The following is a 144,179-nucleotide window of genomic DNA, read 5'->3' as shown; positions in this document are numbered from 1 at the left end:
GAGGGAAGAAGTTGTTACAGAACCACTTCTGTAACAGAAATAGAGAAAACAGTCCTTGGTGGGAGGAGTCTGCAGATTTTTTGAGCCCTGGTCAGGCAGCGGCTTTTTGCGATTTCCTGGACAGGAAGAAGAGGGGTCCTGATGATCTTTCCGCCGTCCTCACCACTCTCTGCAGAGACTTCCAGTCTGAGGCATTGCAGGCTCCCGTCCAGACAGAGATGCAGTTGGTTAGTAGGTTCTCTATAGCAGTGTCCCCAACCACATTATTAAATCGACATAAAAAACACAATATATACATTATATATCAATATAGATCAATACAGTACGTAAGTACACATGATTGTATTTCTTTATGAAAAAAAATATATATTTTTTTGCAATGTGTTGCTGCCATTGAATTATAAGTTAATGATTATTTGCAAAAAAAAAAAAATTAAGTTTCTCAGTTGGAACATTTAATATCTTGTCTTTGCAGTCTATTCAATTGAATATAAGTTGAAAAGGATTTGCAAATCATTGTATTCTCTTTTTATTTACCATTTAGACAACGTGCCAAATTCACTGGTTTTGTATTTTGTATTTTCCAGCCTTTTGCAGGCCACGTACAATTATGTATTGGGCCACATTAAAAAGAAGTAGCTGGCCACGTCGACGACAAAAATTATGTGGCGGACCACATAAAAGAATGGGACGGTCCACGTTAAAATTACCTGACTCTCCACGATAAATTGATGTGGTGGCCTACAGTAAAATGAAGTGGTGGGCCACACTAAAGAATGTAGCAGACCACATTAAATGATGTAAAACACCAAGTTAAATGATGTAGAAGACCACATAAAATAATGTGGCTGACCACATTAAAAAGACGTGGGAGACCACATTAAATGATGTACAAGACCACATTAAATGATGTACAAGTCCACATTAAATGGTGTACTAGACCACATTAAATGATGTACAAGACCACATTAAATGATGTACAAGACCACATTAAATGGCGTACTAGACCACATTAAATGATGTACAAGACCACATTAAATGATGTACAAGACCACATTAAATGACGTGGCTGACCACGTTAAATGACGTGGAAGACCACATTAAATGATTTGGAAGACCACATTAAATGGTGTACTAGACCACATTAAATGATGTGGCTGACCACATTAAATGATGTGGAAGACCACATTAAATGACATGGAAGACCACATTAAATGATGTAGAAGACCACATTAAATGACGTGGCTGACCACGTTAAATGACGTGGAAGACCACATTAAATGATTTGGAAGACCACATTAAATGGTGTACTAGACCACATTAAATGATGTGGCTGACCACGTTAAATGACGTGGAAGACCACATTAAATGATGTGGAAGACCACATTAAATGACATGGAAGACCACATTAAATGATGTAGAAGACCACATTAAATGACATGGAAGACCACATTAAATGATGTAGAAGACCACATTAAATGATGTAGAAGACCACATTAAATGACATGGAAGACCACATTAAATGATGTGGAAGACCACATTAAATGATGTAGAAGACCACGATAAATGAAGTGGCTGACCACATTAAATGATGTGGAAGACCACATTAAATGATGTAGAAGACCACATTAAATGATGTAGAAGACCACATTAAATGATGTAGAAGACCACGATAAATGAAGTGGCTGACCACATTAAATGATGTGGAAGACCACATTAAATGATGTAGAAGACCACATTAAATGATGTAGAAGACCACATTAAATGATGTGGAAGACCACATTAAATGATGTAGAAGACCACATTAAATGATGTAGAAGACCACGATAAATGAAGTGGCTGACCACATTAAATGATGTAGAAGACCACATTAAATGACGTAGAACACCACATTAAATGATGTAGCAGACAACAAGATGCGGGTCACATCATGTTAATGTTAGCATGTTAATGCTAGAAAGCTAACGTTATTTCTAACATTTTAGCTAATATTGTACATTGTAAACCTAATAATCATAAATTTCTTTACTTGCCGCCAAGTTACAAGTATGCTCGCTGTTCCCTCGTTAGCATACTGAGTTTTTATGCCAGCATTTTAGCCAAACTGATACATTTACAGCTAAACTACACAGATTGTTACTTTGTAACCTCTTGAAGTATGCTAACTCTCGTAACTATAGCAACATTTCGCATTTCAAGATTCATACAACATTAGGTTGACCATATTGTGAAATCCCAAAAAAGAGGACACATATATGCCTGCGGGACTAGGTGAAAAATTGCCAATGATACTCGAACTTGCTTTATAAATAATATATTTATTTAAATAAAGCATTTTTCTCCTCTGTTGACAGCAGTGTTGGTGATCGGAATTTTCAAAATGGGGTCCCACAGTAAATGTTTGGGGTCCCACCTTTTTGTAAAGGTTTTGGAAAAAAATGTGCCGTGGGCCTTTAAAACATTAGCTGCGGGCCACAAATTGCCTCCAGGGCATTAATTAAATCTGATAAACCTATTGATAAAAACCAGAGCCTGGTGACGCATGCGTGTTTATCATAACTCTCTCGCTCTCTCTGTCTCGGTCCCTCCCTCACAAATGCTGCTGGGTGCTCACACCTTCACAATTTGTTTTGTTTTCAACCCCTTCTTAACCCTGAACCTACATGGAAAATACACACAACCCTAACTCAAAATGACGGACATTTGAGGCATTTAAGAAACTCCACCCGGACAGCCCGGCAGAAGAGGACGTGTCAGTCCATACAACAATTCAGTACCGCTTCTGATCTTCACTTTTCAAACCAACTAACCTTTAATCTATTTGAACTTTCAAACCGATTCTACATTCCAATAGTATTTCAGTTTAGCGTCAGCTTTTCAACTTTCAAACCCTTTCAACATCCAAACTATTCTACATTCTGTCAGGATTTCAGTTCAACTTCAGCATTGGAAATTCACACACAATTCCTTCAAGAATTGCCTCATCTAGTTGTATGTTTATTTTAGAGTATATATTCTAGTGTTTATCTGATATTATCATAACGTTTTACTGTTTTTATTTTCATTTGTGTCCAGTGTCCTCATTTTGTACATGATAACACAACTTTGCATATTTTTTTTATTTTTTTTAAAGCCAGACAGATGGCATATTTCCAGTTTGTGTTTATTATAATAAAGGATCAAACTAAGCAGGTATTCTCTGCCATTTGTTTGGTGTAAAGTTGTACATTAAGTTGGTGTATGTATATGATGTTTTTGTTTTATTTTATTGGATTTTATTTTGCTTGTAGCTCTTGCACGTGTTCATGTTCCTTGTGTTTATTATTTTGTTATGGTATATATCACAGAAGAAGAAACATACAATGATAAAACACAAATAAAAGACATACAAACAGAATAAAATAAAATAATAAGAGGTGGCGACTTGTCCAGGGTGTACACCGCCTTCCGCCCGATTGTAGCTGAGATAGGCGCCAGCGCCCCCCGCGACCCCAAAAGGGAATAAGCGGTAGGAAATCGATGGATGGATAAAAAACACTCCACAATATTCAATGTCCAGCATGGTTATATGTAGTTATTTCAATGTCTTAATTACTGTTTGGAAATTATTAAGTAAAATTGTTTCTATCTACATTTTATGTATATTTTGACATGTTCTCTTTTACGTTCTGATTGTTTGAAATGTGTGTATCGTTTTGTTGAAATAAAGTTGGAGAAAAAAAAGCTGTGATACTCACCTTTTTATGACATCATTTCCGGGTACACCCAGCCCATCTTGGCGAACGTCTTCTCTCACGGTTTTAAAGCAACGTACACATTAAAAAAGTGACCGTTGTTATAAAATGATTAGTTCCAGCTCCAACATTAAAGTGAGTGTCGCCAACAACATTATATCACACGCAGGAGAACGTGTGGGAGACAATTGCAAGTCGGTCCCGCCTGCTCGCACCGAAACAAAGATTGTGGATGACGGACAAGAGGATCACTCTGCTTATGTAATTCCACCGTCGAATAAACTTGCTGAGAGCGATGCACGAAGTGAGACCTCTTGTGGCAAGTTCGAAAGCCAGAGCCGAAGAAAGAAACACAGACGTAGCAATTTATCGACGACGGCAAAGTTATTAAGTTTATTTTAATTTATTGTTCCATTTATTGACTTATTGATTATTGATTCCGCTGTTGTGAAAAAATGTGCTGCTTCATTAAAAAAAAAATGCAAGTAGTTGCATTAACTGATGGTCAGCAACATAATAGACGGATTTGATGATATTTTCAGAACAGTTCCAAAATAGTCGTTTTTATTCTTCATACATGAGCTTGTCACAATAGGTTGATCAAGTTTAATAAGGTTTTTTTTCCTGGTATGTTAAATAATGCTAGAAGTAACTACAATTTAAAAACATTTTCAACCTTAATTGTTGCAGTTGTTTTGTTCGAGAAAACCATCAGCGCTGATGCGCATGCGTGCGCATGCTCAGAAGCGTTGCTTAGCAAAATTTAAAAAGGACCATATTTTCTCAGAACATCGGCCTAAAACTGGATGTTTTTTTAAATTGCCTCTGGACATCAAATTTAATGTTTTTTGATGCCCTCTAAAGCCTCAATTTTCTCAATATTAATTGAATGGCTTTATGTTTGTAATGACTGTAAAATAAACTAGAACAAGGTAAATAGAAGATGAAGAAAAAGGTAAAATGAGAATAGAAGGTTAAAAAAAGTAAATGTGAAATAACTTAAGTACAAGGTAAATAAAAAGGTAAAACAAGGAGTATAGATGGTAAAATATGTTAAAGAAAGTAAATACGGTAAAATGTGTAAAATAGAAGGTCAAAGTAAACAAAAGTTAAAACCAGGAGTACAGTATGTATATAAAGGTTAATAAGTTTAATAGAAAGTAAAATCACGTAAATAAAAGTCAAATAAGTTAAATATAAGGTAAAACAAGGAGTATGGAAGGTAAAAAAAATAGTAGAAAGTTAAAGAAAGTACATAAAGCTAAAATAAGTTAAATAGATGGTAAATGAAAGTAAATAAAAAGGTAAAACAAGGAGTATAAAAGATAACATGAGTTAAATAGAAGGTAAATAAACAGTAAAACAGGGAGTATAGAAGGTAAAAGTAATTTGTTTAAAGAAAATAGGTCATAAGTAAATAAAAGGTGAAACAAGGAATGTAACAGGTAAATAAAGTTAAACAAAGGTAAACCGAAAGTAAAAGAAAGTAAGCAAATATAAAATAAGGTAAATAAAAGGTAAAACAAGGAGTATAGAAGATAAAATAAGTTAAACAGAAATGAAAGGTGAATAAATAAGTACAGCAAGGAGTATAAAAGATCATATAAGTTAAAGGTAAAAGAAAGTACATAAAGCTAAAATAAGTTAAATAGACGGTAAATGAAAGTAAATAAAAAGGTAAAACAAGGAGTATAAAAGGTCACGAGTTCAATAGAAGGTAAATAAGAAGTAAAACAGGGAGTATAGAAGGTAAAGGTAAACATTTTTAAAGAAAACAAGGTAAAAGTAAATAAAAGGTGAAACAAGGAATGTAACAGGTAAATAAAGTTAAACTAAGGTAATCCGAAGGTAAAAGAAAGCAAGGGAAGATAAAATAAGGTAAATAAAAGGTAAAACAAGGAGTATAGAAGGTAAAATAAGTCAAACAGAAAGGAAATTAAAGATGAATAAACAAGTACCGCAAGGAGTATAAAAGATCAAATAAGTTGAATATAAGGTTAAAGAAAGTACATAAAGCTAAAATAAGTTAAATAGACGGTAAATGAAAGTGAATAAAAAGGTAAAACAAGGAGTATAAAAGGTCACATGAGTTCAATATAAGGTAAATAAAAAGTAAAACTGGGAAGGTAAAGGTATTTTTTTTTAAAAGAAAATAGGGTATAAGTAAATAACAAGTGGAACAAAAAATGTAACAGGAAAATAAAGTGAAACTAAGGTAAACCAAAGGTAAAAGAAAGTAAGTAAAGATAAAATAATGTAAATAAAACTTAAAACAAGGACTATAGAAGGTAAAATAAGTTCAAAAGAAAGGAAATTAAAGGTGAATGAACAAGTACAGTAAGGAGTACAAAAGATCAAAGAAGTTAAATAGAAGGTTAAATAAAGTACATAAAGCTAAAATAAGTTAAATAGACGGTAAATGAAAGTGAATAAAAAGGTAAAACAAGGAGTATAAAAGGTCACATGAGTTCAATATAAGGTAAATAAAAAGTAAAACTGGGAAGGTAAAGGTATTTTTTTTTTAAAAGAAAATAGGGTATAAGTAAATAACAAGTGGAACAAAAAATGTAACAGGAAAATAAAGTGAAACTAAGGTAAACCAAAGGTAAAAGAAAGTAAGTAAGGATAAAATAAGGTAAATAAAAGTTAAAACAAGGACTATAGAAGGTAAAATAAGTTCAAAAGAAAGGAAATTAAAGATGAATAAACAAGTACCGCAAGGAGTATAAAAGATCAAATAAGTTGAATATAAGGTTAAAGAAAGTACATAAAGCTAAAATAAGTTAAATAGACGGTAAATGAAAGTGAATAAAAAGGTAAAACAAGGAGTATAAAAGGTCACATGAGTTCAATATAAGGTAAATAAAAAGTAAAACTGGGAAGGTAAAGGTATTTTTTTTTAAAGAAAGTAGGGTATAAGTAAATAACAAGTGGAACAAAAAATGTAACAGGAAAATAAAGTGAAACTAAGGTAAACCAAAGGTAAAAGAAAGTAAGTAAAGATAAAATAAGGTAAATAAAAGTTAAAACAAGGACTATAGAAGGTAAAATAAGTTCAAAAGAAAGGAAATTAAAGGTGAATCAACAAGTACAGTAAGGAGTATAAAAAATAAAATAAGTTAAATAGAAGGTAAAAGTAGATAAAAAGGTAAAACAAGAAGTATAGAAGGTAGTGAAGGTGAAGTACAAAATAGTGAAGTGAATTATATTTATATAGCGCTTTTCTCTAGTGACTCAAAGCGCTTTACATAGTGAAACCCAATATCTAAGTTACATTTAAACCAGTGTGGGTGGCACTGGGAGCAGGTGGGTAAAGTGTCTTGCCCAAGGACACAACGGCATTGACTAGGATGGCGAAAGCGGGAATCGAACCTGCAACCCTCAAGTTGCTGGCACGGCCGCTCTACCAACCGAGCTAAACCGCCCCAACTTGCACTTGCAGATGTAGCGACGAATTGTATTTAGTGACAGTGGTTTTCTGAAGTATTCCTGAGCCCATGTGGTGATATCCTTTAGAGATTGATGTCGGTTTCTGATACAGTGCCGTCTGAAGGATCGAAGCTCACGGTCATTCAATATTTTGTTTATTTCAACTACTTATCTCTACAATACGCATTGAGGCTATAAAGTGTGTTTTATCTGATTGCTTGATTAATGGAACAAAACTAATTGATACTCGATTACTAAAATAATGGATAGCTGCAACCCTAGTTGGAATTCACAAAAAGGAGAGAAGAGTAAGTGGGTTAATCCTGGGTTTGGGATTAGAATGTCCTAGTGTGAGTACGTCCTAATACTTCTACCTTTGGTCAAACATCTTCTTGCTCAACTTCCTGTGATGAAAGAAAACAAGACTTGTTGACATAAAGATGAAACATTGCTAGTTTATTTCCAAAACAGGCATGGTGTGCGTCCTCTTCTTCACACTGTCCTAAATTCCACATCAGTCTCTCCACAAGTTCTCTTTGGTGGACTTTCTGGCCGCGTCCTGAAAAGTCCCTACATGATGAGCGTCTGACCCAGGATCTTGCGGTTGATCTCTGCCAACGCCACGGAGAAGACGAAGGCCTTCTCGTCCGAGAGGCCGGCGTAGACGTCCACTTCCTTCTCCTGTTTGTCTGCCCACACCAGAACACGCGTGCTGGTTTTCATCACAAACATTGCTCAAGTTCTCCTAAATCCCCTCCCACAATGGCTTACCTTTGTCCTCGTCCTGCTTCTTCAGGCCCACCGTCTTGGGTCTGCCCCGCCCCCTCCTGATGGGGTCCGACTGGCTGTTGGCTCGAGCTCGTCTCCTGTTCTCCACGTCGTTGGTTAAAGGAGACTCCATTCGGTCTCTCCGGATGCGCTCCGTCCTCCTGCGCTTGGATTCCAGATTGTCTTGACATGTGCGACAAAAAACACAACTCATTGTGAGGCGTGAAAGGGGCGGGGCTAAACCAATTACTAACCTAAAAGTAACTGAAATGTCTACTTCAAGGTCGTGGTGTACAGACACCGTTTCCATATGAGTTGGGAAATTGTGTTGGATGTAAATATAACTGGAATTGCAAATCCTTTTCAACCCATATTCAGTTGGATGCACTACAAAGACAAGATATTTGATGTTCAAACTCATAAACTTAATTTTTTCTTGCAAATAATAATTAACTTAGAATTTCATGGCTGCAACACGTGCCAAAGTAGTTGGGAAAGGGCATGTTCACCACTGTGTTACATCACCTTTTCTTTTAACAACAATCAATAAACTTTTGGGAAACTAATTGTTGAAGCTTTGAAAGTGGAATTATTTCCCATTCTTGTTTTATAAATAAATAAATAAATGGGTTGTACTTGTATAGCGCTTTTCTACCTTCAAGGTACTCAAAGCGCTTTGACACTACTTCCACATTTACCCATTCACACACACATTCACACACTGATGGAGGGAGCTGCCATGCAAGGCGCCAACCAGCACCCATCAGGAGCAAGGGTGAAGTGTCTTGCTCAGGACACAACGGACGTGACGAGGTTGGGATTTGAACCAGGGACCCTCGGGTTGCGCACGGCCACTCTCCCACTGCGCCACGCCGTCCCATGTAGAGCTTCAGTCGTTCAACAGTCCGGGGTCTCCGCTGTCGTATTTTACGCTTCATAATACGCCACACATTTTCGACTGGAGACAGGTATAGACTGCAGGCGGGACAGGAAACTACTCGCACTCTTTTTTTTACAAAGCCACGCTGTTGTAACACATGTGATGAACGTGGCTTGGCATTGTCTTGCTGGGGCGTCCATGAAAAAGACAGCGCTTAAATGGCAGAATATGTTGTTCCAAAACCTGTATGTACCTTTCAGCATTAATGGTGCCTTCACAGATGTGTAAGTTACCCACGCCTTGGGCACTAATACACTCCCATACCATCACAAAGGCTGGCTTTTGAACTTGGCGTCGATAACAGTCTGGATGGTTCGCTTCCCCTTTGGTCCAGATGACACAACGTTGAATATTTCCAAAAACAATTTGAAATGTGGTCTCGTCAGACCACAGTACACTTTTCCACTTTGCATCAGTCCATCTTAGATGATCTCGGGCCCAGAGAAGCCGGCGTCGTTTCTGGATGTTGTTGATAAATGGCTTTCGCTTTGCATAGTAGAGCTTTAACTTGCACTTGCAGAAGTAGCGACGAATTGTATTTAGTGACAGTGGTTTTCTGAAGTATTCCTGAGCCCATGTGGTGATATCCTTTAGAGATTGATGTCGGTTTCTGATACAGTGCCGTCTGAGGGATCGAAGCTCACGGTCATTCAATGTTGGTTTCCGGCCAAGCCGCTTACGTGGAGTGATTTCTCCAAATTCTCTGAACCTTTTGATGATATTAGGGACCGTAGATGTTGAAATCCCTAAATTTCTTGCAATTGCACTTTGAGAAACGTTGTTGTTAAACTGTTTGACTATTTGCTCACGCAGTTGTGGACAAAGGGGTGTACCTCGCCCCATCCTTTCTTGTGAAAGACTGAGCATTTTTTGGGAAGTTGTTTTTTATACCCAATCATGGCACCCACCTGTTCCCAATTAGCCTGCACACCTGTGGGATGTTCCAAATAAGTGTTTGATGAGCATTCCTGAACTTTATCAGTATTTATTGCCACCTTTCCCAACTTCTTTGTCACGTGTTGCTGGCATCAAATTGTAAAGTTAATGTTTATTTGCAAAATAAAAAAAATGTTTATCAGTTTGAACATCAAATATGTTGTCTTTGTTGCATATTCAACTGAATATGGGTTGAAAATGATTTGCTAATCATTGTATTCTGTTTATATTTACATCTAACACAATTTCCCAACTCACATGGAAACAGGGTTTGTATTTTTTCATAATACTGCGCTCACCTGCTCCGTTTGGCGGCGAGGACTCGTTTGACTTGGCATTGAGGAGCTTCCGGCTGATAAACACGAAACCGCACGGGCATGACTTGCACGCCACGGGAATCTGGACGTGAGAAAATGAGAGACTTTGATGACGTGCAACTTTTTTTTTTTTTTTTATCTGAACAACCTGAAACCAGCATCTGTCATTTTAACCACAACTCATTTGGTCAAAAACCATAAAGGAAGTTTGTTAAAAGCAAAACCCCTGTTTTTTGCCCAAATATGGCGGACAGAAATCAAGATGGCCGACTTCCTGTTCGTTTTCAGGTATATGTACCGTATTTTCCGGACTATAAAGCGCACCGGATTATAAGGTGCACCGCCGATCAATGATCTACTTTTGATCTTTTTTCATATATAAGGCGCACCTGATCATAGGCAAATTAAAAGAGTCATATTATTATTATATTTTCTATTATTTAAAACACTTCCTTGTGGTCTACATCAGTGTTGTTCAACCTTTTTTGAGCCAAGGCACATTTTTTTCATTGAAGGCACACCGTGAGCAGAAAATCCATCCATCCATCCATCTTCTACCGCTTATTCCCTTTTGGGGTCGCGGGGGGCGCTGGCGCTTATCTCAGCTACAATCGGGCGGAAGGCGGGGTACACCCTGGACAAGTCGCCACCTCATCGCAGGGCCAACACAGATAGACAGACAACATTCACACTCACATTCACACACTAGGGCCAATTTAGTGTTGCCAATCAACCTATCCCCAGGTGCATGTCTTTGGAAGTGGGAGGAAGCCGGAGTACCCGGAGGGAACCCACGCAGTCACGGGGAGAACATGCAAACTCCACACAGGAAGATCCCGAGCCTGGATTTGAACCCAGGACTGCAGGAACTTCGTATTGTGAGGCAGACGCACTAACCCCTCTGCCACCGTGAAGCCCGTGAGCAGCAAATGTAAAAAAAAAATTAAAACTCACAGCCGATATTGACAGTAAAAAGTTGTTCTGGCAAATGTTGGATATGAATTCAAACCATAGCCATCCATGCATCACTATAGCTCTTGTCTCAAAGTAGGTGTACTGTCACCACCTGTCACATCACACCCTGACTTATTTGGAGGTTTTTGCTGTTTTCCTGTGTGTAGTGTTTTAGTTCTGGTCTTGCGCTCCTATTTTTGTGGCTTTTCCTGATTTGTTGGTATTTTCCTGTAGCAGTTTCATGTCCTCCTTTGAGCGCTATTCCCCGCAGCTGCTTTGTTTTAGCAATCATGACCATTTAAGTTGTTTTTAATCCTTCTTTGTTTGGACATTGTTTGTCATGTCATGTACGGATGTACTTTGTGGACGCCGTCTGCTCCACGCGTTGTAAGTCTTTGCTGTCGTCCAGCATTATGTTTTTGTTTCCTTTGCAGCCAGTTCAGTTTTAGTTTTGTTTTGCATGCCTTTTCTTAGCGGCACTCGCCTTTTGTTATTTTTGGTTTAAGCATTAGATACCTTTTTACCTGCACGCTGCCTCATGGTGTCGTCTGCATATTGTGATCACGACAAACCATGTTCCCGACACCTACAAAGCAATTCGCTACCTGCTGCTATTTGCTGATATGAAATATTATTACAGAGTTACTCTGCCGATCTTTAGACAGCACAGACACTCAACAACGGCACATTATTTGCAAATTATAATCACTGGTTTGCAAAAAAATGTTTTTAACCCAATTAGGTGAAATTACAGAATCTCCCACGGCACACCAGACTGTATCTCACGGCACATTGGTTGAAAAACACTGGTCTACATAACATACAGTATAATGGTGGTTCTTTGGTCAAAATGTTGCATAGATTATGTTTCACAGATCATCTTCAAGCCGCTTTCTGACAGATGCTTCCGGATGCCCCTTATTTTACATGGCTCACCTTTGGCATCGTCTCCTCCCTGTCTTCTTTGTTGTAGCGGTGTAGCGTGCAAGGATGGGGGTGGAAGAAGTGTCAAAAGATGGAGCTAACTGTTTTAATTACATTCAGACTTTACTTCAGTCAATAACGGAGCAACATCTCCTCATCCGGACACAAAACATGTCCCGTGTAAAAACGTCTGACCTGAACTCTAATAACTAAAAGTTCCCTGAGTGAATAATGTAAACTATGTTTTATAATGTTTTAGCGCTTTCATGGAACGTTTACTGACAGATATAAGTAAAAACTTTATACTACTTTATATTAGAGATGGCAACAGCGGAGGATCAATCAATCAATCAATGTTTACTTATATAGGCCTAAATCACTAGTGTCTCAAAGGGCTGAATGCCCCATTGATTGACTGATTGATTGAAACTTTTATTAGTACATTGCACAGTTCAGTACATATTCCGTACAATTTGACCACTAAATGGTAACACCCGAATATGTTTTTCAACTTAAGTCGGGGTCCACGTTGATCAATTCATAGTAATAACAAGACGATAGAGAAAAAAAAGAAGCTTATCAACTATGGTGTTTCTACGGACTACAAAGACGGACATGCGCAATTTTTCAGAACTTATGCAGATCAGCAGGTACCAGACGGTGAGAAAAGGTCCTAAAACATAAAAAATAAAATACTTTATAACGACAAAGACGGACCTGAAGTTGGTCGAAAGATTTAAGTGTTGAATTAAATCAAAATAACAATTAATATATCCATCCATCATCTTCCGCTTATCCGAGGTCGGGTCGCGGGGGCAGCAGCCTAAGCAGGGAAACCCAGACTTCCCTCTCCCCAGCCACTTCGTCTAGCTCTTCCCGGGGGATCCCGAGGCGTTCCCAGGCCAGCCGGGAGACATAGTCTTCCCAACGTGTCCTGGGTCTTCCCCGTGGCCTCCTACCAGCTGGACGTGCCCTAAACACCTCCCTCGGGAGGCGTTCGGATGGCATCCTGACCAGATGCCCGAACCACCTCATCTGGCTCCTCTCCATGTGAAGGAGCAGCGGCTTTACTTTGAGTTCCTCCCGGATGACAGAGCTTCTCACCCTATCTCTAAGGGAGAGCCCCGCCACCCGGCGGAGGAAACTCATTTGGGCCGCTTGTACCCGTGATCTTATCCTTTCGGTCATGACCCCAGAGCTCATGACCATAGGTGAGGATGGGAACGTAGATCGACCGGTAAATTGAGAGCTTTGCCTTCCGGCTCAGCTCCTTCTTCACCACAACAGATCGGTACAACGTCCGCATTACTGAAGACGCCGCACCGATCCGCCTGTCGATCTCACGATCCACTCTTCCCCCACTCGTGAACAAGACTCCTAGGTACTTGAACTCCTCCACTTGGGGCCGGGTCTCCTCCCCAACCCGGAGATGGCATTCCACCCTTTTCCGGGCGAGAACCATGGACTCGGACTTGGAGGTGCTGATTCTCATTCCGGTCGCTTCACACTCGGCTGCGAACCGATCCAGTGAGAGCTGAAGATCCCGGTCAGATGAAGCCATCAGGACCACATCATCTGCAAAAAGCAGAGACCTAATCCTGCGGTCACCAAACCGGAACCCCTCAACGCCTTGACTGCGCCTAGAAATTCTGTCCATAAAAGTTATGAACAGAATCGGTGACAAAGGACAGCCTTGGCGGAGTCCAACCCTCACAATTAATATATGACTAATTAAATAAAGCGCAGTGGAAGAGTGGCCGTGCGCAACCCGAGGGTCGCTGGTTCAATCCCCACCTAGTACCAACCTCGTCACGTCCGTTGTGTCCTGAGCAAGACACTTCACCCTTGCTCCTGATGGGTGCTGGTTAGTGCCTTGCATGGCAGCTCCCTCCATCAGTGTAGAATGTGTGTGTGAATGGGTAAATGTGGAAGTAGTGTCAAAGCGCTTTGAGTACCTTGAAGGTAGAAAAGCGCTATACAAGTACAACCCATTTATATGACTAATTACGAGGAAAAAAATGTGATTGAGACCCTCCGGGCCAAACTTCAAGGGAGCCCTAAAGGTTGGAAATAGAGATGTCCGATAATATCGAGGTGGGGATATTATTGGCCGAAAAATGCTTAATAATATCGTAATATCGGAAATTATCTGTATCGGTTTCAAAAAGTAAAATTTAAAACTTTTTAAAACGCCGTTGTGTACACGGACGTAGGGAGAAGTACAGAGCGCCAATACACCTTAGAGGCCTGCCTTTGCATGCCTGCCCGATCACATAATATCTATGGCTTTTCACACACACAAGTGAATGCAAGGCATTCTTGGTCAACAGCCATACAGGTCACACTGAGGGTGGCCGTATAAACAACTTTAACACTGTTAAAAATATGCGCCACACTGTGAACCCACACCAAACAAGAATGACAAAACACATTTCGGGAGAACATCCGCACCGAAACACAACAGTACAAATACCCAGAACCCCTTGCAGCACTAACTCTTCCGGGACACCACAATATACACCCCCCCCCCCCACTATCCTAATCCCCAATCTCTGCCCACCTCCACCTCCTCATGCTCTCTCAGGGGGAGCATATCCCAAATTCCAAGCTGCTGTTTTGAGGCATGTTAAAAAAAAATAATGCCCTTTGTGACTTCAATAATAAATATGGCAGTGCCATGTTGGCATTTTTTTTACATAACTTGAGTTGATTTATTTTAGAAAACCTTGTTACATTGTTTAATGCATCCAGCGGGGCATCACAACAAAATTAGGCATACTAATGTGTTAATTCCACGACTGTATATATCTGTATCGGTTGATATCGAAATCGGTAGGTTGGACAATATCGGAATATCGGATATCGGCAAAAAAAGCAATTATCTGACATCTCTAGTTGGAAATGTTATATATTGTATTGCAGAGTTGTCAAACTCATTTTAGCTCAGGGGCCACATGGAGGAAAATCTGTGCACACGCTGGCCGGACTATTAAAATCATGGCATTAAAACTAAAATATAAAACCAACTCCAGATTGTTTTCTTTGTTTTACCTGGGCCACAAATAGAACAAACATATTCTGAAAATATTACAATAAAAATATAGAAAAAAACCCCGGCAGCGGTAAAGTTTAGATCCATGAAGGACAGAAGAAAGTGAATGAATGTTCATAACTGAGTACAGTTATAAATGCACAACAAATTGTTTTATTTTGTTTTATTTTTTTAAATAAATTAATTAAAGGCCGTAGTGGCCACATGCATGGACAGCACCATTCAGCTTTTATTTCCAAAATTGTGTACACAACTGAATTGGGGTCTTATGGCCTCTTATGTGGACACTTTTACTGCCATCTGGTGGTGTCAGAAGAGTATAACTTACAATGGAATTTGGAAAATAAAGTGTAAAAATAAAAATGAGCATGTCATTACAAATAAGTACACCTTTGTGTACTTATGGACTAAGTAAGTCATATCAAAAGATGATTTTTTGTTTTTATTCTAATTAGGGTCCAATAAGCCCTAACAGCAATGAGAAATAAAAAAACAGCATGTAAACAAACAGCTTGGGCCTTAAGAGGTTAAGTAACATTTATGACAACCTCTTCCCAAAACACAATACAGAATGTGAGCAATAACAGGATAATGCACACATTTATCAATTGTCTTCAAAAGGGTTACAAAAAACTGTGACGGTTCTAATACTAATGGGGTTTGGAATTGGGGGTTGAATCACCAAAATGATTCCCAAGCGTGGCCACCTCTGCTGCTCACTGCTCCCCTTCATCCCTGGGAGTGGAACAAGGGAATGGGTCAAATGCAGAGGGTAATTTCGCCACACCTCATGTGTGTGTGACTATCCGTGGTACTCATACTTGCCAACATTGAGACCTCTGAATTCGGGAGATGGGGGGCGGGGGTGTGTGTGTGTGTGTATATATATATATATATGCGATAAGGTGGCGGCTTGTCCAGGGTGTACGCCGCCTTCCGCCCGATTGTAGCTGAGATAGGCGCCAGCGCCCCCCGCAACCCCAAAAGGGAATAGGCGGTAGAAAATGGATGGAAGGATATATATATACATACACATATATATATATATATATATATATATATATATATATATATATATATATATCCGAATGGATGGAAGGATATATATATATATATATATATATATATGTAGGTGTGGGAAAAATCACAAGACATCAGGAGATGATTGAGGGAACCCCTCATGAAACAGTTCTGTAGAGATGAAGTAGTCTTGTGATTTTTCCCACACCTACATATTGCGCTCTACCACGGTATCGAGCACTATTCTCTGGACAATCCAATCAAGACATACATACATACATACATACATACATATATATATATATATATATATATATATATATATCCTTCCATCCATTTTCTACCGCCTATTCCCTTTTGGGGTTGCGGGGGGCACTGGCGCCTATCTCAGCTACAATCGGGCGGAAGGCGGGGTACACCCTGGACAAGCCGCCACCTCATCGCATATATATATATATATATATATATATATATATATATATATATATATATATATATATATATATATACACAAAAGGGAATAGGCGGTAGAAAATGGATGGAAGGATATATATATATATATATATATCCTTAGGATATATATATATATATCCTAATGGATGGAAGGATATATATATATATATATATATATATATATATATATATATGTATATCCTTCCATCCATTTTCTACCGCCTATTCCCTTTTGGGGTTGCGGGGGATTTTTTTCCAATCATTTTGGAACTTGCAAGCGTACTTCTTCTTCTTACTCATCATCGCCATATCTCTCCTTCGTTCTTCTGCTTAGTCGTCTCTGTTATGTTTTTGGACATTACTACTTGCCGTAGTTTTGAAGCCATGCATGATTGGAATCCGGATGTTGTGTGTCAGTGTATTAACGTGCCGGCTGGAATAAACACACGTTGAGAAATAGCTCCATGACAGCCTACTTTATGGGTTACTGAGCTCCAAAAGCCGTATATGTTATGTGACTGGGCCGGCACGGGTGAAAATCGAGAGATATTCGGGAGAATGGTTGCCCCGGGAGATTTTCGGGAGGGGCACTGAAATTTGGGATTCTCCCAGGAAAACTGTGAGGGTTGGCAAGTATGGTGGTACTTCAACTTTAATCAAATATCATCCCAGGGGCCATAGATAATTTATTCGCGGGCCGGTCTTGGCACGCGGGCCTTGACTTTGACAACCTTGATTGTATTGATTTTTAAAATGGAAAAAAAATCAAAGTGGATCCCGCATGCTTTGATGTTTAAGTGTGTGGTCCTCAGTGGAAAAAGTTTGGACGTATCTTTGCGATAGTGACGTAACTGGACGAAAGAGGAACTGCAGCTGTCAATCACCCTTCATATAAGACCCGCCCCCTCCGTCACCAATACTTTTAACTTGAATAATACATTTTGATGGTTTGTATTCCCATTAGTGTGGATTCTGCTGTACTAATAATATTATAGACACTCGAATGCGTAGTGAATGCGTTATTTTCTAAGGTAAAGGCATAGATTTGGAAAATGTCACCACATAATACAGTGCTATGATAAATAATACAGTTTGGCCGGAAGTGCTTTGCATATCTTATTTTTAGCTCAGTGTGATTTGACGACATTAAATCAAAAATCCCGACATCATTTTTGGTGCATGCAAATCAACCGTCAGGGGGCAGATATGGTGAATCGTATTTTTTAAGCAGTTAAATAAACAGTTTTAATGTTTTTTGTTTTGTTTTGGGGGGTAATTATTGCAGTGAAAATAGGACGTGTGCAAAGGGTGAGACGTATTTCCGCCAAACAAGCGACCTCACTTGTAATATATAAAAATAACACTTAATAACTATAAAACCACAGCGTCACATTAAAATTAAACACATTTTCCTCACCTGTTGGTCGCATTCTGGACAAGATTTAGTAGCCATTTTGACTTTCTTTGTTTTATTTGTCGACATACTCCGACTCCTCCGGCGCAGGCAAATAACAACCGCGGCCGCTCGACTCCTCACATGGAGGGAAACATCTCAAAAATGTGGAAAAAAATAAAGAACGCTTTGGCGAATTATTATTCGGTTAATGGAACATCCCAACACAGCGGCGAAAATAAGCTCAAATAAAAAGTAAGAATTGCACTCGTGCTACGCGCATGCGCACATGGGTTAACTGCCGCCGTGCGGCTTTCAAGGACCGTGGGGGAAAATAAGCTTTTAAAATCCCTTCACATTTTAAGGTGGAAAGGGTCACATTTGAGATGGGGCGAGGGTATATTCATTATTAAAGAGACATTTTCACCGTTATTTCCTTTCTCGCAACTCCAACAGAAGGTTGTTATACGTGTAACATAGTACTGGAGGGACGAGGGCGGGGCCTAACCACATCTAAGCCTTCGCGACAGAGGGTGTCCTATTAAATACTAATGCAAGTGAATCCAGCACATGTATAGAAAAACACATGTTTTCATTTCATTTAATACAATAAGAAACAATGCCAACTTCACAGCAAAAAATAAATAAAAAAATGTTAATCAACCTCAACCAAAAGCAAAGTATTAATAAATGAAATACTGTACAATACAACTTGGATAATAGTAGAAGCCATTAGTTCAAGTAGCACCTCAGAAAGACATGGCTCTCCAAGTACGATCATAATGACCAACAATTAAATACAGTAGCATAGTAGGCCTACGTGTTCATTATAACAAGGCAGAGGTTTTATTTAAGTATATTTCATATTTTTGGCCACTGTAACATTACACTCAATGCACAAACATCAACAACGATGTTCCATATAGAGTACATATTTACAGACTTCTTTGGCGTACTACTGGATGGAACCTGCTTACCACCACAGTTTGAGAATCACTGCACTACAGTGCAGTCACACACTGATGTTGGTCAAGAGGCCTGGCTCTCAGTTTTCTTTCTAATTAATCCCAAATGTGTTCTATCGGGCTCAGGTCAGGACTCTGTGCAGGCCAGTCAAGTTCATCTACACCAGACTCTGTCATCCATGTCTTTATGGACCTTGCTTTGTGCACTGGTGCAGAGTCATGTTGGAAGAGGAAGGGGCCCTGCTCCAAACTGTTCCCACAAGGTTGGGAGCATGGAATTGTCCAAAATGTTTCGGTATCCTGGAGCATTCAAAGTTCCTTTCACTGAGCCAAACTCCTGAAAAACAACGCCACAACATAATTCCTCCTCCACCAAATTTCACACTCGGCACAATGAAGTCCGAAATGTACCGTTCCCCTGGCAACTTCCAAACCCAGATCAGATTGCCAGATGGAAAAGCATGAATCATGACCCCCGCAAATGCGTCCCCGGTGCTCTAGAGTCCAGTGGCAACATGCTGTACACCACTGCAACCGACGCTTTACATTGGACTTGGTGCTGTATGGCTTAGATGTAGCTAATCGGCCATGGAAACCCATCCCATGAAGCTCTCTGCGTACTGTACGTGGGCTGCGACGCTTGTGACCCCGGGGGACATGCTTTATCACAGGGGTGTCCAAAGTGTAAACCGGGGAGAATTTGCGGCCCGCAGCTCAGGTTTTGTTGGCCAGCATCATATTGTCAAAATAAAAAACAAGTAAAAGAAGAACAAAAAAGTATTGTCGGGAGAAAAAGATGACATTTTGTAAAGGGTGTACCCCGTGGTATTTTAGGCTTCATATTGTGCCACACATTTCCAATGGGAAACAGATCTGGACTAAAGGCAGGCCAGTCTAGTACCCTCATTCTTTTATTATGAAGCCACGCTGTTGTAATACGTCGCTTGGCATTGTCTGGCTGAAATAAGCAGCGTCGTCCATGATAACGTTGCTGGGATGGCAACATATGTTGCTCCAAAACCTGTATGGACCATTCAGCATTAATGGTGCTTTCGCAGATGCGTAAGTTACCCATGCCGTGTGCACTAATACACCCCCATTCCATCACAGATGCTGGCTTTTGAACTTTGCGCCTAGAACAATCCGGATGGTTCTTTTCCTCTTTGTTCTGGAGAACACAACGTCTACAGTTTCCAAAAACAATTTGAAGTGTGGACCCGTCCTACCACAGAACACTTTTCCACTTTGCATCAGTCCATCTTAGATGAGCTCGGGCCCAGCAAAGCCAGCAGCATTTCTGGGTGTTGTTGATAAATTGCTTTCGCTTCGCGTAGTAGTTTTAACTTGCAGTTACAGATGAAGCGACAAGCTGTAGTTACTGACAGTGGTTTTCTAAAGTGTTCCTGAGCCCATGTGGTGAAATCCTTTACACATTGATGTCGCTTCTTGATGCAGTACCGCCTGAGGGATCGAAAGACCGTAATATCATCGCTTACGTGCAGTGTTTTCTCCAGATTCTCTGAACCTTTTGATGATGTGACAGACTGTAGATGGGGAAATCCCTAAATTCCTTGCAATAGCTCGTTGAGAAATGTTGTTCTTAAACTGTTTGACAATTTGTTCACAAAGTGGTGACCGTCGCCCCATCCTTGTTTGTGAATGACTGAGCATTTCATGGAAGCTGCTTTTATACCCAATCATGGCACCCACCTGTTCCAAATGAGCCTGCTCACCTGTGGGATGTTCCAAATAAGTGTTTGATGAACATTCCTCAACTTTCTCAGACTTTTTTACCACTTGTGCCAGCTTTTTGGAAACAAGTTGCAAGCGTCAAATTTCAAATAAGCTAATATTTGCAAAAAAATTACAAAATGTCCCAGTTGTCTTTGCAGTCTATTCAACAATAATTTGAAAAGGACCTGCAAATCATTTTATTTAATCTTTATTTATCATTTACACAACGTGCAAAGTTTATTGGTTTTGGGTTTTGTAATAACAATGCAAGTGAGCATTTCAAAGACATGTTTTTCATTCATGTATTTTTTATCATTGTAATATGAAGCTCAATAACCCTAATTGTCCTAAATATTTAAACAACAAACAAAATGGACTCAATCTCAGCAAAAAGTGCAGTTTTTCCACAATTGGAAAAACTGGGTCACGCGGTTCATTTTGTTGCCAATGCCATCATGGCATACTTGTTCGATCGTCCATGCTGATGGGCTTACAGTGGAGCAAAAAAGTATTTAGTCAGCCAGCGATTGTGCAAGTTCTCCCACTTAAAAAGATGACAGAGGTCTGTAATTTTCATCATAGGTACACTTCAACTGTGAGAGACAGAATGTGAAAAAAAAAATCCAGGAATTCAAATTGTAGGAATTTTAAATAATTTATTTGTAAATTATGGGGCAAAATTAGTATTTGGTCACTTCAAACAAGGAAGATCTCTGGCTCTCACAAACCTGTAATTTCTTCTTTAAGAAGCTCTTCTGTCCTCCACTCATTACCTGTATTAATGGAACCTGTTTGAACTTGTTATCTGTATAAAAGACACCTGTCCACAACCTCAAACAGTCAGACTCCAAACTCCACTATGGCCAAGACCAAAGAGCTGTCGAAGGACACCAGGAAAATAATTGTAGACCTGCACCAGACTTGGAAGAGTGAATCTACAATAGGCAAGCAGCTTGGTGTGAAAAAATAAACTGTGGGAGCAATTATCAGAAAATGGAAGACATACAAGATCACTGATAATCTCCCTCGATCTGGGGCTCCACGCAAGATCTCATCCCGTGGGGTCAAAATGATCATGAGAACGGTGAGCAAAAATCCTAGAACCACACGGGGGGACTGGTGAATGACCTGCAGAGAGCTGGGACCAAAGTAAATAAGGTTACCATCAGTACCACACTACGCCGACAGGGAATGAAATCCTGCAGTGACAGACGTGTCCCCCTGCTTAAGCCAGTGCATGTCCAGGCCCGTCTGAAGTTTGCCAGAGAGCACATGGATGATACAGCAGAGGATTGGGAGAATGTCATGTGGTCAGATGAAACCAAAATAGAACTTTTTGGTATAAACTCTACTCGTCGTGTTTGGAGGAAGAAGAATACTGAGTTGCATCCCAAGAACACCATACCTACTGTGAAGCATGGGGGTGGAAACATCATGATTTGGGGCTGTTTTTCTGCTAAGGGGACAGGACGATTGATCCGTGTTAAGGAAAGAATGAATGGGGCCATGTATCGTGAGATTTTGAGCCAAAACCTCCTTCCATCAGTGAGAGCTTTGAATGGTTGACCAAATACTTATTTTCCACCATAATTTACAAATAAATTCTTTAAAATTCCTACAATGTTAATTCTTGGATTTATTTTTCTCACATTCTGTCTCTCACAGTTGAAGTGTACCTATGATGAAAATTACAGACCTCTGTCATCATTTTAAGTGGGAGAACTTGCACCATCGGTGGCTGACTAAATACTTTTTTGCCCCACAGTATATTGCTCATTCACTTTGAAGATGAATCATTCACCCACAGGGACATTTGGCTTTACAATCATGGTTTTTCTTCCTAACTCTTGCAACTTCCCAGTGGTTCTCACTCGGGATGCGATGTCCGTTAGGGCTGTGAATCTTTGGCCAACACACGATTCGATTAGATTCTATTGTATTATTGTATACTCTATTGTATATATGATAGACATAATATATCAGTATATATAATACACTGTTCATATGTTATGTAAATATTATGTATATATGTTATATTTTATATCACTATATTTAGTCAATCAATCAATCAATGTTTACTTATATAGCCCTAAATCACTAGTGTCTCAAAGGGCTGCACAAACCACCACGACATCCTCGGTAGGCCCACATAAGGGCAAGGAAAACTCACACCCAGTGGGACGTCGGTGACAATGATGACTACGAGAACCTTGGAGAGGAGGAAAGCAATGGATGTCGAGCGGGTCTAACATGATACTGTGAAAGTTCAATCCATACTGGATCCAACACAGTCGCGAGAGTCCAGTCCAAAGCGGATCCAACACAGCAGCGAGAGTCCCGTTCACAGCGGAGCCAGCAGGAAACCATCCCAAGCGGAGGCAGATCAGCAGCGCAGAGATGTCCCCAGCCGACCTGCATTGTCCTATCCATCTTTGCACTTTCCATCATTGTAACTAAGCTACTGTGTGGAACAATTTCCCTTGTGGATCATTAAAGTTTGTCTAAGTCTGAGGACGAAACAATTCAATTCAGAATCGAATCTAGATTCAACTCGGGCTTCACGGTGGCAGAGGAGTTAGTGCGTCTGCCTCACAATACGAAGGTCCTGCAGTCCTGGGTTCAAATCCAGGCTGGGGATCTTTCTGTGTGGAGTTTGCATGTTCTCCCCGTGAATGCGTGGGTTCCCTCCGGGTACTCCGGCTTCCTCCCACTTCCAAAGACATGCACCTGGGGATAGGTTGATTGGCAACACTAAATTGGCCCCAGTGTGTGAATGTTGTCTGTCTATCTGTGTTGGCCCTGCGATGAGGTGGCGACTTGTCCAGGGTGTACCCCGCCTTCCGCCCGATTGTAGCTGAGATAGACGCCCGCGACCCCAAAAAGGGAATAAGCGGTAGAAAATGGATGGATGGATTTCTAGATTCAAAACGATTCTCGTATCAAAATCAATACTTTTTTTTTTAATAACAGTGGGTGCCAGTTCTACGATTTCCTCCATAAAATAGGTCAACTGCTCTGATAAATGTCCATAATACTTAAAAGAAAATTGGTTTGGTTTGATAAAATCTTACCCAAACATTTACTTAAGTGGCTGGACTGGACAGATTTCAGGAAAAAAACAAAATATTAAATCCTTTTTTAATTCGATTAAGAATGGTTACAAATAAGATTAGCAATTCAATCAATCAATCAATCAATGTTTATTTATATAGCCCCAAATCACAAATGTCTCAAAGGACTGCACAAATCATTACGACTACAACATCCTCGGAAGAACCCACAAAAGGGCAAGGAAAACTCACACCCAGTGGGCAGGGAGAATTCACATTCAGTGGGACGCCAGTGACAATGCTGACTATGAGAAACCTTGGAGAGGACCTCAGATGTGGGCAACCCCCCCCCTCTAGGGGACCGAAAGCAATGGATGTCGAGCGGGTCTAACATGATACTGTGAAAGTTCAATCCATAGTGGCTCCAAGACAGCAGTGAGAGTCCCGTCCACAGGAAACCATCTCAAGCGGATCAGCAGCGTAGAGATGTCCCCAACCGATACAGGCGAGCGGTCCATCCTGGGTCCCGACGAGCGGTCCATCCTGGGTCTCGACTCTGGACAGTCAGTACTTCATCCATGGTCATCGGACCGGACCCCCTCCACAAGGGAGGGGGGGGACATAGGAGAAAGAAAAGAAGCGGCAGATCAACTGGTCTAAAAAGGAGGTCTATTTAAAGGCTAGAGTATACAGATGAGTTTTAAGATGAGACTTAAATGCTTCTACTGAGGTGGCATCTCGAACTGTTACCGGGAGGGCATTCCAGAGTACTGGAGCCCGAACGGAAAACGCTCTATAGCCCGCAGACTTTTTTTGGGCTCTAGGAATCACTAATAAGCCGGAGTCTTTTGAACGCAATTAATTGGAAAATCTTTTTTTTTTTTTTTAACTCCTAATGTCCATGTAGTGTGTGTGTGTGTGTGTGTGTGTGTGTGTGTGTGTGTCAGCCAGCCGTCCTGCATGCTCATACCAAAAGATTGTATATGACTGATAAGGAACTTCACTCTGTTTATTTAATTCTGCACTCAAATAAATGTGCTCAGGTGCTGAGAGCTATGCACAGCAAAATTGCTCTTGCAGATTTTGAAAACCGGAGACAAAGAAAAGAAACACACATCGACGTTTCCAGCTGCGTTTCCATAACCCCGAGAAATGCGCAAAACCTAAATATCGCATAAGAAACTGGCAATAGAAACACCCACATTTTGAAAAACCTCTCAAATATCGCTAAAACATTTTTTACGCTCTCATCAGGTGGTTTTTCAGACGTTTCGATAATGAAATGTGTCACAAAAGCTTGATGGAAACACTTTTTTCACATTTACACGACACCTTTAAGGCCTACTGAAATGAGATTTTCTTATTTAAACGGGGATAGCAAGTCCATTCTGTGTTACACTTGATCATTTCGCGATATTGCCATATTTTTGCTGAAAGGATTTAGTAGAGAACATCCACAACAAAGTTCGCAACTTTCGGTGCTAAAAGAAAAGCCCTGCCTCCACAGAAAGTCACATGTTGATGGCTCCTCACATATTCACATTGATTTTAATGGGAGCCTCCAACAAAAAGTGCTACTCGGACCGAGAAAACGACAATTTCCCCATTAATTTGAGCAAGGATGAAAGATTCGTGTTTGAGGATATTGATAGCGACGGACTAGAAAAAAAGAAAAAAAAAACAAATTAAAAAAAAAAAAGTAAAGAAAAAAAACGCGATTGGATTGGGACGGATTCTGATGTTTTTAGACACATTTACTAGGATAATTCTGGGAAATCCCTTATCTTTCTATTGTTAGGCTAGTGTTTTAGTGAGTTTAACAGTACCTGATAGTCGGAGGGGTGTCTCCACGGGTGTCTTGACGCCATGTAGAGTTTCACCTCCAGGAATTTTAAAGAAGGAATCACCGTGTGTTTGTGTGGCTAAAGGCTAAAGCTTCCCAACTCCATCTTTCTACTTTGACTTCTCCAAAATTAATTGAACAAATTGCAAAAGATTCAGCAACACAGATCTCCAAAATACTGTGTAATTATGCGGTTAAAGCAGATGACTTCTAGCTGTGTGTGTGCACAGCGCTCATACTTCCTAAAAACCCATGAGGTCTTGCGTACACGTCATCATTACACGACGTTTTCAAGACGAAACTCCCGGGAATTTTAAAATTGCAATTTAGTAAACTAAAAAGGCCGTATTGGCATGTGTTGCAATGTTAATATTTCATCATTGATATATAAACTATCAGACTGCGTGGTCGCTAGTAGTGGCTTTCAGTAGGCCTTTAACACTGGATATGACGGTTCCGTGAATTCCTCCTTCACAATTATCTCCTAAAAATCTCTTTTTTGAGGCCACGGCCATACGTATGGTAATCACAGCTCCAAAACCATGGAATCGCAAAGCGTCCATCTTCATCCAAGTGAAGTCTCACGGTACGAGATTTTTACCTGAAACACAATTTCATGGAAACCCTTACAAGTCGCAAATATACTTTCGCGTAAAAACTTTTTCTTTCTTCGCCGGAGAGTCGAACCTCGGATTCAGGAGGAACAGTGTGGTTTTCGCCCTGGTCGTGGAACTGTGGACCAGCTCTATACTCTCGGCAGGGTTCTTGAGGGTGCATGGGAGTTTGCCCAACCAGTCTACATGTGCTTTGTGGACTTGGAGAAGGCATTCGACCGTGTCCCTCGGGAAGTCCTGTGGGGAGTGCTCAGAGAGTATGGGGTATCGGACTGTCTTATTGTGGCGGTCCGTTCCCTGTACAATCAGTGTCAGAACTTGGTCCGCATTGCTGGCAGTAAGTCGGACACGTTTCCAGTGAGGGTTGGACTCCGCCAAGGCTGTCCTTTGTCACCGATTCTGTTCATAACTTTTATGGACAGAATTTCTAGGTGCAGTCAAGGCGTTGAGGGGTTCCGGTTTGGTGGCCGCGGGATTAGGTCTCTGCTTTTTGCAGATGATGTGGTCCTGATGGCTTCATCTGGCCGGGATCTTCAGCTCTCACTGGATCGGTTCGCAGCCGAGTGTGAAGCGACCGGAATGAGAATCAGCACCTCCAAGTCCGAGTCCATGGTTCTCGCCCGGAAAAGGGTGGAGTGCCATCTCCGGGTTGGGGAGGAGACCCTGCCCCAAGTGGAGGAGTTCAAGTACCTAGAAGTCTTGTTCACGAGTGGGGGAAGAGTGGATCGTGAGATCGACAGGCGGATCGGTGCGGCGTCTTCAGTAATGCGGACGTTGTATCGATCCGTTGTGGTGAAGAAGGAGCTGAGCCGGAAGGCAAAGCTCTCAATTTACCGGTCGATCTATGTTCCCATCCTACCCTATGGTCATGAGCTTTGGGTCATGACCGAAAGGATAAGATCACGGGTACAAGCAGCCGAAATGAGTTTCCTGCTCTCCCTTAGAGATAGGGTGAGAAGCTCTGTCATCCGGGAGGAGCCAAAAGTAAAGCCGCAGCTCCTCCATATCGAGGAGCCAGATGATGTGGTTCGGGCATCTGGTCAGGATGCCACCCGAATGCCTCCCTAGGGAGGTGTTTAGGGCACGTCCAGCTGGTAGGAGGCCACGGGAAAGACCCAGGACACGTTGGGAAGACTATGTCTCCCGGCTGGCCTGGGAACGCCTCGGGATCCCCCGGGGAGAGCTGGACGAAGTAGCTGGGGAGAGTAAAGTTTGGGCTTCCCTGCTTAGGCTGCTGCCCCCCGCGACCCGACCTCGGATAAGCGGAAGATGATGGATGGATGGATGGATAGTTTATTTTGAACATGAACACACTTACAGCATAATACATCACACAGTTTCATATCATTTTACTTTACATCACGTCCGAAAAGGAGTGGGAAGAAGCAAAGCTTATTTAATCCTAGCCCTTTCCCACTTCAGAGCGTTTACAAATATATAGAATCATTTACTGACCTTTTAATAATAAAATAACATCTGTGAATTAGTATACACAACAGTTTTGTAATATGTAATCAATTAATTCAGTCATAATTAACATACTGAGATGCAGAATGTCTTATTTTCAATAAGGTTGAAGGTAATTCTCATAATTCTCTTCTTTGTACTTTGCAAGCACTGTTAATTTGAACAACCTCTTAAACTGGATCACATCAGTACAATGTTTAACTTCTTTACTTAATCCATTCCATCATTTAATTCCACATACTGATATGCTAAAGATTTTAAGTGTTGTACGTGCATACAAATGTTTTAAATTACATTTTCCTCTGAGGTTATATTTCTCCTCTTCGGTTGAGAAGAATTGTTGTACATTCTTTGATAGCAGGTTATAATTTGCTTTGTACATCATCTTAACTGTTTGCAATTTTACCAAATCAGCAAACTTTAATATTTTTGACTCAATAAATAAAGGTTTTGTATGATCTCTATATCCAACATTATGTATTCTTCTAATTGATCTTTTTTGTAACACAATTAACAGATGTAGCGCACATTTGTAGTTGTTTCCCCATATTTCTGCCCAATAACTCAGATATGGTAACACTCGCGAGCAGTAGAGAATATGAAGTGATTTTTGGCTCAAGATGTATTTTGCTTTAATCATTTTTGAAATGTTTTTTGCCACCTTATGTTTTGTATATGAGATTTCCAGTTCATTTTATCATTATTAATACTCCCAAAAATCTTGTTTCTTTTACCCTTTCAATATCTACTTTGTCCATTTGTATTCGTGCCTAATGCTCTTTAGTACTGTTACCAAATAGCATTATTTTAGTTTTACTGAGATTCAAAGATAGTCCGTTTTTAACTCCAATGGAAACACAGCTAAGTCATTATTAAATACATTGTTCAATTATTGACTTATTGAACCCGGTCTGGAATTGTATGAACTTTTTAAATGCCTTTGGACAGCGTATTCAATGCTTTTTAATGCCATTTAAGGCCTTATTATTGCAAATGTTTACAAAAATGTTTTTTTACGCTTTTTAGTAGGACTGTGAATCTTTGGGTACCCACACGATTCATAATCGATTCTTGATTCAAAATCTATACTTTTTTAATTGACATTTGGTGCCAATTTAATGATTAACTAAATTTCTCCATAAAATAGATAAACTGCTCTGATCAATTTATATATTACTAAAAATAAAACTGGTTTTGTTTAATGAAATACTTCCCAAACTTTTTATAGTCAAATACAAGTAAGGCTGTACAGCAAATATGAGCACCTACATCAAAAATATGATTTGCCTGAGTGGCTTCACAGGACTGATTGAAACCCACCCCCCAAAAAACGAGATTTTATTATTTGTAATCGATTAAAGGCCTACTGAAAGCCACTACTACCGACCACGCAGTCTGATAGTTTATATATCAATGATGAAATATTAACATTGCAACACATGCCAATACGGCCTTTTTAGTTTACTAAATTGCAATTTAAAATTTCGCTCGGAAGTATCATGCTAAAACGTTGTGGTATGATGACGCGTGCGCGTGAGGTCACACATTGTAGAGGACATCTTGTTCCAGCACCATTCCCAGCTATAAGTCGTCTGTTTTCATCACATAATTCCACAGTATTCCGGACATCTGTGTTGCTGAATCTTTTGCAATTTCTTTAATGAATAATGGAGACGTCAAAGAAGAAAGCTGTAAGTGGGAAGCAGTGTATTGCGGCCACCTTTAGCAACACAAACACAGCCGGTGTTTCATGGTTTACATTCCCAAAAGATGACGGTGAAGCTTTACTATGGAACAGAGCGGACAAGCGAACACGGTTGGATTTGACCACACACACAAAGTACAGTGTATTCTGCAGCGATCATTTCGAAAGATCGTGTTTCGAAGAGGGTCCCTAGCGATGGGCAGAGATGGGCATAGCCACCACCCGTCGACTGGTGCTGAAGAAAGGTGCGGGGCCGACCTTCAGGTTGTACAGGTACAACCATATAATCTCACTAAAACACTAGTAACACAATAAGCAGATAAGGGATTTTCCAGAATTATCCTAGTAAATGTGTCTAATAACATCTGAATCGCTCCCACTGTATAGTCTTTTGTTTTTTTTTTAGTCCTTCACTCTCACTTTCTTCAACCACGAATCTTTCATCCTCGCTCAAATTAATGGGGAAATCGTCGCTTTCTCGGTGCGAATCGCTCTCGCTGCTGGTGGCCATGATTGTAAACAATGTTCAGATGTGAGGAGCTCCACAACCCGTGACGTCACGCGCATATCGTCTGCTTCTTCCGGTACAGACAAGGCTTTTTTTATCAGCACCAAAAGTTGCAAATTTTATCGTCGATGTTCTCTACTAAATCCTTTCAGCAAAAATATGGCAATATGGCGAAATGATCAAGTATGACACATAGAATGGACCTGCTATCCCCGTTTAAATAAGAAAATCTAATTTCAGCAGGCCTTTAAGAATCGTTACAAAAAAGAATCACACTTCATTCAAAAATCACTTGGTTTTTTTTAAAGTGACCAATGAAAACCCTGTCGTGACATTGTAAAAGGGAAATTAACAAAACTGCGAATGCATTGTTAAGAATTTCCTTTATTTCAGTAAATGACAACGATAATTCCTATTTAGTCAGATTCTTCCTGGATGCGATTTACAAGTGGCTATGCACACAGAAAAAAATAAAATAAAAAAAGGAGACAACTGGTCAACGACGCCTCCGAAACGAAAGAGACGAGAAAGAGGCTGCGACAAATCAATTTTCCAAATCTTGACACACAAACGCGGACGTTGTTACATCATCAGAATGGTCGAGGACACCCGGCGACCCGTCGTGTCTGTTTGTCCTATGCGCGCGTGGAACCTGAAGACAACACGGCGGTCGCGCTATGTGATCATGTGACGAGGGCGGTGACTTCTACTCCTGCCAATTAGTCAACTAGCAACATGATGCATGTTAAAGAGACAAACGGAGAGGAATTGTTGGGAGTTAAGTGCGGTGTAGCTGACACGCTTCTGCCACATCGCCAACCAGTCGCTTGGCAAGCGGGGAGGAAATCATCACATCGAATGAGAATAATAATAATAATAATATGGATAGAGGGAGTTTTTGGGGCTCAGGGGACGGCTGTGATCCCCTCCGACTGGCTGGGATGAGACTGTGGTGTTGTCGTGTGTGTGTGCAGTCGCGTACGTGCGTCAGTGTGTGTCTTCACTTTAGAGGACCAGGCCCTCGTAGACGGGACCCTCGGACTCGGGGGATTCTCTCTGCAGGCGAAGATGTTCCAGTGTGTTGTGGAAGTGTTTGTTGATCTGCTCGCTCTCCTCGCTCGCCTCAAGGTTGGGAAGATCCTCCCGGATCTTCTGGATCAGCTGGTTCAACACCTGGACAGTCACCTGGACACACAACACAGGTCAGTCGTACGAGTCGGGATGGATTCAAGGAGACGGGTGAAACGGGAGAATGTGGCGTCTTAGAGCATCAAAAGGTGGCAGTAGGAAAATAATTTTGAAATTTCATTTACAGGACCCCGAAAATTATTTTTTTTGCCAAACCTGACACCTTTGTAAATTTGGGGCGTTTTCATACATATTAAGGGCCTCAAAAAGGTAGCTAAACTGGGGTAATAACAATAAAACAGCAATTTCAATAGGGTCCTTGCTCCGCTGCTCAGGCTCTAATTACACCGTCTATATAACTTTCACAGTATCATGTTAGACCCGCTCGACATCCATTGCTTTCCTCCTCTCTAAGGTTCTTATAGTCATCATTGTCACCGATGTCCCACTGGGTGTGAGTTTTCCTTGCCCTTATGTGGGCCTACCGAGGATGTCGTGGTGGTTTGTGCAGCCCTTTGAGACACTAGTGATTTAGGGCTATATAAGTAAACATTGATTGATTGATTGATTGATATAAAGTAAAAAAAAAAAAAAAGTAAAGTACCAATGATCGTCACACACACACTAGGTGTGGCGAAATTATTCTCTGCATTTGACCCATCGCCCTCGATCACCCCCTGGGAGGAGAAAGGAGCAGTGAGCAGCAGCAGTGGCCACGCCCGGGGATAATTTTTGGTGATTTAACCCCCAATTCCAACCCTTGATGCTCAGTACCAAACAGGGAGGCAATGGGTCCCATTTTTGTAGTCTTTGGTATGACTCGGCCGGGGTTTGAACTCACGACCTACCAATCTCAGGGCGGACACTCTAACCACTAGGCCACTGAGCCGACACTATCAGTGGTGTCAAATGTGCGGCCCGCGAACAGGTTTTATCCGGTCCGCGGGATGATTTTGCTAAGTATAAAAATGAGCCAAAATTTTTGAATGAAAGAAACGGCTGTTCTAAACGTGTCCACTAGATGTCGCGATAGCAATTCTTTGTATCTTTGTAGATGATGCCTCATATGTGAAAAAAAAATTACCCCCCTTGTTAGTGCACCATTCGAGGAAAATGAGCAAACTAATAATAATAATAATACATTTTATTTTGTATAGCGCTTTTCAGGGCACTCAAGGACGCTTTACAGGATAAAAAAAATAAAATATAAAACAGTTTAAAGTAATAATATAAACTACATAATAAACATCCTGTAATTAGGTTTAAATATCCATACATCCATTTTCTACCGCTTATTCCCTTTTGGGGTCGCGGGGGGCACTGGCGCCTATCTCAGCTACAATCGGGCGTTTAAATATTATTTTTTTTATCTTGAAAGATTGAAAATTAACACCAATGAGTTGACTGATGAACATTATCACATACCTTATTCAGAAAGTATAAATAATGACAAATAAAGATAGAATACTATTAACCGCAACATGCAAGCAGCGTAAAAACAAAAACAGCAACATTATGATTTCTACATTTTCAGAATGTGCCTGTTCTATTTTTAAACAAAGAAAACAATCTGGAGTTGTCTTTATTTTTAAGTTATCGTGCCGTGATTTACCAGCCGGTTCACGTGGTAGTAGATTGTTCTCCATGTGGCCCCGATATAAAAAAAGTTTGACACCCCTGGTCTATATTCTGAAAAATATATTTTCAAAAAACATTAAAAAGTGGAATAAAGGAACAAAAAGGTGAAATGTACTGAAAAAGAGGTCGCATTGTTGACTAATAAAAGAGCTGCCATGCAGACTGATTTTATCATTGATCAATCGTAATGAATCAAAATCAATAGTATGAATTGTCATATTCGAGGCTCCAATTACGTCACATCAAATATTACACTTTAAAATATTTTTTAAGGAAAATTCTGCATAGTTTGTGTTTGCCTCATACAAAACAAGGGGCGGTATAGCTCACTTGGTAGAGTGGCCGTGTCAGCAACGTACGGGTTGCAGGTTCGATACCCGCTTCCGCAATCCTAGTCACTGCCATTGTGTCCTTGGGCAAGACACCTGCTCCCAATGCCACCCACACTGGTTTAAATGTAAAAATTAGATATTGGGTTCCTCTCTGTAAAGCACTTTTGAGTCACTAGAGAAAAAGCGCTATATAAATATAATTCACTTCACTTCACTTCACTTCACATTTAAGAAAAACAAGTCAGAAATAGGCGCCAGCGCCCCCCGTTACCCCAAAAGGGAATAAGCGGTAGAAAATGGATGGATGGAAGTCAGAATGGATTCAAGGAGAGGCATGTAACGGAAGAATGTGGTGTCTTACAGCATCATTTTCCCGCTCGTAGAAGCACACGTATCTGTTGAGGATTTCGATGAAGAGTTCCTTAAAATATTTTTTAAGGAAAATTCTGCATAGTTTGTGTTTGCCTTATACAAAACAAGGGGCGGTTTAGCTCGGTTGGTAGAGCGGCCGTGCCAGCAACTTGAGGGTTGCAGGTTCGATTCCCGCTTCCGCCATCCTAGTCAATGCCGTTGTGTCCTTGGGCAAGACACTTTACCCACCTGCTCCCAGTGCCACCCACACTGGTTTAAATGTAACTTAGATATTGGGTTTCACTATGTAAAGCGCTTTGAGTCACTAGAGAAAAGCGCTATATAAATATAATTCACTTCACTTCACATTTAAGAAAAACAAGTCAGAATGGATTCAAGGAGAGGCATGAAACGGAAGAATGTGGTGTCTTACAGCATCATTTTCCCGCTCGTAGAAGCACACGTATCTGTTGAGGATTTCGATGAAGAGTTCCTTAAAATATTTTTTAAGGAAAATTCTGCATAGTTTGTGTTTGCCTTATACAAAACAAGGGGCGGTTTAGCTCGGTTGGTAGAGCGGCCGTGCCAGCAACTTGAGGGTTGCAGGTTCGATTCCCGTTTCCGCCATCCTAGTCAATGCCGTTGTGTCCTTGGGCAAGACACTTTACCCACCTGCTCCCAGTGCCACCCACACTGGTTTAAATGTAACTTAGAAATTGGGTTTCACTATGTAAAGCGCTTTGAGTCACTAGAGAAAAAGCGCTATATAAATATAATTCACTTCACATTTAAGAAAAACAAGTCAGAATGGATTCAAGGAGAGGCATGAAACGGAAGAATGTGGTGTCTTACAGCATCATTTTCCCGCTCGTAGAAGCACACGTATCTGTTGAGGATTTCGATGAAGAGTTGGACCTGCAGCGAGGGGTCCATGCACTGGTTGGCGATCTTCAGCGCTTTCTTTAGACATTCCATCACCCGCTTCCCGTCCCGGATCTAACAAGAAGCGCGGTGAACAGTTCAGAGACGGCTGGGGCAAGTAGAACATCATCATTGTCGTCGAAATCTCACCTCTTCGCCGTTTTTGTCGGTGCTGCGTCCTGACCAAAAGAGGTGTGCGCAGATGCTGACGGCGCGGCACTGGTCGGGTTTCTTCAGCAGCTTCGAGGCCGCCAGCGCGCACTGAGTCCTCAGAGGCTCGTGGTTCTCCTCGCTGAAACACTTCATCCTCTCGAAGGTGCCGATGATGAGCGTGATGGCCGCCAGCTGAGCTTTGGAGTCGCTGATCTCGTCCTCGTACAAAGAGAAGGCCTGAACAAACAAACAAAAACAGACGTTAAGACACTTCCATATATGGATGGGTAGCAAATTCGGTACTTTTACAGGCACTGATGGAATTCCGTCAGTACCATAGGCGCCGATCCCGTGGGTCCTTCAAGGCCTGAGCACCCACGGACAATGCCGAGCAACCGCGTGGGATTGATGGCAAATTTTGTCTCACCACCAAGCAAAAAACACCCACGTTTTGGGTTTTCAGCCAAACTCCCTCTAAGTATCAATCAATCAATTAATCAATGTTTATTTATATAGCCCTAAATCACTAGGGTCTCAAAAGGCTGCACAAACCAAAACACAAACCAGAAGTACATCCTCGGTAGAGCCCACATAAGGGCAAAGAAAACTCACCCCAGTGGGACGTCGGTGACAGTGACTATGAGAAACCTTGGAGAGGACCGGATATGTGGGCAACCCCCCCCCCCCCCAGGGGACCGAAAGCAATAAATGTCAAGCAGGTCTAACATGATACTGTGAAAGTTCAATCCATAATGGATCCAACACAACCGTGAGAGTCCAGTCCAAAGTGGATCCAACACAGTAGCGAGAGTCCCGTCCATAGTGGAGCCAACAGGAAACCATCCCAAGCGGAGGCGGATCAGCAGCAGTAAGGCTGCAATTTTCAACACCAACAAAGCAAGTATGCTTGGTAGAAAAACCCTCAAACGTAAAGTAAGGCACCACTCTTCCAAAATGTGCTAGCTTGTTGCTAATATAATTTGGATTTGCCATAGACAGGCTACTATTAGCATTAACCCTCAAACGTAAAGTAAGGCTGCACTCTTCCAAAATGTGCTCGCTTGTTGCTAATACAAATTGGATTTGCCATAGACAGGCTACTATTAGCATTAACAACTTTACATGGCTATTTTAACACATTCAAATTTGGTAATGACAACTACAACTAGAATTAATATTATAATGAAACAGCTGTGTACAGTATACAGTATAAACACCTTGTGGGGCGCAACATACCAGCTTCATGGAAAAATGACTGCCTAGTTGGACATCATACCATAGATAGCCTATACAGTACTGCCATCAAATGTCTTGGACGTGGAACTGCATTGCAAATGAGACTTAAATGGTAAAAAAAAAAAAATAAATACGACAACTGGACAGCACAGTTGTAATAATCAGCTCATTTTTAAATGTTGCATTGAAATATAAAATGTAATTATCAAACAATATTTATTAACACACGATGATACAGAAAATTGGTAGCGTTCAGTACCTGTATTGAGTCCCAGGTACCTGGGAATTGGTACCGTATCACTTCAAATGTAAAGCGTACTCATCCCTACTTCCAAACCTGCAAAAGTTAAGGAAATTTTGACACCTCTGATTTCATGGCTTTCGAGTGTGCAACGTGACGTCAACTCAGTGAGCAACAACATTTCCTGTCATCTATATAGCTTGTGGCAAACAATGGTAATTAAAGAGAGAAGTGTTATCGAGCCGGAACTATTTCATGTTACTGATCCTAATGTTGATCTGAAATCAAAGGCGTTCGAGAAAGAGTGGCGGAGTGTAAGGTTAGATATTTTTTGGCAGGTGCACGTAAAGCTACTCAAGCGGCATAGTGTACGGTGGCGCTTCGTGACTACGACTGCAGCTATCCATTATTTTAGTAGTCGAGTAATTTATTCAGATTAATCGAGTAATTGAATTAAACCCACTTTCTAACCTGAAGGGGGAGCTGCTTTTTGGGGGGGAAATTTGGCCTAGCGTTTACGATCATCATGAAAGACATGACGGATGTATTTTTACAAGTTTTATAAGTCAAAATTAATAATAGTATATGCGGAGCCAGTGGGAGGTCCTCTATTTCGCCATCCATCCATCCATCCATCCATCTTCTTCCGCTTATCCAAGGTCGGGTCGCGGGGGCAACAGCCTAAGCAGGGAAACCCAGACTTCCCTTTCCCCAGCCACTTTGTCTAGCTCTTCCCGGGGGATCCCGAGGCGTTCCCAGGCCAGCCGGGAGACATAGTCTTCCCAACGTGTCCTGGGTCTTCCCCGTGGCCTCCTACCGGTTGGACGTGCCCTAAACACCTCCCTAGGGAGGCGTTCGGGTGGCATCCTGACCAGATGCCCGAACCACCTCATCTGGCTCCTCTCGATGTGAAGGAGCAGCGGCTTTACTTTGAGTTCCTCCCGGATGGCAGAGCTTCTCACCCTATCTCTAAGGGAGAGACCCGCCACACGGCGGAGGAAACTCATTTCGGCCGCTTGTACCCGTGATCTTATCCTTTCGGTCACGACCCAAAGCTCATGACCATAGGTGAGGATGGGAACGTAGACCGACCGGTAAATTGAGAGCTTTGCCTTCCGGCTCAGCTCCTTCTTCACCACAACGGATCGGTACAACGTCCGCATTACTGAAGACGCCGCACCGATCCGCCTGTCGATCTCACGATCCACTCTTCCCTTACTCGTGAACAAGACTCCTAGGTACTTGAACTCCTCCACTTGGGGCAGGGTCTCCCCCCCAACCCGGAGATGGCACTCCACCCTTTTCCGGGCGAGAAGCATGGACTCGGACTTGGAGGTGCTGATTCTCATTCCGGTCGCTTCACACTCGGCTGCAAACCGATCCAGTGAGAGCTGAAGATCCCGGTCAGATGAAGCCATCAGGACCACATCATCTGCAAAAAGCAGAGACCTAATCCAGCGGTCACCAAACCGGAACCCCTCAACGCCTTGACTGCGCCTAGAAATTCCGTCCATAAAAGTTATGAACAGAATATTTCGCCATTAAAATCCAATAAATAACCATTGAAAAACTGTGAACAATACTCCATTAACATTTTGTGACTTTTGAATATTAACCAAGTGTAGGAGCCTAAATGCTGTTTGAGTTAATTTACATTTTATGGAAGGTGCTTTATGTTTATTCAGCCAATATGGGACTATTTACTTTGTTTGCATGCTTAGAATAATTATAAGGTACACTTTATTTGTAATTATTATATTTGTCTGAATAATTTATTATGTATTATTTTATGCTGCTTTAATACAGTGAAGATTATATAACTTTAATTGCATATATGGCGGAAAGATCTGTTTGGTAATATGGTTTTGGACACATTGTATTATGGGTAATGGCAGTCAGGTATGGGGAAATCGAGCCACACAGTTTTTTTAACTTACTCTTACTTTTTCTAACTCTTTCTTACAGTAACAAACTCGCTTTATTTTTCCATTCATTTGCTCCCACATTGTTATTGTTTTCTGTTTTTGACTGATTAAGTTCACAAGTAAACGATACAAAACGAAGAGGAGCATCTGGAGTTTTGTTTGTCGTTGCCGCAGCAAGCAGGAGAAAGTAGAGGAGCGTCAAGCTAATGCTTCATTAGGAATCTACACAAGGTATTAGCGATATTGTTATTATAAGCGCTAACGCAGACAAACTATTACGTTAAAGTACCACTGGTAGTCACACACGAACAAGGTAAGGTGAAATTACTCTCTGCATTTGACCCATCCCCTTGTTCCACCACCTGGGAGGTGAGGGGAGCAGTGAGCAGCAGCGGTGGTCGCGCTCGGTAATCATTTTGGTGATTTAACACCTAATTCCATTAAAGCATGATCACAAGCTTGTGTGCAGTTTTGACATGATCGACTGGTTTCCTTGCTCCTTGGAAGTTTATTCTAGAAAACAAATCGTCCCTCTCACTTGGATAGAAGAAGGCTGAGTACGTATTCCGACAAGTTGGTACACTTCGACAGCCAGTAAGGACACGGGAATGGCAAGAACGACACAAAAATACGCTTAGGTCCACCCCCCTTTCTTTGAAAGGATTATGAGTCATTCTTCCTCTACACGGGAATGCAAGAACATCGTAGCAGTCTGTAACCCAATGACAGCAGACATTGTACAGTAAGTGGTGTTTTATTATGTTTGTTGGCTCTCATGCAGTCTGCAGTGAGTAATAAATAATCAGTGATGTATTTAGGGGAGGAAAAGTGAGTGTTGTGATGGGTTTATGAAATCAATACCCTGCCTATGGCTTAAAAATGATCTAAATATGTGCCTGTTACTACATTACAGCATGCTTATAAAAACCTAATGGAAGTATTTGGATGTTTTTTTCAAGGGCTTTATAGGCAAAATAGAGCAGCTCTCATAGGCTCTATTGTAAGCGGACTTTTGATAGCAATTATTTAGTATTTAGAATACATTAAAAGAAAAAAAAAACATCCATCGTCATATCTTTCATAATGATTGTGAACGATAGGCAAAATTCCAATAAAGTGCAGTTCCCCTTTAATGCTGCTTTTAGGGAAAATAGTTAAAACTTGAGATGTTACAATATGAATACTTTCATATCACAGTGTGACCAAAAACTATCACGGAATTGTTAAATGTGCTCAAAAAGTACTTATAAACACTGAATTATTTTGACCAAGTTATTTTTTTTAACAACTAGAACAAATAGAAACACTGTTGAAAAAAACCCATCATTTTGCATGTTTTGTGTTTTCTTATGTTTCACTGATAATCTTTTTCAAGCAGGCATTGCAGTGTCCTACTCTGTTCAATGGTCTTTGATCGCACCGTACAGACTGTAAAGTTGGCGCCAGTCCGCCCATGAGTTTATCAAATTGCAGATATCAATCCCGGTTTTTAATTAAAAATAAAAGTACCCTAATAATAATGTTGTTGTGTTAAATATTAAAAAAGTAAATGAACAATTGTTACAAATTTCTAAACGGAAAAAGTGGTAGGATTTCAAAATCTCTGCTTCTTCCTACTCCTTTTCGAACATGTTAGAATGCAAAACTGTAAACATGCGATGTAAACATTGTAACTGTATACATGTTCGAAACACATCATTATGTTGGTATTATTTTTCTTTTCATAATTTTTTTTTTGCTATCGTTTTGTTTCTCTTCTTTGTTGTTATTATGCATGTCCGAAATAAATACTTACAATACTAATCGTGGAAAGTTTTACCGCAATTGTAATACCGATTATCATTACAGCCCAAATTGAAACAAACAAGGATTTTTCTGATGATCCTTATCCTCCATCCATCCATCCATTTTCTACCGCTTATTCCCTTTCGGGGTTGCGGGGGGAGCTGGCGCCTATCTCAGCTACAATCAGGCGGAAGGCAGGGTACACCCTGGACAAGTCGCCACCTCATCGCAGGGCCAACACAGATAGACAGACAACATTCACACTCACATTCACACACTAGGGCCAATTTAGTGTTGCCAATCAACCTATCCCCAGGTGCATGTCTTTGGAAGTGGGAGGAAGCCGGAGTACCCGGAGGGAACCCACGCATTCACGGGGAGAACATGCAAACTCCACACAGAAAGATCCCGAGCCTGGAATCCTTTTTTCTTATAAATGAACATTCCATCAAAATTGCTCTTTTAACATGAGCGCATCCCGTTATTAAAAATAAATCCGAGTGTAGCCTAAACCAGGTAATAAATAAATAATAGAGGTAAACTAAACAAAGGCTCTCTGATAAAGTTTAGTTATTTTAAAAAAGTTCAAATGTTTATGTATTTTCTAAATTTGACGCGTATTATTTGTTGAATAATGTAAAGAAAACATATATGTAATAGAAATACTTTAATATATAGTAAATTGTGTGACAAAAAATTTAACAATTTCACACATCCACATCTAAAAAGGTTTAAATTAGATGAGTGGTGTTTGATTTGTTAGCATTAACATACAAAATGTCAACAGTGACATGTGTTCACATCTGTTTGAATAAAACATCTGTTATGCTAGTAAAACATATATGGGGGCGTTAACTACCAAAATAAACTTCTACCTTATTTCTGCTTTCTTAAATATGCACAATGCTTTTTGGTAACGTGCTGCTTCATCGATGTACTGATATTGAGAAATGTCAACTCCGTTTGACAGTGCAAACACGACTTTATCAGTTTAAAATGAGCGCACAACTTTTTAGTTTCTCTCGTTTACTTTGAGCCCTTTACTATATTTACCCCTCGTTGTTTTTATTTGAGCCATCGCTCTCCATCATTACTCTTTATGACTGTGTGCCACCACACTCTCTCACACCACCGCTCTCATGTGCGCTCAAGAGAAACAGTCTGGCAGAAAGGCACTCAAAGCGGTTTGGATTTTATCGATGTTTCTGAGTTAAACTCTGAATGATTTCCAACCTGCAGAAGCTGAACTCAAAACTGAAACCAGCAAATGGAACGAAACGCAGCATGACTTCAAACTAGAGATGTCCGATAATATCGGACTGCCGATATTATTGGCCGATAAATGCTTTAAAATGTAATATCGGAAATTATCGGTGTCGGTTTCAAAAAGTAAAATGTATGACTTTTTAAAACGCAGCTGTATACACGGACGTAGGGAGAAGTACAGAGCGCCAATAAACCTTAAAGGCATTGCCTTTGCGTGCATACCCAGTCACATAATATCTACGGCTTTTCACACACACAAGTGAATGCAAGGCATACTTGGTCAACAGCCATACAGGTCACACTGAGGGTGGCCAAATAAACAACTCTAACACTGTTACAAATATGCGCCACACTGTGAACCCACACCAAACTAGAATGACAAACACATTTCGGGAGAACATCCGCACCGTAACACAACATAAACACAACAGAACAAATACCCAGAAACCCTTGCAGCACTAACTCTTCAGGGATGATACAATATACACCCCCGCTACCCCCTACCTCAACCTCCTCATGCTCTCATGCTGTTTTGAGGCATCTTTAAAAAAGTAATGCACTTTGTGACTTCAATAATAAATATGGCAGTGCCATGTTGGCATTTTTTCCATAACTTCAGTTGAATTATTTTGGAAAACCTTGTTAAATTGTTTAAGGCATCCAGCGGGGCATCACAACAAAATTAGGCATAATAATGTGTTAATTCCACGACTGTATATATCGGTGTCGGTTGATATCGGAATCGTTAATTAAGAGTGGGACAATATCGGAATATCGGCAAAAAAGCCATTATCGGACATCTCTACTTCAAACTGGTAAAAAAACAAAGCCAAGTGGGGACCCTATTTGGTGCCGTGCAGTGGAAAAGAGGACTAACATTAAATACTTTATTACCTGGGACATGAATTCATACGCTACAGTCTCGTGGTTCTCAAAGCCGATCTCGCCAGCAGCCAGCGCCCCCTGCAGGAAGAGTCGTAGAGGCAGCTCGGCCAGCTCGGCCTTGATGAGCGCGGTGATGGTCTGGTGCGCGAAGGAAAAGATCTTCTGGCACTTCTTCTCCCACTTGTCATCCTGTGGTGAGCAAGGAAGACACCAATAAATAAAGAAGAGTTTGAACTAACAACGCCGCACACTCACTAGTGATGAGTTCTCTTTGTATCTGAAGGCCAGCTGGTAGGCCGCAAACACCAGAGGAGGAAGAGTGTAACGAATCCTTTGGTTTCCACCGGCACCAAAGTGTTTGCGGGCTGTGTTGAGTATCTGGACACGCGTTGGGGAGCGGACATCAATGACCAGGAGCAAGAACCGTGTCCCTAAAGTGACAAATGTGCACTCACAAGGTACTGTTGGTCGGCGTCGTCAGAATGCAGCAGGTGGATAAAACGACCCACGAGGCTTTGCTCCTCCGCGAAGTCCTCCGGATCGGGATCGTCAGCAGGCTGGTCGGGCTGGTCCTGAATGAGCGTGGACGCCAGGTTCAAGATGGCGTCCACCTGCCGAGACCAAAGAGAGGACGTTCGGTTAGAGAACGCTAGAGAGGCAGAACTCCACGTTTTTTTAAAAAAGGACCGGACCTGCTCCTGGGACACAATGGTTGTGTTGTATTCCAGAGTGTTGCTCAGCACGTAGCAGCTCATGCTCTTGCGCGACTCGTAGTCGAAGTACTCGAAGAGCGGCGGGAAGTGTTTGAGCTGCAGCACCGTCAGGATGTTGTTGTACGTGTCCACCGGGATCTTCAGCAGCCGGGTGAGCTCCTTGGACACGGCACTGCTGGTTGCTATGCTGTGGGAGCGAAGAGTCCATTGTGGTCATGTGACTCTGTAGGGCTGGGCGATATATCGCGGGTTTGTCTCTGTGCGATATAGAAAATGACTATAATCGTGATATTCGGGTATACGTTCTCACGCAGTTGCTTTTCGCTGCGGGCATCACACTACAGGCTCTTCCTACTCTTTCTTGTCTCTCCTTCTCACAGAGACGTAAAACAAGCGCACCTTCTTACACACGTCACGTGAGCAATGTCACACACTCCAAGGGAGCAGAGAATTAGCGACACGGTAACATTAGCTGTGATGCCAACGGTGCGGTGTGGGTGGTAATACCAGAGAGAGAAGGTGCCAATCTGGTAACAAATGGAGGAAGAATTAATTCCCAAGAAAAACAGCACAGGATTCATCATCTGGTGGTGGTTTGGCTTCAAGCGGGAATATGTTGAACACTTATGCGGCAAAAGCGTTGCTACAAAAAGTGGCAGCACTGCTAAATTGTAGCACCATTTAAAAAGTCACCCGCTAGGGAATGAAGAGTGCTTCAAACTGTGCACGTCACCAACAGAATGCCCGAAGCAACTATTTCAAGATCAACACCGTAGGACATATACTATTTGATATGCAGCTCATTTTTATGTGACACTTATTGAAATATCTCGTGTGACATCATGCTTTATTTGTTTTTAACTACTGTAGTGGCGTTCTGTACAAAAAGTGCACTTTCATTTAGTGTTGCTTTGATATGCCATCTTAGTGACATCATGCACAAAAGTGCAGTAATAGTTTGTTTTAAAATGTCTCTGACACTCTTGCACTTTCTGTTTTGAAATGACATGAATGTTTGTGCCACTGCTTAATAAATACAGTTTTGGTAAATTGACTTAGTTGTGATTTCCCTCTCTGCATGACAGTTTACAATAAGCATATATTAATGAAGTATGAATAAGAATGTTTTAATGTAGACACATATAATCATCATACTGCTGTGATTATATGCATCAAGTGTTCATTCAAGGGTAAGGCTAAATATTGCGATATATATCATGTATCGTGACATGGCCTAAAAATATCGAGGTATCTATAAAAGGCAATATCGCCCCACCCTATGACAATGTACGCCCGACCCTTCAGAATTTGGCAACGGCACCAATTCACGCAAATTCAAACCATTCCACCGCAAATTATGCACGGCCTCACAACTTTGTCTGATCCCCACAGTTTCCCCGCAGATTTTTGCCAATCGCTAATTCAACTATTTATTGCTGAGTTCGGCAGAACTCTTGTATTTACAGTTAGCTTAGCTGTTTGTAGAATAGTTTATGGCTGGATTATAATTACATTTCATGATTGATTTACTATGCAGAATATTTACATTTCATTATTAATTACTGACATGATTAATTTACCATGCAAAATATTTATATCACTGACATGATTGATTTACTATGCCGAATATTTACATTTCATTGTTAATCACTGACATAAGTGACGAAAATATTTATATCACTGACATGATTGATTTACTATGCCGAATATTTACATTTCATTGTTAATCACTGACATAAGTGATTTATTCTGCAGAATATTTCTATTTCCTTATTAATCACTGACATGATTGATTTACTATGCAGAATATTTACATTTCAGAATATTTACATTTCATTATTAATCACTGACATGATTAATTTAGGGCTTCACGGTGGCAGAGGGGTTAGTGCGTCTGCCTCACAATACGAAGGTCCTGCAGTCCTGGGTTCAAATCCAGGCTCGGGATCTTTCTGTGTGGAGTTTGCATGTCCTCCCCGTGAAACCTCAGATAATTGATTTAAAATGCAGAATACTTCTATCTCCTTATTAATCAATGACATGATTGATTTACTATGCAGAATATTTACATTTCATTGTTAATCACTGAGATAATTGATTTAAAATGCAGAATACTTCTATCTCCTTATTAATCAATGACATGATCCCACTTCCAAAGACATGCACCTGGGGAAAGGTTGATTGGCAACACTAAATGGTCCCTAGTGTGTGAATGTGAGTGTGAATGTTGTCTGTCTATCTGTGTTGGCCCTGCGATGAGTTGGCGACTTGTCCAGGGTGTACCCCGCCTTCCGCCTGATTGTAGCTGAGATAGGCGCCAGCGCCCCCCGCGACCCCGAAAGGGAAAAAGCGGTAGAAAATGGATGGATGGGTGGATGGATTATAAAACAATATCAAGATATATAAACACGTAATCGATATCAATAAAAAATGCTTTTGCTAAAAAAAATTTTTTTGTCTTTGTTAGAATAATTGTTTCTAAGTTATCACAAAAACTTTGTGTTGCATTGAGTGCCCGGCGAGAAGCAAAAACATGTCTTTGAACCTACAAAGAAGAAGGCTTGTAAAACTCCACTGTGTAGGGCGGGAAGCAAAATGAAGGTGTTCTGTTTCTTTCATGTATTGTAATCAACAGAAAGATATTGTTTGACCTAAGAGCTACAAAAGTGAAGAGGAAGCAGGACTAGACTCCCCTCCAGGCACCGCTTCTTTGAAATGTTTTATGACCTTTTCTGTGAACTGTTTATGACCCTCGTCCCTTAGAAGCAACTGTTGCCATGTGGTCAGAGAAAGTTCAAATAAAGGAGGAAGCGTACAATTTTTCGCCAGAGCGTGCTGAAACACTGTACAAAAGGTACAGTGTCCATGAGTCTCTCTTCAAATTGAGCCAATTTTAATTCTGTCTCTGTTTAATTCTTTGCTTCTTGTCTTGTTTAACAGATGTCATCAGTAACTCTTCCTCATGAAAAGAAACAGAGTTGCTAAGCAAGGTTGGTTGTATTAACCAAGGCGCTCAATGAACGTAAACGAGCAACGCAAGAAGTGATCACTAATGAGTGGGTGTGACACGCTGACAGCCCATCAGGCAACAGTAACAACTATCCAATTTGGGTGCGCCATCTTGTTGTCTGGCTGATGAGTCTTCGCATTGAGTGAGTATAGAAACTAAAAATGATTGTTGCAGAGAGAAAAAAAATTGTGGGTAAAACATAAAAAGTCACCTGGACAGTATGGCAGTTTTTGTGAATGTTTTAAAACAGTTCATACTCAGAACATCGTGGTCCATATATTATGCAAGCCACTCGTCCTCACCAAGACCGGTAACACCACACCACCTTAGCCGTGCTCACCCTTTGGAGCACAACAGTAACTTCCTGGTACTAAACCTGCAGAAAATAGTTCTTCTCAGGTTTCTCTATGTTTACATTTTCAGACTTTGTACTATTTTCTTACACTTTGTACTATTTTCTTACACTTTATTAAGCCTTTCTAACGTATTCCTTATTTATTCAACTTCATTTTAGAAGGTTATTATTAAGAGTTCGATGTGATTTTAAAATGTTGTTTACGTTATGAGTCTTTTCATTGCTTGTGTTGACATTTCCTATCCTTTCTGCCTTGATCTATAATTAAAGGTTACATTTGAAATAAAAACATTTAATTTCATTTTTTTTTTTGGTCCTTTTTTCTATAGGTTATAAAAATATCAATAATTATCAGGGGCGCAAAAAAGAAATAAATAAATAAATAATAATTAAAAAAAAAAAAAATCACATCCGGATAGTGATTTTTATATACTTAGATTCTAAATTATTTTGTAATTTAAAAAAAGATAAATACAATTTTTTTTTAAATTAAAAAACAGTCAATAAAAATGTGTTTAGTTTTTCTAACCTTTAACCTGTTTTGATAAATTATACCAAAATTCACAATAATCATTATTATACCAAATACTACATTGCAAGAATCTGTTTGAATCGAGAATCAATTCTGAATCAAATCGTCAGACCAAGTATCGGACGGAACATTCACACCCCAATTATCGATGTTGACATAAAAGATATGATGTAAAACACATATTGTGATACAGTTTGCAGCCATATCGCCCAGCCCTACCCTAAATACACAAAAACAGGTACAAACAGGTAAGAAAAGTTGGTTTGCATAATAGGACCCCTGTTAAATACTAAAAAATGCTGGGTGTTTTGTTTTTTTTGCTTTAATGGCGGCGTTAAATATCAACTTAGGGCACCAGCTAGCTTGTCAGCCAGGAGACAAAACAAAAAAATCACCTAGAGAAGATTAGTGTTTGTGATTGGCGTTGAAAGGCAATAATTGGCAATCACATACTTTTTCACAAAAATTGTCCGTTACAGATCAGTGGCCGATTGATCGGCTTATCCCTAATAAAAAACACAGAAAGAATTAACTTGAATCAAGAATCTATGTTGAATAGAATTGAATCATGAGTTGTAGAAATATTTGTATCCCTACAAACCCTTGAAACACTAAAAACATTCATAAAATCACAAGCTGCCAAATTAAGCCTTAAATCGTCAGAATTTGTGCTTTCAGTCCTTGAAAAATCAGACATTTTATGCTGCAACAATCCTGTCTAAAAGTCTGAAATTTCTTACAACCTTGGTGCCTTATCTCGCTCATACAGGAACGCGGATAGTCGGCGACTGCGGAACTTACTGTTCTAGGTTGAGCTTGTTGAAGATCTCCACGGTGCTCTCCAACACTTTATCTACATAATCCACACGGTCAGGGTAACATTTCATGGCCAAATTGATGAGCGACACCTGCAGGGAGACCACGTCCTCGGACGGCATGTCCTGTCGAGACTGAAGGACGAGAAGAAGAAGGGCGGGAAAAACAATCATGGAATGAAAACAAATAGCTGTTTGGCTGAAAGCAGAAAGCAGGAAAAACGAAGAGTAAAGGCTGGCTATAAATGAAGGACCTGAATGACAGTGGCCACTTGCTGAGAGAAGATGTCAAACAGTTTGATCTCAGCGGGAATTCCGGGCCCATCTTCTCGATGGGCGAAGAGGGCCAGTCTGAAAGGAAGCCCTCGCGTTACAACCCGTCCATCCACACGCTCGTTTTTACATAAGGTACCTGTCAATAAGGGCAATGATGATGTTCTTGACGTTGACGTGCTGATGAAGCTCGGCGCAGGAGCGCAGGAAGGGGTTCAGGGTCTGCAGGTGGAACTCATCTGGGAACACCTGGCAACGCAGAGAAGAAACGCATTAAAGGCGCAACTTCATGCTCAGATAGATGATCACATGACGTACCTGGATAATGCACTCCATCAGATACTCTTGCGCCAGGGAGTCTCTGCAGTTCACAACCTGCTCCAGCACACCGGAAAGAACGATCTGTAGAAAGAAAATGTCCAAATGTCTATAAATTGATTCCTATTTTTGATGCTCAGTTTGCAAACCGGAAGAAATATCTGCCAGAGAGGCTGCTAAGCAGCTATGTAATCTCTATTCACTGTGGGGAGCCACTCTCCTAAGTCAATAATCCTCCATTTACAGCAAATAAACTATGTTTCTTACATGTATTATTATCACTGGAAGAAGAGGCTAAACATGTTACACAAAGAGGACAACCAAGGCATGCGAATAGCGAATGGATCAATTCATAAAACGGTAGTGAGGATACCAAAGGTATTATCACTATACGATCGACACTAGAGGGATTAGATTCATGTTTTGATTTTCCCAAAATCTTTTTTTCTGTAGTTTTTTTTAGCAATTTTTACAAATTTAGAAGAAAAAAAACAGGGATTTAACTGAGTAATCAGGACTGGGCAATTTGGCTGAAATCAATATCACAATGTAAGTGTTTTATATCGGTCTACATTGATAATTAATATTTTTTATGAGCTATTGAAAATAAGGACCAGGAGAATAATATATCAAATTTAAACATTTTTATTCAAAATCTAACCATCATATTTTTATAATCCCTCAGCTGTCAAGGCAGAAAGGAAATGTCAACACAAGCAAGGAAAACAAACTATGTAAACACAATTTTTTTTAAATTGCATTCTAACTCGTAAATAAATGTAAATAAAATGAGCAAAATACGTAAATATTACATGTTGCGCCGAGGATGTCGTTGTGGCTTGTGCAGCCCTTTGAGACACTTGTGATTTAGGGCTATATAAATAAACTTTGATTGATGATTGATTGATGTTATCATGAATGTGTCTGTTACTACATTACATACTTACAGCAAATACATATAAAACATTCAAGTGTTTGGATGTTTTTTTAAGCGCTTTATAGGCAGAATAGAGCGACTCCCATGGGCACCATTGTTAGCTGACTTTTCCTTGCATTTTTTCAATAGTTAAAATGCATAAAAAAAATAAAACATATGTGCTCGTCTTACATAAGGATAGTGAATGATATGAATTATTTCAAAAATAGAGCAGGTCCCATTTAACAGTAACTTCTCAAAATGAAGGTGCAAAAATGTGCAAGAAATGCTTAATGAAGTGAGTGACAAAATAGTGCAAAGTGTGAAAATGTAAACATAGAGAAACCTGAGAAGAAGTTCTTTCTGCAGGTTTAGTGCCAGGAAGCTAAAGGTTGAGCCGGTGTGGCATTACGGGTCGGCGCCTTGCATAATTTATGGTCCATTTTTAAAAATGCCGTACTGTCGAGGTGACTTTTCCTGTTTTACCCACATTTTTTTCCACTTTCTGCAACACTGATTTAGGGCCATATAAATAAACATTGATTGAGTGATTGACTTTCTCCTCTCACTCCATGCAAAGAATCAACCACAAGACAAGACAGCACAATCAAACTTGATAGTTGATACTTTTGCATGATTGGCTGTTAGTGTGTCACTCCTACTGATCAGTGATCACTTCCTGCGCTGTTCAATTACCAGAGAGCGAGTACTTTTGTTCATGCAACCAATCCTGCTTCGCATCTTCCTGTTTTCCGTGAAGACGAAGAAAAAAAATGATTGACCGTTTTATCGAACACATGTTTTATGGATATTAATTACATTTCTATTGTGGTATATACTGATATTGTTTTATCGCCCAGCCCTATGAGCAATAGATCGTACACTGGAAAAAAACACCATCTCACAAAATCTTAAAATGGTAAAAGTCTAAATTATCTCTGTAAGATTTCTTAAAATAGGAAATTGGCAATTATCGTATCGGCTATACTTACAAGTATTGGGAAGTTTTGTGTCATAACAAACTTGTGATCTTTAAAAGTATATATTTTTTTTTCCTCAACGGATCTATTGTCTAGAAACAAGTTCTTATGTCACACTAAAAAAATATTATTCATGGGATTGTGACTTGTACGAAGTATGTTTAGAACAGGGAGCCCAAACTTTTTGACTTGGGGGCCGACAAGGATGTCTTTGTGGCCTGGCCAGCCCTTTGAGGCACTTGTGATTAAAGACAATACTAATAAACTTTGATTGACTGTTTGATTGATATGATGGGTAAACAATTAATATAATGGATATATAATTAATGTAATTGGATATTAAGAGTATGTGAAGGTTTGACTCCTACCTTGTTCGCTTTCTTTCCTTCTTGATAATCAATCAGAAATATCAAGCCGTTAAAATGCACCAAGATGTTTTACATTTTCCCATCATGTAGTCAAATGGGTTTAAAAGGGTGTAATTTCGAATCATTTTTACGGCGTTTGGACATTTTTTATAATATCCACAATGTTCAGTGAGCAACTTGTGTCGTGTGTGAGTGTTGACCTTTGTTAGTTGCATTTGTTTTCACCATGACTAGGGAAGGTTGTTTGGATTATGTCATATGAGTAAATGCTGAGCAATTATTTCAAAGTACTTTCAATTGTCATTGATCTTACTTAATCACATTGTCCACAAGATCGCAGAAAATGTGTGGCATTCAGAGACCAACTGATATTTAAGATTCATTTGAAAGCACTCCTCGGTGCGATGCTTTATTGAACTCATGATGTCACGCGGGCCAGATAAAAGATGCTGATATTTTGACGAGAAATTAGAAATATATATTTGATGGGATTTTGAGTTTTTCCAGTGTATTTTTGCGTAGCATTGACTTTGCTTTTCTCAAAACAAATGTATGTAAGGAAAGGAAAATTATTTGTATTGTTACACGATTATGAGCACTCAAAATATATATATCGATCGATCCATCCTTTTTTTACACTTGTCCCTCTAAAATTTTTAAAATTACATTTAATACATGTGATCGTATCTGCAGATTCCACTCATGGATGGTCAGTATAGGATATGGCAGCATAAAATTCTGATCAAACCATCCATATCTTTAACAAACCATAGAACATGTGTAAATGTTTTTTATGAGGTTTTCAAAAATGAAGTGCAACTCTTGTGAAAATGTACTTCTGTGAAAGAATCTGCATAACATTCATATTCAAGGATTGATATTGATATAGTGCTTGAAAAAACCCCCGTAAGATATTAATTGTACATTTTTGACTCTGCCTCTAAAAAGAATCGGATTTATTGGGAACCAGTAATGTTCAAATCCATACAATGCCCAACCCTCGTCTTGACGGTTATATTTGAGCACGAAGATGCTAAGCATCTTGTGAATAAACTCGTTCACCTGTTTGTACTTGTCCACGTTGACGCCCTCCAGCTGGCTCAGCCGGACCAGGTTGGTGCCCACCAGGATCCTCAGCTCCTGACGCTCCTTTTCCCTCTTCTCCCGATCCCGGCTGTGACCCTGATGCTGCATTCGCACCCACAACTTGTTCATCTCAGCAAAATTGAGCAGGACAAAGTCCACAGAGTCGTTAATGTCGCCCGTCATCTCCTCTCCTTCTCTGTGGAGCGAAAGATGATGGGATTCGTAATAGTTACGACCTCGGGAGGTTCCGCTTCACACACTTCGAATTTGAGTAGCCACAGGGATGGTTTCTAAAATTAGAACTTGAAAGTGGAAGAAAAAAAAAACAACACTAACTCGGCCTGCTCGCCGTCATCTGGCAGGATGTTGCGGGTGCACTGTAGTAGGTAGTTTCTCAGAAAGAGGCCCCTGAGTGGGTGCTGTACCCCACGGCACATCTCCACCAGGTCCTTAAGGATGTCCTTCCGAGACTGCGGGAAGGAACGCACGTACACCACTCCTACTGTGATGAGCAGATAGCTAAAAAGACAGAAAACATGATTTGAGAATGTTGTGGCAAATCCAGTATTTTAGTAATCTCTTGTCCAAAAACAATTTTAGTCTTAAGTGCTTCCAAAGGTAAGAGACATATATTGTCCCCTGCTAAAGTCCTTGGGCCCTGCAGAGATAGCTCAGCTTGGTTTTTCTTACACCCTACCCTTGACATATCGCAAGAACATGGGCCAAGGACACATGTAATGCTGACAATTCCTAATTAGGGACCGAATGTCCCTTTGGGACAGAGGACCCTATTATATTTCTAAGGTTTTATTATTATACCGCCGCCTCTTTGAGCAGTAATTTGAGCTCCTTATCATGCTTCAAAACTCACCAAATTTTACACACACATCAGGACTGGCGAAAATAGCCATCTAATTAAAAAAAACAAACCCCAAAACTCAAAATTGCGCTCAAGCGCCTCCTAGGAAAAAACACAGACAAAAACTGCTTGTAACTTCCGTTAGGAATGTCGTAGATACATGAAACAAAAAACTTCTATGTAGGTCTGACTTAGACCTACATTTCATAAAATGACATCCTTCAGCAAAAATCAACAGGAAGTTGGCAAACACCACTTCAAAACAAAAGTTTCCTAGAAAAATTCATTTTTGCCTCTTTGAGCTGTAATTTGACCCCCTTAAAATGCTTCAAAACTCACCAAACTGGACACACACAGCAGGACTGGTGAAAATTGCGATCTGATAAAAAAAAAGCAAACCCCAAAACTTAAAATTGCGCTCTAGCGCCCCTAGGAATAAAACACAGACAAAACTGCTCTTGGGAAGAAAACACAGACAAAACTGCTTATAACTTCCGGTAGGAATGTCGTAGAGACATGAAACAACAACTTCTATGTAGGTCTCACTTAGACCTACATTTCATTAATTGACATCCTTCAGCAAAAACCAACAGGAAGTTGGCAATTACCCCTTCAAAACAGAAGTTTAGTAAAAACCCATTACCTTTTTTCAAACATTATCTCCTCTGAGCGCGTTTGTGGTGTCGGCTTCAAACTCGCACAGAAAAGAGATTGAACCCTTCTGATTAGAAGTTGTGCAAAGAGTTTTTCCAACTGCTCCGGTTTTGATTTTACAAGCTTTCAAAGAACCGCTACGCTGATGCTGCTGCGCTGCTGCCGCTGCGCTGCTGCCGTCTCAAGATGGCCACTTAAAAGCAGGAAGCACCAGTGTGACCACACAATGCAGAGAAGGTAGGTAATGTGCAGGTAAAGATATGTTGTCTGGGTGATGGCAGGAAGCACCAGCATGTATGGGTGAAAGAAAGAAGCACCAGTGTGACCCCAGGATGCAGGAAAGGTAGGTAATGTGCAGGTATAGATATGTTGATTGGGTAAAGTCAGGAAACACCAGCAAAAGTCGGTCCCGTCCATCGCTGCTTGCAGCTTTAATTTATATTGTATTTGTCTTTTGGTCTTAGGTTACTCTCCAAATGGCGTTATTTTGTGATTGATGCTGTATTATTGCTTTACCCAGTGTTTAACCAAAACATTCCTGTTCACAATCAGTCTGTTCACCCTGCCAAAATTCCAAAACAAGACTAAAACCTGGAGTTCTGTTCTTTGGAAATACAGTAAAGATGAGGAATGATTGTTGCTAGAAATACTCACAGCCTGGGGATGATGTTGCCTGCGTACTGGACCAGCTCATACAGATCCGCCACCTTGCGTCCTTTTGCAAACTCGTCTGTGAGGTAGACCTCTAGGTAGTGGAGTTCATCAGAGATGGCCATATCTCACAAGACTGTTAGGGACTAGATCAGATCACATGCAGAACAATAATAGCTCATAAGACTTGCGTGCATCTCCATCCAACCACCCTTGGCAAGTTGTGTTCACGACACATTTATGCATTTGACTCATGTTAGTAAAGTAGTTCTGTATCTACTAATCTATTCCAAAAGGCGCAACAAAGACCCAATCGTACAACCAACGAAGCGTTTTCCCCATAAGAAATAATGTTATAATCGAATAAATTAGTTTCAGACACCATAAATTATGTTCACTTAACACATTAAATAGAGAATATACAATTTTATATGCAGGAAACAATGCAAATTACATGGATATTTTAACATTTAACATCTGTCTTACCATTATTGAAGACTGCGATCAAGGGGTGTGCCGATCCAATATAGATATCGAACCGATATCAGCAAAACAAAACAAGTATTGGATATTATGGGCATGAATCTAAAATCTCCAAGATTATATGCACTTTGATAGAGTCTATCGTAAACAGTCCTGCAGCATGTTAACCGTATTTTTCGGACTATAAGTCACAGTTTTTTTCATAGCTTATGTGTGATACTATTAACACATTACCGTAAAATATCAAATATTATTTAGCTCATTCACGTAAGAGACTAGACGAATAAGATTTTATCGGATTTAGCGTTTAGGGGTGACAGATTGTTTGGTAAACTCATAGTATTGTCTATATGTTATAGTTATTTAAATGACTCTTACCATAATATGTTACGTCAACATACCAGGCAAGTTCTCAGTTGGTTATTTATGCGTCATATAACGTACACTTATTCAGCCTGTTGTTCACTTTTTTAAATTTATTTTAAATTACCTTTCAAATGTCTATTCTTGGTGTTGGGTTTTATCAAATAAATTTCCCCCAAAAATGCGACCTATATTCCAGTGCAACTTATATATGTTTTTCTTTATTATGCATTTTCGGCAGGTGCAGCTTATACTCCGGAGCAACTTATACTCCGAAAAATACGGTACTTGTGCACAGCTGGACAGCCAGTTAAAATTTAAATGTCCTCAAATAAGCAACAGAAGGTTAGTCTTCTCTTCTATTTTAGTCAAGTCATTTACAAAAGGTAATCATGCTAGGCAAAAGGGTACAAGGAGCTGGCAGCTATACAACAGCTAAGCGCACCATAGCATACAAGCTAGACATACATAATAAGTGCCCATAACGGAACAACATTTTATTCTAAACCAGCACATTTTTCAATATCAACAAGTATTAAGTAATTATAGTTGCATAATACCGTACTTAGATACAAAGTCTCCAAAGCAGAATTAAATTAGAAAGTATCCAGTAACAAACGTGTCCACATCATTAAACTTACTACATAATGAGGCTAACTCAATTATAGTAGCCACAAGGTGTTGTCAAAACATTACCAATCATCATTCCACTTCAACTTAAAAAAAGCTCACGTCCATTCCAAGTCATTAATAATAAATGAGTTAGTGCTTTTCATACCAAACATTGATATTGAACATTGGAAAAACCAGATGCACTGCTTTTACTGTTGTAGCGATAAAAAGCACCTTGGAAATGTATTAAATTGAATAGAAATATATTATAGGTGTGTGATAGGCTCTAACAGAATATCTTGGTGTTCTTTAAGCAGAGCTGTACTAAAGTCATGGACGTCTTTTGACATCGAGTTGCGCATGTTTGATATAATTTTATTCACTTTGTCATTGGACACCTCCTTCATGCAAAACGAAAAATTTCCGTATTTTTATTCGGCGTATGTCTTGCACTGAATCAATTAAAAAAAACAGTTCTGAGCATTTGCCATTGACTCATTGTCATTATTTATGCCTTCTTGTACTTTTAAAAGAGTTTACCTATTCAGTGGCCTAGTGGTTAGAGTGTCCGGCCTGAGATCGGTAGGTTGTGAGTTCAAACCCCGGCCGAGTCATACCGAAGACTATAAAAAAATGGGACCCATTGCCTCCCTGCTTTGCACTCAGCATCAAGGGTTGGAATTGGGGGTTAGATGACCATAAATGATTCCCGGGCGCAGCACCGCTGCTGCCCACTGCTCCCCTCACTTCTTAGGGGGTGATTAGGGGGATGGGTCAATTGCAGAGGACAAATTTCACCACACTTAAAGTGTGTGTGTGGCAATCATTGGTACTTTAACTTTTAACTTAACTTAGAGCTACTCCCTTTTGCCTCTTAAATGTTTTTAGTAAGATAATTAGTTTTGCTTCTTTGTAGCTGACTAATAACTTGATTTCTGAGGCCAGTATAGGCCAAATGATCAATTGCATTTGTTGTTTTTAAGGATTTTTTAGGTGCCTTATTAAATTTTTTCATTGTTTGCCATATGCCATTGTTGAACCATGAGAGAGAGCAGTTTGTCTCTCTTCATCCAGGTCTATGTGTACTTTTTAATTACCTCATTAAACGTGGTTAAAAATGTATTTGCGCCAATATTTATGTTAAGACTCTTTTGTAACAATGTTCCAATTTATCTGATTTACTTCTTGTTCAAAATCAGGTAAGTGTGATTTAGGTACTCCTTTAGTTTTGTCTTTTGCGTCTGTTATTTTATAATAGAAAAATGTTTTTATTAGTAAATTATCTAACAATTAGAATTACGTCATGGTTTCAGAGCCCGGTAATGTTTTTGTTGTTCTTTCCGGCCTATTTGTAAACATCCGATCGATTAGAGTTTCAATATTGTTTTAATTCTGGTGGGTTATCCTATTTAGTTGTTTATATTTAAATGTTTCCACAATAGATTTAAGTTTACTTTTGCTACTTTTTTTCCTGCTAGTTTATATTCCAATCTCCCATGGTACATTCATTTCAATCATCCATATTTTAAAGACCTTTTTAAAATTCATCATGGAAAACTTTGTAAAAAACAATACCGGTAATATTAAATTTCATGTTAGGAGACAGAAGAACTTGCAGACCAAAACATTCCAAGTTCACATTAATATTAACCACTTCACGTTTGAACTGCTCTCTAATGTATATTAGGACACCACCACCTCTCCCTTGTTTTCTCTCGCACCTGTAGCAATTGTATCCTGTTATTTTTAAAAAGTCTGCTGAAATGTTTTGATGCAGCCATCTTTCAGAGATATATAAAACAAATCCCGGTTTGAGTCGGTTAGTAGATTATGTATTTGATCAAGTTTGGGTAACAAACTCCTGATATTAATAAGCCCACCCAGCAATCCCTTCCCGTTGTTCTCCGTTTGAGTCATTTCACTTGATGAAACCTTTTCTAACATTCCATACAATGAAATAATACAAGTTTGTATAATTCCTGCTGATATTATATTGGATCAATACCAGTACCAGCCAATAATCGGGACGACGATATCAGTATCAGAAGGGAAAAAAGTTGTATCGGGAGACCCGTTGCACATATGTCACAGTCATACTTTGCTAAAGACCTTTCTTGAATTCAATACTTTTTCTCACTTTCTTTATCAATATGCTGACACATTCAATTTTCTTTGGCTCTTATGTTGCAGTCGCACTAAAACAAAAACTGAAAATGCAAATAAAACAAAACAGAGGAATCACCATTGCTAGGGATTCTTTTCAGGGCACTCGATTCCACGGAATGATATGACGGACTAGTTTATCACATGGACTGCTTGGTGGTACGAAAGCTGCAGCATAATTTTGATGAAAATGTTTGTCAAAAACCGAAAGGTGGGAAGTACAAAAAACAAAGTTTATATGATACGGTGTACAAACGTCCCACAAACTCCTGTTACTCCTCAGGGAAAGTGTCTAATTTGGAATATTTCTAAACGTCTGCTACTTGGAGGATACAGAGCTCATAGTAGCTTTTTGGAGACAGCATGGACGTCCTCAGCTCCCCCAGCATGTTGGAGGCGTGTTTCAGCGCATCCATCAGCTTGTTCTTGTCCTGGTGGTCACACAAGACTCGAGCTCAACCCAACTAACAATTACACACTTCCCATCCCCCACTGTTAGAAGGGGGCGGAATCATATGACCGAGCATTGCGATACATCAGACGATGATGATATCCAGAACAAACATTCATAGGAAGCCGCCCTACCAGGCATCGCTTCATCTGGAACGACTGGACCTTGACGGCCTGCACAGCTTCGTCCAGAAGCTTCTCCTGCTCATCCTGGGGAGACTGCTGTGTGGTCGGCTGCAATCATCACGAGTGTTAAAATACACACTTTTAGGAAGAACAATAAAACACAGGAAGTTACATGACTCATATTTAAAAGAAGTAACACTACAGCGTCACCAATTGTCATGTTCTCACTTGCTAGCAAAGTTAACATTTTATACGATTAACACTGCTTCACTTTTTTATTTTTAAACGCTCGCTATGTGTGCAATTAGGGGCTCCGGGTTGGTGTACCGACATGCCCTATGTTCCCATTTTAGAACATCCCACCAACACACTTAATTGGGGGTCTTGAATACTCAACTCGCCTCCCTGCTACGGAAGTAGGAGTGGGGCTCAATGTCCCTACACCAGTTTGACTGCAAGGTTGATAGTCAAATCATACTCTTCAGAAGCGAATTGTTTATTTTTCTAAGGCATTCCTATTCTCCAGGACGTCACATTCTCTTTGGGGTTGGTTGTCACATAATCAGTGGGACCTTGATTTATAAACTTCTCAAGTTGCTAACTTTTCGATTTGCAAACTTTTAAATTGAGCCAAAAATGCGCGAGTACGAACGCTTCATTTATTCATTCATTGTGTCCCGGCAGCAGGCAAAAATCAAGGTGCTGCTTTTTTTGGGGAGGCGAAGATCTCCACATCACTTGCTGCGAAGTACACTACTAGTCAATTTGCAGTGTTTCAGATTTTGTCTTTTCTTGTTTTTTTTTAGCTTTTTGACAAGTTTTGTTTCAAAAAGACAACAGCCTAGCGTGGAAAGAAAGAGGGAATCTCTGTGCAGTTAAAAAATATATAAATTATTTGTGAGGTATATAATAATGGCGCTCACAAGTATGGTAGAATCGACGAAGCAGGCTTTGTACTCGGGCTGGGCCGTTAAAACTATATCAATATATATATCCCGATAGACAGGTAATCAATAAAAAAAATATCTAAAATTAAAAGTGAGTGCTGCAAAGAGCAAAAGAAATGGTTGATAAAACAGGAAACGTCACCTCGACAGTGTGACAGATTTTTAGATTTTTTTCAAATGCACCTTAGTCCCCCAATCTATATCCGTTCCCTATTTAGATGTACGGAAATGACAGGTAGGACCTAAAGTGCAAGACTGTAGAACTAAAATAATTACAATATAAAAAATGTGCTTAATAATAATTTGGTCCAATAGCATTTAAATAAAAAATACTCCATAACATATATTATATTCCATACTTTATAATAACAGATCAAATTAAAATGTCACACGGACCCCGTAACTTACTGACAGTAAACCTGCAAAAAATAGTTCTCAGGTTTCTCTATGTTTACATTTTAACACTTTACACTATTTTGTTACACTTTGTTAGGCATTTCTTACATATTCCTTATTTCAACAACTTGAAGAGGTTATTGTTAAGTGTTTATTGTGATTTTAGAATGTCGTTTACATTGACTGATTGTTTTTCATGCTTGTAGTGATATTTCATTTGTTTTCTGCCTTGATAGCTGAGGGGATTATAATCAGAGGAAGGTTACATTTGGGGAAAAAACAATGTTAACACTATATTTTTCTCCTGGTGTTTATTTTCCATAGGTCATAAAAAATATCAATAATTATCGATTATGACCGAAACTAAACAATTACATCATGATGCGGTTTTCAGTCATATCGCCCAGCCCTACTTTCTACTACAGCAGTTTTTTGAATGTGATGAGATTGGACATTTCAAGAAAAATATGCCAAACCAGACTTTATTTCACCGCAGAGGAGAAGAGCTACTTCTTGTTCAGAGGCGCCTCTTCCAAGGCACACAAACCCACGACCCCTCCGCCCTGATCTTTCCCTTCTCTCCCTCTGTCTGCTCCTTTTTCGTCAGTTCCTCCTTTGCCGATGTTAATGTCAGTGGATTATACTTTTTAAAAAACTTATTATTGTAGCAGTATGGTTGTTACTTCTGTGTTTGTTGGGGAATGAAAACAAAAAGAAAGTTGATCCATCACCTCCTTGTTATGTTTGATATAGAGTATTATATAGCACTTTATATTGTGTTCAAAGTGTACAACCCTTCACTAAAATATGGACTTTTGTCAAGGCTGGAACCCATTAATCATATATACAGTACAGGCCAGAAGTTTGGACACACCTTCTCATTCAATGGGTTTTCTTTATTTTAATGACTATTTACATTGTAAATTGTCACTGAAAACACCAAACTATGAATGAACACATGTAGAGTTATGTACTTAATAAAAAAGGTGAAATGACTGAAAACACAATTTATATTCTAGTTTATTCAAAATAGCTACCCTTTGCTCTTATTACTGTTATGCACACTCTTGGCATTCTCTCCATGAGCTTCAAGAGGTAGCCACCTGAAATGGTTTTCACTTCACAGATGTCATAGTTTTGATACCTTCAGTGACAATCTACAATGTGAATAGTCATGAAAATAAAGAAACCGCATTGAAATGAAAAGGTGTGTCCAAACTTTTGGCCTTTACTGTACATTGTTTCTTATGGAGAAATTTACGACACCATACGAACTTTTTGGTTTACGAACACTGTTCAAAAACTTATTAAGCGCGTAAATTGGGGTTTCACTGTATGCATATCAAAATCAAAGAAATAATCAATATCATCATGAGTCATGACTGACTGTCTGGCCTAATTGGCGAGGTTGTTTGAGTGTAGCAATGCGAGTCGGCAGACTGAGCACCAGAGTGAAGCAGGATCTAACTTTTGGGCCAGCAAAAACAGCGGACATTTATCCATGAGAATATGGAGAAGCTGCTTGGAGGACATACTGCCAATGCCCGCTCTCTCAAGTTTAAAAGACCAGTGGACAGAGCGGCACTTCTTGTGCGAGCTCTCCCCGCACCATGACGCAGCAGTCTGGGCGCAGTGAGGAGGACTGCTATACATTGTTATTTCGTAAATCAACTGTAGTTATTTAAAGCAAATTTTATTTTGTTATTTTTTTTTACAGTATTTAATATCGAAAAGTTTGCTTTTCTTTTTCCAAGGCATGTTAAAATTCTGCTGTTTGGGGGGGGGGGGGGGGGGGGCAAGCACAGAACAAACTGATTTCAATTATTTTCAAAGAGTGGCTCTGAATTGAGATACAAATGTTCTGAGCTACAAACTCGAGCGCGGATCTAGGGTGATATATCGATATACTCGATATATCGCGGGTTTGTCTCTGTGCGATATAGAAAATGACTATATCGTGATATTCGAGTATACGTTGTCACGCAGTTGCTTTTAGCTGCGGGCATTACACTAAATGTGTATCCCACTCTTTGTTGTCTCTCCTTCTCACAGAGACATAAACAAGTGCACCTTCTTACATATGTCACACGTGCAACGTCACACGCCCTTCCCGAGCAGGGAGGTAGCTACATGGGTAACATCAGCTGTGATGCTAACGGTGCCAATATGGTAACAAATGAAGGAAGAAATCATTCCCAAGAAAAATAGCACAGGATGCATCATCTGGCGGTGGTTTGGCTTCAAGCGGGAATATGTTGAACAATTATGCGGAAAAAGTTTTGCTACAACAAGTAGCAGCACTGCTATTTGATTTTCTATTATGCAGCTTATTTTTTTTTGACACTTACTGAAATAACTTGTGTGACATCATGCACAAAAGTGCACTTTATTTGTTTTAAACTATTGTAGTGGCGTTCTGTACAAAAAGTGCACTATGATTTAGTGTTGTTTTGATATGTCATCTTAGTGACATCATGCACAAAAGTAAACTCAGCTTGTTTTAAAATGTCTCTGACAATCTTGCACTTTGTTTTGAAATGACATGAATGTTTGTGCCGCTGCTTAATTAATTTAGTTTTGCTAAATTGACTTAGTCGGGATTTCCCTCTCTGCATGAAAGTTTAAAATGAGCATATATTAATGCAGTATGAACAAGAATGTTTTAATGTAGACATCTAGAATCATCATACTGCTGTGATTATATTCAACAAGTGTTCATTCAAGGCTAAGGCAAAATATCGCGATGTATATCATGTATGGTGACATGGCCCAAAAATATAGAGAAATTAATAAAAGGCTGTATCGCCCAGCCCTACGCAGAACCAATTCAGGAGAAACGTATTACTGTATTTATATTATATTGGTTGTTGTGTATTATTTACTTTTTAAATTATATCTCAAATCTGTACACTGCTGCTGGAATCTTAATTTTCCTGAGGGAACTCTCCTGAAGGAATCAATAAAGTACTATCTATCTATCTATCTATCTATCTATCGCCAGGTTACAATCACATTTGGTGAAATTATTATATCTGCTGTTTTGGTGCAGTCGGCGTTCCACCGCTCAGGCGGCCTTAGACCTCTATTTGGTCTGACCTTGTTGGTCCTGGACTACATTCACACTTGAATAATAAACAAACCATAGTTGCAGAGCAAACATACAAACTGTGAACTCACGTTAAAGGGGAACTGCACTTTTTCAAAATTTTGCCTAGCATTCACAATCCTTATGTAAGACAAGAACACATATGTTTTACTATTTTTTTCATGCATTCTAAATCGCAAAATACAGCAAATGGGAGATGTAAACAATGCAGCAATTAGGAGTCGTTGCATCTGTTCCGCCTTAAAGGCCCTATAAAAAAAAAAAACATCTAAAAACCGCCAACTACACTCCATTTACATCTCGTGACTTGAATATTAACCAAGTATTAGCGGTACAGTTATTATAAGCCTTAACGCCGAATAACTACTTGTAGCGGATTAATTAATCACAAACAGCTAACTATGGCTACTGCAGCTATTGACATACTGAGCCGGTGAGCTACTGCATCACGTCTGAGTTGGTAAAAGTTAATTATAGATTGTAAATCATGCTTCTCACTTGTACAGTAGATTATTCTGGCCATAAACTGAGAACTTGGTTCACTTTTGACATTCAACTTATAACCCAAGTTGGCGATAATGCCCACCTTTTTTTTTTTTTTTTACCTGTATAAAGATTATTATTTCTGTATCTAAATAGGGATTATACAAACATGCCATCAGTCGGTATCTAAGTGAGAACAGACATTCTACAATAAATTATTATTTTATTGGGTTTGTAGTTTGTATATATTGTTTAGCAACACTGCTACATGCTGGATCTGTTTATAACTCAGCTTCTTAATAAGCCTGTAACTCATCCTCTGTATATTCAGGCCCAAAAATATAAGTTTCTGGATCATCATTTGTCCCAAAGTATACAACTTTGGCTCTTATGAAGTGTGTCATGATGAGTAGTTATTTTAGTTTTAGTTGAAGGAAATAGCGAAGGTTGATTGGCAACACTAAATTGGCCCTTATGTGTGAATGTGAGTGTGAATGTTGTCTATCTGTGTTGGCCCTGCGATGAGGTGGCGACTTGTCCAGTGTGTACCCGCATTCCGCCCAATTGTAGCTGAGATAGGGACCAACGCCCCCCGCGATCCAAAAGTGAATAAGCGGTAGAAAATGGATAGATGGATGGATGGAAATAGCGAAGGTTGTGATGCGTTTGTTAAAATAATGCACTGCCATATGCTTAAACACGTAAATATTACACGTTGTTGTGAATGTGCCTGTTACTACATTGCATACATTAGGGTAGGTAGTGCCTCATTCCTGTGAGAAACCTGCATGTGACTGAAGCATTGAGGGATGGGACTATCCAGGACAACCAGGTAGCATCTGTGGGCAGATCTGACTGTATCATCTATTTCTCTTTCGGGCTTATCAGGTGGGTAGTAGTAGTGCATTCTTCACTTACGCTTTAAGTGAGAGATAAGAAAAAAAATAACACAAACCCACTGTATTTACAGCATGATAAAACACGTTGATGGAGGGTTTTTAGAAGTTTATTAAAGCGCGTTATAGGCGGAAAACAACAACTTCCATTGGCTCCATTGTTAGCTGACTTTTGCTAGCTTTTATTAACTAGTTAGAATACATAGTCAAGGAAAAACATGCATTCTGGTTAAGGCTGGGCGATATATCGATATAAACGATATATCGCGGATTATAGAAAATGACTATATCGTAAAATTCGAGTTTAACTTATCACGCAGTTGCTTTTAGCTGCGGGTATTACACAACAGGCGTTTCTCACTCCTTCTCGTCTCTCCTTCTCACAGAGATGTAAAACACGCCCGCCTTATTACACACGTCACATAATCTTGTGCGTGTAGCGTCATACGCTCTCGCCGAGCAGAAGTAGCAACATGGCTAACGTTAGCTGAGGCTAGTGGCGCAAGCAGAGCGGAGCAAGTGAGTGACATTACAAGAGAGAGAAGGTGCGAAACTGATCACAAATTGAGGAAGAACAATTAATGTCCCCAAAAAACAGCAGGAGGTCCATCATCTGGCGGTGGTTTGGCTTCATGCGGGAAGATATTCAGCAGACAACAGCAATATGCAAAGTATGCAGCAGAAGTGTAACTACAAAAGCTAGCAGCACTACTAATTTGTTCTTTCATTTAAAAAAGTCGCCCGCGAGAGAATGAAGAGTGTTTAATAAATACAGTTTTGGTCAATTGACTTTGCTGTGATTTCCTTCTCTGCATGAAAGTAGCATATATTAAAGGCCTACTGAAATGAGATTTTCTTATTTAAACGGGGATAGCAGGTCCATTCTGTGTCATACTTGATCATTTCGCGATATTGCCATATTTTTTCTGTAAGGATTTAGTAGAGAACATTGACGATAAACGCAGTGGGAGAGTGGCCGTGCGCAACCCGAGGGTCACTGGTTCAAATCCCACCTAGAACCAACCTCGTCACGTCCGTTGTGTCCTGAGCAAGACACTTCACCCTTGCTCCTGATGGGTACTGGTTGGCGCCTTGCATGGCAGCTCCCTCCATCAGTGTGTGAATGTGTGTGTGAATGGGTAAATGTGGAAGTAGTGTCAAAGCGCTTTGAGTACCTTGAAGCTAGAAAAGCGCTATACAAGTACAACCCATTTATTTATTTATTTAAAGTTCGCAACTTTTGGTCGCTAATTTAAAAAAAAGCCTTGCCTTTACCGGAAATCGCAGATGATGACGTCACCTGTGTGAGGGCTCCTCAAATCCTCACATTGTTTATAATGGGAGCCTCAAACAAAAAGAGCTATTTGGACCGAGAAAACGACAATTTCCCCATTAATTTGAGCGAGGATGAAAGATTTGTGGCTGAGGATATTGATAGCGAAGGACTAGAATTTTTTTTTTTTTTAAATAAAGTTAAAAAACAAAAGGCCATTGCATTGTGAGCGATTCAGATGTTTTTAGACACATTTACTAGGATAATTCTGGGAAATCCCTTATCTTTCTATTGTGTTGCTAGCGTTTTAGTGAGATTCTATACTACCTGATAGTCGGAGGGGTGTGTCCACGGGTGTCTTGACGCCAGTCTCTGAGGGAATTAGTCACGGCAGCAGCAGCACCACAGAAGTTCCGCTGATCTCCGGTAAGAGGCGACTTTTTACCACAATTTTCTCACCGAAACCTGCCGGTTGACAAGTGGTCGGGATCCATGTTCGCTTGACCGCTCTGATCCATAGTAAAGCTTCACCTCCGGGAATTTTAAACAAGGAAACACCGTGTGTTTGTGTGGCTAAAGGCTAAAGCTTCCCACCTCCATCTTTCTACTTTGACTTCTCCATTGTTAATTGAACAAATTGCAAAAGATTCAGCAACACAGGTGTCCAGAATACTGTGTAATTGCGCGATGAAAAGAGACGACTTTTAGCCGCTAGTGGTGCTGCGCTAAGAAACTCCGTGGGAAATTTAAAATTGTAATTTAGTAAACTAAACCGGCCGTATTGGCATGTGTTGCAATGTTACTATTTCATCATTGATATATAAACTATCGGACTGCGTGGTCGGTAGTAGTGGGTTTCAGAAGGCCTTTAATGCAATATGAAGAAGAAATTTTAATGTAGACACATAGAATCATCATACTACGGCGTGGCGCGGTGGAAGAGTGGCCGTGCGCAACCCGAGGGTCCCTGGTTCAAATCCCACCTAGTACCAACCTCGTCACGTCCGTTGTGTCCTGAGCAAGACACTTCACCCTTGCTCCTGATGGGTGCTGGTTGGCGCCTTGCATGGCAGCTCCCTCCATCAGTGTGTGAATGTGTGTGTGAATGGGTAAATGTGGAAGTAGTGTCAAAGCGCTTTGAGTACCTTGAAGGTAGAAAAGCGCTATACAAGTACAACACATTTATTATTATTTATTTATTAATTATATGCATCAAGTGTTCTATCAAGGCTAAGGAAAAATAATGAGATATGTATCGCAATATGGCATAAGAATATCATAATATTAATAAAAGCCAATATTGCCCAGCCCTAATTCTGGTCTCACATAAGGATTATGAATGATAAGGCAAAAAGTCCAAAAAAAGTTCAGTTAAAAATTGGACTATGTCGTACTGAGAGCTTTTTCTAAAATGAGTCAAAAGTGAATTATTTGGAAAGGTAATTCATGATGGGGGACGTGGCGCAGTGGGGAGTGGCCTTGCGCAACCCGAGGGTCCCTGGTTCAATCCCCACCTATAGTACCAACCTCGTCACGTACTTTGTGTCCTGAGCAAGACACTTCACCCTTGCTCCTGATGGGTGCTGGTTGGTGCCTTGCATGGCATCTCCCTCCATCAGTGTGTGAATGTGTGTGTGAATGGGTAAATGTGGAAGTAGTGTCAAAGCGCTTTGAGTACCTTGAATGTAGAAAAGCGCTGTACAAGTACAAGCCATTTATCATTATTTATTTATTTATTATATGCATCAAGTGTTCATTCAAGGCTAAGGAAAAATACTGAGATATGTATCGCAATATGGCATAAGAATATCATAATATTAATAAAAGCCAATATTGCCCAGCCCTAATTCTGGTCTCACATAAGGATTATGAATGATAAGGCAAAAAGTCCAAAAAAGTTCAGTTAAAATTGGACTATGTCGTACTGAGAGCTTTTTCTAAAATGAGTCAAAAGTGAATTATTTGGAAAGGTAATTCATGATGGGGGACGTGGCGCAGTGGGGAGTGGCCTTGCGCAACCCGAGGGTCCCTGGTTCAATCCCCACCTATAGTACCAACCTCGTCACGTACTTTGTGTCCTGAGCAAGACACTTCACCCTTGCTCCTGATGGGTGCTGGTTGGCGCCTTGCATGGCAGCTCCCTCCATCAGTGTGTGAATGTGTGTGTGAATGGGTAAATGTGGAAGTAGTGTCAAAGCGCTTTGAGTACCTTGAATGTAGAAAAGCGCTATACAAGTACAACCCATTTATCAATATTTATTTATTTATTTATTATATGCATCAAGTGTTCATACAAGGCTAAGGAAAAATACTGAGATATGTATCGCAATATGGCATAAGAATATCATAATATTAATAAAAGCCAATATTGCCCAGCCCTAATTCTGGTCTCAAATAAGGATTATGAATGATAAGGCAAAAAGTCCAAAAAAGTTCAGTTAAAATTGGACTATGTCGTACTGAGAGCTTTTTTCTAAAGTCAAAAGTGAACTATTTGGAAAGGTTATCCATCCATCCATTTTCAACCGCTTGTCCCTTTTTGGGGGTGCTGGAGCCTATCTCAGCGGGTTATGTTGAATTCAAGTGAGTGTGCTATGATTAAACAATTGGATATGTTGTCATGCTGGAGATGTAGTTTAAGGGGGTAAAGTTAACATTTTAGGTTTGTTATTCAAACCAGAGGAACGCATATTGTCACTAAAATAAGGATCATTGACGACATTTGAACCAGCACGACCAAGTCTTTGAAGGCACCACCGCACAACATTTGACAGCTAAGCTAACAACATCAAGCCTCGGAGTCGCCCTCTGGGCGGCTCAAGATAACCTATTAGCCCGTTCGACGCCGCCTTTAAAACGACAAGACAGTATGGAAGATGCCTTAGGCAACAAAATAAAAGGTTTGAGTCGAGATATGGCTGAATGGGTTACTAGCTGTTAGCCTCGCTAGCTTCTGTATGACGGAAGCGTTAGGCCACAGTGGCGCTCAAACACTTTCACATCACCGGGAAGCACAAACATCGCATTCATTGCCATCTTTGCAGCATTAAAGACGCACGTCGTGTGTTCAGACAAAGTCACATTGACAGAGAAAGACCTACCATGATTGTGAGATGTGTGTCAGAGCAGTCCCAACAGCGGTGGCTGTCATGTGACTCCGAGATGCGTTCACGATCTCCCTCCCTGCGCCGTCCCGTCGTGACGTCACCGGGAAGCAGCAGGCGGAGGCGGATGACATGTCTCCATCGGCGATACTGCTGATTTTGCTATCGATCTGATACCAAGGAAATATTGAGTTGAGTTGAGTTTAGTTTGACGTTATTTCGAACATGCATGTATACAACATGATACATCACAATTTCCAGTTTCTCTATTCAACATTACTGAGGCTTGATGTTGTTAGCTTAGCTGTCAAATGTTGTGCGGTGGTGCCTTCAAAGACTTGGTCGTGCTGGTTCAAATGTCGTCAATGATCCTTATTTTAGTGACAATATGCGTTCCTCTGGTTTGAATAACAAACCTAAAATGTTAACTTTACCCCCTTAAACTACATCTCCAGCATGACAAAATGTCTAGCATTAAAAGATTACAGTTGGTACAAAATGCGGCTGCTAGACTTTTGACAAGAACAAGAAAGTTTGATCACATTACGCCTGTACTGGCTCACCTGCACTGGCTTCCTGTGCACTTAAGATGTGACTTTAAGGTTTTACTACTTACGTATAAAATACTACACGGTCTAGCTCCATCCTATCTTGCCGATTGTATTGTACCATATGTCCCGGCAAGAAATCTGCGTTCAAAGGACTCCGGCTTATTAGTGATTCCCAAAGCCCAAAAAAAGTCTGCGGGCTATAGAGCGTTTTCATTTCGGGCTCCAGTACTCTGGAATGCCCTCCCGGTAACAGTTCGAGATGCCACCACAGTAGAAGCATTTAAGTCTCACCTTAAAACTCATTTGTATACTCTAGCCTTTAAATAGACTCCCTTTTTAGACCAGTTGATCTGCCGTTTCTTTTCTTTTTCTCCTATGTCCCACTCTCCCTTGTGGAGGGGGTCCGGTCCGATCCGGTGGCCATGTACTGCTTGCCTGTGTATCGGCTGGGGACATCTCTGCCCTGCTGATCCGCCTCCGCTTGGGATGGTTTCCTGCTGGCTCCGCTGTGAACGGGACTCTCGCTGCTGTGTTGGATCCGCTTTGGACTGGACTCCCGCGACTGTGTTGGATCCATTATGGATTGAACTTTCACAGTATCATGTTAGACCCGCTCGACATCCATTGCTTTCCTCCTCTCCAAGGTTCTCATAGTCATCATTGTCACCGACGTCCCACTGGGTGTGAGTTTTCCTTGCCCTTATGTGGGCCTACCGAGGATGTGGTAGTGGTTTGTGTTGTGGTTTGTGCAGCCCTTTGAGACACTAGTGATTTAGGGCTATATAAGTAAACATTGATTGATTGATTGATACATTCAATGTAACAACAAGCTTTGCTAATAAAAACACAAATTAACCTTCATACTCGTATTTGTATTTTAATGAAAATAATTGAAAATGTTATCTAGCATGACCCTGCGATGAGATGGTGTCTTGTCCAGGGTGTACACCGCCTTCCGCCCGAATGTAGCTGAGAAAGGCACCAGCGCCCCCCGCGACCCCTTAGGGAATAAGCGGTATAGAAAAAATGGATGGATTAATGGATTTTAGCATGAAACTTCTATGTGCACCATTTTACATAAATGCCGATTTTATGATTCTACATAAATGTCAATTTATGAAAGTAAGGCCTACATTTTCTAATGAATGGTTTACAACTATCAATCAAATTTTGGAGGATTAGTAAGAGTACAAAATCCCTTCAATTGATATATTTGTTAAAAAAAACATTTAAAGTGATTTAGGTAGTCTGTTTTGTCTTTTGTTTTTCTGTTCACATTTTTGGTATTATCATTATTTACTAATATTTAATAAATCTGTATTAAACGAGTTTCTTCCGCCGGGTGACGGGGCTCTCCCTTAGAGATAGGGTGAGAAGCTCTGTCATTGATTGATTGATTGAAACGTTTATTAGTAGATTGCACAGTACAGTAAATATTCAGTACAATTGACCACTAAATGGTAACACCCGAATAAGTTTTTCAACTTGTTTAAGTCGGGGTCCATGTTAATCAATTCATGGCAGTCATCCGGGTGGAGCTCAAACTAAAGCCGCTGCTCCTCCACATCGAGAGGAGTCAGATGAGGTGGTTCCGGCACGTCCGACCAGCAGGAGGCCACGGGGAAGACCCAGGACACGTTGGGAAGACTATGTCTCACGGCTGGCCTTTTTGATATATTGATTGATACTTTTATCAGTAGATTGCACTGTTCAGTACAAATTCCGTACAATTAACCACTAAATTGTAACACCCAAATAAGTTTTTGAACTTGTTTAAGTCAGGGTCCACGTTAATCAATTCATTGTATACGCCTCGAGATCCCCTGGGAGGAGCTGGGGCGAGGGAAGTCTGGGCTTCCCTGCTTAGGCTGTAGCCTCCGCGACCCGACCTCGGATAAGCGGAAGAAAATGGATGGACGCATGGCTGTATTTGCTTTTGTTTTCTTTCCTTGACATGTTTTGCTGATGTCGTGATTTGTTCAACCTGATGTGTAGATTGTTGGTTATGTTGAAAGTGCCTTGACTTTTGTGTGCATTATAAAAAAAAACAAAAAAAAAACTTCTATGTGGACCATACCATTTTTCACTTCCACGCAGGGTATATTTTACCTTTTCAGACAGCGCTACCTTTTCAAAGCGTGCGTGCTGGATAAAATTATACGTTATTAGCAAAAGGGGGAACAAACAATTAATAAAGATGCATCTTGGATTTAATTAAAAAATGCAGAAGAAGTATGCCACCCCCACAGACGCGATGTAATGGTAGCGTCCCGAGCTGCCATTTTAGCCCACTGACGGCTAGCAACCCTCCAAGTTATTTAGTAGTACCTTTACGCCTCGGTGCTGTCACTTTACGACTTAAATTATAGTACACATAATAACATTGGCTCGTAGGCATCCAACACGGCGCCTTGCCCCGAGTCAAACAAGTCCAAATAAACAGTGGCGTAAACGACGGGTAAGTCGCTGATTTAGTTGCCCAGAGGCTAGTTAGCGCTAGCCTGTTAGCTTAGCCAGCAGCTGACTGTCAAACTTGTTAGTGTCGCTAAGCTAACGTGAGAGCAATATCAATGTTTATACTTGCTGTGCTTTCGAGGCATCATTAAGTCTTACAATAATAGTGTGTGTGCACATATTGGCTGCACGACCAGGCTGGTGTCAAGTTCTTAAAACAGTTGGTAGTTTTTGGTCAACTCTATTTATATCCGACGGAGGGTGATGATCACGTGATGCTAACTAACGCGGAAGTCACCAGCGTCTTGCATAAACATGATGAAAGTGCAATATAGTGTTTGAGTAAGTTGCTCACGCTAACTATGATGGATGATATTAAGTCACATATGCAACAGTACCTTTATTATTTGCCAAGTTAAAGGCCTACTGAAATGAGATTTTCTTATTTAAACGGGGATAGCAGGTCCATTCTATGTGTCATACTTGATCATTTCGCGATATTGCCATATTTTTGATGAAAGGATTTAGTAGAGAACATTGATGATAAAGTTTGCAACTTTTGGTCGCTAATAAAAAAGCCTTACCTGTACCGGGAGTATCAGACGATGTGCGCGTGACGTCACTGGTTGTAGAGCTCCTCACATCCTCACATTGTTATTAATCATAGCCACCAGCATTAAGAGCTATTCGGACAGAGAAAGCGACAATTTCCCCATTAATTTAAGCAAGGATGAAAGATTTGTGGATGAGGAAAGTTAGAGTGAAGCACGAGAAGAAAAAAAAGGCGACGGCTCCAGGTGGCGGCAGTGGTAGCGATTCAGATGTTATTAGACACATTTACTAAGATAATTCTGGAAAATCCCTTATGTGCTTATTGTGTTAATAGTGTTTTAGTGAGATTATAAAGTCAGACCTGAAAGTCGGAGGGGTGCGGTGAACGCCAGTGTCTCTGAGAGAAGCCGAGGAGCCAAGATCACAGCTGCCTTTTTGACAGCTACAGGAGGAGGTCCAGTAATCCACTGAAGTCTCCGGTAAGAGCCGACTTAATATCACAATTTTCCCATCCAAAAACTTGCTAGTTGACGTAGAGAAACATGTTCGCTTGACCGCTCTGTGTTAAAGCTTCACAGCAAACAAAGAAACACCGGTTGTGTTTCGGTACTAGAGGCGGCTGCAATCCACCACTTTCCACCAACAGCATACTTCTTTATAGTCTTCATTATTAATTGAACAAATTGCAAATGATTCAGCAACACAGATGTCCAAATTACTGTGTAATTATACGATGAACAGAGACGACTTTTAGCCGTAAGTGGTGCTGGGCTAATATGTCCGCTACAACCCGAGACGTCACTAACACGCGTCATCATACGCGTCATCGTTCCGCGACGTTTAAAACAAGAAACTCCCTAGGAAATTTAAAATTGTAATTTAGTAAACTAAACTGGCCGTATTGGCATGTGCTGAAATGTTAAGATTTCATCATTGATATATAAACGGTAGTAGTGGGTTTCAGTAGGCCTTTAATGTTGTACGGTGGCCGACGGGGCCGAACGCTCAGCGATGTCCTAAGGTTCCAAACGCTGGAATAAACCAAATTAAGCATAAACACCATAAAAAACATGTTAGAGGGACATGTTGCAGTCACGTACATGCTGAAAGGTCCAAAAACGGTTAAAATGCCGATAATGACAAAAAAACACCCACAAATACCCGAAACAGCTGCATTAGAACAATTCTGCAACGTCACGGATCAAGTTAAAGTTAAAGTACAAATGATTATCACACACACACTAGGTGTGGTGACATGTGTCCTCTTCATTTAACCCATCCCCTTGTTCAGCCCCTGGGAGGTGAGGGGAGCATTGAGCAGCAGCGGTTGCTGCTCCCGGGAATCATTTTTGGTGATTTAACCCCCAATTCCAACCCTTATTGCTGAGTGCCAAGCAGGGAGGCAACCGGTCCTATTTTTATATTCTTTGGTATGATTCGGCCGGGGTTTGAACTACCGATCTCAGGGCGGACACTCTAACCCAGGGGCGCTCACACTTTTTCTGCAGGTGAGCTACTTTTCAATTGACCAAGTTGAGGAGATCTACCTCATTCCTATTTATAATTTATATTTATTTATTTATGAAAGAGACATTTTTGTTAACAAGTTAATGGTGTTTAATGATAATACAAGCATGTTTAACACACATAGATTCCTTTCTTTCATGAAGACAAGAATATAAGTTGGTGTATTTGATTCTGATGACTTGCATTGATTGGAATTAGACAGTGGTGCTGATAACGTCCGCATTTTCAAATGGAGGAAAAAAAAAAGTCCTCCTTTCTGTCCAATACCACATGAAAGTGGTTGGATTTGGCATCTCATTTGTCCAACTTGCATACTCGTTTTTAAACACTTTGTTATGAGAGTAGCATATGTGTGTGGCCCTTTAATGTCTGGCAGCAGGTGAGTGACGTCAGTGACTGTGCGGGTGGGCAAGCAAGTGAGAAAGCGGTCGCTGAGGGCGGGGGAGAAATACATTGGCATCAAACTCCGTAGCTTGCTAGCTTGTGCACGCTAGCTTTCTGAGACTCTTATTTTGTTAGCTCAGGCAGGATGAACCAGGTCTTTTATGGTGAAGACAGGAACTGTGCAGTCGGTCTTTAGAGTTTTGACAGTAGGTACGGAGTCTCTAGAAATAAAATGTGTTTCTCTGCGTCCGCCCTGTTAGTGATTTTTTTCTTAAATATGAGTTCGCAGCAGCCAGCGTAATCTCACAAGATCCTCGGGTGCCAAGAATGTCAAACAACTGACGAAAGGGAAGTCTTGGTATGATTGATGATTGCTCATTTTTATGTATATTTTTTAATGCCTGGCTTGAGATCGACTGACACACCCTCCGAGATCGACCAGTCGATCACGATCAACGTAATGCCCACCCCTGCTCTAACCTCTAGGCCGCTGCTTATAATAATGTCACAGACATGAGTTTCAACAAAGACAAATAAAACTGGATCTTATTTTTATGCCTACTTTTGGGCATGTAGTATTTCTGCTGATAGAACCTTCTGAAGGCACAAGCGGATCAATTAAAGTAACATCGAATCCAAACTCTGTTTTAGCACTTAAAAAGGAAATATTTAAGGTAAAAAGCAAAAGGATTTTAATAGGAGCCAATGAAGTATTTTTTTTTTTTTTGTTGCTTTTGTTTCGTGATTACTTTATTTTTGTAAATGTTCTTCCTGATTATTTTTTTAAATAATTATTTTGACTAATTAATTGTATGTAATTAAAGGCAATTTGGAATTATTTCAAATAGTTTCTTAAATATTGTTAATTGCTCTATGTCTGTATTGGTAAATTGTTCATAAATAGTTTGGATGAGGAGCAGCACGGTGGTACAGGGGTGAGTGCATGTGCCTCACAATACGAAGGTCCCGAGTCGTCCTGAGTTCAATCCCGGGCTCGGGATCTTTCTGTGTGGAGTTTGCATGTTCTCCCCGTGAATGCGTGGGTTCCCTCCGGGTCCTCCGGCTTCCTCCCACTTCCAAAGACATGCACCTGGGGATAGGTTGATTGGCAACACTAAATTGGCCCTAGTGTGTGAATGTGAGTGTGAATGTTGTCTGTCTATCTGTGTTGGCCCTGCGATGAGGTGGGACTACACATATTGCTAGCATGCACATACACTTGATATATGGAAAATATATTGATCTTCCCATCATATTTCTGTATGCTAAGTATTATATAACTATTAAAGTACATCATATGGCTGGGGGATATGGCTGAAAACTGTATCATGTTATACGTTTTTACTGGTTGATACTGATAATGATTGATATTTTTATGACCTATGGTAAATATAGACCAAGAGAAAAAAATATAATATTATTATTTCAATTGTAACCTTCCTTCCTTCATTATATTATCTCTTGAACGCATCAAAATAATTCCCTCAATTCTCCCACAAAAATGGATTAACTCGCTGGAACATTAAGACAATACAACATACATCCATAAACGTGGATGCATATGCAATAAGTGCAATATATTCATCTATAAAGTAATCTATTTACTTATAGCTGCACCTTATTGCTCTTTTATCCTGCACAACGAGCTAATGCAACAACATTTTGTTCCTATCTGTACTGTAAAGTTCAATTTTGAATGACAATAAAAGGAGGTCCAAGTCTATAATTCCCTCAGCTATCAAGGCAGAAAAATAAGGAAATGTCAAGACAACCATAGAAAACACTTAATCAGTGAATTAAAAATTCTAAAATTATAATAAGCACTTAACAATATCCTCTTTACATTAAGTTGCAAAAATTCAGAATATGTAGGAAATGATTAATAAAGCGTAACAAAATTGTGCAAAGTGTGAAAATCTAAACGTAGAGAAACTTGAGAACAATTTTTTAAGGGGTTTACTGCCCAGGAAGGTACAAGAAGGTCTGTGTAACATTTAATTTGGTCTGTTATTCTTATTTAAGTACGCAAACCAGTTTATGTTATGCAGTAATTATTTAAATATCATTGGACTCCATCCATCTCTATTTTTTACTGTTTGTCCCGTTCGGGGTCGCGGTGATGGGGGGGGCGGGTTACATCCTGGACAAGTCGCCACCTCATAGCCCGGCCAACACAGATAGACAGACAACATTCACACACTAGGGCCAATTTAGTCACGGGGAGAACATGCAAACTCCACACAGAAAAACCCCGAGCGCAGGATCAAACCCAGGACCTTTGTATTGTGAGGCAGATGCACTAACCCCACTTCTAACATGCTGCCTTATTATTGGACCAAATTATTGTTTTAAAGTAGTTCTAGTAGTAGTAAATGATTAGTAGCAGTTGTTATATATAAATATATTTTATTTTTTGTAATATCCTGCACTTTAGTTCCTACCTGTTTCCGTACGTCCAAATAGGCAGTGGACGAGGGTTGAAATGAAAAGATGAATGCGGCGAAGGACTATGGTCCGTTTGAAAAAAATCCCAAAAGACTGCCATACTGTCGAGGTGACTTTTCCTGTTTCATCCACAATTTCTACGCTATCTGTAGCACTCATTTTTACTTTCTCTTCGCACTCCATGCAGAGAATCAACAGCGAGACAGCAAGATTGCACAACTAAAACTCGATAGTTGATACTGTTACATGATTGGCTGTTTAGCATGTCCCTCCTATTGCTAACTGATCACTTCCTGTTTTTCTAGGTTACCAGACAGCAAGTGCCTTTGTTCATGCAACCAACCGTGCTTCATTCTATCTGTTTTTTTCCGACGGTACTTGCTGTGGGGTATTTGAGATCTACATTAGTACCGAAAATTTGAAATCAAACCGTTGAGGGATGTTGGAGATATTTATAAAACAAGCTAGCCTTCTGGAGAACGAGCCGTTCGGAATTTGTCCATTTGGTGAAGTTTTTTCCAGAACGTGTTGTCAGCGGATTACGGTAGAAATTCGCCCGAAGGGCTTTGCACAGGTCTACCATAGTCTGACGCTGCTGTTGATAAACTCCTTTTTTTTTGCTATCCTCTTGTTGTGAGGCAGCCTGGCTCGAACATGCACATGCATCCTCCGCTGTTGCCCTGACTAATATAAAGTAATTTATACGACAAACTTATATCAGTCAGTAGACTCGTTATGGAAGGGCTAAAAACCACAACAAAGATGGCCGGGAAAAAACGCTGTCGAAGTGGAAGCATCTCAATAATATCCCCCAATAAAACGGCACATTCTAGACAGAAAATAGCTGAAAATGGTCTGTAAAACATAGCTGTGCATCATTATTACCAAAGAACCACCATTACATGTTATGTAGAGCACAATGAATTGTTTTAATTGTAGAAAAAAACATAAAATGACCCCTTTACTGTCAAACACGCATAGTATCACAAACAGCCGATGAAGCAAGGGTGAGACGAGTTTGTCAGAGTTTCAGAGACTGCCAAAAGACTTAATCGGATTTGCTTTTGTGAAAAAGTGTATCAGGGTCTGATTATTAGGTAAATATAGCTAGGCCTGCGCAGATAACAAATTATGTTAGACGATATATTGACAGACAATTTTTAATACAATAATTGAGAGATAGCGGAGTTCATACTCCAACAGGCTTCTTTAGCTTCGTTACCACAGTGTTTGATTCAAAAACTCCTTCATTCCGCACTTCATCCAGCTGTATAATAATTCAGCAATAGATGATATCTGTCTATTACCTGACACCTTCTATGTTAGCTACTTCTCTTTGCTTTTAATGTTTATTTCTTATTTTCTGCTGGATTTACTCTGTTTTATGTGCAGCTGTCACATATACTGTAATATTGTACATGGTAATTGCTATATATTGTATATATTATATAGACATAATATAATAATATATCAGTATATATAATGTAATGTACATATATTATGTAAATATTGCGTATATATGTTGTATTTTATATCGCTATATTTAGTCTATTTATACCTGCATTGTCCTTTCCATCCTTACACTTTCCATCATTGTAACTGAGCCACTGTGTGGTACAATTTCCCTTGTGGATCATTAAAGTTTGTCTGAGTCTAAGTATTGACCTACAAATTATTGCCAACAAACAATTTTATTGTCAACATTATTTTATGACCAAATTAACCACTGATCACAATGTTTTGATCAATTTCCCTTGTGGATCATTACATTTTAAAGTCTAATACAATCATTATACATAATAAGAACGTAAGTATATCCATTTACATGCAATAAACATGTGTTCCTCACATATTTTAAAAATGTTGTAGAAGTGTAAACTTTTAGATGTCCAAGTTAAAGCCAGCAAACAAACAAATAAAATAAAATATAATCTGTCTGTCATCCAATGGCTTGAATGTGTATATGTGACACACAATCTTTAAAATACTGTCCTGGCTCCATAAAAGGCTTATTATTTTTGTGTGTGTGTTTAAATACGTTTGTCTTTTTCTATTTTAATTTGTACACATTTTACAATATTTTTTTAAATAAATGCAAATTCCAGCTTTCGCCATCCTAGTCACTGTTGTTGTTTCCTTGGGCAAGGCACTTCACCCACCTTGCTCAAGCTAGTGCCACCCACACTGGTATAAATAAAGATGACCACTACTAAGCTTTATGTATAGGTTTTTCATTGTAAAACGCATTGAGACATTTGTGTAAAAGCGCTATATGAATATCATTAACTTTATTTTAGAGTTTTACAGAGGTTTTATGTGCATGTCTTGCAAATGCCCTCAGCTGCTGAAACTGACGAGTGACCGCTCTTGCAGCCTGTAAACATGTATGCACATGGCGATTTATCGAGGCTGGCAAAGTTATCAAGTTAATTTTTATTCATCGTTCATTATAATTGACTTACCGAATATCAGCCCAGGTCTACACATAATAGTATTACAAAGAAAAGCCCATGACACAAGGGTGCGACGTGTTTGGAGTTTGTCAGGATTCCAGAGTCGATAAAAGACTTCTCTGGGTTTGCTTTCAGGAAAACGTGTATCAGGGTCTGATTACTACCTAAATATAGCAACAAAGTTGGCAGCACCTATCCCTCTTGCTCCTTCCTCTTATTCTCTGGTGGGACCAGGGGCATTATAATGTGTTTATGAGCGAGGACGAACATGGAGTGTCACTTGCCACAAATGGATTAATGGGAAACTGTAGATTGTTGGTTAATTCATCTTTCTGAACTAAATGGCCACATTTTAGAGTTTGTGTTCTATGTGACAAAATTAATAGTTATTAGTGTAACATCTAATAATATATGTTATTAACAATGTGAATTATATATTTTTTTGGGCGGTATTGCTCGGTTGGTAGAGGGCCATGCCAGCAACTTGAGGGTTCCAGGTTCGATCCCCGCTTCCGCCATCCTAGTCATTGCCGTTGTGTCCTTGGGCAAGACACTTTACCCTCCTGGTCCCAATGCCACCCACACTGGTTTAAATGTAACTTAGATATTGGGTTTCACTATGTAAAGCACTTTGAGTCACTAGAAAAAAGCGCTATATGAATATAATTCACTTCACTTATTAACAATAAATTAAATTAATTTTTTAAGATATGCTAAAGGTCATTAAACAAACAAATCGCAAGCCACACCTCATCTATAAGTGCATCTCCGTCACTTTCACGGTTTTTGAAATTCAATTCAAAAAGTGATATCGTTGCATTCCGTAGATCCCCACACACAGAATAAAATATTTTAAGAATGTATTTTTTAACTTTGTCATTCCAAAGACATGCACCTGGGGATAGGTTGATTGGCAACACTAAAATTGGCCCTAGTGTGTGAATGTGAGTGTGAATGTTGTCTGTCTATCTGTGTTGGCCCTGCGATGAGGTGGCAACTTGTCAAGGGTCTAGACCGCCTTCTGCCCAAAAGTAGCTGAGATAGGCTCCAGCACCCCCATGACCCCGAAAGGGACAAGCGGTAGAAAATTGATGGATGGATGGATTTCAGTGACTATAGCTTGTTACAGGGGTCTTCAACTAAAATTCGAATAGGTCCCAATACATATGAAGGCTTAGACTTTGTGATCCCTGGCTTACAGTTAATAAAATCTTCAAATTCTACATCATAAAAACATAGTTAAATTTCTCCTGAATTAACATTTTTGAAAAATATTCTTAATTTGTTCTTAAATTAAATACAGACACCTGCATTAAAGTAAAGTAAAATTCCTCCACATTGGCTGTCAATTACACGCCTACAGTATGAACATCTGTATTTTCTTGTGTGGTGTCTCACAATCACATCTGCACACAGTGTCTTATTGGATCAATTGGTTTATGAGTCCGGTCTTTAAATGCACTTCCTGACATGTTGCAGTTATTTTTCAAAACCCGTTTGAGAGAGGATGAGTCCAGGCTTGCTGTCGCTTTTCCAGCACTCGGCAAACAAGCTCATCTTAGTGCAGGTTTGTATGTACTGTTCCTGTTTATTAGTCACCAATTAAAACCAATAGAATATAGTTTCGGGATAGAACAAAACGCAGTGTATTGACGAGCCTTGATAAGCAATGAGGTCAATGTATTAGCAAATTTTGCGCTCATGTAAGTAAATATAAAAATATTAAAAAATAGCTTCTTTTTTCATGTAATCAAATAAAAAAAAAACGAATATTGTTGCTTTCAATATTTTAAAACACCTTATTTTCAGTGTGGCACTAAAGTTGATTTTAAAGAGATTCCACTGAACTCAAATGAATCCTTTAAATTAAAAGTTGTTACCTATGCACTTTTCAAAGAGCATGTGTGTGTGTGCAAATATCTCAGACAGCATCACATGACATCTGCTGCTTTCCATGTTTTCACACATATTACACACAAGGGGACAAACACACACACACACACACACATAGCCACCCCCCCTACCCCAGGCCGGAACCTAATTGTTGTGCCGTGATGCTGGTTGTCCGGGGATTAGCTACTGACCGCGTAGCGTATTCACTCTGTCTTTCATTCCCGCTGCCCACTGGGCCTTATCGCCATCAATCTGACACAGTGTTTATCTGACGCGGCAGCCAGATCTGCTGGCCTAGGAGAAACGTTCACAAAGGCCATGGGTCATCAGCATTTTGATTGTGGGACCCGGAATGGCCATTTCGCCCTCTGGCCCCCATGATCCCAGCAGTCCTGTTTCCGCCGTCGTCCTGCAGTGGTCGTCGCAGAAGTTGAAGCTGAAAGGCCCGTCGCTTTTTTAGCCGCCTCTCAGCTTGTCCTCTTCTGTACCATAGTCAAGTTGTTTACTCTGCCACCTGTTCTCACGTTGGTCTTTTGGTTGGACGTAGTCCTCCATGTGGATTGATTTGTTGTTTACCTGCTTTGTCGCCAAGGACCTAGCGATCAGCACGTAACCCTGGACGTGGCTTCCTCTTGTTTCTTGTCTGAAAGTGGAACGGGTTTGCCATCATGGCCTCTTTTAAACTGGATTTTCTCCCTGAGATGATGGTGGATCATTGCTCTTTGAATTCTAGTCCTGTGTGAGTAGTTTTTTCTTGTTTCTTAAAAAGGGGTTGAAAGTTTCCTTGTTGATCTGTCCTTGCGTCCTGATTGTTAGTTTACTTTTTTTCGGCATTTCTGGATACTAAATACTAAACAACCTCATTCGGTGTAATGAACCTTTACTAAGCCTTGAAAATGCAAATCTAAATTGTATAACTCAAAAGCCGTTTAGGTCCACTTTAACAAAGCTGAATATAACAAATCCGTTCTTTTCGCATTTGGCCACTTGAGGACAGTGTTGGCTCCACCATCCCCTCTTCTTCTGCAAACAAACCGCTGCTCATGCCTTGGTTGACTGTTAATGGTATCAGGTTTTATTGCCTACTTTACTTTCACTTTCAAAGCAATGCCTTCCTACATACAAATGAGAAAAAACGTGATTCCACAGTGTTGATCATGAATCTAGTGTTACTTAATAGATTTAAAAAAATGTTTTTGCCATTAAAAGTCGGCAATTTGGCGGAAAGTTTAAAGGGAGTCTTTGTGACTGCGTCCGTATGCTCTTCCACCTTTGCCATGCTTTTTATAAACAGTGGATACGAGGTTGTGGACTCTTATGATTTAATGTTTTTGCAGCGGCAAGAAAATGAACGGGTCTCTGGACCACCCCGACCAACCAGATGTGGATGCCATCAAGATGTTCGTGGGCCAGATTCCACGTTCTTGGTCCGAGGAGCAGCTTCGCGAGCTCTTCGAGCCTTTCGGCGCCGTCTACGAGATCAACGTTCTGAGGGACCGTAGCCAGAACCCGCCACAGAGCAAAGGTGAGCTCGGGAAACCCTCCACTAAGGATGTGTACTGTTCAAATTTAAACCTATAGAATACCAATTCCTGGAACCTGGGATTTGATACCGGTACTCAACAAGACCAGCTTTCGGTACTTTTGTGTATGCTAGTAAATGTTGATTGTTGCGTAATAAAGTTTTATTTTTTAATGTGACATTTAAATTAACTGATTATGATAACTGTGCCGTTCAGTTGACATTGTTATATCTTGTTTTCGTAATACATTTGGGTCTCATTTGCAATGTAGTTGCACTTCCAAGACATTAGTTGGCGGTACTGTACAGGCCAGGGGTACCCAAAGTGGGGCCCGTTGGCCAAATTTGGCCCACCGGCTTATTGCGTTTAGCCTGCCAATGGGTGGCTTTCCCAAACTTTATACAGATTGACACTGACCTTTTTCAAACTTCCATAATCATTGATGGCATGTCCACAAGGTTAGCCAGTTGCTACCTATGCACATGAACTTTATTATTTACATTTGAATGCTGCTCATGGCACAAAGGTGGGACCAGACAAGCTGTGCTTATTCCCACTACTTTTGGATTGTTAATTACTTGAGAAAAAATGGGTGCCTTGCAAACTTTGAACATGTTCCAAATATAATAAATTGATCAGAATGAGCGGTATTGGCCATGTACATTGATTGACTGAATGACACTTTTTGGTTTTCACACCTGAAACCGCTGTGATTGGCCCACGACCCTTTGGCTCATTTTCAGTTTGGCCCTTGGAGGCAAAATATTTCAGTACCTTTGGTATAGGGTATCTGTGGTATGTTGTCTAACTAGCTTTTTGCATGAAAATTAATGTGTTGTGCTCTATGAAGTGTTTATACTGTAAGTATTGTGCTTGTTATTACACAACCAGCTGTAACAAATGATCTTAGTTATAGTTTTCATTACCAGATATGGAGGCGTCGAAATCGCTAACGCTACTAGTAGCCTGTTTATGACAAATCCAATGCAGTTTAGCATCAAGCTAGCAATTTTCGAAAAGTGAAGCCTTACCTTACGTACGAGCATTTTTTACCAAACATAGTTGCATTGTTGGTGTTGAAAATTGCAACATTACTTAGAGGTAGTTTGGCTGAGTTCGGCCTGACTGCTGCTTGACTGATTGTTTCCTTGACCCGGTGTTTATTCTGCAACCGGACGTGACGAGTTTGCAACTGGCGTAAACATCACATGCAACAAAGGTATTAAAAAATGCACTGTTTTTGATTTTATGTGAATATACCCGCTCCGTCGGTGCCAATAAAAGTAATGAATTTGGGACCTATCCCTTTACTATGACAAACTTAGAAGCTGACGCAGAAAATACCTGTTGCTTGCATTTAAAAGACAGCATCACTAGAAAAGAGCCGCGAGACAATATCAAATGTTACGGACGTAAAGAAACTTTTTATGTCCTGTTTTGCCAGGATGCTGTTTCATCACATACTACACCCGCAAGTCCGCCTTGGAAGCACAGAACGCTCTTCACAACATGAAGATTCTTCCAGGGGTGAGTGACGGCGTCCGTCAGCTGACCTTTCACCTTGATAGTTTTCACAGATTGTTCACATTCTCGTTTGCATATTCAGATGCACCACCCCATTCAGATGAAGCCGGCTGACAGCGAGAAAAACAACGGTGAGGATTTTTCTACAAAACATACATGTGATCATGGTACCAGTGATCAGATGTCATCATTTCATTTGACTGAGAGTCAGTCAGTAGAGTAAACAGCCTGTGATTGACTTAGTAGGGCATCCTGTAGATGGTAGTTGTTTGGCTTGCTATTAGTATGAAACGCAGGAGAAATGACTGTAAAGTAAACTGACAAGGTTGAGGCTGCATTGGTTTTTGTGGAAGCATGTTAGACAGACACGACAAGCTCATAGGTTGTCAAAATCGTCCACAGAACACGATTTGCCGCTGTCTTGGCTTCATAATGAAACTTGATGTTGTGTTGTCTAATGCAGCTGTGGAAGACAGGAAGTTGTTCATTGGAATGATCTCCAAGAAGTGTAACGAGAACGACATGCGCTTGATGTTCTCGCCGTATGGACAGATTGAGGAGTGTCGGATACTGCGAGGCCCTGATGGACTCAGCCGAGGTCAGACATTCTTCCCTCTTTTGTCTTTCTGGGAATATTGCAGGAATTCGCTAAAGACAATGCTGTCAGGGTATTTTTGTCAGACAATCATTCTTTATTTCAGTGGTTTGCACAGACTGCATTCTGGAAAATACAGCAAACCTGCAGTAGAATAGCAATGGAAATTAATAGATCCTGATGTCATCATAGTTGTCCTAGATGTTAAACACAACCTGTTCTGCATGAATACAAAAGCTAGTGAATTTTTAGCTGACCACTTTGAAGTTGTTACTTTACCTCCCAGCAATTTGTAAGTAAGATCTTAAGGCGTACTTACACTAGGCCAGTTGTGCCGTGGTTGGGTGATTGATTGATTGAAACTTTTATTAGTAGATTGCACAGTACAGTACATATTTCGTACAATTGACCACTAAGTGGTAACACCTGAATAAGTTTTTCAACTTCTTTAAGTCAGGGTCCACGTTACTCAATTCATGATAATGGGTTAGATTTGTATAGCGCCTTTCTAGACACTTAAAGAGCTTTACAGAGAAGGTAGAACCCTTCATTCATTCACTCCATGTCATACCGCGGAATATTTAGCTAGTCTGAGGGACCTTATCCACACCCACTTTCTCTTCACGTAATGATGCAGGTTATTAATAACTGACACGATACACAATAAAAGTACAATTCAAAGACTCATAATAATCCAAAAATAAAAAAATTAATTTGTCAATAAATTATTGTGATTGCGGCTCTCACAAGTCATTGACAATAGTGACTAAGGATTAGTCTGTCTGATATCAGCAAAAAGACAATTCAATCAATTATCAGATTATATTGGCTTGCATCTAAAAGGTATAAGCTCCGATACAATCAGTGCTGCAGCGTGCTTACTTGTGCAAGGCTGGACCGCCAGTTAAAGGGGAACAGTATCACCAGACCTATGTAAGCGTCAATATATACCTTGATGTTGTGGAAAAAAGACCATATATTTTTTTAACCGATTTCCGAACTCTAAATGAGTGAATTTTGGCGAATTAAACGCCTTTCTATTATTTGCTTTCGGAGCGATGACGTCACGTTGTAGGTAGTCAATCGGCCATTTTGTCAAACACATTATACACATCGAGTCAAATCAGCTCTGTTATTTTCCATTTTTTCGACTATTTTCCGTACCTTGGAGACATCATGCCTCGTCAGTGTGTTGTCGGAGGGTGTAACAACACGATCAGGGATGGATTCAAGTTGATTTACATGATTAACATGCTATTTACCGGCGATGCTAAGGCAGACATGGCACAGAGATGTATGGATAACCTGCAGATGCATTTCCAACGATAAAGACACCGAAATCACAAAGGTGAGTTATTTTGATGTTATTGACTTATGTGCTAATCAGACATATTTGGTCGCGGCATGACTGCCAACTAATCGATGTTAACATGCTATTTAGGCTAGCTGTATGTACATTTGTAAATATATTTGCATCCAGCGTTTCCCTCCACCCACATGTAATGCCAAACAAACACTTACCAATCGACAGATTTAAGTTGATCCAGTGTCACAAGATGCGAAAGTCCCGAACGTTTGGTCTGCACATTTTACCGGCGATGCTAAGGAAGACATGGCCGAATAGCGTCAATAGCTAATCGCTCAATAGCTTCATCTGCCTCCATACTCCAACCATCCATGCGTAATCTGTTGACTCGCTTAAGCCGCTGAAATCCGAGTCTGAATTCGAGCTAATGTCGCTATATTTTCCGCCTGGATAGCATGTATATTACTGGATGACGTCACAGGAAAATGGATGGTGGCTTCACATATAGCACAAATCAGGCACTTTAAAGCCTTTTTTCGGGATATTGCGTGATCGTTAAAATTAAAAAAAAAACTTTCGAAAAATAAAATAAGCCACTGGGAACTGATTTTTATTGGTTTTAACCCTTCTGAAATTGTGATAATGTTCCCCTTTAACAACAAAATGTCCTACAATAAGCACACAAGGTTGGCAAGTCATTTATAAAAGGTAAACATGGTAGGCTATTGGTTACTAGGGAGTTGCAGCTACACAACAACTAAACGCACAATGGCACACAAGCTAGACATATGTGATAAGTGTCCTTAATTTGTCAATACCACTGCAATTTTCAAAAAAGGCTTAAGTTCATGCCAAACAGTTAATATTGAAAAGGTTAGTTTTTTTTCATACCTACCATTTTTTTTGTTTGAGTCATTTCTCTTGATCGATCCTTTTACAACATTCCACACTACAAAATAATAAAAGTATGTATGATTCCTGCTGATGTCATATCGGATCAATATCGAGGCTCCTGGTTTCGCACCGGGGTGAAAAAGTTGTATCGGGACACCCATAGCGTTCGCCATTTTTCACGATAAAAGTCACCAGAACTCGTAACAAGACTGCAAAGAATCCACAAAATCATGGAAATGTCAGTAATACATGAGAATAGAAGTGATGGGACAAGCACATGAGTCGTATAATCTAGCATGCTCAATGTGAACACAGGCCAATGGGGGGGCTAGATGAGGGAGGGGCCTAGTTTGTGTACACCCTTATTTTTGCACATCTTTTTTATTTGGGGATGTAGTAACCATCATGCGTCCAAAATATCATCTTACTATAATATAGTATTTGTGTTTTTTCAGGTTGTGCGTTTGTGACTTTCACAGCCAGACAGATGGCCCAGTCCGCCATCAAGTCCATGCACCAGTCCCAGACCATGGAGGTGAGCAGCACACATACAATATTCGCTCTGTCACACCGGACCCAGGTTGGCTAGACGTGTCCTGTGTCTGCGTTTAGGGCTGCTCCTCGCCCGTCGTGGTCAAGTTTGCCGACACTCAGAAGGACAAAGAGCAAAAGCGTATTACGCTGCAGCTGCAGCAGCAGATGCAGCAACTCAGCGCCGCGTCCATGTGGGGCAACCTCACCGGCCTTGGCAGTCTGGGGCCTCAGTACCTTGCAGTGAGTGTCTTCAAGAAGTGCCCATGATGCGTTTCATGCGCCCTCTGATTGTAACAGCCCATCTGTTTGGTGTCCACGTGCAGCTTTACCTACAGCTGCTGCAGCAGTCCGCCTCCACAGGGAACTCACTCAGCAACCTGCACCCCGTTTCAGGTATGCACACTCCTACCCCCAACTTGCAAGCTTGCGCTGTGTGTAGTAACGCGTAGTGTAACATGTCACAGATGATTTGATGTATGTGTGTATCAGGTCTTAACGCCATGCAGAACCTGGCTGCCTTTGCAGCAGCAACTGCCACGCAGGCCTCAGCGACTGGCTCCAGTGCCATGACAACATCAAGTAGCCCACTAAGTGCTCTAACAAGCTCAGGTAAATGCCTCACAGCTCTGTGTCTTTGTGCGTGAGTGTGACAAAATTTGTTTCTGGCCTCAGGCTCCTCCCCCACCTCCAGCAACAACTCCTCAGTCAACCCCATCGCCTCTCTGGGAGCGCTGCAGTCTCTGGCTGCCAGCACTGGAGCTGGTCTCAACATGGGCTCTCTAGCAGGTACCTCTGTTCACACACCGAATAATGCGGACCGTGCCACGCCACGCCTGCCATCATCATTCTGTTAAACAAGCTCACCTTTTAGTTTGTGTCAAGCAGGCATGGCGGCTCTGAATGGCAGTCTGGGCTCTGCAGGGCTGTCTAACGGCTCAGGAAGTACCATGGAGGCGCTGAGCCAGGCCTACTCTGGCATCCAGCAGTACGCCGCCGCCGCCGCCCTGCCAAGCCTCTACAATCAGAGCCTGCTGTCCCAACAGAGCGTCTCGGCCGCAGGAAGCCAAAAGGAAGGTGAGACCTACATGCCACATTCCACATGATCAAGGAAATATTTACTTCACAGAGACACCCCAGTCGTGTTTGCATGTATTTAAAAGGCAAAAGTGTTTTGTCTTTGTCGCTGGTTTGCAGGTCCAGAAGGTGCCAACTTGTTCATTTACCATCTCCCTCAAGAGTTTGGAGACCAGGACCTGCTGCAGATGTTCATGCCCTTTGGAAATGTAATCTCTGCCAAGGTCTTCATTGACAAGCAAACCAACCTCAGCAAGTGTTTCGGTGAGTTGGCACAACTTAACTCTTCCTCAGTAAATAACTGATGAAAAATACATTTACATACAATTATGTTGAATAAATAAACAAAATGATTGTTTCTTAACCAAACTGTCAATAAAGTTTAAGTAAAAATGAAACTACAGCTTCACGACTTTAGTTATATTTTTTGCGCTTAAGAATAGGTCTGGGCGATATTGCTGAACACTGTATCACGATGTAAGTGTTCTATATTAGTCGATATTGATATTTACTGATATTTTTTATGCCCACTTAAAAATAACTGGGGGAAAAATATATTAAATGTAAACATTTACATGGTACTCCCCGATTCCAATTTTCGGTACCTTTTGTTTGTGTGTTAATAAATATTGTTTTTGATAATAAAATCTAATTTTTTTATTGCATCATTTAACAATGAGCTGATTATGAAAAGCGCTGGGGCGGTATAGCTCGGTTGGTAGAGTGGCCGTGCCAGCAACTTGAGGGTTGCAGGTTCGATCCCCGCTTCCGCCATCCTAGTCACTGCCGTTGTGTCCTCGGGCAAGACACTTTACCCACCTGCTCCCAGTGCCACCCACACTGGTTTAAATGTAATTTAGATATTGGGTTTCACTATGTAAAGCGCTTTGAGTCACTAGAGAAAAGCGCTATATAAAAATAATTCACTTCACTTCACTGTACCGTTATATCCTGTTTTGTTATTACATTTCTTAGTCTCAGTTTCAAGTATGACATTAGGTTGCAATTCCAGTTATAGTCCAAGACATTAGAGATGGCAGTAGTGTGTAGTTTTTAGTGTGTTGTAGTGTGTCAGTTCAGTCTTTGTTGAAGCTAGTCTTTTGTTGCGCCTTAAAATTGTGTTAATACTGTTAGTATTGTACAAATTTGAAGGTGTCAATCTCCATGTAAAATCGCTAATGCTAATCAGTAGCATCCCAATAGCAATGATTATATTTGCGTCAAGCTAACATGGCACTGTTGAATTTTACATTAATCTGTGCCCGGTCGGACCGTCAGGATCCGGTCAATTCCAAAAAACTACCGGATTTCGTACCCAACTCTAGATGTAACAATACGAAAATGTCATATCACGGGTATTGTGACCAAAATTATTTTAATTATTGTTTTGTATTGTAGCAGTTTGTATTCAAATGAATAGTATGCAACAAATCAAATTATTATTATATCTGGCTGGCCTTTTGGCGTCTTATTCTGTTCAGCGGTCCCTGAATGTACTGTAAAAACAACTCCGTCACTGACTACAGAACGATCACTCTGTTGTAGGGTTGTACGGTATACCAGTACTAGTAAATTACTGCGGTACTAAAGAATCTATAACGGTAATGTACTCTCTTTAAAAAATACAGGTTCCCTTTTTTTAAATTTGTTGATACTGTATGATCCTGTATCAACTTGGTATCTGATCGATACCCAAATTTGTGGTATCATCCAAAAGTATTGTAATGCATCCAAACAGAAAAATAAGTGTTTATCACATAACACAAGTGTAGAATGAACATTTTAAAACAGAAAATAAACACGTATTAACATTAAATAAACGAGTAGGTTTTTCATCAATTTTCTACCGCTTGTCCCTCATAATTTTGACAAAATAATAGCATGAGAAATGACACAATATGTTAGTGCGTAAATCAGCAGCCAAATTAGGAGTTTTTGTTTGCTTACTTATTGCTAAAAGACAAGTTGTGTAGTATGTTCACTATTTTATTTAAGGCCAAAATTGTTCTTCGATTGCAATAAGAAACGTATGTTTAATGTACCGTACGATTTTTTGTTTAAATAAAGCCAATAATGCCATTTTTTTGTGGTACCCTTTATTTAGAAAATTATCCAAATACATTTTGGTGTCGGTACTGGTGCTAAAATATTGGTATCGGGACAACAAAACTGTTCTAAGAGCGCACAGGTTTTAGGTTTAATGTGTTAAATATCTTAGTTGCTCAGACAACAATGTATATATACAAGTTTAGATTGGGGTATGTTGTTTCTTAAAGGGAAATGCCTTAATGTTTCTTGTTTTCATGTTAGCATTTATGCTAGCGCCAGCCAGTCCATGAGTTTATCAAAGTGCAATTATCAATCACTGTCAGGCGTTTAACCGCCACATGCCTAGATTTATACAAGCCGAGCAGTGACACGAGTGCCCGGTTGTAAAATGTTAGCTTTGCACCCACTCAAAGTGGGTGCAAAGCTGGACCTGGACCTCTGCATACGCCCTTCCATGTACAAAACCCAAAACCAGTGAAGTTGGCACGTTGTGTAAATTGTAAATAAAAACAGAATACAATGATTTGCAAATCCTTTTCAACTTATATTCAAGTGAATACACTGCAAAGACAAGATATTTAATGTTTGAGCTGAGAAACTTAATTTATTCTTGCAAATCATCATTGACTTAGAATTTAATGGCTGCAACACATTGTAAAAAAGTTGGCACAAGAGCATTTCTACCACTGTGTTACATGGCCTTTCCTTTTAACAACACTCAGTAAACATTTGGGAACTGAGGAGACCAATTTTTGAAGCTTTTCAGGTGCGATTCATTCCCAGTCTTGCTTGATGTACAGCTTAAGTTGTTCAACAGTCTGGGGTCTCCGTTGTCATATTTTACGCTGCATAATGGGCCACACATTTTCAACGGGAGACAGGTCTGGACTAAAGACAGAACAGTCTAGTACCCGCACTCTTTTACTACGAAGCCATGCTGTTGTAACACACGCAGAATGTGGCTTGGCATTGTCTTGCTGAAATAAGCAGGGGTGTCCATGAAAAAGATGTTGCTTGGATGGCAACATACGTATGTTGCTCCAAAGCCTGTATGTTCCTTTCAGCATTATTGGTGCCTTCACAGATGTGTAAGTTAACCATGCCTTGGGCACTAATGCACCCCTATACCATCACAGATGCTGTTTTTTGAACTTTGCGCCTATAACAGTCCTGTTGTTTTTTTTCCTCGACGATGACCACAGTTTCCAAAAACAATGTGAAATGTGGCCTCGTCAGACCACAGAACACTTTTCCAATTTGCATCCGTCCATCTTAGATGAGCTCGGGCCCAGCGAAGCCGGCTGTGTTTCCGGGTGTTGTTGATAAATGGCTTTTGCTTTTTTTAGTAGAGTTTTAACTTGCACTTACAGATGTAGTGACGAACTGTACTTACTGACAGTTTTCTGAAGTGTTCCTGAGGCCAAGTGGTAATATCTTTAACACACTGGTGTCGCTTGTTGATGCAGTACCGCCTGAGGGATCAAAGATCACGGGCACGCTGCTTACGTGCAGGGATTTTTCCAGATTCTCTGAACCTTTCGATGATATTACGAAGCGTTGATGGTGAAATCCCTAAATTCCTTGCAATATCTTGTTGAGAAATGTTGTTCTCAAACTTTTGGACAATTTGCTCACGCATTTGTTCACTAAGTGGTGACCCTCGCCCCATCCTTGTTGGTGAATGACTGAGCATTTCATGGAAGCTGCATTCATACCCAATCATGACACCCACCTGTTCCCAATTAGCATGTTCACCTTTGGGATGTCCCAAATAAGTGTTTAATGAGCATTCCTCAACTTTCTCAGTCGTTTTCTCCAGTTGTGCCAGCTTTTTGAAACATGTTGCAGGCTTTAAATTACAAATGAGCTAACATTTGCAAAAAAACCCCAACGTTTCTCAGTTCGAACGTTAAAGGCCTACGGAAATGAGATTTTCTTATTCGAACGGGGATAGCAGGTCCATTCTATGTGTCATACGTGATCATTTAGCGACATAGCCATATTTTTGCTGAAAGGATTTAGTAGGGAACATCGATGATAAAGTTTGCAACTGTTGGTCGGTAAGAAAAAAGCCGTGCCTTTATCGGAAGTAGCAGACGATGTGCGCGTGACGTCACGGGTTGTAAAGCTCCTCACATCCTCACAGTGTTTACGCGGCGGCGATGACCAAGAAGAACGCGGAGTTGGAATATAATTACAACACTTTATGTACATATTTATATAATATTTACATATTTATATAATATGTAACTACAAGCTCCATTCACAGACAGAGTCCCATTGCTTTTATGAGCGGTCGAGTGAGTCAAAAGCCGGAAAAAAATAAATAATATCAATCAATCAATCAATGTTTACTTAAAAAGCCCTAAATCACTAGTGTCTCAAAGGGCTGCACAAACCACTACGACATCCTCGGTAGGCCCACATAAGGGCAAGGAAAACTCACACCCAGTGGGACGTCGGTGACAATGATGACTATGAGAACATGATACTGTGAAAGATCAATCCATAATGGATCCAACACAGTTGCGAGAGTCCAGTCCAAAGCGGATCCAACACAGCAGCGAGAGTCCCGTTCACAGCGGAGCCAGCAGGAAACCATCCCAAGAGGAGGCTGATCAGCAGCGCAGAGATGTCCCCAGCCGATACACAGGCGAGCAGTACATGGCCACCGGATCGGACCGGATTCCCTCCACAAAGGAGAGTGGGACATAGAAGAAAAAGAAAAGAAACGGCAGATCAAATGGTCTGAAAAGGGAGTCTATTTATAGGCTAGAGCATACAAATGAGTTTTAAGGTGAGACTTAAATGCTTCTACTGAGGTAGCATCTCGAACTGTTACCGGGAGGGCATTCCAGAGTACTGGAGCCCGAAATGAAAAAGCTCTACAGCCCGCAGACTTCTTTTGGGCTTTGGGGATCACTAATAAGCCGGAGTCTTTTGAACGCAGATTTCTTGCCGGGACATATGGTACAATACAATCGGCAAGATAGGATGGAGCTAGACCGTGTAGTATTTTATACGTAAGTAGTAAAACCTTAAAGTCACAATTTAAGTGCACAGGAAGCCAGTGCAGGTGAGCCAGTACAGGCGTAATGTGATCAAACTTTCTTGTTCTTGTCAAAAGTCTAGCAGCCACATTTTGTACCAACTGTAATCTTTTAATGCTAGACATGGGGAGACCCGAAAATAATACGTTACAGTAATCGAGGCGAGACGTAACAAACGCATGGATAATGATCTCAGCGTCTTTAGTGGACAGAATGGAGCGAATTTTAGCGATATTGCGGAGATGAAAGAAGGCCGTTTTAGTAACGCTTTTAATGTGTGCCTCAAAGGAGAGAGTTGGGTCGAAGATAATACCCAGATTCTTTACCGTGTCGCCTTGTTTAATTGTTTGGTTGTCAAATGTTAGAGTTGTATTATTAAATAGAGGTCGGTGTCTAGCAGGACCGATAATCAGCATTTCCGTTTTTTTGGCGTTGAGTTGCAAAAAGTTAGCGGACATCCATTGTTTAATTTCATTAAGACACGCCTCCAGCTGACTACAATCCGGCGTGTTGGTCAGCTTTAGGGGCATGTAGAGTTGGGTGTCATCAGCATAACAGTGAAAGCTAACACCGTATTTGCGTATGATGTCACCTAGCGGCAGCTTGTAGATGCTGAAGAGTGCAGGGCCAAGGACCGAACCCTGGGGAACTCCACACGTTACCTTAACGTAGTCCGAGGTCACATTGTTATGGGAGACACACTGCATCCTATCAGTAAGATAAGAGTTAAACCAAGACAGGGCTAAGTCTGACATACCAATTCGTGTTTTGATACGTTCTAATAAAATATTATGATCGACAGTATCGAAAGCAGCGCTAAGATCGAGGAGCAGCAACATAGATGACGCATCAGAATCCATCGTTAGCAATAGATCATTAGTCATTTACACAATACATATATTTGTATTTTTTTATTTTATTTGTGGCGGCCGTAATTCTTTCGTGGCGGGCCGCCACAAATAAATGAATGTGTGGGAAACCCTGCATTGATGTATAAACTATCAGACTGCGTGGTCGGTAGTAGTGGGTTTCAGTAGGCCTTTAAGTATCTTGTCTTTGCCGTCTATTCAATTGAATATAGGTTCAAAATGATTTGCAAATCATTGTATTCCGTTTTTATTTATGATTTACACAACGTGTCAACTTCACTGGTTTTGGGTTTTGTACGTTACACCCGAGTCTGTTTGAGCCTTAACACCGAACAGCGCAAATACGAATTTGTGTTTCTTTATTTATTGTTCCTCCTCCTGCCTCCTCTGACCGCACGTCTCTCCGCAGGTTTTGTGAGCTACGACAACCCGGTGTCGTCGCAGGCCGCCATCCAGTCCATGAACGGTTTCCAGATCGGCATGAAGCGGCTGAAGGTGCAGCTGAAGCGCTCCAAGAACGACAGCAAGCCGTACTGAAGCCAGGCGTAGTTAGGATAGAAGCTTCTCTGGTAAGTGGAGTCAGAAACGTGCATTATGGGACACCCCCTCACCCCGGCGCGTGCACATGTGCGGCATGCACGGCTGAGGCTACAGACTGGATTCTTCCCGTGTTGTTGTGGTTCCTGCACTTTGTTTCCCGCGATCACTGACGACAAACTGGCGTGTTTTCATTGAACTTGTTTGCTGTGCTACCTTTCCACATTTATGACTTTGATTGTTAAGACGTCTTGCACTTTGACAGTGTGGTGCCCCAAATCGTCGTTTCCTTTTTTTCTAAACTTTCACTTTCACTTCACCCCAGCGAACACAGACACACTTTCCCTCGAGCACACACATTTTATACTCGGTATTACACCGGCTCACCTGAAGAGGGAGCTCCATTACAGCAAATGTCCTGCATGTTTTCACAACAGAAGCCTCTAAACGCCTCAAAGCTGTCAATCCTGCTAATGCTCGACTTCATCTTTTTCTTTAAAGTTCTCGATTCTGTCTCAGATTCAGTCAATCATCGTACTTTCGTTTTAGTGACCCGGCTAGCGGAGACACTTCCACAAACGTCCCTCGGCGCGCTAGCAGCAGGCTACCGTCTCTCTCTGTTGACGTCACATGACTCCACACCAAAACCTGCTAGTTGCTCTAAGGAATCCATTTTTTTTCTGTGAGTTTTTTCGTGTCTTAGTTGGACGTGAGGCAGTGAGATGTACATTGAAGGCTCTGCCTCTTCTATTTTTATAAAAGGTTTTATACTTCTCCTGTGTGCTGGGGAACTATTTATTGCCTAAATTATTTATCTGGTGTATTTTAAAAAGACAAATGTGTCGAACAACTCAAATGGATTTCCCGGTGTGTGCGTGCGTGTATGTTGCTGTGATCCAGTCACGTTAACTGTCGCACACACTCAGCTGTCCATCCTCTAATGCTGATGTGAGTCATATTTAATAGTTACTATTCTACTATAGTCAACTCCATTCAACAATCCTATGTTGCCGTTGACCTTTTTAGTCTCTCCTTGTCACTCCTAGGTTTGAACCCTAAAAGATCAAGTACAATTGTCATTGGAAGGAAAAGAGTTAAACAGGTGTCATGTGATTATCTGGTCACCCAGGTGTGCCCATTAGTAAGCCACACCCGGTCACGATGAGGAAACAAGCGGGCGCCGCACGGGGACGACATTATTTCTCGCTCTTTGGGCTTAAAAGTTGCGGTTTGTCTGCTGTGTTGTTTGTACATCACTTCCTGTGCGGGACATGTACTCACATATGTTTGGAGAGACATTTTTCTTTTATGTGCAACTTAAGCAAAAATGGTTTTGCTACCAAAAAAGATGTGGTATGTTGAAGTAATAACAATACATACATAACCAAAAAGTTTTTGGTTGCAATTTATATGTTTAACAAAAAATGTTTGGGTTACAATTTCTTTCGTGGCAAAAACGTCCGTAAAAAATATTTTTGGGTTGCAAATGTTTTTTTTTTCTAGCTACAAATAATTTTTGGGGTTGCAAATATTTTTTGGGGGGTACACATATTTTCTGTGTTGCAAATATTTTATTCGGTTGTAAAAAAACAATTTGCAAAGAAAAATGGATTTGAAATACATTAATAAAAAAATACATATTTTTAAACAACTATTTTTTGGGGTTGCAACTTTTTTTGGGGCTGCAAATATTTTTTGGGGTTGCAAATATTTTGTGGGGGGTACACATTTTTTGCATTGCACATATTTTATTCGGTTGGAAAAAAACAATTTGCAAACAAAAATGGATTTGAAATACATTAATAAAAAAATACATATTTTTAAACAACTATTTTTTGGGGTTACAACTTTTTTTTTAGCTGCAAATATTTTTTGGGGTTGTAAATATTTTGTGGGGGGTACACATTTTTTGCATTGCAAATATTTAATTCAGTTGGAAAAAAAACAATTTGCAAACAAAAATGGATTTGAAATACAGTAATTAAAAATATGTATTTTCAAACAACTATTTTTTGGGGTTACAACTTTTTTTTTAGCTGCAAATATTTTTTGGGGTTGCAAATATTTTTGGGGGGGTACACATATTTTTTGTGTTGCAAATGTTTTATTCCGTTGGAAAAAAACAATTTCAAAACAATTTTTTTTTTGAAATACAGTAATAAAAAAATACATATTTTATACAAATATTTTTTAGGGTTGCAACTTATTTTTTTTAGTTGCAAATATTTTTTTGGGTTGCAAATTTTTTTGGGGGGGTAGAGTATTTTTTGGGGGGTATAAATCATTTTTGGGGTGCATTTTTTTTTTTGCTGCAAATGTGTTGCAAATAATTTTTGGGGTTGCAAATTTTTTTGTGGGGCACTCATAGTTTTTGTGTTGCAAATATTTTATTGGTTTGGAAACAAACAATTTGCAGAAAAAATGGATTGGAAATACAGTACTAAAAATACATATTTTTAGACCAATTTTATTTTTTCGGTTGCAACTATTTTTTATTTTTTTTAGTTCCGAATATATTTTGGGATGCAAATATTTTTTTGTGGGGTACAAATCATTTTTAGCTTGCAAATTTTTTTTTTTGCTGCAAATACTTTATGGGTTGCAAATAATTTTTGGGAGCAAATATTTTTCTTCGGTTGGAAAAAACTGGTTGCTAACAAACATGGATAATAAAAAATACATATTTTTAAACAAATATTTTTATGTGTTGCAACAATTTTTTTTTTAGTTGCAAATATTTTTGGGGTTGCAAATTCTTTGGGGGGGGGGGTACAAATATTTTTGGGTTGCAATAATTTTTTGGGATGTAAATATTTTTTGCGGGGTACAAATCATTTTTAGGTTGCAAATGTTTTTTGTTTTTTTTAGCTCCAAATACTTTATGGTTTGCAAATAATTTTTGGGCGCAAATCCTTTTTTGGGTTGCAAATAAATTTTTAGGGGCACACATTTTTTGTGTTGCAAATATTTTATTTGGTTGGAAAAAAACTGTTTGCTAACAAAAATGGATTTGAAATACAATAATTAAAAATACATATTTTAAACTAATATTTTTTTCGGTTGCAACTATTTTTTTTTTAGTTGCAAATATTTTTGGGGTTGCAAATTTTTTGGGGATGCAAATTTTTTTGGAGGGTGCAAATATTTTTTGTAGTTGAAAATAACTTTTTGGGTTGCTAAAAATATTTGATTGCCAATCAATTTTTGGTTGCAAATCTATTTTGGGTGACTTTATGCACACGTTTTTTTAAGTTCAGAATAAATGTACCAAATTGTCCCATGTTCGGTGTCTATAAGTTCGTATGTAAGTTCGAATGTGTTGAGGGCGGAAGTAGTCAGTCAACGCCAACACCCGAGACTGACCAATAAAATGGCTTCTGACATATTGTTCAGGGGAGGCCCCGCCCATTAACATTGAAACTCAGTCATAACCATAATGTGTTTGTCCCCAATAAAAGATTTGTAACTAAAAATAATGTTTGCCACCAAAAAAAACATTTTGTAAACAGAAAAGAAAATTGTAACCAAAACATTTTTTGTTTGAAAATAAAAAATGTTTTGTAGCAAATCCATCATTTTGGTTTGCAAATATTTGTCGGGAGTTTCTTATCCATTTTTTCTTTGGTTGCACGAAAAGACTCAAGTTTCTCTCCATACATGTGACATCAGAGTCAACTTTTTGCCTCGTCTTTCATTATCAGGTTGACTTTAGTTGCTTGCCGCCAACCGGGCCGTGCGAAAAACCGCCGCTGAGCCACGAAAAGAGAAACTTATTTTTATAGAAGCGACTGTTCGAGAGAGAGCCAGAATCTGTTTTTATCGATACTCATGTTGTGCGCGGTCCTCCCAGTGTGCCCGACCCTCTGGGTTGTTGTGGTTTTTGTGTGTCTTTGTTTTGAGTGCTGACGTGTGCGTCCTAAATTATGGGGGAAATAAAACACAACTTTTTGAGCAAAGAGTGATATTTTTTGTTGTTGTTGAATGCTGGCAAAGAGTTCCTACCTGACTGATGTTATGCGGATGATGTTGACCATCCAGCCCCCACCTTTTGTGGAGAATCATCCAGAGGATCCACGTAACCGCTTGTTTTGTCACAGTAGTTTTAAGATGCATGTTTTTTTTTTTTTATATATATCTGCACTGAGATTCTTGACAAAATGTGATCGAGTTTGTATTAAGTTTAAAATGACAAATAAACTGGTGCCAAATGTTTTGCTCAACCACTACGTTTGCCCTCTTTTTTTCCCTTCCAACTCACCTCTACAAATATCAAATATCACAATGATTATACCCATTTTATGTTTGGAATATAATTATTTATGTACAAAGACTTATACGGTAGGTTGATTGGCAACACTAAAATTGGGCCTAGTGTGTGAATGTTTTCTGTCTATCTGTACTGGCTTTGCAATGAGATGGCGTCTTGTCCAGGGTGTACACCGCCTTCCGCCCGAAGCAGCTGAGATAGCCTCCAACACCCCCCGTGACCCCAAACGGGACAAGCGGTACAAAATGGATGGCTCGATGGACTATGACTTACTTTGCATATTCACATCATAGCTTGTCTGTATTTATATATAATTACTCAATTACATCTAGCTTGTATATATATTAGGGCTGTCAAAATGAACGAGTTAACTTATGTGATTTATCTCAAGCAATGATAGCATTAATCATGTCCACACTTACATTAATCATGGAATTTATTTTGGAAATGAAGTAAACAAAATGTTTGAAAAGTTTACTGAATGACATTCAAACCATAAAATTGTATGTGTGTGTACAGTATGTCCATACATCCATCCATTTTCTACCGCTTGTTCCCTTTTGGGGTCGCAGGAGGCGCTGGCGCTTATCTCAGCTACAATCGGGCGGAAGGCGGGGTAAACCCTGGACAAGTCGCCACCTCATCGCAGGTGTACAGTATGTGTGTATACATATATTTTATTTATATATATATATATATATATATATATATATATATATATACAAACTTCCTTTTCATATGAGTTGGGAAATTGTATTAGATGTAAATATAAACGGAATACAAAGATTTGCAAATCATTTTCAACCCATATTCAGTTGAAAATGCTACAAAGACAACATATCTGATGTTCAAACTGATCAACTTTTTTTGTGTGCAAATAATCATTAACTTTAGAATTTGATGCCAGCAACCCGTGACAAAGAAGTTGGGAAAGGTGGCAATAAATACTGATTAAGTTAAGGAATGCTCATTTAACACTTATTTGGAACATCCCACAGGTGTGCAGGGTAATTGGGAACAGGTGGGTGCCATGATTGGGTATAACAGCAGCTTCCATGAAATGCTAAGTAATTCACAAACAAAGATGGCGCTGGGGTCACCAATTTGTAAGCAAATGGTCGAACAGTTTTAGAACAACATTTCTCAACGAACTATTGCAAGGAATTTAGGGATTTTACCATCTACGGTCCGTAAAATCATCAAAAGGTTCAGAGAATCTGGAGAAATCACTGCACGTAAGCAATGATATTATGGACCTTTGATCCCTCAGGCGGTACTGCATCAAAAACCAACATCAGTGTGTAAAGGATATCACCACATGGGCTCAGGAACACTTCATAAAACCACTGTCAGTTACTACAGTTGGTCGCTACATCTGTAAGTGCAAGTTAAAACTCTACTATGCAAAGCAAAAGCCATTTATAAACAACACCCAGGAACGCCGCCGGCTTCGCTGGGCCCGAGCTCATCTAAGATGGACTGATGCAAAGTGGAAAAGTGTGCTGTTGTCTGACGAGTCCACATTTCAAATTATATGTGAAACTGTGGACGTGGTGTCCTAAGGAACAAAGAGGAAAATAACCATCCAAATTGTTATAGGCGCAAATTTCAAACGCCAGCATCTGGGATTGTATGGGGGTGTATTAGTGCCCAAGGCATGGGTAACTTACACATCTGTGAAGGCACCATTAATGCTGAATGGTCCATACAGGTTTTGGAGCAACATAAGTTGTCATCCAAACAACGTTATCATGGACGCCCCTGCTTATTTCAACAAAACTATGCCAAGCCATGTGTTACAACAGCGTGGCTTTGTAGTAAAAGAGTGCGGGTACTTTCCTGGCCCTCCTGCAGTCCAGACATGTCTCCTATTGAAAATGTGTGGCGCATTATGAAGCGTAAAATACGACAACAAGACCCCGGACTGTTGAACAACTTAAGCTCTACATAAAACAAGAATGGGAAAGAATTCCACTTTCAAAGCTTCAACAATTAGTTTCCTCAATTTCCAAACGTTTACTGAGTGTTGTTAAAATAAAAGGTGATGTAACACAGTGGTGAACATGCCCTTTCCCAACTACTTTGGCACATGTTGCAGCCATGAAATTCTAAGTTAATTATTTGCAAAAAAAAAAAAAGTTTATGAGTTTTAACATAAAATATCTTGTCGTTGTTGTGCATTCAATTGAATATGGGTTGAAAAGGATTTGCAAATCATTGTATTCCGTTTATATTTACATCTAACACAATTTACCAACTCATATGGAAACGGGGTTTGTGTAATATATAATATGTATGTACAGTGTTGAACTTACTTGAAGCCCAGTTGCTAAAAGACTTAATTGGCTCTGAAAAAAAAAACATTTAAAAAGTATTTAGTTTAAAAAGGGATGGATTTGGTGTTAAAATGCAAATAAAAGTTATGTTTACTTTTTTAATCGAATGTTGTTTCAGACGCGCGTGCGCCCCAGCGTGTTCGCCATTGGTTAGTTTATGGGCAGCGCTGTGACGTCACCAGAAATGCGACCGTCCTCGCCAAAAAATGTCGGTGAGGGAACACAAGCGTTGTAGAGATGTGTTTTATCTACTAATGACAGGACACCGTCTCTCTTTTCAGTTGTAACAATGGACTAAACATTACGTTTTATTTAACAGTTTCGTGTCGGTGCACATTAGAGTTTCTCAAGCTGTCGAGCTCGTTGGCGGCCAACGAAAACGAGGCGGGAGTTAGCAACAGATGCTAAGCGTGTGTACAAACGTTTAATAGGTTTTACCGCTAAAGAAACAAAAGTAGTGTTCTAAAGAGTACGAGAAGGAATTTACGAGCGGCAACGTCAACTACTGGACGCGGTTTTCAAGCCTCAAATGGAGTCACAGAAAGCAGGTTTGTTCTCTTCTCACTCTACAAGTGAAACATAACAAATGTAACATCGTGCAAAAGTGTATTCCTGTCGGCAATTCAACTTCAAATAAATGGGTTATACTTGTGTAGGGTAGGTGTTTATCGTCATTGCACAAGTACAACAAAACTTTGTTTTCAGCACACACCTGTTCAAGATTAGACAAACAGTGTACAGCAGGCGAGCTACTTTTCAATTGACCAACTCGAGGGGATCTACCTCATTTATATATAACATTTATATTTATTTATTTATGAAAGAGACATTTTTGTAAACAAGTTAACTGTGTTTAATGATAATACAAGCATGTGTAACACATATAGATGTCTTTCTTTCACAAAGACAAGAATATAAGTTGGTGTATTACCTGATTCTGATGACTTGCATTGATTGGAATCAGACAGTAATGATGATAACGCCCACATTTTCAAATGGAGGAAAAAAAAGTTGTCCTTTCTGTACAAAACCACATGAAAGTGGTTGGTTTTTGGCATCTAATTCATCCAGCTTCCATACACTTTACAAGAAAAACATTGGCGGCAAATTCCGTAGCTTGCTTGATTGACATTCACGGCACCCGAGGGTCTTGTGAAATGACGCCGGCTGCTGCCAGTTCATTATTATGAAAAAATTACAGAGAGGAAGGCAAGAAACACTTTTTATTTCAACAGACTTTCGCGCCGTCCCTTCCGTCAAAACTCTAAAGGCCGACTGCACATTTCCTATCTTCACAATAAAAGCCCTGCTTCATGCTGCCTGCGCTAACAAAATAAGAATCTCGGAAAGCTGGCGTGCACAAATGATGTGCACGCCAGCTTTCTAAGGGATCGCTTGTGCACGCCAGTTTTCCGAGACTCTGTATTTAGTTAGCGCAGGCAGCATGAAGCAGGGCTTTTATTGTGAAGATAGGAAATGTGCAGTCGGCCTTTAGAGTTTTGACGGAAGGTACGGCGCGAGAGTCTGTTGAAATAAAGTGTTTCTCGCCTTCCTCTCGGTCATATTTTCATAATAATGATCTTGCAGCAGCCAGCGTCATCTCACAAGACCCTCCGGTACCGTGAATGTCATTTAAGTGACGTCTTGGTGAAGATTGATGATCACTAATTTTTAGGTCTATTTTTTTTTAAAAGCCTGGCTGGAGATCGACTGACACACCCCCTGCGGTCGACTGGTAGCTCGCGATCGACGTAATGGGCACTCCTGGTGTACAGGGTTAAAGAACAAGAACACTGATGGGTCGCCAAAGGCGCCCCGTAAAAGATGGGAAAAAGGTAAACGCTGGGGAAGGATGAGTAAAAAAAATACAATCTAGACTGGGCTCCTAAGGGGGCCCAGTCTGGAGTGGGGAAAAAACCTCCATAGCGAAGCACATTGTTATGTTTGGAACGCATCATGATGCGCGAAGGTGTCACCCCAAGATGCAGCGGACCAGGACTAGGCAGGATTGCAGGTAGGAGCTTGTTTAATACAAAAAGGTAAAATAACACTGGTACAAAAAAGGAAAAGAAATGGCGTGCCTACGCACTGGAAGCTGATGCTAACTTAGCATGCGGTAAAAAGAGTCCAAGGGTTGTGGAAGCTAAGGCGGAACTTAGCAAGTAGTCAAAAGAGTTCAAAATAGCGTGCCAAATGCACGGAAGCCAAGACGTGACTTAGCATAGAATCAAAGAAGCAGGATGACAAATGTGACTGTTGCTTACAGCAAACAAACCATCCAGACTGAACAAAGTTTAGCAGGCAGGTATAAATACTCCCATAAACAATTACTAACAGGTGTGCGTAGAAACAAGGGCAGGTGGGACAAATAAGAAACCATGGTAACAAAAACAGGAAGTGCACACACAAACTCAGCATCGGAAGAGTCCAAACAATCAAAAAAACAAAAAGGACTCAAAAAACAGAGAGGTTGTGATCCGGAAAGCGGATCACAACACACATATACATATTACAACATACATCTCGAGATATCTAGCAACAGAGGGAAGGGATTTCGGGGTCATTATGGTAGGCCGCAGCTCTCAGGCGTTGACCAGCCATTCATCACCCCTATGGGATTTGCGTCGAGGGCGTTGGGTTGGGGGGTATGGGGTGTATATGTGTGGCGTATATTTTTGTGGATGTGTGTGTGTGTAAGCCCGTAGTGTGTCTCTGTTCCGCGGCTTTGATGTATTGTGCAGTCGCTAATCCAAAGTCAACAACAACAGGTGAGGGAGTTTGTTGTGTCTTCGCTGCACCATCCTTCAGGAGAGTCTCGAAGCCAGGGAAACAATCCAAGTTAGAATGTTTTGTATGCGGGTGAAAATAAATTTAGCTTTTCACTCTAAATTGTCTGTGACTGGTCCTCAAAACTGCAGGGTAGACAGTCCGATGTAATCCACAGTTCTTCTCGCATCCTCCAATCATTTATGGCAGCTTTGGGGTACTTTGAAGACTGCCAGCAACTTCCAATTTGTCGACAAACTCGAGCAAAGCTTACTCCAATCAGCAGATGTCCTTTTGTCATCATTTCGAATAGGTGGATATCTTCACGTCCTCGACAGAAAAGGGTCGCCCTCCTTCTTCTCCCAAGAGTCCGTCGTGTGTCCAGCAACAACCGCTCCGTCACGACAGCAGGTTCTCCCAAACCCAAGATCTTGTCAATTTTGTTGAGGCCAGTTAAATAGTTCCAATGTTTAGATTTGGAGAGCAGTGCAAAAAGAGGCAACAAGAAAGTTAAGACAAGACAAAGAAGCAAGCAGGAGAGATAAGGGAGAAGAAATTGGAGCGTCCACCCTTGATGAGTGCCAGGGAGATGGCGCTTTTCTTCCTTCAAGGTACTCAAAGCGCTTTGACACTATTTCCACATTCACCCATTCACACACACATTCACACACTGATGGCGGGAGCTGCCATGTAAATAAATGATAAATGGGTTGTACTTGTATAGCGCTTTTCTACCTTCAAGGTACTCAAAGCGCTTTGACACTACTTCCACATTTACCCATTCACACACACATTCACACACTGATGGAGGGAGCTGCCATGCAAGGCGCCAACCAGCACCCATCAGGAGCAAGGATGAAGTGTCTTGCTCAGGACACAACGGACGTGACGAGGTTGGTTCTAGGTGGGATTTGAACCAGTGACCCTCGGGTTGCGCACGGCCACTCTCCCACTGCGCCACGCCGTCCCTGTAAGGCGCTAACCACAACCCATCAGGAGCAAGGGTGAAGTGTCTTGCTCAAGGACACAACGGACATGATGAGGTTGGTAGAAGGTGGGGATTGAACCAGGATCTGGCACGTCCCCGCTCCCAACCGCACCAAGCCGTCCCCAAATGTGACAGTAATATGTTGTATAGACACATTACAACAGTAGGATGCGTCAAAGATTTTGTTCGGATATCGGTGATCATGCCATGTAGTTTTTGAATCAGAATCAGAAGAGTTTTTTTTTTTTTTATTGCCATTGTCTGAGAACGGGTTCACAAACTAGGTATTTTACTTGGTGCAATTACCATGAATTGATTAACCTGGATCCCGACTTAAACAAGTTGAAAAACTTATTCGGGTGTTACCATTTAGTGGTCAATTGTACGGAATATGTACTGAACTGTGCAATCTACTAATAAAAGTTTCAATCAATCAATCAATCAATGGTGCAACCTACTCAGTGGCCCAGTGGTTAGAGTGTCCGCCCTGAGATTGGTAGGTTGGGAGTTCAAACCCCGGCTGAGTCATACCAAAGACTATAAAAATGGGACCCATTACCTCCCTGCTTGGCACTCAGTATCAAGGGTTGGAATTGGGGGTTAAATCCATCCATCCATCCATTTTCTACCGCTTATTCCCTTTCGGGGTCACGGGGGGCGCTGGCGCCTATCTCAGCTACAATCGGGCGGAAGGCGGGGTACACCCTGGACAAGTCACCACCTCATCGCAGGGCCAACACAGATAGACAGACAACATTCACACTCACATTCACACACTAGGGCCAATTTAGTGTTGCCAATCAACCTATCCCCAGGTGCATGTCTTTGGAAGTGGGAGGAAGCCGGAGTACCCGGAGGGAACCCACGCATTCACGGGGAGAACATGCAAACTCCACACAGAAAGATCCCGAGCCTGGATTTGAACCCAGGACTGCAGGAACTTCGTATTGTGAGGCAGACGCACTAACCCCTCTGGGTTAAATCACCATAAATAATTCCCGGGCACGGCACCGCTGCTGCTCACTGCTCCCCTCACTTCCCAGGGGGTGATCAAGGGGATGGGTCAAATGGAGAGGACAAATTTCACCCCACCTAGTGTGTGTGTGTGACAACCAATAGTCGAAAAAACGGAAAATAACAGAACTGAGACGCGGTGTTTGTAATGTGTTTGAGAAAATGGCAGCTTTATTACATCGGTGACGTCACGTTCTGACGTCATCGCTCCGAGAGCGATAAATAGAAAGGCGTTTAATTCGCCCAAATTCACCCATTTAGAGTTCGGAAATTGGTTAAAAGTGAAGTGTGAAGTGAATTATATTTATATAGCGCTTTTCTCTAGTGACTCAAAGCGCTTTACATAGTGAAACCCAATATCTAAATTACATTTAAACCAGTGTGGGTGGCACTGGGAGCACGTGGGTAAAGTGTCTTGCCCAAGGACACAACGGCAGTGACCAGGATGGCAGAAGCGGGAATCGAACCTGCAACCCTCAAGTTGCTGGCACGGCCACTCTACCAACCGAGCTATACCGCCCCACAATATAATGTATGGTCTTTTTTCTGCAACATCAAGGTATATATTGACGCTTAGATAGGTCTGGTGATAATGTTCCCCTTTAACTTTAACATAGGGCTGGGCGATATGGCCTTTTTTTAATATCTCAATATTTTTAGGCCATGTTGATTTACATCTCAATATTTTTGCCTTAGCCTTGAATGAACAGTTGATGCATATAATCACAGCAGTATGATGATTCTATGTGTCTACATTAAAACATTCTTCTTCATACTGCATTAATATATGCTTATTTTAAACTTTCATGCAGAGAGGGAAATCACAACTAAGTCAATTGACCAAAACTGTATTTATCAAACAGTTATTAAACAGTGGCCCAAACATTCATGTCATTTCAAAACAGAAAGTGCAAGATTGTCAGAGACATTTTAAAACAAGCAATGAGTGCACTTAAGCATTTAAGTCTCATCTTAAAACTCATCTGTATACTCTAGCCTTTAAATAGACCTCCTTTTTAGACCAGTTGATCTGCCGCTTCTTTTCTTTCTCCTATGTCCCCCCCTCCCTTGTGGAGGGGGTCCGGTCCGATGACCATGGATGAAGTACTGACTGTCCAGAGTCGAGACCCAGGATGGACGGCTCGTCTGTATCGGTTGGGGACATCTCTACGCTGCTGATCCGCTTGAGATGGTTTCCTGTGGACGGGACTCTCACTGCTGTCTTGGAGCCACTATGGATTGAACTTTCACAGTATCATGTTAGACCCGCTCGACATCCATTGCTTTCGGTCCCCTAGAGGGGGGGGGTTGCCCACATCTGAGGTCCTCTCCAAGGTTTCTCATAGTCAGCATTGTCACTGGCGTCCCACTGAATGTGAATTCTCCCTGCCCACTGGGTGTGAGTTTTCCTTGCCCTTTTGTGGGTTCTTCCGAGGATGTTGTAGTCGTAATGATTTGTGCAGTCCTTTGAGACATTTGTGATTTGGGGCTATATAAATAAACATTGATTGATTGATTGACTAAGATGACATATCAAAACAACACTAAATTAAAGTGCACTTTTTCTACAAAACGCCACGACAATAGTTTAAAACAAATAAAGTGCACTTTTGTGCATGATATCACAGAAAATATTTCCATAACACAAATAAAAATGAGCTGCATAATAGAAAATCAAATAGTGTATGTAAGTTCCTGCGGACGTTATCTCCTTCTGTTGTTGACAATTTTTTTCATACGGTGTAAATCTGGAAGTGGTTGCTTCGGCATTTTGTGGGTGTGGCACCGAACGGAGATGTTGACATGCGGAGTTTCAAGCACTCTTCATTCTCTAGCGGGGGACTTTTCAAATGGTGCTACAAATTAGCAGTAGGTGTTACTGTTTGTAACAACGCTTTTGCAACACACTTGTTTGACATCATCCCGCTTGAAGCCAAACCACCGCCAGACGATGGACTGTTTCTCTTGGGAATTATATCTTCCTTCATTTGTTACCAGATTTGCACCTTCTTTCTCTCGTATAACCACTCCGCTAGCATCACAGCTAATGTTACCATGCCGCCACCTCTCTGCTCCGTAAGGGCCTATGACGTTGCACGTATGTAAAGTTAAAGTTAAAGTACCAATGATTGTCACACACATACTAGATGTGGCGAAATTATTCTCTGCATTTGACCCATCACCCTTGATCACCCCCTGGGAGGTGAGGGGAGCAGTGGGCAGCAGCTGTGCCGCGCCCGGGAATCTTTTATGGCATGAGTGTCAAACTCTGGCCCATACAATTTCATTTGGCCCTTGAGGCAATATCAAATTAACATTAGAGCTGGCCCGCCGGTACTATAAAGGCACTGCCTTTAGCGTTGTCTACAATATGTTGTCACGTCCGCTTTTACTCCATACAAACAGCGTGACAGCCAAGTCACATGATATATGCGACTTGTACACACACTTAAGTGAATGCCATGCATACTTGCTCAACAGCCATACAGGTCAGACTTAGGGTGGCCATATAAACAACTTTAACACTGTTACAAATATGCGCCACACTGTGAACCCACACCATACAAGAATGACTAACACATTTCGGGAGAACATCCGCACCATAACACAACAGAACAAATACCCAGAATCCCTTGTAGCACTGACTACCACCAACCCCACCCATCTCATTATTATTTTAAGATTTATTAGCCTGTGGAAAAATGTAATGTTGATATATACCTCAGAAGGCTGCAAATAAAAAAGAGGCATTAAATGTTTTATTTAAATTGTATTTATTTGACCATTTGGTTTTTTTCCCCTTTGTTTTTTTGAATGTTGATTTTCCACTATTAAGTTATATAATTATTGCTTATTCCATATTCATTGTTCAAGCAAATCAGTGTAGCAAACTGAGCAATAATTAACAATTTATTCATGCACTTCCTCTTGTTACTTCAAGGCTTGAATGTTTGATTCAATCATTATTGTTATTTTATTTTCAAATATATTATTAGCCTGTGGACAAAGTTTAATTTGATATTTACCTCAGAAGGCTGCAAATAGAAAAGAGGCACTCAATTTTTATTTAAATTTTATTTGATATGCCATTGGTATTTTTTTAATTATTATTATTTGAAACTCGATTTTGCATGTCACTATAAAGTTATATAAGCCTTGCTTGTTCAATAATGCAAAACTTGTTTGGGTCCCTATTAAAAGGTTAATTTGTTCAACCCTTGGCCCGCGGCTTCGTTCAGTTTAAAATTTTGGCCCACTCTGTATTTGACTCTGACACCCCTGATTTATGGTGATTTAACCCCCAATTTCAACCCTTAATGCTGAGTGCCAAGCAGGGAGGCAAAGGGGCCCATTTTTATAGTCTTTGGTATGACCCGGCCGGGATTTGAACTCACGACCTACTGATCTCAGGGCGGATACTCTAACCACTAGGCCACTGAGTAGGTGTATGTGACATATGTTAGAAGGTGCACTTGTTTTATGTCTCTGTGAGAAGGCGAGACAAGAAAGAGTGAAAAGAGCCTGTAGTGTAATGCCCGCAGCTAAAAGCGACGGCGTGAAAACGTATACTCGAATATCAGGACATAGACATTTTCTATATCGCACAGAGACAAACCCGCAATATATCGAGTGTATCGATATATCGCCCAGCCCTACTTTATCGTTAGCATTGTTCATAAAAATGTCATTTTTTTCCACTAGCACCATATTCCTTTTTGTTGACATAATACACGTGTAACTGGACTTTTCCTAATTGTGTGTGTTTGTGTTCTTGTGTCCCGCAGACGTAAATGAAGAAGATCTTCCCCCTAAACAGCAGCAGTGGAGCGCCGAGAAAGAGCAAGGGGGGCCACGGCCCCTCCACATTAAAAAGGAAAAAGAGGAGCAAGTGTGGACTCGGGCGGATGCTGACATCAGCAGTCTTCCAGTGATTCGTGTGATGGTGAAGAGTGAAGATGATGAGGATGAAGCTCGGTCGTCAGGGCCGGATCGCAGTCAAAGTGAGCAGACAAGAAGAGCAGAAGCAGACAGCCTCTTGGCTCCGCTGTCAGATAGTGACGACACAACGTCACATTCTCCTGACACTGATGATGAAGACTCAAGAGACGATAAGAACTGCCACACCGCCAAAAAACACTTTAAATGCTCTCAATGTGACAACACTTTTGGCTACAAAAGAAATTTGAAAGTACACATGCGATGTCACACAGGAGAAAAACCCTTCAGTTGCACATTTTGCAGCAAAAGATTTCTTCGCAAGGCACATCTGGTGGCACACACAAGGACGCACACTGGCGAGAAACCATTCTCCTGCTCGGTCTGCAACACAAACTTTAACGCCAGTTCGACGCTGAGTCAGCACATGAGAACACACACTGGGGAAAAACCTCACAGCTGTTCATTTTGTGGCAAAACATTCTCTCAAAGGGGGCAATTGATGACACACACAAGAAAACACACTGGGGAAAAACCATTTTCATGTTCGGTCTGCAAAACCGGGTTTAGCGTCCGTTCGGCTTTAGTCCAACACATGAGAACACACACCGGCGAGAGACCTTTTTCTTGCTCTGTTTGTAGAAAGACCTTCTCCAGGAAGATAACTTTGAAAGAACATGTGCGAACACACACTGGAGAAAAACCCTTCGCATGTTCAGTCTGCAATGTGAATTTTAGTTTTCAGACAACGTTAATTCGACACATGAGAACGCACACTGGTGAAAAACCATTTCCCTGCTCAGTCTGTGTTAAAAAATTCTACGTTAAAAGAAGTTTAAGAGCCCACATGAGAACACATACTGGCGAAAAACCCTTTTTTTGTTCAGTCTGCAGCACACGTTTTAGTTTTCAGACAGCACTAGTCAGGCACATGCAAACACACACTGGGGAAAAACCTTTCATTTGTTCAGTCTGCGGTCTAGCGTTTTCCCAAAAGGGTACTTTGATCAAACACACAAGAACACACACCGGCGAGAAACCATGTACTTGCTCTCATTGCGGTCAAGCATTTTCTGACAAAAGCAGTCTGATGACCCACACGAGAACACACACTCTTGAAAAACCCTTTCCGTGTTCAGTTTGCGGCGATCGATTCTCTCAAAAAGGAAATTTAATGGCACACGTGAGAACACACACCGGGGAGAAGCCGTTTTGCTGCCTAGTTTGCGCTAAAAGATTCACCCGGAAAAACAGTTTGACTATACACACAAGAAAACACACGGGTGAGAAACCATTCAGTTGCGGTGCCTGCGCTAAGACGTTTGTATACAAGTTCCAGCTGAACAAACACAAGTGTGCTGCTGAAGAGAAGCCACAATAAATTGATTTTGATATCTTGTTATACATTTGCTGTCATGTTTAATGTGTGTATCCAACAATGTGATCATGTCTTTTGTCTTCTCAACAAAAGTGTTACCGGGAGTAAAATTGCAAGTCCATGTCAGTATTAAATCATTTTTCACATAGTGGTCAGAACATTGTCTTTTAGGGAATTTTACCTGTCGTACACAATCTTAATGAGAGATAAGAAAACAAAAGGTTTTGGGTTGTTTTTACGTTCTAACATGTAAAAAACGGCTTGTTCTTGGTGGCTTGCAATCCAGCTAATGGGAGCGACCAATTCTACCACTAAATTTCTTTAAAAATGCTTACAAAAACCCTCAACAATACTTCAATTATGTACTGTAACCTGTATAATAAACAAGCTACAGCGACATTGTTAATGTAAGAACAAACTCCGAGTAACCCTCTTTCAAGTATAGTAACATATTGGCATGCTTTGTTATTATCCGTAAAAAGCTAGCGGAGAGGGAGAAAAATTAGCTTCTACGACAACACAAAACGCATTTGAGTTTGTAATACACAAAACACTGCGATAAGACATCAATCTGTACGGACTGAAAATCATGAACAATCATATTACAGTATCTGTAAAGTATTAGCCCACATTTCATGTTTTGCTTGTACACAGCCAGACAGACAACGCAAATACTGTAGTTGTAATGAAACGCATGATGGCTGTGTGTATCATTATCAATATTAAAGTATGATTTTGTTTCCGGTTTGTTTGGGTAAGCACTCCATTTATGTCGAAATAGCAAGGCTTCAAGTTCCATATTTTGCATCTTAGAGTCACCCTCACCTCACTCACTTAGCTTTCGTCTACTCCAACGCCTCACCCTTCCTTTGTGCTGGCTTCTTGAAGCAGTAGTCATCCTCTGTATGTTCAGCTTCAAAAAGATAAGGTTGTGAATCCTCACTCGTCCAAAAAATGTCGTCTTTGTTCTTTGCTACTGTGTCTGCCATGATTAGAACACATACACTTTTGTTTCAGGAAGTAGGGAAACCCGTTAATTGCTGGAAGTTGGACACAGAGGCACTGATCGTACAGGGAACGGACCGCCACAATAAGACAGTCCGATACCCCATACTCTCTGAGCACTCCCCACAGGCCTTCTCCAAGTCCACAAAGCACATGTAGACTGGTTGGGCAAACTGTCATGCACCCTCAAGAACCCTGCCGAGTTCTTGTGGGTGCACAGAGGGTCCACAGTTCCACGACCAGGACGAAAACCACACTGTTCCTCCTGAATCCGTTGTGGTAAAGAAGGAGCTGAAAACCACACTGTTCCTCCTGAATCCGAGGTTCGACTATCCGGCATAGCCTCCTCTCCAGTACACCTGAATAAACCTTACCGGGAAGGCTGAGGAGTGTGATCCCACGATAGTTGGAACACGCCCTCCGGTCCCCCCTCTTAAAGAGAGGAACCACCACCCCGGTCTGCCAATCCAGAGGTACCGCCCCCGATGTCCACGCGATCAGTGCCAGAGCTTGTTCCGCATTGCCGGCAGTAAGTCGAACACGTTTCCAGTGAGGGTTGGACTCCGCCAAGGCTGTCCTTTGTCACCGATTCTGTTCATAACTTTTATGGACAGAATTTGTAGGCGCAGTAAAGGCGTTGAGGGGTTCCGGTTTGGTGACCGCAGGATTAGGTCTCTGCTTTTTGCAGATGATGTGGTCCTGATGGCTTCATCTGACCGGGCTCTTCAGCTCTCACTGGATCGGTTCGCAGCCGAGTGTGAAGCGACCGGAATGAGAATCAGCACCTCCAAGTCCGAGTCCATGGTTCTCGCCCGGAAAAGGGTGGAGTGCCATCTCCGGGTTGGGGAGGAGACCCTGCCCCAAGTGGAGGAGTTCAAGTACCTAGGAGTCTTGTTCACGAGTGGGGGAAGAGTGGATCGTGAGATCGACAGGCGGATCGGTGCGGCGTCTTCAGTAATGCGGACGTTGTACCGATCCGTTGTGGTGAAGAAGGAGCTGAGCCGGAAGGCAAAGCTCTCAATTTACCGGCCGATCTACGTTCCCATCCTCACCTATGGTCATGAGCTTTGGGTCATGACCGAAAGGATAAGATCACGGGTACAAGCGGCCGAAATGAGTTTCCTCCGCCGTGTGGCGGGGCTCTCCCTTAGAGATAGGGTGAGAAGCTCTGCCATCCGGGAGGAACTCAAAGTAAATCCGCTCCTCCTCCACATCGAGAGGAGCCAGATGAGGTGGTTCGGGCATCTGGTCAGGATGCCACCCGAACGCCTCCCTAGGGAGGTGTTTAGGGCACGTCCAACCGGCAGGAGGCCACAGGGAAGACCCAGGACACGTTGGGAAGACTATGTCTCCCGGCTGGCCTGGGAACGCCTCGGGATCCCCCGGGAAGAGCTAGACGAAGTGGCTGGGGAGAGGGAAGTCTGGGCTTCCCTGCTTAGGCTGTTGCCCCCGCGACCCGACCTCGGATAAGCGGAAGATGATGGATGGATGGATGGATGGATGGACGCATAGGCGCCGATCCCGTGCGTGTTTCGGGGCCCGAGCTCCCACATGAGATTGATGGCAACTCTCAATCTTTAAAATTATTTTTGAAAAATCGTTCTTGTTGTTGTTAATTTTGTGGCGAGTTTGGTACATTTTATCAAAAAATAAAGCCACAAATCATATGGGATATTAATTTTCATCTGCAACAATTAATCCATCAGTCAACTCATTGGTGTTAATTTTCAATCCATCCATCCATCCATTTTCTACCGCTTATTCCCTTTCGGGGTCGCGGGGGTGCTGGCGCCTATCTCAGCTACAATCGGGTGGAAGGCAGGGTACACCCTGGACAAGTCGCCACCTCATCGCAGGGCCAACACAGATAGACAGACAACATTCACACTCACATTCACACACTAGGGCCAATTTAGTGTTGCCAATCAACCTATCCCCAGGTGCATGTCTTTGGAAGTGGGAGGAAGCCGGAGTACCCGGAGGGAACCCACGCATTCACGGGGAGAACATGCAAACTCCACACAGAAAGATCCCGAGCCTGGATTTGAACCCAGGACTCCAGGACCTTCGTATTGTGAGGCAGACGGCCACCGTGAAGCCCTAATTTTCAATCTATCAAGATAAAAAAAATCATCCATCCATTTTTCTACCGCTTATTCCCTTTTTGGGGTCGCGGGGGGCGCTGGCGCCTATAAAAAAATCATATCAAAAGCAAAATACAGGATGTTATTTATGTAGTTTGATCATTTTCCTCGACTGATGTACGAACATATTGTGGTTTATTTTGTACTATTTAGCATCATCCACAAAGGTACAAAAAATTGCTATTGCGACATCTAGTGGACACATTTAGAACAGCTGTTTCTTTATTTAAAAAATTTCAGGTACATTTTTATACTTGGCAAACTCCTCCCGGGGTGCCGGATAAAACCTGTTCGCAGGCCTGATTTGACACCCTTGGGCTAGCTGATTGGGATTGAAACCAATGCTATAGTTTTAGCCTGTGACCTTTTTTGGATCAATTGTTGCAGAAGGACCTGCTCTGACTATTCAATCGAAGAACGGTTGATGGATTGATTGATTGAGACTTGTTTTACTAGATTGCACAGTACATGTTCCGTACAATTGACCACTAAATGGTAACACCCGAATAAGTTTTAAAACTTGTTTAAGTCCCACGTTAATTAATTCATGGTAACGCAGGTAGAATGTAACAATAGAGTAAAAAGTTGAAATTGGACGATTTGGTGCATTTGGCAAATAACTAAAATGATGTAGAAGATGGATGGATGGATGGATGGATGTACAAAGCAAACTATAACCTGCTACCCAAGAATGTACAACAATTCTTCTCAACTAATGAGGATAAATATAACCCTAGAGGAAAATCTCATTTCAATCAATCAATCAATCAATGTTTACTTATAAAGCCCTAAATCACTAGTGTCTCAAAGGGCTGCACAAACCACTACGACATCCTCGGTAGGCCCACATAAGGGCAAGGAAAACTCACACCCAGTGGGACGTCGGTGACAATAATGACTATGAGAACCTTGGAGAGGAGGAAAGCAATGGATGTCGAGCGGGTCTAACATGATACTGTGAAAGTTCAATCCATAATGGATCCAACACAGTCGCAAGAGTCCAGTCCAAAGCGGATCCAACACAGCAGCGAGAGTCCCGTTCACAGCGGAGCCAGCAGGAAACCATCCCAAGCGGAGGCGGATCAGCAGCGCAGAGATGTCCCCAGCCGATACACAGGCGAGCAGTACATGGCCACCGGATCGGACCGGACCCCCTCCACAAGGGAGAGTGGGACATAGGAGAAAAAGAAAAGAAGCGGCAGATCAACTAATCTAAAAAGGGAGTCTATTTAAAGGCTAGAGTATACAAATGAGTTTTAAGGTGAGACTTAAATGCTTCTACTAGACTAAAAGACAAATTTAAAACGTGTACATGCTTGTACAACACTTAAAACCTTTAGTATATCAGTATGTGGAATTAAAATTATGGAATGGATTAAGCAAATATATCAAACAAAGTACCAATATGATTCAGTTTAAGAGACGGTTCAAACTACAAGTGTTGACAAAGTACACAGAACAATAATTATGATGAACATCTTACACTCTTTTCTTCCCCTTATTTTTTGAGACAAACATTATTTATGTATTTAATAGTTGTATGCGTACTATGGCATATTATTTATTTATTATTTGCTCACTGTTCTGTTACAGAGAACAAGGAAATTGGATAAAATTGGAGGCGTGTCTTAATGAAATTAAATAATGGATGTCCACTAACTTTTTGCAACTCAACGCCAAGAAAACAGAAATGCTGATTATCGGTCCTGCTAGACACCGACCTCTATTTAATAATGCCACCTTAACATTTGACAACCAAACAATTACACAAGGGGACTCGGTAAAGCATCTGGGTATTATCTTCGACCCAACTCTCTCCTTTGAGTCACACATTAAAAGCGTTACTAAAACGGCTTTCTTTCATCTCCGTAATATCGCTAAAATTCGCTCCATTATGTCCACTAGCGACGCTGAGATCATTATCCATGCGTTTGTTACGTCTCGCCTCGACTACTGTAACGTATTATTTTCGGGTCTCCCCATGTCTAGCATTAAAAGATTACAGTTGGTACAAAATGCGGCTGCTAGACTTTTGACAAGAACAAGAAAGTTAGATCACATTAGGCCTGTACTGTATATACCTTTATATACATATATACATACATATATACCTGTACTGGCTCACCTGCACTGGCTTCCTGTGCACTTAAGATGTGACTTTAAGGTTTTACTACTTACGTATAAAATACTACACGGTCTAGCTCCATCCTATCTTGCCGATTGTATTGTACCATATGTCCCGGCAAGAAATCTGCGTTCAAAGAACTCTGGCTTATTAGTGATTCCCAGAGCCCCAAAAAAATCTGCGGGCTATAGAGCGCTTTATATTCGGACTCCAGTAATCTGGAATGCCCTCCTGGTAACAGTTCGAGATGCCACCTCAGTCCCATCTTAAAACTCATTTCTATACTCTAGCCTTCAAATAGACCCACTTTACGTCCATTGCTGGGGGTTGCCGACATATGCGGTCCTCTCCAAGGTTTCACATAGTCGTTCACATCGACGTCCCACTGGGGTGAGTTTTTCCTTGCCCTTATGTGGGCTCTGTACCGCGGATGTCGTTGTGGCTTGTGCAGCCCTTTGAGACACATGTGATTTAGGGCTATATAAATAAACATTGATTGATTGATTGAGTGATTAATTAAAAATTGCTATGGTATGAAAAGGGGTAGGATTAAATAAGCTCTGCTTCTTCCTACTCCTTTTCGGACGTGCCATAATGAAACAACTGGAATTGTGTGATGCATTACATCGCATCGTATGCATGTTCCAAATAAACTGAACTAACAGAGTACGCAGACCTAATTATCCCACAATGGTGAAACTATATGGTTGCAGTGCAGATAAATAGACAGTCCACAAACAGTAAGGTGAAAACAGACAAGAGGGAAACATTAAAAAACACAAACGACATTAAAAAGGACTCCGGCTTATTAGTGATCCCCAAAGCCCAAAAAAAGTCTGCGGGCCGTAGAGCTTTTTCATTTCGGGCTCCAGTACTCTGGAATGCCCTCCCGGTAACAGTTCGAGATGCCACCTCAGTAGAAGCATTTAAGTCTCACCTTAAAACTCATTTGTATACTCTAGCCTTTAAATAGACTCCCTTTTTAGACCAGTTGATCTGCCGTTTCTCTTCTTTTTCTTCTATGTCCCACTCGGTCCGATCCGGTGGCCATGTACTGCTCGCCTGTGTATCGGCTGGGGACATCTCTGCGCTGCTGATCAGCCTCCGCTTGGGATGGTTTCCTACTGGCTCCGCTGTGAACGGGACTCTCGCTGCTGTGTTGGATCCGCTTTGGACTGGACTCTCGCGGCTGTGTTGGATCCACTATGGATTGATCTTTCACAGTATCATGTTCTCATATGTTCTCATAGTCATCAGTATCATCAGTATCACAGTATCATGTTCTCATAGTCATCATTGTCACCGATGTCCCACTGGGTGTGAGTTTTCCTTGCCCTTATGTGGGCCTACCGAGGATGTCGTAGTGGTTTGTGCAGCCCTTTGAGACACTAGTGATTTAGGGCTATATAAGTAAACATTGATTGATTGATTGATTGAAAAAAACAAAACATTCAAAAAAGGCTCAAAGCTGATGCAACCAGCTGCCACTTCACACCAGGGAAATATCAAAGACCACAGATGCCATAAAGTAGCAGGGAGCTGATGCAACCAGCTGCAACTCCAGCTGCGCTATAACTACAAAGTAAAACACAACAACAGCCAAATGAGCAGTAAATAATACATATAGGGCACATACGATTGCACCATGCATATACAAGCAACAAAACAGCCTCTGTGTTGCTCCACGCCATCGTCTGGGTGCCAGAGACAGGAACAGACCCAACAAAGCAACCAAGGGAGCCGACTCCGTCCGAGACTGCCCACTGGCACTCGGCCAATGCCCGGTCCGAGTGGAGGAGCGAGAGTCTGTCGATGGAGACCGAAGCGTCCGATACATATGCTCAAACACAACGACAGTCACTTTCTCTCCACGTATGCGCACGGACTCTGGTGTGACAGGGAGCCGGCAGCTGCAGAGACATGTTCAAGTCATCAGGTACGCGCAGCCGTCTACTAAATGCGTTTGTTTACATGGACTCCTTAATAACTTTTCATTTACGTAAATGTATTTATATTCAGCCGGTGTGGAAAAGGGTATCTCATAACGTAGTTCCAGACAAACACCACTAGAGGTCAGTGTGGCATGTAAGGTGTCAGAGCTCTGTATGGTGCGTTTGCAAAGAGGTAGTTCCAGATTAACACCACTAGAGGTCAGTGTTGCATATAGTAAGACTGCAAATAAATCACAGTTGGATGAGAACCAAGGAAAAGCGCGCCTATTTAAAAAAATATATGATTTCATTTGTGGTAATCAACTCAAATCTAACTTTCGGAATAAAGAATCCCGTTTCCCGTACCTGATAAGCTTTTTTCCCCAGTCTTCATATATTTAACTTTTTTTTTTTTAATTGAACAACAAACATACATTTATAATGCACACATAAGTCAAGGCACTTTTAACATAACCAAAAATCTACACATCAGGTTGAGCAAATCACGACATCAGCAAAACATGTCAGGGAAAGAAAACAAAAGCACTAAGCTGCCAGCACTAAAAAGATGAGCCTGTTTTGATGCTAAGATAAATGTTATGTTGTGATGTGATTTATTTTTTTAAATTATATTTTACATCTATTGTGTGCTTTTTATTCTTTTTCTCTCTTTTTCTTTTCTTTTTCTTTTAAATTGTTATTTTACTGCCTTTCTTACATCATGGCCAGGGGACTACAGATGAGCACTAGTTTTCTGGCTAATTCTGGCTTTTTTAACCATGTGTAGTCATGTGTTTTTATTAAATTGCATTGTACCCTTTGAAATAAACTAATCCAATCTAAATACAGATAGAGTATTAAATATTAATAAATAATAATAATAATAATAATAAAATGCGAAAGACAAAAAGGGCTACCTAAATCACTTCAAATTTTTTTTTTTAACAAATATATCAATTTAAGGGCTTTTGCACTCTTAATCATCTTCCAAGATATGATTGATAATTGTAAACCATTACGCCAATTAGAATATATATATATATATATATATATATATATATATATATATATATGTATATATATATATATATATATATATATATATATATATATATATATATATATATATATATATATATATATATATGACGTGCGGTTCATGGCTGGTGAGGCACTGACTTGTACAGTCAGATTTATAAACATATGAACCCTAAAGCAGTGGTTCTCAAATGGGGGTACGTGTACCCCTGGGGGTACTTGAAGGTATGCCAAGGGGTACGTGAGATTTTTAAAAAATATTCTAAATATAGCAACAGTTCAAATATCCTTTATAAATATATTGATTGAATAGTACTTCAACAAAATATGAATCTAAGTTCATAAACTGTGAAAAGAAATGCAATAATGCAATATTCAGTGTTGACAGCTGGGATGTTTTGTGGACATGTTCCATAAATATTCATGTTAAAGATTCCTTTTTTTGTGAAGAAATATTTAGAATTAAGTTCATGAATCCAAATTGTTCTCTATTACAATCCCCAAGGAGGGCACTTTAAGTTGATGATTACTTCTATGTGTAGAAATCTTTATAATTGAATCACTTGTTAACTTTTCAACAAGTTTTTAGCTATTTTTATATATATATATATTTTCCAAATAGTTCAAGAAAGACCACTACAAATGAGCAATATTTTGCACGGTTATACAATTTCATAAATCAGAAACTGATGACATAGTGCTGTATTTTACTTCTTTATCTATTTTTTTTTTAAATCAAAAATGCTTTGCTCTGATTAGGGAGTACTTGAATTAAAACATGGCTGAAAAAAGGTTGAGAACCACTGCCCTAAAGAGTATCTTATTCACCATTTGATTGGCAGCAGTTAACGGGTTATGTTTAAAAGCTCATACCAGCATTCTTTACACATATAAACTGTAGCACACAAAAAAGCACATTTAATAAAAAAAAAAACGTTATTATGGTCTTACCTGTACTTATAAATGAAGTCCATGTTCCGCTCCTTCTGAACCAAAGCATCGATAACTTGTTTATAGAAGTCTTCCTTGTTTTTTTTTTTCGTTTTTAAAAGTCTCTCTGTCTTGATGGAGATCATTGTCCGAAGAAAACCTATTAGCTCCGGCGTTGGTCTTTAATTATTGCCTCCGGCTTCGATTGAAAGTCCAGTTTAGAAAACTGTTTTATTTTAGATATGGATTCAGCCATGTTAAAAGAGGACAAAATAAACGATCGCTGCTGCTACACTTGACTTGCTAACACTTGTAGCTTGTTGTCACTTCTTCTGAAGCCTATAGTATTGGCAAGAATGATCTCTGGGATCACTACCGCCCTCCACCACCAGGAGGCGGGATTACTGCGAGCCTCACACAGTGCGTCTTCGCAGGCGTTTTATGATTGCCCAGCACAAGAAATACGTTACACACATACAGTTGTTGACAAAATACACTGTGCATTATATACCTCAGCTAACTAAACTATGGAAATGCATAATATAATTCATATAGCAATACGGTCGCACTGAACAGCAGCCAGCAGTTAGCCGAGTCATTGCGCAATCCATGGTGAGGCCCAACTGGCTGCTGACTCACCGCAAGTGTCTGCTCAGTTTTTGAACAGCAAATGTGAAAATTCAGCGATTTTGAAAAAAAATAATATAAATCTGGAAAAGTGAAATGGAAAATAACTTTTTAAAGTATAATCACTGGATACATGTAACAATTAAATTTTTTTTTTTTCTTTTCACATTTTTTTTCTTTCCATAATGGCAGGTGAGGCCCCGCCTACCCTGACTGCACATCACTGATATATATATATATATATATATTAGGCCTGCAAATCTTTGGGTGTCCCACGATTCGATTCAATATCGATTCTTGGGGGTCACGATTCGATAATATATCGATTTTTTTTATTCGATTCTCGATTCAAAAACGATATTTTTCCGATTCAAAATGATTCTGTATTCATTCAATAAATAGGATTTCCGCAGGATCTACCCCAGTCTGCTGACATGCAAGCAGAGTAGTAGATTTAAAAAAAAAAAAAAAAAAAAGCTTTTATAATTGTAAAAGACAATGTTTTATCAACCGATTGCAATGATGTTAATTTGTTTTAACTATTGAACGAACCAAAAATATGACTTATTAACTTTGTGGAAATATTGGACACAGTGTGTTGTCCAGCTTATGAGATGCGATGCAAGTGTAAGCCGCTGCGACACTATTGTTCTTTTTTTAATTTTTATAAATGTCTAATGATAATGTCAGTGAGGGATTTTTAATCACTGCTATGCTTAAATTATAACTAATATTGATACTGTTGTTGATAATATTCATTTTTGTTTCACTACTTTTGGTTTGTTCTGTGTCGTGTTTGTGTCTCCTCTCAATCGCTCTGTTTATTGCAGTTCTGAGTGTTGCTGGGTCAGGTTTGGTTTTGGAATTGGATTGCATTATTATGGTATTGCTGTGTAGTGGTTTGTTGGATTGATAAAAAAAAAAAAGATTTTTTGAAAAGGAGAATCGATTCTGAATTGCACAACGAGTTCGATTCAATTTGTATTCGAATCGATTTTTTCCCACACCCCTAATATATATATATATATATATATATATATATATATATATATATATATATATATATATATGGTACCTTTGTTACCATTTATTCAAATGGTAATATAAGTTTATATATATATATATATATATATATATATATATATATATATATATATATAAACTTATTACCATTTGAATAAATGGTAACAAAGGTACTATATATATATATATATATATATATATATATATATAGAAACGTATTGTACTTGTTACCATTTAAATAAATCAAGTGAACAAAAGTAGTTGTAAAATGGATTAAATACGGGTCCTACTCCCTTGTGACACTGGAGATATGCTGTATTATTATGTAAGTGTGTTCTAAATGAACTATATATCAAATAAACTATCGTTATGTAAATAATATTTTCCCAATTGTTAGTTTGAAGAAAGCAAGTTTGTCCACCTGGAGTTGCCGTACTACCACTTCCGGTAGCAACTTAAACTCGCAAAACTGTATAACGTAACTATTTAATTCACTGTAAACATGTGCTATGTTATTGTGCAGTAATGTTTGAATCAAAGACGGCATTAAATAAACAATCTTACAAATTACCTTTATTTTTTTCAATTGTTCGTTTGAGATGAGGTAGTTTGGCTACTTGGAGCTGCCGTACTACCTCGGTAGCTATCGATGCTACTATGATAAAATTACCGATCATTTGAACTTGCGATATAGTGTGACTTTACCATTTAATTCATTGTAAATATATCCTGTATTGTTTTGTAGTCCTGTTTGGAACAAACATGAAATAGATCAACTTTATAGAGGGTTTTTCATTTGTTTGTTAGATTAAGGTAGTTTGTCTACTTGGTGTTGCCGTACTACCACTTCCGGTAGCAATCATAGCAATAAATAAATCGCGAAACTGCATGACTTAATAACTATTTACTGTGCCGACTAAAATCCACGCGTATTTACTGTGTTTTAAATAATGTATCCAACACAAGTATATTCCGTACAATGAAGGAAACCTCACAATTGTGTATTGTTTCTCATGCTACCTTAGCCCGTTAGCTGCTAACAAAGAGAAGTTAGCATCCCATGCTAATTGTTGTCACTGCGAACATGTGCAAAGTCCAAATACTGAGAGCGATGGTGACTGAGCGACTGAATGCTGTCGTGGAAGAAATATTTGTCGTGTTGGAAAGGACCATAGCGGAATACGAGGAGGAACTTTCTCGGACAAAAGAGGAGAACGAGCGACAACGTCAACAACTGGACGCTGCTGTCAAGCCTCAAGTTGTGTTGAACAGAACAGGTTCGTTCAAGTTGGATTTGTATTATTATTATTTTTATCATTTACATTATTTATACTGAAATCAATGTATGTATACAATTCTGACGGTATGATAACCTGGGGCAATAATATTATTATAAATACAGATCTAGTATTAATAATTTTGAAATATCTATGAAGGGAAGAGTTTTTGTGATGGATTGATTGAAACTTTTGTTAGTAGATTTACAGTGCAGTACATATTACGTACAATTCCACTGAATGGCAACACTAAATGGGCCCTAGTGTGTGAATGTTGTCTGTCTATCTGTGTTGGCCCTGCGATGAGATGGCGACTTGTCCAGGGTGTACCCCGCCTTCCGCCCGATTGTAGCTGAGATAGGCGCCAGCGCCCCCCGCGACCCCAAAAGGGAATAAGCGGTAGAAAATGGATGGATGGATGGTAATGTAACAAACAGTTCAGGGTGTCCCTCCAGTGTTGCCGTAAGGCTGTGACGTAAGAGGATCTTTGACTAGATTCCTAAAAACAGACGAGCGCCCCTGTCACATAGAGGATCTTTGACTACATTCCTAAAAACAGGAAAGTGCCCCATTGAGGATCTTTGACTAAATTCCTAACAACAGAAGAGCACCCCTGTTAAATAGAGGATCTTTGACTACATTCCTAAAAACAGAAAAGTTCCCCATTGAGACATATAAAGGTGGGTTGTTGAAGAAGGTGAGGTATATGGATATAGGTGTAAAGAAGGGAACAATAAAGTGGTGGAGACCGGACCTGCTCTCATGACTCCCTTTTATTATTTTATTTTATCAGTACCCAAATTATGCGAACCCAGGACACTCGGCTACAGTAACACCCCAATTAGGGCTGGGCGATATGGCCTTTTTTAAAAATCTCAATATTTATATCTGGATATTTTGCCTTAGCCTTGAATGAACACTTGATGCATATAATCAAACCAGTATGATGATTCTACGTGTCTACAGTATATTAAAACATTCTTGGTTAATGGGTTGTACTTGTATAGCGCTTTTCTACCGCTTTTTAAGGAGCCCAAAGCGCTTTGACAGTATTTCCACATCCGCCCATTCACACACTGACGGTGGGAGCTGCTATGCAAGGCGCTCACCAGGACCCATCAGGAGCAAGGGCGAAGTGTCTTGCCCAGAGACACAACGGACGTGACTAGGCTGGTAGAAGGTGGGGATTGAACCAGCAACCCTCTTATTGCTGGCACAGCCACTCTACTAACTTTGCCACGCCGTTTTTTTTTTCATACTGCATTAAAATATGCTCATTTTAAACTTTCAGGCAGACACGGAAATCACAACTACCGTATTTCTTTGAATTGCCGCCGGGGCGCTAATTAATTTAAAACCTCTTCTCACTCCTGCGCTTACCAAAGGCATGCGGTAAAAGTAAGCATGCGCTAATTAATTTAAAACCTCTTCTCACTCCTGCGCTTACCAAAGGCATGCGGTAAAAGTAAGTATGCGCTAAATATTTTAAAACCTCTTCTCACTCCTGCGCTTACCAAAGGCATGCGGTAAAAGTGAGCATGCGCTAAATATTTTAAAACCTCTTCTCACTCCTGCGCTTACCAAAGGCATGCGGTAAAAGTAAGTATGCGCTAATTAATTTAAAACCTCTTCTCACTCCTGCGCTTACCAAAGGCATGCGGTAAAAGTAAGTATGCGCTAAATATTTTAAAACCTCTTCTCACTCCTGCGCTTACCAAAGGCATGCGGTAAAAGTAAGTATGCGCTAAATATTTTAAAACCTCTTCTCACTCCTGCGCTTACCAAAGGCATGCGGTAAAAGTAAGTATGCGCTAAATATTTTAAAACCTCTTCTCACTCCTGCGCTTACCAAAGGCATGCGGTAAAAGTAAGTATGCGCTAATTAATTTAAAACCTCTTCTCACTCCTGCGCTTTACCAAAGGCATGCGGTAAAAGTAAGTATGCGCTAATTAATTTAAAACCTCTTCTCACTCCTGCGCTTACCAAAGGCATGCGGTAAAAGTAAGTATGCGCTAATTAATTTAAAACCTCTTCTCACTCCTGCGCTTACCAAAGGCATGCGGTAAAAGTAAGTATGCGCTAAATATTTTAAAACCTCTTCTCACTCCGGCACTTACCAAAGGCATGCAGTAAAAATTTGAGTGTAATGTAAGCTTGGACCTGAAATCCTACTGAATAGCTCATAATCTTCTTCCCTTTATGCGATTTCAAATTGCCAGTATTGAAATCAGCCTCCTCCATTTTGAAAATGATGACAGGGAAAGTGTTAGGAGTTTGACTTGGCAGTAATTCAAGGCAGGCGCATACTATATGCCCTGCGGCGATTCAAGGAAATACGGTAAGTCAATTTACCAAAAGTGTATTTATTAAACAGTTATCAAGCAGTGGCACAAACATTTATGTCCTTTCCAAACAGAAAGTGCAAGATTGTCAGAGACGTTTTAAAACAAGCTATTTGTGCACTTTTGTGCATGATGTCACTAAGATGACATATCAAAACAACACTAAATTAAAGTGCACTTTTTGTACAGAACGCTACTACATTAGTTTAAAACCAAGGAATATTTGGTATATTATTTTTTTTATGATTTATTAACGGTTCCGTTACAGAGAACAAAGAAATGGGATACAATTGCCATGGTATGAAAAGGGGTAGGATTAAATAAGCTCAGCTTCTTCCTACTCCTTTTCGGACGTGCTGTATTGAAACAATTTGAAATATGTGATGCATTACATTGCATCGTGTGCATGTTCCAAATGAACTGAACCGAACAAAGTGCGGCCCGCAGCAAATTTTTAAACGGCCCAAGGCACATTCTAAAAATTACATTACATTACAAAACACACTTTGTTACCGATTCTGTTCATAACTTTTATGGACAGAATTTCTAGGCGCAGTCAAGGCGTTGAGGGGTTCCGGTTTGGTAACCGCAGGATTAGGTCTCTGCTTTTTGCAGATGATGTAGTCCTGATGGCTTCATCTGACCGGGGTCTTCAGCTCTCGCTGGATCGGTTCGCAGCCGAGTGTGAAGCGACCGGAATGAGAATCAGCACCTCCAAGTCCGAGTCCATGGTTCTCGCCCGGAAAAGGGTGGAGTGCCATCTCCGGGTTGGGGAGGAGACCCTGCCCAAAGTGGAGGAGTTCAAGTACCTAGGAGTCTTGTTCACGAGTGGGGGAAGAGTGGATCGTGAGATCGACAGGCGGATCGGTGCGGCATCTTCAGTAATGCGGACGTTGTACCGATCCGTTGTGGTGAAGAAGGAGCTGAGCCGGAAGGCAAAGCTCTCAATTTACCGGTCGATCTACGTTCCCATCCTCACCTATGGTCATGAGCTTTGGGTCATGACCGAAAGGATAAGATCACGGGTACAAGCGGCCGAAATGAGTTTCCTCCGCCGTGTGGCGGGTCTCTCCCTTAGAGATAGGGTGAGAAGCTCTGCCATCCGGGAGGAACTCAAAGTAAAGCCGCTGCTCCTTCACATCGAGAGGAGCCAGATGAGGTGGTTCGGGCATCTGGTCAGGATGCCACCCGAACGCCTCCCTAGGGAGGTGTTTAGGGCACGTCCAACCGGTAGGAGGCCACGGGGAAGACCCAGGACACGTTGGGAAGACTATGTCTCCCGGCTGGCCTGGGAACGCCTCGGGATCCCCCGGGAAGAGCTAGACGAAGTGGCTGGGGAGAGGGAAGTCTGGGTTTCCCTGCTTAGGCTGTTGCCCCCGCGACCCGACCTCGGATAAGCGGAAGATGATGGATGGATGGATGGATACAAAACACATTAAAAAGCAGACAGCTGAAATGTAACAAAGAAAAATTTGCAAAGTTGGTCATTTTTTTACTGCTCTCGGCACGTTCTAAAAATACTTCTGAAAATGAACAAAAAACAAGGGATGAAAGAGAAAACACATGAACTGTAACAAGAAAAGGTTTGACTCCCTTAAAAATCACAAAGCTGTTATTTTTCTTTAAAACTATCATTACTCAAATAAATTTTTTTTATGAACCATAAAAAAATAACGTGGGGCGGTATAGGTCGGTTGGTAGAGTGGCCGTGCCAGCAACTTGAGGGTTGCAGGTTCGATTCCCGCTTCCGCCATCCTAGTCACTGCCGTTGTGTCCTTGGGCAAGACACTTTACCCACCTGCTCCCAGTGCCACCCACACTGGTTTAAATGTAACTTAGATATTGGGTTTCACTATGTAAAGCGCTTTGAGTCACTAGAGAAAAGCGCTATATAAATATAATTTAAAAAAAAAAAACCATTGACCTATTGAAGACTCCAATTACTTCACATCAATTATTCCATTTTTTGGGAGGAAAATATTGCAAATTTTGTGTGTTTGCCATAAAAAAGCTTTGTACGACAAAAAGAAACAAACTTTAAAAAATAAGAACAAAAACGTATAATTAACAAATATATTTGAGGTGGTTCTGGAAATTTAGACTTTGAAAGTCAAATGAAAGATGTTAATATTTGCGACGCTTTTCGGTGAATGTAAAAAATAATAATTCATCAATAATGATAATGAATCCAAATTAATGTTGTAATAAATTATTGAAATATTTAGGGCTCCAATTACTTCACATCAAATGCAGTATTAGTTCACCAAAAATATTTTTGGGGGAAAAAGATCGCATATTTTTGTCATTAAAAACAGTGTTCTTTAACAAAAAGAGCATAAAACATTATTGACGGATAAAACTAAAGTTGATCCGAAGATTTAGTTGTTGAAAAAATAATGATATCATTTTTATACATATATATATATATATATATATATATATATTTATATATATATATATATATGGGGACGGCGTGGTGCAGTGGGAGAGTGGCCATGCGCAACCCGAGGGTCCCTGGTTCAAGCCCCACCTAGTACCAACCTCGTCACGTCCGTTGTGTCCTGAGCAAGACACTTCACCCTTGCTCCTGATGGGTGCTGGTTAGCGCCTTGCATGGCAGCTCCCTCCATCAGTGTGTGAATGTGTGTGTGAATGGGTGAATGTGGAAGTAGTGTCAAAGCGCTTTGAGTACCTTGAAGGTAGAAAAGCGCTATACAAGTACAACCCATTTATCATTTATATATATATATATATATATATATATATATATATATATATATATATATATATATATAACATTTTAAACCGTTAACTGAGACTGTTCTGGATCCCCAGAACCAAATATGAGAGGAGTCCTTAAGGTAAAAAAAAAATCTATAAATATTGGTTTTAAAATGTAAAATAATCAAAATGGCCCCCGCACTCTTTGAGTTTTCAATGTGCGGCCCTCAGTGAAAAACTATTTGGACACTCTAGTAACAGAACATGACGAAAGTGGAACATAAGTATTTAAAATAGACATAAACAAATAGCAGATCCATTTTGGTTAAAAATGACATTAAAATATGTAATATACAATCCATGAAGGACTTGTTTAAGAGTTGTCAAATAAGTCAAAGTTTTCAAATTAATCATGATTCTTATTCGTAACGATTCTTAATTAAGAACAAAAAAATTGAATAAATTAAAAAAGATATATATTTTTAAAAAACCTGCTAAACATTTAACTGAGACTCTTCTGGGACCCCAGGACCAAAAATAAAAGGAGCCCTTAAGGCAGGGGTGTCCAAACTTTTTCCACTGAGGGCCACACACGGAAAAATTAAACCATGCGGGGGCCATTTTGATATTTTTCATTTTCAAACCATAACAAAATATATGGTTTCTTTTTTTTTTTTTTACCTTTAGGACTCTCAGGGACCATAAAGGGTGTCTGTCATTAACATGTTAAAAATAAGTCAAATTATTATTTTCATTTTTTTATGTAACGCTTACAAAAAAACTTTGTTTTTTATAGTAAAACTGATATATGCAGTATTTCCCCCATTACCCTAAACATTCAGAAAGTAAAGTTTGATCTGAAGTAATTGGAGCCATAAAAAAATAAAAAATAATGCAGGACACCATTGATTTAAATGTATTATTATTTCTGAGGGCTTCACGGCGGCAGAGGGGTTAGTGCGTCTGCCTCACAATACGAAGTTCCTGCAGTCCTGGGTTCAAATCCAGGCTCGGGATCTTTCTGTGTGGAGTTTGCATGTTCTCCCCGTGACTGCGTGGGTTCCCTCCGGGTACTCCGGCTTCCTCCCACTTCCAAAGACATGCACCTGGGGATAGGTTGATTGGCAACACTAAATGGTCCCTAGTGTGTGAATGTGAGTGTGAATGTTGTCTGTCTATCTGTGTTGGCCCTGCGATGAGGTGGCGACTTGTCCAGGGTGTACCCTGCCTTCCGCCCGATTGTAGCTGAGATAGGCTCCAGCGCCCCCCGCGACCCCGAAAGGGAATAAGCGGTAGAAAATGGATGGATGGATGGATTATTTCTGAGTAATCACAGTGAAAAAATAAATAAAATCCCACTAAATATCTTTGGGATCCAAAAAGTCCCCCACTCATAAAATGATACATTTTTATTATTGTTTGTTTTACTTTCAACACTTAAGTTACGAGATCAACTTCAGATATATCTGTCGATTTTACGTTTGAACTATTATTTTGTTGGTTTTATGCGCTTTTCTCAAAGAAAACGTTGTTTTTTTATGGCAACCACACAGTATATGCACATAATATTTTCCACATAAAACATTATAAAGTGAAATATTTGAAGTAATTGGAGCTTTAAATAGGTCAATAATTAATTATAAAAAATAAAAAAAAAGTTTAACTATTTTTTTTTTTTTTTAGCATTGGCAATAAGAGCAAAATAAAAAAAATCAAAAGAAAAACAAACAGCCTGCATGACAGCTTTGTGTCAACATTGCAACTTTTCCCCATTAGATTTCACCTCATTCTACTTTTTTTTTAGGGTTTTTTAAATTTATTTTTGCAATAGCATTTCCAGAATGTGTGGCGGGCCACTAAACAATTAGCTATGGGCCGCACTTTGGACACCCCTGCCTTAAGGTGAAAAAAAAATCTATAAATATTGGTTTGGAAAGGGAAACAAAAAAAATGGCGCCCGCACGCTTTGATTGAAAAACAATTTGGACACCCCACTAACAGAACATGATGAAAGGGGGACATATGTATTTAAAATAGACATAAACAAATAACAGAGTTATTTATGAATAAATAAGTGCAGTTCTTAATGCAGTCTATTGTTGCTAAACCTGCTACTCATGTGACATTTTGCCATTTTTCCTGTAAGGAAACACAACAACAATAAATGCAACCACTAAGTGGATCAAGAAGACCAGAAATTAACTAATTAATAAAAAGACAATTCTTACAAGTAAATACAAGTGTGTTTCGTAGGCATTTAAAACTGAATTTGAACATGTTTTGGACACTTTTTGATTAATGTGCTGCCTTAATTGTAACTATATTTCACTGCTGAAGTAAAATATAGTTATTTAAAGGCCTACTACCGACCACGCAGTCTGATAGTTTATATATCAATGATTAAATATTAACATTGCAACACATGCCAATACGGCCTTTTTAGTTTTACTAAATTGCAATTTTAAATTTCGCGGGAAGTATCCTGTTGAAAACGTCAGTATGATGACGCGTGACGTCTCGGTTTGTAGCGGACATTTTTTTCCAGCCCGATCCCAGCTATAAGTAGTCTGCTTTAATCGCATAATTCCACAATATTCTGGACTTCTGTGTTGCTGAATCTTTTGCAATTTGTTCAATTAATAATGGAGACATCAAAGAAGAAAGATGTAGGTGGGAAGCGGTGTATTGCAGCTGCCTTTAGCAACACAAACACAGCCGCTGTTTCCTTGTTTACATTCCCGAAGGGGAAGCTTTACTATGGAACAGAGCGGTCAAGCGAACATGGTTCCTGACCACATGTCAACCGGCAGGTTTCGGTGAGAAAATTGTGGTAATAAGTCGGCTCTTACCGTAGACATGAGCGGAGCTTGCGTCGTTCCTCGTCGTGCACCTGTCAAAGAGGCAGCTGCGTGGCTTCCCTCAAAGACACGGGTGTGGTGACCGCCAGTGTCCGACTTTCAGGTACGACAGTATAATCTCACTACACTAGTAACACAATAAGCAGATAAGGGATTTTCCAGAATTATCGTACTAAATGTGTCTAATAACATCTGAATCGCTCCCACTGCCCTTTTTTTTGTTGTTTTTTTATTAGTCCTTCATTTTAAATTTTTCTCATCCACGAATCCTTCATCCTTGCTCAAATTAATGGAGAAATCGTCGCTTTCTCGGTCCGAATCGCTCTCGCTGCTGGTGGCCATGATTGTAAACAATGTTCAGATGTGAGGAGCCCTACAACCCGTGACGTCACGCGCACACTGTCTGCTACTTCCGGTACAAGGCAAGGCTTTTTTATTCGCGACCAAAAGTTGCGAACTTTATCGTGGATGTTCTCTACTAAATCCTTTCAGCAAAAATATGGCAATATCGCGAAATGATCGAGTACGACACATAAAATGGACCTGCTATCCCCGTTTAAATAAGAAAATCTAATTTCAGTAGGCCTTTAAAGCCATGCGTGTTTGTTTATTGTGTCCTACAGACATCAGTGACGAAGATCTTCCCGCTGAGCAGCGGGAGTGGAGCACCTTGGTGGAGCCCGAGGATCCTGGGCCCCCCTTCATCAAAGAGGAGCAAGTATGGACTCCGGAAGAGGCTGACGTCGGCGAATTTCCAGTGACTTGTGTGGTTGTGAAGAGCGAAGACGATGATGCCGAGAGGCCGCAGCTTGAGAAAAGTCAAAGTGAGGAGACGAGAAGACCAGAAGCAGACAGCCTCTTAGCTCCAGTGTCTGACAGTGACGAGACGACGTCTCACTCTGCCGACACTGATGATGAAGACTCTAAAGCGGATAAGACGTCTCACACGGACAAAAAATCCTTTCAGTGCTCTCAATGTGACAAAACTTTTGGATGGCTGACAACTTTCAAGAGACACATGAGAGTCCACACTGGTGAAAAACCGTACGGCTGCTCCGTTTGCGGTAAAAGGTTCTCCCTAAATTGCACTTTGACGATACACATGAGAACGCACACTGGAGAGAAACCTTATCTCTGCTCCATTTGTAGCCAGAGGTTCTCTCGAAAAAGCGATCTGGTGGTGCACACGAGAACGCACACGGGTGAAAAACCGTTCGTGTGCTCAGTCTGCGGCGAGACGTTCTCCCAAAGAGGAAATTTGAACATACACATGAGATTACACACCGGAGAGAAACCGTTGTCGTGCTTGATTTGTGGCGAAAAGTTCTCTCATCGAGGCAGTTTGATGAATCACACCAGGAAACACACCGGAGAGAAACCGTTCAGTTGCAAAAAGTGTGACGGAAAATTCTCTTATAAGTATCAGTATCGCAAACACGTGTGTGCTGCCATACGCGAAGCAGCGCTTTGACTCAGTCATGTAGCATTAAAGTAACTTATATTCTTTTATCTAATTTAATATCTGTGTCAACCATTGGAATGAACTGAGCATGTTTCATCCCATGAAAGTTTTCATTAAGACATTTGACATTTGTCTTGAAGGAAAAATGCAAAAAATGTTTAACACTGTATATAAAGGTCTGCAGTAGGGTCGTACGATATTCCGGTACTAAAAAACTGCGGTAGTAATTAATGAAAAAAGGTATAATACTGCCTTTTTAAAAAATACCTGTACTTTTTTTTTATGGATATTATGATGCGCCTCGGCATATTTGCCAACCCTCCCGATTTTCCCGGGAAAATCCCGAATTTCAGTGCCCCTCCCGAAAATCTCCCGGGGCAACCATTCTCCCGAATTTCTCCCGATTTCCACCCGGACAACAATATTGGGGGCGTGCCTTAAAGGGGAACATTATCACAATTTCAAAAGGGTTAAAAACAATAAAAATCAGTTCCCAGTGGCATGTTGTATTTTTTGAATTTTTTTTCAAAATTTTACCGCTCCCCGAATATCCCTAAAAAAAGCTATAAAGTGCTTGATTTTCGCTATTTGCGACGCGACTATCCATTTCCCTGTGACGTCACACAGTGCTGCCAATGTAAACAAACAACGGCGAAAACCACAGCAAGATATAGCGACATTAGTTCGGATTCAGACTCGGATTTCAGCAACTTAAACAATTTAACAGATTACGCAAGTATTGAAACGGATGGTTGCAGTTTGAATGTATTGAAGAAGAAACTGAAGCTATTGAGCGAATAGCTATTGACGCTATTCATAGCCATAGCATGGCCGAATAGCTGCGTTAGCATCGACGGTAAAATATGCGGACCAAACGATCGGGACTTTCACATCTTGTGACACTGGAGCAACTTAAATCCTTCGATTGGTAAGTGTTTTTTTCGCGTTAAATGTGGGTGGAAGTAAACGTAATATAATTGCAAATGCATCTGCAGGTTATCCATACATCTCTGTGCCATGTCTGCTTTAGCACCGTTTGTAAATAGCATGTTAGCATCGATTAGCGTAGCATGTTAGCATCGATTAGCTGGCAGTCAACATCAACAAAACTCACCTTTGTGATTTTGTTGAATTTATAGTTGCAAATGCATCTGCAGGTTATCCATACATCTCTGTGCCATGTCTGCTTTAGCACCGCCGGTAAATAGCATGTTAGCGTCGATTAGCGTAGCATGTTAACATCGATTAGCTGGCAGTCACGCCGCAACCTAATATGTCTGATTAGCACATAAGTCAACATCAACGAAACTCACCTTTGTGATTTTGTTGAATTTATCGTTGCAAATGCATCTGCAGGTTATCCATACATCTCTGTGCCATGTCTGTCATCGCCGGTAAAATCTGGAGACACTGGCACATTCAATGGGGGTCTGGCGGCAGACACTTTTGCATCTTCGGGCCAGTGGTGCAACTTGAATCCCTCCCTGTTAGTGTTGTTACATCCTTCGACAACACACCGACGAGGCATGATGTCTCCAAGGTTCCAAAAAATAGTCGAAAAAACGGAAAATACCAGAGCTGAGACCTAATGTTTACAATGTGTTGAAAATGAAATAGGCGGCTGTATTACCTCGGCGACGTCACATTCTGACGTCATCACCTCCAGAGCGATAAACAGAAAGGCGTTTAATTCGCCAAAATTCACCCATTTAGAGTTCGGAAATCGGTTAAAAAAATATATGGTCTTTTTTCTGCACCATCAAGGTATATATTGACGCTTACATAGGTCTGCTAATAATGTTCCCCTTTAATGGCACTGCCTTTAGCGTCCTCTCTCACCTGAAAAGGAGACTATTATATATGTCTCCGTTATCCATAGGTTTATCTATAACCAATTTTCCCTCTAATTTTTCATATGTGTGAGCAAACGCCAAAACTCCTTGATCATTCAGTGGCGCACATGTGAGCGACGGAAGACGTGCACACTGTTATGCGCTTATCTTTTTATCCGATTTTGTGCGCGGCCTAGATTTGCCGTGCCCAGAGCACGCGTGAGCAGTGTGCAATTGCACATGCTTAGAGGGAATGTTGTCTATAACCCATAAAGTAGGCACGGAGCCATTTTTCAGCGGGTGTTTATTCCAGCCGGCACGTTAATACACCGACACGCAACATCTGGATTTCCATCATGCATTGCTTCAAAACTAAGGCAAGTAGTAATGTCCAAAAATCATAACAGAGACAAAGCAGAGGAAGGAAGAAAAGACAGTACGCTTCCAAGTTCCAAAATGATTGGAAAACATTTTTAAAAATTCAGTTCATCCAGGACAGCTCGAAGGGGAAGGGGTGTGCTGCCTGCAAATTTGGTAGATCAGACTTCTCCATTGAACATGGTGGCCGAACGGATATATACTCATTCATGAACGGATTATTTTTATATGTACGGCGTGGCGCAGTGGGAGAGTGAACGTGCGCAACCCGAGGGTCCCTGGTTCAATCCCCACCTAGTACAAACCTCGTCATGTCCGTTGTGTCCTTGAGCAAGACACTTCACCCTTGCTCCTGATGGGTGCCGGTTAGCGCCTTGCATGGCAGCTCCCTCCATCAGTGTGTGAATGGGTGAATGTGGAAGTAGTGTCAAAGCGCTTTGAGTACCTTGAAGGTAGAAAAGGGCTATATAAGTTCAACCCATTTATATATATCTATATATATATATATGTATATATATATATACATATATATATATTAGGGGTGTGGGAAAAAAATCGATTCAAATTTGAATCGCGATTCTCACGTTGTGCGATTCAGGATCGATTCTAATTTTGAAAAAAATCGATTTTTATTTTATTTTATTTTATTTTATTTATTAATGTTTTAATCAATCCAACAAACCACTACACAGCAATACCATAACAATGCAATCCAATTCCAAAACCAAACCTGACCCAGCAACACTCGGAACTGCAATAAACAGAGCAATTGAGAGGAGACACAAACACGACACAGAACAAACCAAAAGTAGTGAAACAAAAATGAATATTATCAACAACAGTATCAATATTAGTTATAATTTCAGCATAGCAGTGATTAAAAATCCCTCACTGACATAATCATTAGACATTTATAAAAAATATTTAAAAAAAGAACAATAGTGTCACAGTGGCTTACACTTGCATGGCATCTCATAAGCTGGACAACACACTGTGTCCAATGTTTTCACAAAGATAAAATAAGTCATATTTATGGTTTGTTTAATAGTTCAAACAAATTTACATTATTGCAATCAGTTGATAAAACATTGTCTTTACAATTATAAAAGCTTTTTACAAAAATCTACTACTCTGCTGGCATGTCAGCAGACTGGTGTAGATCCTGCTGAAATCTATGTATTGAATGACTACAGAATCGTTTTTAATCGGAAAAATATTGTTTTTGAATCGAGAATCGTAAAAAATCGATTCATAATCGAATCGCGACCCCAAGAATCGATATTGAATCGACACGTGGGACACCCAAAGATTCGCAGCCCTGATATATATTGCTGGTAATATGAGCCGAGTTGCAGGTCAAGTCACACACAGAGCACTTACAAGCGAAAGCAGTGTGGAGACAGAAGAGGGAGAATGGATGTATTTTTGACTCACAACAAACAATAAATGTGGACCTTTAAACACTAAACCATAGCTTGTGTTTCACTACTCCTAAATCACTCATCGTCAACAAAAAACAAAAAACGTTTCTTGCAAGTATCATCCCTGCACGACGAGGAATAACTCGACATGCTTAACTGCACACAGAGATAGTTTGAAAAGCATCCATCCATCATCTTCCGCTTATCCGAGGTCGGGTCGCGGGGGCAACAGCCTAAGCAGGGAAACCCAGACTTCCCTCTCCCCAGCCACTTCGTCTAGCTCTTCCCGGGGGATCCCGAGGCGTTCCCAGGCCAGCCGGGAGACATAGTCTTCCCAACGTGTCCTGGGTCTTCCCCGTGGCCTCCTACCGGTTGGACGTGCCCTAAACACATCCCTAGGGAGGCGTTCGGGTGGCATCCTGACCAGATGCTCGAACCACCTCATCTGGCTCCTCTCGATGTGAAGGAGCAGCGGCTTTACTTTGAGTTCCTCCCAGATGGCAGAGCTTCTCACCCTATCTCTAAGGGAGAGACCCAAACTCATTTGGGCCGCTTGTACCCGTGATCTTATCCTTTCGGTCATGACCCAAAGCTCATGACCATAGGTGAGGATGGGAACGTAGATCGACCGGTAAATTGAGAGCTTTGCCTTCCGGCTCAGCTCCTTCTTTACCGCAACGGATCGGTACAACGTCCGCATTACTGAAGACGCCGCACCGATCCGCCTGTCGATCTTACGATCCACTCTTCCCTCACTCGTGAACAAGACTCCTAGGTACTTGAACTCCTCCACTTGGGGCAGTTTGAAAAGCAAAAAAAAATTAAATAATGATTTTACTCAGCAGCACCCGTGTAAAAATATCATCAATGTTAAAAGTCATTTTGTTGATGAAGGGCGCACATGTGTAAGTGTAACAAGAGGCCAGTCAACTTCAAGATTAGACTTTTAGCTCATGAGTCAGCACACTTGCCTGTAAAACAAAAGTAGTGTGTGAATTATATTTATATAGCACTTTTCTCTAGTGACTCAAAGTGCTTTTACATGGTGAAACCCATAAGTTACATTTAAACCAGTGTGGGTGCACTGGGAGCAGGTGGGTAAAGTGTCTTGCCCAAGGACACAAGGGCTGTGACCAGGATGGCGGAAGCCGGGATCGAACCTGGAACCCTCAAGTCGTTGGCACGGACACTCTACCAACCGAGCTATACCGCCCCAAACAAAACAAAAAAACACAGCCGACAGAGAGACCACACAATTTGTACACGAAGCTGAGCTGTCTGTGATTGACAGCTATGAACGCCGCTCATTACATTCCACTTTCAAATTCGGGGGCCCCGTCATCTTGTGGGGGCCGGTAATCCCATGCATTGAGGCGGTCCTTACCACACAACAATAGGATAGCTAACAGCAAACTAATGCCGCCGAATGTAAACAAATGGATGGATCTACACGTATATCGACTGTAATGATACCAAGTAGAAGAGCGTATACAGTCGATACTATAATGAATACATGGATGTTTGTTATTATCACTAAATCTTTTGTCAGTCTTTTATTGTTTGTACTCTCAAGAAACACACTATGTTGCCAAAAGTACTTGGCCACCCATCCAAATGTTGTGAAATGTCCTCGCTCATGAATATTCCAACGTCAACTGTCGGCTTTATTATAAGAAAATGGAAGAGTTTGGGAACAACAGCAACTCAGCCGTGCCTGAAGTGCATAGTGCAAAGAGGTCGCCAACTTTCTGCACAGTCAGTTGCTACCAAGCTCTAAATTTCATGTGGAAGCTCACATGAAGTTTGTCGTTTGGAATGGGTTTCCATGGCCGTGCAGCTGGATCTAAGCCATACACGAAGTCTATTGCAAAGAGTCGGATGCAGTGGTGTAAAGCACGTCGCCACCGGACTGTAGAGCAGTGGAGACGGGTTCTCTGGATTGATGAATCATGCTTTTCCATCTGGCAATCTGGTGGATGACTTTGGAGGTTGCCAGGAGAACGCTACATTTCGGACTGCGTTGTGCCGAGTGTGAAATTTTGGTAGAAGAGGAAATATGTTGTGGTGGTGTTTTTCTGGAGTTGGGCTTGGCCCTTTCGTTCCAGTGAAAGGAACTTTGAATGCTCCAGGATACCAAAACATTTTGGACGATTCCATGCTCCCAAACTTGTGGGAACAGTTCGGAGCGGGCCCCTTTCTCTTCCAGTGCACAAAGCAAGGTCCATAAAGACATGGATGACAGAGTTAGGGTGTGGATGAACTTGACTGGCCTGCACAGAGTCCTGACCTGAACCCGATAGAACAACTTTGTGGTGAATTAGAACAGAGACTTGAGAGCCAGGCCTTCTCGACCAACATCAGCGTGTGACCTCACCAATGCGCTTTTGGAAGTATGGTAGAACATTCCTATAAACACACTCTGCCACCTTGTGGACAGCCTTCCCATAAGAGTTGAAGCTGAAATAGCTGCAAAAGATGGACCGACATCGTATTAAATTTGGACCCTATGGGTTAGGAATGGAATGGCACTTCAAGTTCATATGTGAGTCAAGGCAGGTGGTCCAATACTTTTGGCAATAAAGTGTATGTCCCTTGACTCAGGAGGATTTTAAATATGACCAATATATGAGCAGAAGTGTAGATAAAATTAGCTTAAAACAGTGAATGAACAAATAGATTAATAATCCATACATTTTTTACCGTTTGCCCCATCATATTTTGGACAAAATGATAGAATGGGAAATGACACTACATGCTACTGCATACCACAGCAGCAAAATTAGGAGCCTTTGTAACCAGTTTGCTTATTTACAACTGAAAGAGATTTTGTTTAATATATTCACTGTTATTTAATGCTAAAATTGTACTTTCATTGCAATAAAAAACATGTTGAATGTCAAAGATTTTCTGTTAAAATAAAGCCAACAATGACATTTTGTGTGGTACCCTTTATTTTGAAAAGCATCAGTGTCAGAAAGTGTTTTAGTCTTATCTTATTCCGACGCAGTTTTGAGATGTAAGATTTCCTGTGCTCTTAATTTGGCGAGCTAGTCTGAGACGTCATTTCCTGTTTGTAGCGTTTCTGTGTAAACAGCGTTGTGTGCGTTCCTGACTAAAATGTAAGTATATGTCGAATGTAGCACTGTTATCACTGCTAAAATGCCTATAATGTGTTGGATTTAGCCTTATTCGAGTGTTTGTTTGCAACAATGCTTCTGCTTGACGATATAATTCGCCAGCTCAACTTTCGCCTTGTTAATACAGCTTTGTTACACAGCAGTTACCCTATTTTACCGCTAGAGGGCGACACAGACCACGTTTAAAACACTGTCTAAATCAACAGTGCTTATTCTCCATTTTGTATCTAATGGACTGCTTTAACAGTCCTGTTACACTTGTTTGTATATTTATTTTATGACACATTGTAAATTATATTATATTACACATATAACTTTATACATATCCTGTTATATTGTTGCATATTATATTGCCTAAATGTATACTTATTATTTGCATGTGTTCCCTTTAGACCAGTGGTTCCCAACCTTTTTTACAGAAATGTACCCCCTGTGAAATTTATTTTCAATTCAAATACCCCCTAATCAGAGCAAAGCATTTTTGGTTGAAAAAAAGAGATACAGAAGTAAAATACAACACTATGTCATCAGTTTCTGATATATGAAATTGTATAAGAGTGCAAAATATTGCTCATTTGTAGTGGTCTTTCTTGAACTATTTGGAAAAAAAAAAAGATATAAAAATATCTAAAAACTTGTTGAAAAATATACAAGTGATTTAATGATAAATAAAGATTTCTACACATAGAAATAATCATCAAAATAAAGTGCCCTCTTAGGGGATTGTAATAGAGATCCATCTGGATTCATCAACTTAATTCTAAACATTTCTTCACAAAAAAAAAGAAATCTTTAACATCAATATTTATGGAACATGTCCACAAAAAATCTATCTGTCTACACTGAATATTGCATTGTTGCATTTCTTTTCACAGTTTATGAACTTACATTCATATTTTGTTGAATTATTATTTAATAAATATATTTATAAAGGTTTTTTGAATTTTTGCTATTTTTAGAATATTTAAAAAAAATCTCCTGTACCCCTTGGCATACCTTCAAGTACCCCCAGGGTACCCACATTTGAGAACCATTGAATATGCATGTATATATATATATATATATATATATATATATATATATATATATATATATATATACACGGCACGGTGTAATAGGGGTTAGTGTGTTTGCCTCACAATACGAAGGTCCTGAGAAGTCCTGGGTTTAATCCCGGGCTCGGGATCTTTCTGTGTGGAGTTTGCATGTTCTCCCCGAGACTGCGTGGGTTCCCTCCGGGTACTCCGGCTTCCTCCCACTTCCAAAGACATGCACCTGGGGATAGGTTGACTGGTAACACTAAAGATTGGCCCTAGTGTGTGAGTGTGAATGTTGTCTGTCTATCTGTGTTGGCCCTGCGATGAGGTGGCGACTTGTCCAGGGCGATTGTAGCTGACAGGGCCCCTGGCTAAATGGGGGGCCCTAAGCAGAACAAAAAATATTTTCCTCACTTTTTATTCAGGTGAAACAATTTTAATACTTTGAGACACAAACTTTAATTCAATTCGATGCGTGTTTTGTATTTAATAGGGAAAGCAATTTTGTGCAAAAGAAGCAAATGAAACATAATCAAAGCACTCCCTGCCAGGATTTGAAAACAGTACAACCAAGTTCACGACTGGCACTAACACTGTGCACCACGGAGTGGAGCAGGAAGGGGCTAGGACAAGGGTAGGGAACCTATGACTCTAGAGCCAGATGTGGCTCTTTTGATGACTGCACCTGGCTCTCAGAATAATTTTAACTGACATTGCTTAACATAAGTAATGAATAATTCCGCTGGTAATCACAGTGTCAAAAATAACGTTCAAAATATAAAACATTGTCATGCATTTTATTTATTTTATTAGTGATTCCCAAAGCCCAAAAAAAGTCTGCGGGCTATAGAGCATTTTCCGTTCGGGCTCCAGTACTCTGGAATGCCCTCCCGGTAACAGTTCGCGATGCCACCTCAGTAGAAGCATTTAAGTCTCATCTTAAAACTCATTTGTATGCTCTAGCCTTTAAATAGACTCCCTTTTCAGACCAGTTGATCTGCCGTTTCTTTTCTTTTTCTTCTATGTCCCACTCTCCCGTGTGGAGGGGGTCCGGTCCGATCCGGTGGCCATGTACTGCTTGCCTGTGTATCGGCTGGGGACATCTCTGCGCTGCTGATCCGCCTCCGCTTGGGATGGTTTCCTGCTGGCTCCGCTGTGAACGGGACTCTCGCTGCTGTGTCTTGGATCCTCTTTGGACTGGACTCCCGCGACTGTGTTGTATCCATTGTGGATTGAACTTTCACAGTATCCTGTTAGATCCGCTCGACATCCATTGCTTTCCTCCTCTCTAAGGTTCTCATAGTCATCATTGTCACCAATGTCCCACTGGGTGTGAGTTTTCCTTGCCCTTATATGGGCCTACCGAGGATGTCGTGGTGGTTTGTGCAGCCCTTTGAGACACTAGTGATTTAGGGCTATATAAGTAAACATTGATTGACTGATTGATTTTCATCCATCCATCCGGTTTCTACCGCACCTGTTCAAGAAGTCGCATTAATGGTAAGAAGTGTTTTATTTATTGTTGGTTAGCCTCAGAATAACAATGTTATTAAAAAGAATAAAAGACTTATTATACTCTAAAAATGTTGGACTTTCTTAAAAATGCAGGCATATAGTTGTATTCAGTGTTAAAAAAAAATAAAAAAATATAGATATATATATATGGCTCCCACGAAATACTTTTAAAAATATTTGGCTTCTATGGCTCTCTCAGCCAAAAAGGTTCCCGACCCCTGGGCTAGGAAAAAGTTGGCCAGTAAAATTTCATATAGTAGTCATTTTTTATTTGAGACCCAGGATGATCCGTATCACAAAAGACAAAAAACAAAAAATAAATACAAGCAGAAATAAAAAATATAATTTTTATATATTTTTTTGTTATTTTAATACAAGTTATTATTTATTTTATTCCTGCTTGTATGTGTATACACACACACACACACACACACACACACACACACACACACACACACACACACACACACACACACACACACAACATTGCGGAAAGTATTTGGCCACCTGCAATGACTCTCATACGAACATGAAGTGCCATCCCATTCCTAACCCATAGGGTTCAATATGATGTGGGTCCACCTTTTGCAGCTATTACAACTTCAACTCTTCTGGGAGGGCTGTCCACAAGGTCGCGTAGTGTGTTTGTAGGAATTTTCCACCATTCTTCCAAAAGCATATTGGTGAGGTCACCCACCGTTCCTATTCATCCCAAAGGTGTTCTATCGGGTTCAGGTCAGGACTCTGTGTAGGCCAGTCAAGTTCATCCACACCAGACTCTGTCATCCATGTCTTTATGGACCTTGCTTTGTGTACTGGTGCACAGTCATGTTGGAAGAGGAAGGGGCCCGCTGCAAACTGTCCCCACAAGGTTGGGAGCATGGAATTGTCTAACATGTTTTGGTATCCTGGAGCATTCAAAGTTCCTTTCACTGGAACGAAGCCAAACTCCTAAAAAACAACCCCACGCCATAATTCCTCCTCCACCAAATTTCATATTCGGCACAATGCAGTCCGAAATGTACCGTTCTTCTAGCAACCTCCAAACCCAGGATATTTAGGGGCGAGGAAATTTCACGACTGGACATCCTATGACAGTTCCACACTGGAAATCACTGAGCTCCTCAGAGCGGCACATTCTTTCACAAATGTTTGTAGATACAGTCTCCATGCCTAAGTGCTTGATTTTATACACCTGAGGCTGGGCCAAGTGATTAGGACACCGGATTTTGATCATGTGGATGGGCGGCCATATACTTTTGGCAATATATATATATATATATATATATATATATACCGTATTTCCTTGAATTGCCGCCGGGGCGCTAATTATTTTAAAACCTCTTCTCACTCCAGCACTTACTAAAGGCATTCTTTCCTTAACACGGATCAATGGTCCTGTCCCCTTAGCAGAAAAACAGCCCCAAAGCATGATGTTTCCACCCCCATGCTTCACAGTAGGTGTGGTGTTCTTGGGATGCAACTCAGAATTCTTCTTCCTCCAAACACGACGAATTGAATTTATAACAAAAATTTCTATTTTGGTTTCATCTGACCACATGACGTTCTCTCAATCCTCTGCTGTATCATCCATGTATCCATTTTGGTATGAAATCAACTCGTCGTGTTTGGAGGAAGAAGAATACTGAGTTGCATCCCAAGAACACCATACCTACTGTGAAGCATGGGGGTGGAAACATCATGCTTTGGGGCTGTTTTTCTGCTAAGGGGACAGGATGATTGATCCGTGTTGAGGAAAGAATGAATGGGGCCATGTATCGTGAGATTTTGAGCCAAAACCTCCTTCCATTAGTGAGAGCTTTGAATAGTTGACCAAATACTTATATTCCACCATAATTTACAAATAAATTCTTTAAAATTCCTACAATGTGAATTCCTGGATTTATTTTTCTCACATTCCGTCTCTCACAGTTGAAGTGTACCTATGATGAACATTACAGAACTCTGTCATCATTTTAAGTGGGAGAACTTGCACAATCGCTGGCTGACTAAATACTTTTTTGCCCCACTGTATGTATGTATGTATATATATATATATATATATATATATATATATATATATATATATATATATATATATATATATATATATATATATATATATATATATATGTATATATATATATACACACACACACACACACATAAACGTACACACATATATATATATATATACACATACATACATATGTATATATATAAATATATACACATATATATACACACATATATATATTCATACATATATACATGTATATATACACATATATATATATACACATATAAACATACATATACATACATACACATACATATATATATTTATATACATACATACACATACATATATATATTTATATACATACATACACGTATATATATATATATATGCATATTTACATACATATACACACATACATATATAATATATATCTATATATATATATAGTATCCTGTTATTAATTAATCAACATTACATTGAAGAGCGGCCTGGTCAAAATATTAGATGATATTTGCCACATTGTGGTCAGTCAGTGTTTAAGAAGATCAGTTTTGCGCTCTAAAGTCATACACAAAGAGGAAGATTTGATTACAATATGTCAGAATAGATATATTCCCCATGCACAATAACGACATAATAAAAAAGGTTGAATCTAAACAGTGAAGAGTGTTTGACTGCTGCTGCCCTCACCAGCACACGCGTGTTTGCTCAGCTGGTACTTATAGGAAAACTTTCCCTCGCACGACTCGCAACTGAAGGGTTTCTCGCCGGTGTGTTTCCTCGTGTGCTTCCTCAGCGTGCTTTTGAGGGAGAAGGTTTCGCCACAGAGCGAGCAGGGGAACGGTTTGTCATCG

At 40.4% G+C, this 144,179-nt stretch overlaps 6 protein-coding genes across 15 annotated transcripts in view; 3 read left to right on the top strand and 3 right to left on the bottom strand.

Annotated features, from left to right (window-relative positions):
• Nucleotides 1-7,598: 7,598 nt before the first annotated feature.
• On the bottom strand, nt 7,599-18,226 carry lg02h16orf87 (linkage group 02 C16orf87 homolog). The gene is made up of 4 exons (XM_061893305.1): nt 17,945-18,226; nt 10,107-10,206; nt 7,935-8,114; nt 7,599-7,852 (listed from the first exon to the last, which is right to left on the bottom strand). Exons 1-4 carry the CDS (start codon nt 18,008-18,010, stop codon nt 7,734-7,736), a joined length of 465 nt encoding a protein of 154 aa, XP_061749289.1. The 5' UTR covers nt 18,011-18,226; the 3' UTR covers nt 7,599-7,733.
• Nucleotides 18,227-30,172: 11,946 nt separating this feature from the next.
• vps35 (VPS35 retromer complex component) lies at nt 30,173-67,759 on the bottom strand. The gene is made up of 17 exons (XM_061893278.1): nt 67,597-67,759; nt 57,404-57,502; nt 57,153-57,249; nt 53,201-53,324; nt 51,370-51,552; nt 51,010-51,229; nt 47,684-47,767; nt 47,505-47,614; nt 47,347-47,443; nt 47,079-47,227; nt 42,360-42,567; nt 42,123-42,278; nt 41,923-42,045; nt 41,677-41,856; nt 34,327-34,566; nt 34,108-34,251; nt 30,173-30,991 (listed from the first exon to the last, which is right to left on the bottom strand). The coding sequence occupies exons 1-17, from the start codon at nt 67,597-67,599 to the stop codon at nt 30,812-30,814; spliced, it is 2,397 nt and encodes a 798-aa protein (XP_061749262.1). The 5' UTR covers nt 67,600-67,759; the 3' UTR covers nt 30,173-30,811.
• A 12,533-nt stretch (nt 67,760-80,292) lies between these two features.
• Nucleotides 80,293-98,039, top strand: celf1 (cugbp, Elav-like family member 1). 4 transcript variants are annotated; one of them, XM_061893289.1, is made up of 13 exons: nt 80,293-80,597; nt 81,196-81,383; nt 82,826-82,908; nt 82,988-83,036; nt 83,369-83,503; nt 86,156-86,235; nt 86,313-86,474; nt 86,558-86,627; nt 86,724-86,843; nt 86,907-87,020; nt 87,117-87,308; nt 87,402-87,572; nt 93,686-98,039. In XM_061893289.1, exons 1-13 carry the CDS (start codon nt 80,527-80,529, stop codon nt 93,811-93,813), a joined length of 1,563 nt encoding a protein of 520 aa, XP_061749273.1. In that variant the 5' UTR covers nt 80,293-80,526; the 3' UTR covers nt 93,814-98,039. The 4 variants fall into 4 exon arrangements, with proteins under 4 accessions (XP_061749273.1, XP_061749275.1, XP_061749277.1 ...); XM_061893291.1 differs by having other exon boundaries at nt 80,294-80,597; nt 87,120-87,308; XM_061893293.1 differs by having other exon boundaries at nt 80,306-80,597; nt 87,429-87,572.
• Nucleotides 98,040-100,596: 2,557 nt separating this feature from the next.
• On the top strand, nt 100,597-110,524 carry LOC133547554 (gastrula zinc finger protein XlCGF57.1-like). Of its 7 annotated transcripts, XM_061893197.1 has the most exons (5): nt 100,597-100,964; nt 102,111-102,251; nt 103,496-103,593; nt 103,657-103,793; nt 108,970-110,524. In XM_061893197.1, the coding sequence occupies exons 4-5, from the start codon at nt 103,757-103,759 to the stop codon at nt 110,499-110,501; spliced, it is 1,569 nt and encodes a 522-aa protein (XP_061749181.1). In that variant the 5' UTR covers nt 100,597-100,964; nt 102,111-102,251; nt 103,496-103,593; nt 103,657-103,756; the 3' UTR covers nt 110,502-110,524. The 7 variants fall into 7 exon arrangements, with proteins under 7 accessions (XP_061749181.1, XP_061749180.1, XP_061749204.1 ...); XM_061893196.1 differs by lacking the exon at nt 103,657-103,793; XM_061893220.1 differs by lacking the exon at nt 102,111-102,251 and having other exon boundaries at nt 108,970-109,112.
• An 11,444-nt stretch (nt 110,525-121,968) lies between these two features.
• On the top strand, nt 121,969-138,514 carry LOC133547702 (zinc finger protein 79-like). The gene is made up of 2 exons (XM_061893265.1): nt 121,969-122,598; nt 131,144-138,514. The coding sequence occupies exons 1-2, from the start codon at nt 122,382-122,384 to the stop codon at nt 131,989-131,991; spliced, it is 1,065 nt and encodes a 354-aa protein (XP_061749249.1). The 5' UTR covers nt 121,969-122,381; the 3' UTR covers nt 131,992-138,514.
• A 5,330-nt stretch (nt 138,515-143,844) lies between these two features.
• Nucleotides 143,845-144,179, bottom strand: part of LOC133547673 (oocyte zinc finger protein XlCOF6.1-like) — a 7,037-nt gene continuing 6,702 nt past the window's right edge. Inside the window, exon 2 of the mRNA XM_061893244.1 lies at nt 143,845-144,179. This exon is cut by the window's right edge and continues 838 nt beyond it. Within this exon, the coding sequence (XP_061749228.1) occupies nt 143,978-144,179 (202 nt within the window). The 3' untranslated portion in view covers nt 143,845-143,977.

Source organism: Nerophis ophidion, linkage group LG02 (assembly GCF_033978795.1).
Source record: "Nerophis ophidion isolate RoL-2023_Sa linkage group LG02, RoL_Noph_v1.0, whole genome shotgun sequence".
Classification (NCBI taxonomy): Eukaryota; Metazoa; Chordata; class Actinopteri; order Syngnathiformes; family Syngnathidae; genus Nerophis; species Nerophis ophidion.
This window is presented reverse-complemented; position numbering and strand designations above follow the sequence as displayed.

What these genes read in the sequence shown, in the direction of transcription:
- vps35 (XM_061893278.1), bottom strand. An exon ending in GATGACGGCGAGCAGGCCGA is followed by an intron (nt 51,230 to 51,369) that starts GTTAGTGTTGTT and finishes TTCGCTCCACAG; the next exon opens with AGAAGGAGAGGAGATGACGG. An exon ending in CGTATGAATTCATGTCCCAG is followed by an intron (nt 34,567 to 41,676) that starts GTAATAAAGTAT and finishes TTGTTTGTTCAG; the next exon opens with GCCTTCTCTTTGTACGAGGA.
- LOC133547702 (XM_061893265.1), top strand. Translation starts at nt 122,382, where the DNA reads ATGCTAATTGTTGTCACTGCGAACATGTGCAAAGTCCAAATACTGAGA. An exon ending in AGTTGTGTTGAACAGAACAG is followed by an intron (nt 122,599 to 131,143) that starts GTTCGTTCAAGT and finishes TGTGTCCTACAG; the next exon opens with ACATCAGTGACGAAGATCTT.
- LOC133547554 (XM_061893196.1), top strand. An exon ending in CCGCTCCGTCACGACAGCAG is followed by an intron (nt 103,594 to 108,969) that starts GTTCTCCCAAAC and finishes TGTGTCCCGCAG; the next exon opens with ACGTAAATGAAGAAGATCTT.
- lg02h16orf87 (XM_061893305.1), bottom strand. Translation starts at nt 18,010, where the DNA reads ATGTCGACAAATAAAACAAAGAAAGTCAAAATGGCTACTAAATCTTGT. An exon ending in GTCCAGAATGCGACCAACAG is followed by an intron (nt 10,207 to 17,944) that starts GTGAGGAAAATG and finishes TCTCACGTCCAG; the next exon opens with ATTCCCGTGGCGTGCAAGTC. An exon ending in GAAGCAGGACGAGGACAAAG is followed by an intron (nt 7,853 to 7,934) that starts GTAAGCCATTGT and finishes TGGTGTGGGCAG; the next exon opens with ACAAACAGGAGAAGGAAGTG.
- celf1 (XM_061893289.1), top strand. Translation starts at nt 80,527, where the DNA reads ATGGCCTCTTTTAAACTGGATTTTCTCCCTGAGATGATGGTGGATCAT. An exon ending in TCTTTGAATTCTAGTCCTGT is followed by an intron (nt 80,598 to 81,195) that starts GTGAGTAGTTTT and finishes ATGTTTTTGCAG; the next exon opens with CGGCAAGAAAATGAACGGGT. An exon ending in GAACCCGCCACAGAGCAAAG is followed by an intron (nt 81,384 to 82,825) that starts GTGAGCTCGGGA and finishes CTGTTTTGCCAG; the next exon opens with GATGCTGTTTCATCACATAC.